The sequence below is a fragment of the Borostomias antarcticus genome (assembly GCF_949987555.1).
Source record: "Borostomias antarcticus genome assembly, chromosome: 21".
NCBI classification, from domain to species: Eukaryota; Metazoa; Chordata; class Actinopteri; order Stomiiformes; family Stomiidae; genus Borostomias; species Borostomias antarcticus.
Window position 1 is genome coordinate 12,358,513 of NC_140254.1, and position 144,179 is coordinate 12,502,691.

The window sequence follows — 144,179 nt, forward strand, 5'->3', positions numbered from 1 at the left end:
TGTAGCCTGTCTAGAGTAATGAACAGCGTAGGAAGACAGAACTTTAATTAATATGCTGTTTCCTCAGGCATCGCTTTGGCAGGTGCACTTCCTGCTTCGGGTATAGGGAGTTTGCACTGATGCAGCTCGCTATTTAATGGTTTTGACGGTTCCCTCGCACTCAGGTTTGAGATTGGCCTCTGATTCAGAACATTCTAGAAGCACAGCATCTACTGCTGACATCATCTACTGACATCATCCACTGCCCCCCCCCCTCCCCCCGCCTGCCAATCACAGCAGCTTCTGGCCATATGAACCACCAGGGACTGTGACACAATGACCAGAGACCAGCTGACATGTTTACATTCAGATTTCTTTATTCTCGTTCTTCTGCATATCCAAACATAGACTGTTCACCCAGTCCCCAGTGGACCTGAATTACACAAATATAAACAGCTGGATTTGGTATCAATATAAACAGCTGTATCTGGTATCAATACCACCCCACCTTACAACAGCATCAAACGCCAGTGATAAGTAGCTGAGTATGGAGTATTGCAGCTGACCACAGGTAAACAGACAGCAGGAAGTCACAGAGCACAGCAGGACTACGGTGAAGCAGAGCTGCAGAGCTGAGCAGCTCACGAGGGCTACGGGCTGAACCGGACCTGGACAAGACCTGGACCGGAGAACATGTCCATACCTGGTCTATACACGTCATTTAGGAGAACATGTCCATACCTGGTCTATACACGTCATTTAGGAGAACATGTCCATACCTGGTCCATACATGTCATTTAGGAGAACATGTCCATACCTGGTCTATACATGTCATTTAGGAGAACATGTCTATACCTGGTCCATACACGTCATTTAGGAGAACATGTCAATACGTGTCATTTAGGAATTCTATTTCTGTTTGACTGATCCAGACATTTGGAAGAGTGGACAGATGCAGACCAGTCATCTGCCAATCAGAGCAACATCTATATGGGCAGGTGACATCAACTGTCTCTGTCCAGGTGACCTGTGTGGGCGTGGCCTAACTGCTCCAACCAAACACACCACTCAACATACAGACCCGTTTAAAAGGTTAAATATTCACAACAAACACCAACTCCATCTGATCAGATACAGCTGTCCCTTACTGAGCCTGAGTGTGTTCATAGTATCTGCTTACATTCAGGTCTGACCCTATTATGATTACCCAGGAGCTCTCACTATGGCAAGGACTTCTGGGAACGATATGATATTCCTGGACACCAATGAGTATCGCTAATGAGTCCTGCACTCTAGCAAGCTGTCGGGAGCACGTCTGGCACTCAAGGTGCGATTCCCCTGGACGTCCTTCCACATTAACTCTCACATCACAGAGGGTTTTATTACACAAACGGCAAAGTGTATTTTACCTAAATTAGTTTTTATTCAGTCCTGACTACACACTCCTGATGAAACAATGTTCAAATGCAGCTGGATCTGAAAGGCAGGCTGATGCTCTGGCTCCTCCCCTCTGCCCATGCTTTGTGAGACTAGTCTGACCCCGTGACCTCAGCAGGTCTGACCCTAACCCTGATCCCTGACCCCGTCACCTCAGCAGGCCTGACCCTAACCCTGACCCTGCTCTACTGAGCTGCACCTGACTGGACTTGGTAGAGCACAGGACACAAACACACAGATAAAAACACTACGCAATAAATATATTACACACACTCTCTCTCCGTCTCTCTCATAGAGGACAGTTTGGCACAAACTGACAGACAACACAGTACTCTTTCTGTCCCCAAATACTACCCCCATGATCCCTTTGTGTTCCCTCTACCCTTCGCCCCATCTGCTCTCCCCTTTCTCATTCATCCCTCCTCCCCTCCTCCCCTCCTCCCTCCTGGACTGGTCAGTGGTAGAGGCTCCAGACATCTCCATCAGAACAGCTGGAGGAGGAAGTCCTGAGACCCCTGGTGGAGGAGGGGGGGGGGGCGCCCAATTGTAGGGTCGGCGGTTCGAATCCCAGCTCCTCCTGTCCTCATGTCGAAGTGACACTGAACCCCAAATCACTCCCAGTGAGCAGGCTAGCACCTTGCATGGCAGCTGCTGCTATTAGTGTGTGAATGGGTGAATGAGAGGCCTTCATTGTGAAGCGCTTTGGATAAAAATCTCTGTATGAGCACAGTCCGTTTACCATCTACCATGGGAGGGGGGTGGAGGAGGAGGGTCCCTCAGAACAGCTTAGGGTTGCAAATTTCAAGGAATTTCATTAATCGATAACTGTTAACCTTAACAAACAATAGTTGATTAATTGATAAGAACGTCCTGCACTGGACTGCGCTTTGCTGGCTTCATTTTTGTGTTTTCTTCCGCTTTGTCGTTGAAATTTCCCGGCATCCCAATTAGCCTTCACTACATGGCAGGGCGCCCTCATGTGCAGTCAGACCTTAAATCATGATTACATTTCACGCAACTCCCGTTGATAACATAAAAAAAAAAGTACTGTTCCAGTAACAAGCAGTTAATCGAGTAACCAAATCTTATTAGAGTAAATTCTTATCGGCAATTAATTGATAGTCAATTAAATGTTAACATCCCTAGAACAGCTGCATGAGGAGGTCCGGCGCCCACTCCAGGGCGGACTGGACCACGGCCAGGGCAGCGGCCCCGAGGGTGGCGGAGATGCCCCACACCACCACCCTCACCACCGGGCTGCCCCCTCCCGGCCCCGCCACGCCCCGCTGCCCCGGCCCCGCCCCCATGCCCTCTGACCCCCGCGCCCCCCTCCTCCGTAGAACCCAGTCTGGCCTCTGGAGCTGCGTGGTCTGCTGGAACGACTGGAACGAACTGATGGTGATGCTGGGAGGGAGAGAGAGAGAGAGAGAGAGAGAGAGGGAGGGAGGGAGGGAGAGAGAGGGAGAGTGAGAGAAAGAGAGGGAGAGAGATAGAGGGAGAGAGAGGGAGGTTAGGATTAGTTATGGTTAAACACCCTCTAAAGCCTAATTTATGCTTTGTTGCTCGACACTTTTGAAAGTGTTGTTCGACACTTCAAAACTCACCTCTTCCAGAAGTACTACCCTCTTAAGCACCTATTGTATTTTTAGTTTGCTATTCTTGCACTTTGGCTTCAGCACTAGATTCTGCTCTTGGTCACTTGTTCAGAAAGGAGATGCACTTGTGAGTTTCTGGTGAGTAGTAGTACACTGCCTTTCACTGCCCAGAGAATGAGACACACATATCTCTTTAGCTCTCTCTCTCCATCTCTCTCTCTTTAAATCTCTGTCTGAAGACCTCCTCCCCTCTGTTCCTCGCATGAAAAAGAGAAATAACGAGACAGAGAGAGAGAGAGAGGGGGGGGGGGAGAAAGAGAGAGAGAGAGAGAGAGGGGGGGGGGGGGGGGGGGAAGAGAGAATTCCTCCGATCATTGAGGGTATTCATGACCCCCTGCAGAGTCTGATAGCATCATGAACACTGCACACACCCCTCTCTCTCTCTCTCTCACACACACACACACACACACACACACACACACACACACACACACACACACACACACACACACACACACACACACACACACACACACACACACACACACACACACACACACACACACACACACACACACACACCCCCCCTCCTCTCCTGTGCCGTGCTGAGCAGTCACCTCTTGCGGGGCTGCAGGGCTGCTCGCTGGGCCAGGAGTCCGGGCGGGTACTGGAGGAACAGGCTGTGGGCTCGCTCTACCAGGCTCTGGTACGGCAGGTCCTGGGGGAGCTGGGACAGCAGGTGGTGAACCATGGCCATGTCACACTCTGACCTCAGCACCTCCGCCTGGCGGTGCAGCACGATCTGGAGAGACAGAGGAGAGACCAGAGGAGAGACAGAGGTGAGACAGAGGAGAGACAGAGGAGAGACAGAGGTGAGACAGAGGTGAGACAGAGGTGAGACAGAGAGACAGAGGAGACACCAGAGGAGAGACCAGAGGAGAGACCAGAGGAGAGACCAGAGGAGAGACAGAGGAAAGAGGGAGGAGAGAGGGAGGAGAGAGAGGAGAGAGCGGAGGAGAGAGGGAGGAGAGAGAGGAGAGACAGGAGGAGAGACAGGAGGAGAGACCAGAGGAGAGACCAGAGGAGAGACAGAGGAGAGAGCGGAGGAGGCGCGGCTACATTGGACTGATCTCACCCGACACCCGGGACCAGGGGCGGAGAGAGGGGCGTTACCGTGGCAGCGAAGTAGATGGGCATGAGGGGGTGTGAGGCCAGGAAGAAGTCGTAGAGGCGGAGCACGTGTCTGAAGTCACTCAGGACGTGACCGTACCACGTGATCAGCCAGCTCAGCGCAAAGATGGTGCCCACCTCCGCCCTGCAACACACAGCAACACCTTCATCATCATCACCATCATCATCATCACCTCCGCCCTGCAACACCTTCCACCTTCCACTACAGGATTTGTCCTGGTCAGTCCAGATATTTAACCTGCTGGTATCTATCTGGTATCTATCCGGCATCTATCAGCAGATCTAGCCGTGCATGGGGACTGGAGGTCACAGGTCACACTGCGCTATGATCCTCCTCCTGGGGCTTTGGGCTGAGATTTAGAAAAACTTGTGGGGATAAAACAGAGCTTCTGTATCTGGACCAGAAAGAGAAAAGAGAAAAAAAACACACACCCACACACCCACACAACACACACACACACACACACACACACACACACACACACACACACACACACACACACACACACACACACACACACACACACACACACACACACACACACACACACACACACACACACACACACACACACACACACACACACACACACACACACACACAATCCTCTACCACCCTCTGCTGGTGAGAGCAAGGATGGCAGGATCGCTGGGCTATACAGCATCAGACGTGTGTATACGCGTGTGCGTGTGTGTATGCGCGTGTGCGTGTGTGTGTATACGCGTGTGCGTGTGTGGAGAGACCAGTACCAGGTCATAAATGTGTGCGTGTGTGGAGAGACCAGTACCGGGTCATAAATGTGTGTGTGTGGAGAGACCAGTACCGGGTCATAAATGTGTGGTGTGTGAAGAGACCATACCGGGCCATAAATGTGTGTGTGTGGAGAGACCAGTACCAGGTCATAAATGTGTGGTGTGTGGAGAGACCAGTACCTGGTCATAAATGTGTGGTGTGTGGAGAGACCAGTACCAGGTCATAAATGTGTGTGGTGTGTGGAGAGACCAGTACCGGGTCATAAATGTGTGGTGTGTGGAGAGACCAGTACCGGGTCATAAATGTGTGGTGTGTGGAGAGACCAGTACCGGGTCATAAATGTGTGGTGTGTGGAGAGACCAGTACCTGGTCATAAATGTGTGCAGCTCTGGGTCCACCTGTTCCAGGATGGGCATCAGGTAGTTGAGGATGTGCTTGGTGCTGTCCATGGTGGGGTCCATGAAGTCTCTGGGAGAGGAGAGAGGAGGAGAGAGGGGGAGAGGAGAGAGGGGGAGAGGAGAGAGGAGGAGAGGGGAGGAGAGAAGAGGGGAGGAGAGAAGAGAGGAGGAGAGGAGAGAGGGGGAGAGAGGAGGAGAGGGGAGAGGAGAGGAGAGGAGAGGAGAGGAGAGGAGAGGAGAGGAGAGGAGAGGAGAGGAGAGGAGAGGAGAGGAGAGGAGAAGACAGGAGGACAAGGGAGAGGAGGAGAGAAAAGGAGAGGAGGAGGAGCAATGGTAAAAGTGTTTATTTAGTCTCCTCTCTTTGTCCAAATACTCAGAGGAGGATGGGGGGGGGGGGTTCTCTACCTCAAGTGGTGATTGGACAGTGTCTCCACCATGGGGACGGCCATGCGCTCCCCAACCACCAATAGGAAAGTGACAACAATGTCATGGTATCCCTGGTAGTAGTGCAGCTGTGGGTTCCGCAGAAGAACATCCAGGATGATGTCTATGAGCTGCTCCTGGAGAACCTCCCGCTCTTCTACACGCATGCCTGGGGAACACAGGAGAACATGAAGGAGAACACAGGAGAACACAGGAGAACATACAGGAGAACATACAGGAGAACACAGAAGAACACAGGAGAACATACAGGAGAACACAGGAGAACATACAGGAGAACACAGAACATGAAGAAGAAGACAGGATAGCATCGAAGGAGAACACATGAGAACATGAAGGAGAACACAGGAGAACATGAGGGAGAACACAGGAGAACATGAGGGAGAACACAGGAGAACAGGAAGGAGAACATGAAGGAGAACACAGGAGAACATGAAGGAGAACACAGGAGAACATGAAGGAGAACACAGAAGAACATGAGGGAGAACACAGGAGAACATGAGGGAGAACAGCTGAGTGTGACCTCTAAACTAGGAATGAGGAATCTGTGGAATGTCCAGTGTGCCTCCCAGAGCAGAGAGGACATCCTGCTGGTCCATCTACTGTCCTCCATCTCCCAGAGCAGAGAGGACATCCTGCTGGTCCATCTACTGTCCTCCATCTCCCAGAAAGGACAGACGAGCAAACCTGAATACACTGTTGAGATGCACCCCATGAGTCAGAATGCACTCAGGAGAGACTGTGTCCTTTCAGCTGGTCAGGGATCAGTTCTCAGCTGGTCAGGGATCAGTACTCAGCTGGTCAGGGATCAGTTCTCAGCTGGTCAGTGTTCAGTTCTCAGCTGGTCAGGGATCAGTTCTCAGCTGGTCAGGGATCAGTTCTCAGCTGGTCAGTGATCGGTTCTCAGCTGGTCAGTGATCGGTTCTCAGCTGGTCAGTGATCAGTTCTCAGCTGGTCAGTGATCAGTTCTCAGCTGGTCAGTGATAGTACTCAGCTGGTCAGGGATCGGTTCTCAGCTGGTCAGTGATCAGTTCTCAGCTGGTCAGTGATCAGTTCTCAGCTGGTCAGGGATCAGTACTCAGCTGGTCAGGGATCAGTTCTCAGCTGGTCAGGGATCAGTTCTCAGCTGGTCAGGGATCAGTTCTCAGCTGGTCAGGGATCAGTTCTCAGCTGGTCAGTGATCAGTACTCAGCTGGTCAGTGATCGGTTCTCAGCTTGTCAGGGATCAGTACTCAGCTGGTCAGTGATAAGTACTCAGATGGTCAGTGATCGGTTCTCAGCTGGTCAGGGATCAGTACTGATCAGCGTACCCCGGGGGAACCGCCTCATGGACCTGCGGACGTCCAGTAGAACCTGGTTGTAGTCCTTGTGGTTCTCCCTCACATGCCTGCCTGCAGCACACACAACACAACAACAACAACAATAACAACAACAACAACAACAGGATTCATTACCATGATGTTAGGGTGGTGTGTATGTGTGTGTGTTTATGTGTGTGTGTGTGTGTGTGTGTGTGTGCGTGTGTGTATGTGTATGTGTATGTGTATGTGTGTGTATATATGTGTGTGTGTGTCTCACCAGGTTTGGGGGGCAGGCTGTAGACGTTGACGTTAAGCAGTTTAGGCCACACCTTCCTCCTGATGTCATTGGTCAGCAGGCCTCCGTGGGAGGCGGCCGCCGTCCTCAGCGTCTCCACGTCCACCGGGTCTCTGTTCAGAGCCTGATGGACCTCAGCCAGCTTCTGCTTCCTCCACGACTCTGACTCTGAAACACAAACCAGCTCAGCTTCTGCTTCCTCCACGACTCTGACTCTGAAACACAAACCAGCTTCTAACAACCAGCTTCTGCTTCCTCCACGACTCTGAAACACAAACCAGCTTCTAACAACCAGCTTCTGCTTCCTCCACGACTCTGAAACACAAACCAGCTTCTAACAACCAGCTTCTGCTTCCTCCACGACTCTGAAACACAAACCAGCTCAGCTTCTGCTTCCTCCACGACTCTGAAACACACACCAGCTTCTAACACACAACTCAAACACACAACACCTTCTAAAACACAACTCTAACACACAAAACACCAGATTCTAACACACAACTCTAACACACAACACCAGCTTCTAACACACAACTCTAACACACAACACCAGCTTCTAACACACAACTCTAACACACAACACCTTCTAAAACACAACTCTAACACACACAACACCAGCTTCTAACACACAACTCTAACACACACAACACCAGCTTCTAACACACGACTCTAACACACAACACCAGCTTCTAACACACAACTCTAACACACAACACCTTCTAGCACACAACTCTAACACACAACACCAGTTTCTAACACACAACACCTTCTAGCACACAACTCTAACACACAACACCAGCTTCTAACACACAACTCTAACACACAACACCTTCTAGCACACAACTCTAACACACAACACCAGCTTCTAACACACAACTCTAACACACAACACCTTCTAGCACACAACTCTAACACAACACCAGCTTCTGCTTCCTCCAGGACTGACGCTGAAGCACACACCTTCTAACACACACCACCTAACACAACACCGGCTTCTAACACACAACACCAGCTTCTAACCCACAACACCAGCTTCTAACACACAACTCTAACACACAACACCAGCTTCTAACACACAACTGTAACACGCAACAGCTTCTAACACACCACACCAGTAACCTCCAGACACAGAGAGAGGGGGTTAGACCCTGAACACACCACACCAGTAACCTCCAGACACAGGGAGAGGGGGGTTAGACCCTGAACACACCACACCAGTAACCTCCGGACGTGTCTCTCTCAGACAGAGGCCGTACGTCCAGCTCCACGTAGCCGCTGCTGACAGCCGTCCAGACCTGACATTCTCACTGACAGACAGTCAGGAGGGCAGCACCACCAGGCTGTCCCTTTCTGAACCAGACAGACGACCCTCGCCGTGTACTTGCTAGCTGGACCTACTATCCATAATGATGACATGTTATGAACAGTCTCAACGTGTCTGGGTTACCTCCGTGTCTTGTGGCATGTCCGGGTCCGGTCACCCGGCTTCCACAGGTCGGTTTGTGTTTCTTGCCCTTTTTCATGGCCTGTTAGACCAACAACATGAACGGTGATCGTGTCCTGCTACTGGTGCATAACGTTATTCCACTAGCCTACCTCTTCTTTACACGTGGAAAAACAGTTTAATGTCTGCTCCTGTTCTCCGTCTCTCAGAGTAGCACAGCTGTTATGTCTTCTTCTTTTTCAGTGAAGTTTGTGGAAACACCCCCACCTGCTGGCCCGGAGAGTCCTCTCCACAGCTCCAACCAAGGATCCCGGAACATCCAACATCTCTACATAAGCATGAGATGATTGCCAAATACTGCCCCCTGGTGAAAAAAGAATGTACCTTTTGTGAAATAGAAACAGAATCGATTGGGCATTTATTTACAGGTTGTATTCATTCTGAGAAATCCTGGCAAGATATGGAGAATCATCTCTCAGGGAAATACAACACCATTATATTAATAGAGAATGTGGATATTATTTTCTATTTCACTCACCCAGATTAGCCTACAAATACCAATATGTCACCAACCTATTCATCACTCTTGGTAATTTTTTATACATAAGTCAAAGTACCTAAAGAAAAAACCTTCAGTGTTTTTCTATCACTTTGAAATTTACTATAACTCTATTAGAGGATTTTAAAACAAAAAGGCTTTGAAGTGTGTCAAATATCTATCTGAATGTAATGTGATGTAATAGTTTCCCTTGCAAATATTGGAAGGTTCACTTATTTATTTTCTTCTACATTTTTATTATTATTATTTATCTTTTTTTTGTTAACTTATTGTTTCTTTCTGCCTTATTTTGTACTTTCTGTCTTGTCGACTATGAATGATTAGGCCTACTGTAAGGACAAACTTGTATAGGCTACTTGTACCCAGTTCTATTGTCTTGTCTCAATGGCATGCGAATTGTTGTGTGTGAATGGGTTATCAGAATGAGTGACACATGTCAATAAAGTTTAAATCTCTACATAAGCAACTTGTCCCCTGTTGAACGGTACGAACAATAAAATGTATCTTGTTTAAATTGTTTAATTAAAATTAAATATGGCAAGTTATCTAACAGACGACCTCGTTAGGGAGATCTCTGCACATCGACTGTCTGGACATTGAAAACATAATCAGCTGCTAGCGCACCTACACATTGACAACAGTCGAATAGCCTAAAGAAGTTCTATCACATCATATCTCCAGGCTCTGCTGGCGACCTGACGCTGGTAGCAGTATGGAGCTATAGTGCCATCTCAACTTTCTTTTAGCTTTGCTTTTTCTTTCTCGGCTGCTTCTTTCAATTTTAACTTCTGAACCCCGGTTTTGTGTTACTCTTCAGTTAGCGCCTCTGTGAACGTGTGACGTGATGTTTTGAAATGAAGCCCTAGAAACCGGGGTTGTTTTGACAGCTGATCGCCAGTTTAGCGAGTCCTACTGGTTCGCTGGCCTGAGCAGTTATTGATCAGCGGGAATCACAACTGGTATTAACTATACTATACTATATTGTATTAACTGTACTTACTAACTGTATTAACTAACTACAATAGCCATCTAATAATTGTGTCAAAGTTGAAAGTTATTAAGCGCCTTAGGCCTGATGGTGATATGCTCCATCCCCGCAGGTATGGGAAGTCATCCCCGAAAGTCAGCACGCCTGACCTTGATGTCCAGCAAACAGACCGACGTGAGTTTAAATGTAGCCTAGTGGCTAGCTAATCAGTTTGTAAGTGATCAAAATCCACTATAAGTGACAGTTGCTGATGTCTGAACTGATGCAAGCTAGCATATTCAACGTGTGGCCATAATCACACCGGCAACGCAGCCGTTGTATGTATGGTTGATGACAAAGTTGCACATCAGCCACTTCATAATCCCCGCACCGTCCCCTCTGGACCCACACCGCCCCCTCTGGCCACCTGCCGTAAGCACAACAGGTATGTTAAGAAACCAATATGGCCGACGGAAGGCACGACGTGTCCAGCAGCTCAGGAATATCGTGCCAATCCTTTTATAATAGGAAGACACCCTTGTCTGGCGGTGAATAATCAAGTAACAACTGAATTAGAGTAGCTAGTTGCAACTGTTACATTTCCCAATGATTGATTTTATATGGGGAGACAATTACAATTAATCATCTGCCCACTAAATTGGATTTCACATGCATCGCTAACTCAACTACAATTCATAGCCTACTATTACTGTGACTGCTCTTGAAAATACATCATCTGCAGTAACTTTTTTGGCTGTAAATCAATTGATTTATGTTATTACAATGTAACTAGAGGTGCAGGGAGGGTCGACTGACTATCTCGACAACCAGGCCTAGCAGCCTGAGTCCTCTGGGCACGATAGTGAAAACTTTTTTTTGTTCATGCTTAAAGAGCAATAAAAACACTTAGCCAAAAAACCCTGACTGAGGTAGTCATAATTCATGCATGGAAGGATTATTCATCAGTCCGTTTACTGTAGCCTACTACTCCCATTTCACAGGGTTCAGAGAATGATGTCATCCCCTTTAAAGACATGAATGAACCAACAGCACCAGAGACCGGGAGACCAGTCAGAAAGATTACAAGGTAAGCACTTTACAGTGACCAGATATGAAGCCAATATTTGACGGTCAGTGTGAGACCACTACACCCTGGCCCCTATGCCCTGACCTCTATACCCTGACCCCTACATCCTGATCCCTACACCTTGACCTGATGTCACTGTGCATCAGTTATTTACATCACTGCATGTGTGTATCTACAGAAGGGCTGAGGTGGTCCTGGAGAAGATGGACACGTGTCGTCTGAGAAGCAGGAGATTGAAAGGAGGGGTCAGGCTCTTTCTAATCCACTTCATGGGTCTACTGCTGTCAGGGTAGTCTAAAGTAGTCAGAGCAGTCTACATTAGTCTACAGTAGTAAAGGTAGCCTACAGTAGTCTACAGTAGTCAGCATAGTCTGCAGTGGTCTACAGTACTCATGGTAGTTTACAGACATCTACAGTAGTCAGGGTAGTCTACAGTAATCCCGGTAGTCAACAGTAGTCAGGGTAGTCTACAGTAATCATAGTAGCCTACATTAGTCAGGGTAGTCTACAGTAATCATAGTAGCCTACATTAGTCAGGGTAGTCTACAGTAATCATAGTAGTCTATAGTAGTCAGGGTAGTGTACATTAGTCAGGGTAGTCTACAGTAGTGAGGGAAGTATACAATAGTCTACAGTAGGCATACACACCAGACTATACACCAGACTACAGTAGTCTATAGTATTCATGGTAGTCTACAGTGGTCTACAGTAGTCAGGGCAGTCTTCAGTCGTCTACAGTAGTCAGGGCAGTCGTCTGTAGTCTACAGTAGTGGGGGTAGTCTTAAGTAGTCATGCCTGTAGCTGATTCCTCACTAGCACACTGTTTCCCTGGCGATGTGTTGTGTATTTACCTCCTCTCAAATTCAAATAAGCTTTATTGGCATGACAGACAGATGAAAAACCTGGGTTAAAGCAATACAGAGAACTATTAACATTGACACATAATAAGAAATGAACATACAATAATATACAAATGTCAACAATACAATCAAATCAATCAATCAATCAAAGCTTTATTTGTATAGTGCATTTCATACCCAGAGGCAACACAATGCGCTTTACAGAGAACAAGGGAGGTGGACATACGACCCACTCTCTACATATTCCAGAGGGAAGCAAAAAAACAGTAATCACCCAGGGGCCAGATAAGTGAGCTGTAAGAATTCTTCCCTGACCCCTCTCAACAAGGCGATCGAGCAAGCTCCAGGAGTATGTTTGTCAATCAAAACCATCTAACAACAATTCCTTTCTCTATCTCTCTCTCCCTCTCTCTCCCTCTCTGTCTCTCTCTTTACTCTTCACTTCCTTAGTGGAAAATGATAAAGTGAATAGGCTCAGTGATTCTGCACTGGACTCACTATATATAAGTTCAGCTGTATTAAACCAGGAGAGTCTATTCAGTCACATTTGCGCCTGCTGTCCAGGGTGTCCCGGGCTGCTCCACAGCGTCACACATAGAAACTAGGCCTCTTTTCCCCCCAATAAAGTTGTTTTTATTTGAATCACAGAGGATCTGCTCCATAGCCGAGAGAAAGAGGAGCCCTCGGGGAGCGACCAGAACAGCCGTCAGTCCAGAGAACGGTAGAGGGCCTGTCTGTGTTACCATAGCGCTGATCTCAGAGACGGTAACCAAGGCTACCGTTTAGCTTGAGCGCTCATGGAGGAACTGTCTGTGGTCCATTCCCATAAATAATGTCCAGAGTCCCTGGATGACGAGGGGGAGGAGAGTGTGACAGACGAGGAGGAGGACGAGGCCGACGACGGTGACGGAGATGAGCACAAGGAGGACAGCGAGCGGTCAGGCGTCAGGCAGAAGAAGACTGCGCTGCGCTACAAGGCCGGTCCGTCTGTTCACTTGCTATACTCACTCTTACTCTGTATTAGAACCTGTCATTTCCCACTGCTGAAATGCCCCTATCTATCTATCTATCTATCTATCTATCTATCTATCTATCTATCTATCTATCTATCTATCTATCTATCTATCTATCTATCTATCTATCTATCTATCTATCTATCTATCTATCTATCTATCTATCTATCTATCTACCTGTCTGTCTCTCTGTCTGTTAGAAGAAGTCATACCCCTGCTGGAACACAACGTTCTTTGGTTTCACCTGTCCTGTGTTCCTCCTGTCCTGTCCTGTGTTCCTCCTGTGCTGTCCTGTGTTCCTCCTGTCCTGTCCTGGGTTCGTCCTGTCCTGTCCTGGGTTCGTCCTGTCCTGTCCTGTGTTCCTCCTGTCCTGTCCTGGGTTCCTCCTGTCCTGTCCTGTGTTCCTCCTGTCCTGTGTTCCTCCGGTCCTGTCCTGTGTTCCTCCTGTCCTGTCCTGTCCTGTCCTGTCCTCCTCCTGTCCTGTCCCTGTCTGTTGTGAATGTAGAGCCCTGGAAATGGCCACCGCTGCCATGCAGGTTTTTCAACCACACCACACGCCACACCTCGTCCACTAGAGGGAGCTATCGCATCAGCGCCTCCGTGCCCCGGAGCCCCTACACTACCAGCAGAAGAAGTGGAAGGTCGGCAGTCCCCACTACACAAGACTACACACCAGACCACACACAAGACTACACTCCAGACTACACACCATACACACTAGACTACACACAAGACTACACTCCAGACTACACACCATACTGTACACACCAGACTACACACCATACACACCAGACTACACACCAGACTACACACCATACACACCAGACTACACACCAGACTACACACCATACACACCAGACTACACACCAGACTACACACCATACACACTAGACTACACACCAGACCACACACCAGACTACACACCAGACTACACACCAGACTACACACCAGACTACACACTATACACACCAGACTACACACCAGACCACACACTATACACACACTATACACACCAGACTACACACCAGACTACACACTATACACACCAGACTACACACCAGACTACACACTATACACACCAGACTACACACCAGACCACACACCAGACTACACACTATACACACCAGACTACACACCAGACCACACACCAGACTACACACTATACACACCAGACTACACACCAGACTACACACTATACACACCAGACTACACACCAGACCACACACCAGACTACACACTATACACACCAGACTACACACCAGACTACACACTATACACACCAGACTACACACTATACACACCAGACTACACACTAGACCACACACCAGACTACACACCAGACTACACACTTTACACACCAGGCTACACACCAGACTACACACTATACACACCAGACCACACACTATACACACCAGACTACACACCAGATCACACACTATACACACCAGACTACACACTATACACACCAGACCACACACCAGACCACACACCAGACTACACACCAGACAACACACTATACACACCAGACTACACACTATACACACCAGACCACACACCAGACTACACACTATACACACCAGACTACACACCAGACCACACACCAGACTACACACCAGACTACACACTATACACACCAGACTACACACCAGACTACACACTATACACACCAGACTACACACCAGACTACACACTATACACACCAGACTACACACCAGACTACACGCTATACACACCATACACACCAGACTACACACCAGACTACACACTATACACGCCAGACTACACACCAGACTACACACTATACACACCAGACTACACACTATACACACCAGACCACACACTATACACACCAGACCACACACCAGAGTACACAACAGACCACACACCAGACTACACACCACACACCAGACTACACACTATACACACCAGACTACACACCAGACTACACACTATACACACCAGACTACACACTATACACACCAGACTACACACCAGACTACACACTATACACACCAGACTACACACCAGACCACACACCATACACACCAGACTACACACCGGACTACACACTATACACACCAGACTACACACCAGACTACACACCATACACTCCATACACACCAGACTACACACCATACTGTACACACCAGACTACACACCATACACACCAGACTACACACCAGACTACACACCATACACACTAGACTACACACCAGACCACACACCAGACTACACACTATACACACCAGACTACACACCAGACCACACACCAGACCACACACCAGACCACACACCAGACTACACACTATACACACCAGACTACACACCAAACCACACACTATACACACCAGACTACACACTATACACACCAGACTACACACCAGACCACACACTATACACACACTATACACACCAGACTACACACCAGACTACACACTATACACACCAGACTACACACCAGACTACACACTATACACACCAGACTACACACCAGACCACACACCAGACTACACACTATACACACCAGACTACACACCAGACCACACACCAGACTACACACTATACACACCAGACTACACACCAGACTACACACTATACACACCAGACTACACACCAGACCACACACCAGACTACACACTATACACACCAGACTACACACCAGACTACACACTATACACACCAGACTACACACTATACACACCAGACTACACACTAGACCACACACCAGACTACACACCAGACTACACACTTTACACACCAGGCTACACACCAGACTACACACTATACACACCAGACCACACACTATACACACCAGACTACACACCAGATCACACACTATACACACCAGACTACACACTATACACACCAGACCACACACCAGACCACACACCAGACTACACACCAGACTACACACTATACACACCAGACCACACACCAGACTACACACTATACACACCAGACTACACACCAGACCACACACCAGACTACACACCAGACTACACACTATACACACCAGACTACACACCAGACTACACACTATACACACCAGACTACACACCAGACTACACACTATACACACCAGACTACACACCAGACTACACGCTATACACACCATACACACCAGACTACACACCAGACTACACACTATACACGCCAGACTACACACCAGACTACACACTATACACACCAGACTACACACTATACACACCAGACCACACACTATACACACCAGACCACACACCAGAGTACACAACAGACCACACACCAGACTACACACCACACACCAGACTACACACTATACACACCAGACTACACACCAGACTACACACTATACACACCAGACTACACACTATACACACCAGACTACACACCAGACTACACACTATACACACCAGACTACACACCAGACCACACACCATACACACCAGACTACACACCGGACTACACACTATACACACCAGACTACACACCAGACTACACACCATACACTCCATACACACCAGACTACACACCATACTGTACACACCAGACTACACACCATACACACCAGACTACACACCAGACTACACACCATACACACTAGACTACACACCAGACCACACACCAGACTACACACTATACACACCAGACTACACACCAGACCACACACCAGACCACACACCAGACCACACACCAGACTACACACTATACACACCAGACTACACACCAAACCACACACTATACACACCAGACTACACACTATACACACCAGACTACACACCAGACTACACACCAGACTACACACTATACACACCAGACTACACACCAGACCACACACCATACACACCAGACTACACACCAGACTACACACTATACACACCAGACACACCAGACTACACACTATACACACCAGACTACACACCATACACACCAGACACACCAGACTACACACCATACACACCAGACTACACACCAGACTACACACCATACACACCAGACTACACACCAGACTACACACTATACACACCAGACCACACACCAGACTACACACTATACACACCAGACTACACACCAGACCACACACCAGACTACACACCAGACTACACACTATACACACCAGACTACACACCAGACTACACACTATACACACCAGACTACACACCAGACTACACACTATACACACCAGACTACACACCAGACTACACACCATACACACCAGACACACCAGACTACAGACCATACACACCAGACTACACACTATACACACCAGTCTACACACCATACACACCAGACTACACACTATACACACCAGACTACACACTGTACACACCAGACTACACACCAGACCACACACTATACACACCAGACTACACACCAGACCACACACCAGACCACACACCAGACTACACACCAGACTACACACTATACACACCAGACTACACACCAGACTACACACTATACACACCAGACTACACACCAGACCACACACCATACACACCAGACTACAAACCAGACTACACACTATACACACCAGACTACACACCAGACCACACACCATACACACCAGACTACAAACCAGACTACACACTATACACACCAGACTACACACCAGACCACACACCAGACTGCACACCAGACTACACATCAGACTACACACCAGACTACACATCAGACTACACACCAGACTACACACTATACATACCAGACTACACACCAGACCACACACCAGACTACACACTATACACACCAGACTACACACCATACACACCAGACTACACACCAGACTACACACCATACACACACCAGACTACACACTATACACACCCGACTACACACCAGACTACACACTATACACACCAGACTACACACCAGACCACACACCATACACACTAGACTACACACCAGACTACACACCAGACTACACACCATACACACCAGACTACACACCATACACACCAGACTACACACCATACTGTACACACCAGACTACACACCATACACACCAGACTACACACCAGACTACACACCATACACACCAGACTACACACTATACACACCAGACTACACACTATACACACCAGACTACACACTATACACACCAGACTACACACCAGACTACACACCATACACACCAGACTACACACTATACACACCAGACTACACACTATACACACCAGACTACACACCATACACACCAGACTACACACCAGACTACACACCATACACACCAGACTACACATCAGACTACACACTATACACACCAGACTACTGTGATCGTATTTTAACTGATCTAGTCAAAAAGGATTTACCAAGATTCGCTCAAAAGGTTAAGTCTGGTTTATTGTTAAAAACATACGAGCGCAAGGACTTCCTGAACAACGAGTGGTTAGTCAGCGAAGTCCCGATTATGGGTTTTGCTGTGCCTTATATGCAATCAAAACAAAGGTACGGTGCTTCCAGGATGTGATTGGCTACCCCATTGTACGTCATATGAAATGGCAGGCGTGGCCAAGAGTACAGACATGTGACATGAGAAAAAGGCGGCAATTGGGGACAAAGGATGACAAAGGATGGTTATTCTGTTGTAGACAGATAGCCTCCTGGAAGCCATTTTGTATGTTAGCACAGCTATGTGAATATTTGGGGGAGGTGATGAATTACAAAAGGAGAGAGAGGACAAAGGTTTAAGGTGTTTGGATGTAAATTCCTGAACAATCCCCCATTTGTGCCTGAACAGGTACACAAAAATAAAATATAAAATCCAAACACAAAGTGTAAACATTCAGCTATGCTATACATGTGGAAAGGAAATAATCTCTCCACTAGGTGGAGCAAAAAAAATAAAAAAATAAAAAAGATTATTTTCTTTCCACGTGCAAAATCACGCACCAAAACCCCTTGTTCCAGAAATTTGACAGGAAACAAGGTAAAAAAGATGACATGATTATATACTATTTATAGTCTAAGAGTGGACAACCATTCACCAAAAAACCTTGATTAAAATTGAACAAGGCAAAAAGATGAAATGGTTACCAGTGTAAGAAGGGCAAAAAACCTCTTGGTCAATTTAGAGGAAAAACCCAAACTTATTTATCAACTCATGTTTCAACCATTGTAACTCTTGTAAACAAATGTGATATTTTCTCAAGATAATTTCAAAGTTCATTCACTCTTGTTGTGAATAATCGCATGTAATTTCCTCTGGATCATAGCTTCCATGTTTGCGTCTCTGAATGTTTAATGTAGGTTCCAGTGTGTGCGGTTAGAGGTGCAGTCATTGCTGTTGAGATTGTCCACGTTGTCATACCACAACCACGAGAAGGAGGTGACCGGCAAGGTCAGTCTCCGATTGTTCATCAGAGGAGAGGAGAGTGTGGCGGTGACTGTCAAGGTCACTCTCCGATTGCTCATCAGAGGAGAGGACAGTGTGGCGGTGACTGTCAAGGTCCTTGAGATCTCTGGTTCGGCTGCATGGACCGTCCTCTCAGCTACTTTTGACAGCTATTCCACACAGGTCAGAATGTCCTGGTGCTGATTGTTCCATCTTTGACGGGTAGGTTCCTCCCGCAACATCTACTTCTCTTCCATGTTTTCTGGCCTGTTCTCAGGCTGCTCATCTGCTCCTGGTAGTCTGTCTTCCCATTGGGCAGGTCTGCATAGAGCGGTCAGCCAGCGAGCTCTCGGAAGGTGAGGAGGGAGTCCCTGTCCTGGTTCAGCAGGGTGAAGGTGCGCAGCCAGGGCGCCAGCAGCACGTACAGGCTCTTGAACTGAACCCGGTCCACACGGTACTGCTCCACGTAGGGCCGGCCCGGGTCGTGCTGCTGGAGGGCCACCTCGGCGCTCCCGCTCCCCCAGTACAGGCTGATGAAGTGCTCCATCTGTGGATCCACAGATGAGAGAGACAACAGAGACAAAACAGAAGAGCAAAAGGAGAGTCCTCTGGTCTGGTTTCCCTGTTCCCCTCTGAGTCCTCTGGTCTGGTCTCCCTGTTCCCCTCTTTGGTCAGGAACGGTTATCAGCAGTCTGTTGGAGATACTCAGAAACATGGTTAAGTGCCAGCTCCTGCTTTGGGGAAAAATTTTGTTATTCAGTCAGGAAAACTTAAACAGGGTGTCTGTTCAAGTGTCATTAGAGCCAGTCTGCAGTAGCCTACAGTGACATCAGGGGCAGTGTAAGAATGACTTTAACACGCCCAGTCCCCAGTCATGATCAAGGCAATTGGATTTGGCTCTAGAATTTCTCTCGCGATTTTATGAAATAAAATAAAATAAACACATTCTCGTCTCAACAAAATAACTCCCCCTAAGGGTAGAAACAAATGTCCTGAAGTCAGGATAAAACAGAGATGGGGGAAGAAAAAAAAAAAAATGCATCACTCAAATAAAATGACACTAAAAATGAACTGGCTTCATTTACAATTAAGAAAACATCAATTATCAATTAATCAAAAAAAAATCCATCAAAGCTTCATTTGTATAGCTAAAATTTGTATATCTAAAACTTCCCTCTTCTGCATTTGAGGACAGAGTATTGGGCACCGCTTCGGACAAAATGGTCTCTTCCCTGTTTCATACTTATCTGTCGCTCACAGTGAGTCGGTGACATGGCGTTGGTCCTGCATCCAACGAACCACAGATCGCCCATCTGTAGGGAAACAGGCCGGTAACCTCCATCTACACCTCCGGTCCTGTGCCCGCCTCCTGGTTCGGCATTCACCCATCACTCCCGGAACGACAGTTGTCTGTAAAAACACTCAGAAAAAACACTCAGGCCCGATGAATGTGCCTCAAACTATAAACATGAGATATTTAACAAAAACATTAAACACATACAAATAACCAAATCATCACACAGCAGCAAAGCAAATCGGGGGCCAGAGGTTTACTAGCACATAGCCCCATCGAAAGAGAACAGCCCTCAGCGCTGTCTCATATCCTCTTTCCATGCTGGAGCAATCTTCAGACATCAAACCCCCCGGTGTCGCAGTCCTCTCTGACACCCAGAGAGCAATGTCCGTAGCAAGATGGTAAGCTCACCCCGTCTGAAACAGGGAGAACACTCCAGAAATGTCCAAGAATGACCCTCAAGTCATTCGTGACTCCACACAGTTCATAGCTTCATGCTGGCGAGGGGCTACTCCTTGGTAGCCCACACAATGCACTCCAGGAAAATCTGAAAACATCAACACAGAACTTCACAGAAACAGAACATCCTATAGAAATAGACTAAACCTAAATTACTACAAAACAGAACAATCTAACCAAGGAGACGTGTACACACACCTGAATCAAAAACACAGGTGAAATGTAGGCGACATCCTCAAGCTTTATCGAAACAGACCCCTTAACCAGAAATGACATATAATGCTAAACATCCAGTAACCTCATGTTCCTACATATATCAGAAAGAGAGACAAGACAAACAGTTAACAGACAAACAACAGGTTCCAGGCAGTCCCCAGGAAGGCACGATCCAGGCTCCTCAAAGACCTGCCGCCCAGGGTCCATAGCACCTGAAAAATAACACTCAACACAGACTGGGGTCAATATAGCAGAGGGGAAGGCCTAAAGCCAACTCCTCACAAACACATCATCATTATGTGAATGAAATTCATACAGTAGAATGCATAAACGAACAGCTTATGGCCATTCATTGACTATTGAAACTTAAACTCTTGAATCAAAGCGAAAACCATAACCTAAACTCAAACACCTATTCAAAACCCTGTCAGACTTTTGAGTTCGCACCAATACCTAAAAGATCATCCTCAGAGACATTCTCAACAACTTAAGACTCAAAGGCTCTACATCTGTTTCATCCTCCCACCATCATGCACAAACCTTACGTCCTCAGCTACATCTGTCTTCTCCTGTTTATTTACCTTTAAAAAATATGGCTCTATCTTGGCTAGTTAAAATCTCCCTTGTGGGTTGTTCAAGGGAACTCCAGCAGGTGGCGCTCGACCCCAAATCTGAGGCTCTTCCTTTTCATTCAGCTTGCGGTAACTGTGACACCGTTCAATCCAGTGGCCATACTGACCACAATGGAAGCATGAATCGTCTCTATCTTCACTTCGATTATACCTTTTTCCTCGCCTAACCCTACCAGAACGCTTCCTATTGTTTCTCTGTCGCCACTGTGGTCGTTGTTGGTTCCACCTCGCACCAGCAGTTTGATTGTCCAGCTGTTGTAACTGAGCAGCTTGTAATCTGGCTGCACCTAGCTTCATTTCTTTCAACTCCCTCTTTTCAATGTGATCACTTAGATGCTCCGCATAGCGGAAATGGTCAACAACTTCTTCGAGAGAAGTCGATTCCCAGGTGTGGCACATCAACCTAACTTGGTCGGACAAAGAGGAGAGAGAGTTATTCATCAATTGTTGTTTCAAAATCTTTTTATAATCGGCGTTCGCTTTGTCCATGCCACTGTGTGCGGCGAAAACTGATTCTAGCCGTTCCCAAAATTTCTCGAACTGTTGATCGGAATTTTGTTTGCAATATGTGATACGGTCCCAATCCATCTTTTTAGGGAATCGAGTTTTGATTCTGTTCAACAGCGCAGCGTTTTGGCCAGTAAAATCGACATGAGAAAAAGGCAACGTAATATCAAACGGGTCTTTTACTTCGATCCATTTTAACCCAAGTACTTGTCGCATGATCATGGCGATTTCCTCGGCGTGAGGCTCATACATTCGAACTAAACTGTTAAAAAGATTCTCGAACTTGTTCATGTCTTTGGTTGGATCGGGCAAGGTTTTAGCTATATTACGCAGTTCATCAGAGCGCCAGGGTCTATAAACCGTAATCTCTGGAGTCCAGGCCGCATAACCAGCTGCATCATTTATTTGTGAAGGGCGAGGAACAGGGTTTGGGCAGCGCATCAGTGGCGCTTGTATTTGCGGTCCCTCCAGACTATCTCTAGCCATTTGCAGTTGTTCCAAATTAAACTTAGCCTCAGATATAGCTCTAGCCAATTCTTCCTTCCTGACCTGTTCTTGTTCGGACGAATACCTCTTGGAAAGGGGCGCGCTTAACTCGTATTGTAGAGGGGAGAGAGAAGGGGCGTGGCTAATGGCAGGAGCATGAAAAGGGGGAAGAACAGCCTGGTTGGGTGTGAGCACGGAGCAACGAGAGGGGGAAAAATCTAATTTTAAATCAGAGTTATTCTGTTGGGGAAATGGCGGAGAGACCGTCTGCTGAACCTCCTTATCTTTCCTTCCTGACCTAAAAACCCTCTCTCGTGCTACTCTCTCCCAAATCTTAAAAGCAGACCAGTCTATAGAATTAACAGGCTTTTCCCTTAACCTAGACATCTCAACCACCTCTAGCTGAGCCCGAATCTTAGCTAAAAATTTAACACTAAATGTCAGATGGGGATGTAAGAAATCGAAAATGCTTTAGCGCATAACGAAATCTCATCAGGGCTAGACAAATTGCAAGCTAGCAGTAGAATCCTGTTACATATAGGCATATGTTAGTAGCCGGTGTTACAGGGACACCTAGTGGTGCTCCCAAAATGTTGCATGTAAGACCCGGATGTTGTATGTGGGCGTGCGCCGTTATATTATACCTCCATGGCGTGCGCGGGGGAAATTTAAGTTTAATAAAAGCTATACTGAAACAAATCCCTAATAAACACGACGCAGCCTAAAACCCCAAAACAGCAATGAAAGGAAACCTTAAAGTTAACTCACGGCGGGAAAGAATACAATTTCGAAAGAAACAAAGACACATTAAACCGCTCAGTAACTCACCCAGTCCACTGGTCCTTTGTTCTCTGGCTCGATGGCGGATCACCGGGAGAGCGGAGTAGTAGTTGTTTTCCTGCGTCTCCCAGACAACCAGCTAGCCTACTGGAAATCTAGCAGTTACGATTTAACAGTGTACAAAATGTGAACAATACCTACTTGGATAATAGGCGCGCTTAACAAACAATACAAGGCAAGAGCCGAAGCTCAAACATGCAATCAAAAATCCCACTGAGCCGGCGAAAATAGCGCTAGACAAACAAAGACAACACGACAAAAACAGACACTCCGGAGATTAGCTGGTAATCGCACTCACTGCGAACTTCAACCCATTTGGAAATCGCACTCACTGCGAACTTCAACCCTGTGGGAATCGCACTATCTGCGAACTTCAACCCTGTGGGATTCGCACTATCTGCGAACTTCAACAATTTGGAAATCGCACTCACTGCGAACTTCAACAGGTTCCCTTCTGTGCTAATTCTGGAACATCGAACTAAAGCAACCCAAAACGTTATCCTAGAAGTGCACTCTCACTTCTTAACTACAGCCGAGCCGACAAACAATCTAAACTGTAGTCTACATCAACTGTAAGGGAGCGAGTCCCAAACCCAAAATTACACCTCTTCTGAAGAGAACCCCGGTAGCCTAAACAAGGACGAAGTCAGAGAACAATGCAATATCCACTCCTAAACTGCCATTGTTAAAAACAACGCCTTTCGCCACCACCTTCCCCGGGGAGTTTTGCTTTCAACAATACGCCAGACCATCACAATCCGAAACTAAAACAAGGCAAATACAACTCAGAACCATAAGAGGGTTCGTTTAAACGTACCTGTGAGCTTCAAGAATCCAGTGGAAGAACTGAGGAAATAATCTCGGCGTGCGCTCTGGCGCAAGAGAGAAGATTGATTTTCCAACGCCCACTATAATGGACCGACACGTCTGCTGACCAGTTCATCCACTGGAATCCCGAAGCAACACGCAGGCAGTCCTCCCATTTTCATCCGCGTCGCCAACTGTGATCGTATTTTAACTGATCTAGTCAAAAAGGATTTACCAAGATTCGCTCAAAAGGTTAAGTCTGGTTTATTGTGAAAAACATACGAGCGCAAGGACTTCCTGAACAACGAGTGGTTAGTCAGCGAAGTCCCGATTATGGGTTTTGCTGTGCCTTATATGCAATCAAAACAAAGGTACGGTGCTTCCAGGATGTGATTGGCTACCCCATTGTACGTCATATGAAATGGCAGGCGTGGCCAAGAGTACAGACATGTGACATGAGAAAAAGGCGGCAATTGGGGACAAAGGATGACAAAGGATGGTTATTCTGTTGTAGACAGATAGCCTCCTGGAAGCCATTTTGTATGTTAGCACAGCTATGTGAATATTTGGGGGAGGTGATGAATTACAAAAGGAGAGAGAGGACAAAGGTTTAAGGTGTTTGGATGTAAATTCCTGAACACTACACACCAGACTACACACCATACACACCAGACTACACACCATACACACTAGACTACACACCAGACTACACACCATACACACCAAACTACACACCATACACACCAGACTACACACCATACACACCAGACTACACACCAGACTACACACCATACACACCAGACTATACACCAGACTACACACCAGACTACACACCATACACACCAGACTACACATCAGACTACACACCAGACTACACACCATACACACTAGACTACACACCAGACTACACATCATACACACTAGACTACATACCAGACTACACACCATACACACTAGACTACACACCAGACTACACACCATACACACTAGACTACACACCAGACTACACACCATACACACTAGACTACACACCATACACACTAGACTACACACCAGACTACACACCATACACACCAGACTACACACCATACACACTAGACTACACACCAGAATACACACCAGACCACACACCATACACACTAGACTACACACCAGACTACACATCATACACACTAGACTACATACCAGACTACACACCATACACACTAGACTACACACCAGACTACACACCATACACACTAGACTACACACCAGACTACACACCATACACACTAGACTACACACCATACACACTAGACTACACACCAGACTACACACCATACACACCAGACTACACACCATACACACTAGACTACATACCAGACTACACACCATACACACTAGACTACACACCAGAATACACACCAGACCACACACCATACACACTAGACTACACACCAGACTACACACCATACACACTATACTACACACCAGACTACGCACCATACACACCAAACTACACACCATACACACCAGACTACACACCAGACTACACACCAGACCACACACCAGAATACACACCATACACACTAGACTACACACCAGACTACACACTATACACACCAGACTACACACCAGACCACACACCATACACACCATACACACCAGACTACACACTATACACACCAGACTACACACCAGACCACACACCAGACTACACACCAGACCACACACCATACACACCAGACTACACACCAGACTACACACTAGACTACACACCATACACACCAGACTACACACCAGACTACACGGCATACACACCAGACCACACACCATACACACCAAACTACACACCAGACTACACACCGGACTTCACATCATACAGACCAGACTACACACCATACACACCATACACACTAGACTACACACCAGACTACACACCAGACTACACACTACACTGCTGAGTTGTACTGTATTGTACGGTGGCATACTTTAGTTGCAGTAATAGCCAGCGGTTGGAGCCTCAGAAGAGTTGGCTCAGCCCAGAGACTGGGAGGATGTGTTAGTGAAGCTTGAACAGCTCTGCAGGTACATGCCTGTCAGGAGGCTCAGTATTTCTCTCTCTCTCTCTTCCTTTCTCTTTCTCTCTCTCATCAGGGTGGGCTCCATACTCGGCAGGTGAGTCTGGTCTCCTAGCAACGACATGAACACCTCCTAGTTCTATGTGCTGCTGAAGGAGGAGTTAGAGGCTGTCACATGACGCGGGCTGCTCTGGCCTGGTGAACTTTACCTTCCAGAAGGAAACACACGTGGCACAGGCGTGAGGCCAGCTCCTCGGACGAGGATTCTGATGAGGAGGATGCCGAGCAGAGGTAAACTCAGGAACCACATGGTGAATGTGTACTGTACCGTTTTATCTTTGATATATTGTGCAATTAACCTTTTACTATAGGAAGCCTTTTAACTGGCAGGGGGACTGCCAGTGGAAACCAGCATTTTGGCTATAATTGGGTGCATTTACACTTAATCACTAATTGTTCATTAATGCACATTGTCCCTCTTGGTCAAATAAAAATCAACATTAACTTAATTGGTGAACCAAGTGGTCAGTGAATATATCACTGTGTCTTTGTATACACTACATGTAGGAATAAAAAAGTAATTTGAATTGAACTGAACTGTGAAACCAGTCATTACCACTCCTGTGTGTATGTCTATGACATCACCGGCAGTGGTTGATGATGTCACAGTTAGACCCAAGGTTCCGAGTCTGTAGTTCCGATGCCGTCTCCACGGTGATGCATTCTGTGGCAGAAACCAGTAAGGACGTGATGATCTCTGGCTCATGAGCTGCTCTCACAAACAGAATCTGACACAGAACTAATTTCAGTTTGAGGCGCTTAACTCTTCCTCTGCTGCTGAACACTCGGGTGGGGAGGTCAGTTCGGCGTTGAGCTCTACTCAGGACAGGTTGAAAAGGCTTTTTCTCCTCAGCTGCCAGCCTCTCAACCTGCGCACGGAGGGCTCTGAGAGAAGCCGCAGGGACAGGATGAAGATGGGAGGGAGCCTGGCTGACGTCGACCCCATGGACATCGACCAGTCGGTCAGTCCACAACTAGAGTGGAAAACAAATTGTTTGAAATCAAAGCAAAACCAATCAAATCAAATTGTGTTTAATCTACAGGGACTAGTTTATTCAGTCTCTGTATAACATTGTAATGAAATGACCCCCCCTCCCCCTCCATCCACCTACCTCTCCCTCCTCCTCCTCCTCCCTCCTCTCCCTCCTCCTCCTCCCTCCTCTCCCATCCACCTACCTCTCCCTCCTCCTCCTCCTCCTCCTACCTCCTCTCCCATCCATCTACCTCTCCCTCCTCCTCCTCCTCCCTGCTCTCCCATCCACCTACCTCTCCCTCCTCCTCCTCCTCCTCCCTCCTCTCCCATCCACCTACCTCTCCCTCCTCCTCCTCCTCCCTCCTCTCCCATCCACCTACCTCTCCCTCCTCCTCCTCCTCCTCCTACCTCCTCTCCCATCCATCTACCTCTCCCTCCTCCTCCTCCTCCCTCCTCTCCCATCCACCTACCTCTCCCTCCTCCTCCTCCTCCTCCTACCTCCTCTCCCATCCATCTACCTCTCCCTCCTCCTCCTCCTCCCTCCTCTCCCATCCACCTACCTCTCCCTCCTCCTCCCTCCTCCTCCTCTCCCATCCACCTACCTCTCCCTCCTCCTCCTCTCCCATCCACCTACCTCTCCCTCCTCCTCCTCCCTCCTCTCCCATCCACCTACCTCTCCCTTCTCCTCCCTCCTCTCCCATCCACCTACCTCTCCCTCCTCCTCCTCCTCCCTCCTCTCCCATCCACCTACCTCTCCCTCCTCCTCCTCCTCCCTCCTCTCCCATCCACCTACCTCTCCCTCCTCCTCCCTCCTCCTCCTCTCCCATCCATCTACCTCTCCCTCCTCCTCCCTCCTCCTCCTCCTCTCCCATCCACCTACCTCTCCCTCCTCCTCCTCCTCCTCCATCCACCTACCTCTCCTTCCTCCTCCTCCTCCCCCTCCCTCCTCCTCCTCCCTGGCAGGTGTGTTTTGACAGCGTGGGCGGTCTGACCAGTCACATCGCGTCGCTGAAGGAGATGGTGGTCTTCCCCCTGATCTACCCGGAGGTCTTTGACAGGTTCAAGATCCAGCCCCCGAGGTCAGAGGTTAACCGTCGCCGCGGTGACGCCTTAAGACCAGTAACCATATTAATTCTGTCCTTTATGTAGTGTTATGCATTTAACCCTCTTCTGATGTAAAAGTCAGAAGATGCTGAGATTACAAAACAGTAACACACCTGTAAATGTAAATGTGACTCACGGTTATTCATCTAGGGTTCAACATGTCTGCTGTAGTGGTGCTTCATTTATTTGTTGTTCCTAAAGATAGTTTTTGTTCCTCCCTCTCTCCCTCTCTCTCTCTGTCTGTCTCCCTCCCTCCATCCCCCCCCAGGGGCTGTCTGTTCTATGGCCCCCCGGGTACGGGGAAGACCCTGGTGGCCAGGGCGCTGGCGAACGAGTGCAGCCATGGTGACAGGAAGGTGAACTTCTTCATGAGGAAGGGCGCCGACTGCCTCAGCAAGTGGGTGGGCGAGTCGGAGCGCTCGCTGCGCCTGCTGTTCAAACAGGTACGGAACCCTAACCCTAACCCAGCCAGAACACGGTCTGGAGCAGCCGAACCTTAACCCTAACCCAGCCAGAACACGGTCTGGAGCAGCCGAACCTTAACCCTAACCCAGCCAGAACACGGTCTGGAGCAGCCGAACCTTAACCCTAACCCAGCCAGAACACGGTCTGGAGCAGCCGAACCTTAACCCTAACACAGCCAGAACACGGTCTAGAGCAGCCGAACCTTAACCCTAACCCAGCCAGAACACGGTCTGGAGCAGCAGAACCCTAACCCTAACACAGCCAGAACACGGTCTGGAGCAGCCGAACCTTAACCCTAACCCAGCCAGAACACGGTCTGGAGCAGCAGAACCCTAACCCCTAACCCAGCCAGAACACATTCTGGAGTCCGGCCAGGTGAAGTCAAGTCAAGTCACCTTTATTTGTACAGCACATTTACAACAGCTCAGATACAAAATGAAAGTGCAGCAAATTCCAAAATAAATAAAAAAGAGACTAAAATAACTCTCATCGTTTGCTGGAGTCGGCGCGGAGCGCCAGGTGGGCGGGGCTTGCGTTGCTGGGAGCAGCCCCACTGGTTCCGCGTTGTCAGAAAAGAACAGTCAAGCTCAGATAAAGTAACGATTGAAATGATTTGGTGTGTTGGCCTGGATGTGATGATTGGGCCTGGATGTAGCTGTGTTGTCTGAATCCGTATCACTGACTTCAGATACGATATAAAGATAAGATATAACTTTAATGATCCTCAGGAGGGGACATTTGCGTATTACAGCTGCAGAAAGATAGAGAACAGAAGAGGTAGAGAATAATTCTGAGAAGAGACAGGTGCGATGTCCCCGTGGTCTGGTGACAAAGACAGGTGATGTCCCCGTGGTCTGGTGACAGAGACAGGTGATGTCCCCGTGGTCTGGTGACAGAGACAGGTGATGTCCCCGTGGTCTGGTGACAGAGAAAGGTGATGTCCCCGTGGTCTGGTGACAGAGACAGGTGCGATGTCCCCGTGGTCTGGTGACAGAGACAGGTGATGTCCCCGTGGTCTGGTGACAGAGACAGGTGATGTCCCCGTGGTCTGGTGACAAAGACAGGTGATGTCCCCGTGGTCTGGTGACAGAGACAGGTGATGTCCCCGTGGTCTGGTGACAGAGACAGGTGATGTCCCCGTGGTCTGGTGACAGAGACAGGTGATGTCCCCGTGGTCTGGTGACAGAGACAGGTGATGTCCCCGTGGTCTGGTGACAGAGGGCTGGTTGTGTTGTTGTGTAACTGCAGGCGTACCAGATGCGTCCTTCCATCATCTTCTTTGATGAGATCGACGGCCTGGCGCCGGTCCGCTCCAGCCGCCAGGACCAGATCCACAGGTGAGACTTCCTGTCCTCTCTCTCTCTCTCTCTCTCACACACACACGCACACACTCACACAGTTCTGTTATACACACACACACACACACACGCACACTCACACACACACATGCACACACGGGCACACACACACATACACTCACACACACATGCACACACTCACTCACACACACACACACACACATACACACACATACACTCACAGGGCCAGACCTGTCCTCTCTCTCACACTAAGCCAAGATCTTATTGAAAGACGTTTGCAGGACTGTTCAGTGCAGATTCTCGCCTTGGTCACTGAGGTGGGTTTTTGCCCCCTCCTGGACAGGCCGTGACTCCAAAGGTCAAGATCTATTTTGGTGGTGTTATTCGGGTCAGGTTAACGGTGTGATTCACAGTTTGGGCGGACTTGCCCAACATTGCTTCAGAGGACACTATCATTTCCTGTCTTCCGTAAATGGCAACAAGTAGAATGACCAATTGAAATCTGTACTGATAACGACTGACCAATGACCAAACGGCAGACCGTTTGGACATACCTTGTTTAGACTAAAGGAATGTAAATCAGGGCTTATAAGCCAAACATCTATGTGATAAGGCTTTAGCTTTGTGTGAACTAAAACTTTGCTGTATCAACTTGCATGAGAGGCAATAAACCTGGATTAACCTTTTTCTCGTCTGACATCCTCTTTATTTAAGGACCCTAAAAACATTACAGTAAGATAACCTTTCTTTGAATAACTATTTGATCAAGTAAAATTGTGTAAAGAATGTTCCAACATCAAAATGGCGTTGTCGGCAAGGATTGTTAATATTATAAGCTATTATTACAACTGAAAAACTCTGATAGAGGCGCAAAACAAGTATTTTACCTATGCAAACAGCGCGCACAATAACAATGTATAGGAGATCTGCTTTAAATAAGCCAAATCAAGAGTAAAAGTATAAAATGCTTATTCAATCAAAAGAACCTGTTGGAACTGATTAGTTAAAGGTCAATGTATGTTGAACGAGAAAAATGCCAGATTTTAAGCTGTGTGAGAATTTGCATGAGTTTGAAGTGTGAAACAATTGTCACTAATTAACAGGATAACGATGCTTAGAGTATGTATGTTTGAGCACCAACCGCCAGTCAGTGCTATTTCCCAGAAATTCGATAAATTTGGAAATAAGTGAAGTAGGCTAGTATAGATTTTCCTTAGAAGTGAATGAAATACAGACGCATTGTTAAGATCTAAGGGAAAGGACCGACCGCTGGCAGCTGGCCAGGACTGACACAGTCGTTTTCCCTGCGTTGTAATCAAAAACAGAAAAACAAGGGACCCCAGATAGTGACTTCTCGATTGGATGGGTTGATTATAAAACTGCAGATTTTAGGCGCATCACCTTGGCAGAATAGTGGAAATAAAAACGATTCCGCGGGGAAGGAATGTAGAAACGGGGCCTGATTTCAGGGTAGAAGGTCGAGAAGTCATTCGGTCATAATTGTACCGGTACCGTACCTAATTTGATAATTTAACCGCAAACTAACGGATACAAACACCAGACCAGGGAATTCGAAAACAAGTGACATTTGTAGGTTACGCCAGATTCCAGTAAATGAATTGTAGTTGAAAGCGTCAGGAAAAATAAGTCAGAAAAAGAAGAAGTGACAAGTTGCATGACAAAGAAAATAACCTCAATGGAGCACACACACACACGCACGCACACACACCTAAATGTCACACACACACACGCACGCACACACACCTAAATGTCACACACACACACGCATGCACACACACCTAGATGTAACGCATACACATACGGGCGTCTACGCATGAACAAACATACACAAGAGCCCAGACATTCCAGGGAAAAACATTGTAAATACAATCCCAAATATTGCATGCTGAGTAACCGTGTGATGACTAACAAGAAATGGAAAATTGCATAATAACGACGCATGTGTGTTTTAATATGTATAATTACATTTAAAAAATAATAATAATAATAATAATAATAATAATAAAAAGGTACCTGTTAAAAATAAATAATAAATACAAAGGGCAATCTCTCTATAAGAAATTTGCCCTTAAAACAGTAATAGACTTGAAACATAACAATAAAAGACATAATCGGACTGGATAAATAATCTGCCATTTATTATCTGAAAAACAATTACAAGAAATAATGGCATGACAACACCAGAATAAGGAAATCACTGTAAGCCTGATAAAACAATAAGCAATGGGTTTTTTGTCTCCCCAGCCGCCTGGCCTCAGATAAAGAACCCAGAGGGCAAAAAACCACTCTGTAAGTTCTCTCTCTCCCTCTCCCTCTTTTTTCTTTTTTTCTGTCTTTTATCAAGATATCAAAATGCTACGCCTGTGCATTTGTTACACAGTGTTATTGACCCTACACCCAATTCAAGACTAACACCGGCCAGGTTCGAGGATGCAAGCCCCAGCTGATAAGATCCTGGCTCTGCGCCACCCGCTCTTGAGATCAATAATCGAACGCGTGAACCAGAGATGGCATCGAAGGACGAAAGGGACTCCAAACGAATGGCCTGTAACAGGGACTTTCGATATAACCACATGTATAAATATGGAAACTACATTAAAACTTCATAAATTAGGACAAAAGTCTGCAGCCCGACAGGTTAAACGAGACGAAGAGATAGCGGTGATTAATCTTTATAAAAAAGAAGCACGACGCAGACTCGAATTTCATGAAGCCGTAGAAAGCAGAAATGCATCAAAAAGAATAGCTCCCAAGGCGCCTACACTTAAAATAATGGCTCCCGCACCGTATCAAATGCCCATGAAAACGCTGGATACGGAACAATTCACTTTCACTGGTCGTGCAAGCGAATCTTCCGAAACTCACGTTGTAGAAGCGGAGGAGGCGAGCCGCCCGAGAAGCGAGAGGGAAGAGCAGGCGGAGGCGGGAGCATACGCAGGAGTGAGGGAGCAGCTGCGCAAAATCGAGGCCCGGGCTTCAACCGAGGCCCAATTTCGGACTCCAAACGGAGGACGCACGGCTCCCCGAGAAAGACAAAGGCAGGCTTATGAAATTGACACCGACTCCCTGGACCGTGACATGGAGTACGAAATGCAAAAATTGATCTTAGACGACTCTGAGCATTTAAGAACAAGCTCCTGTGTTGAGGGAATAATGACCGGCCAAATGAAATTTACCCCGTATCCCGAGGCTCACCCAGGCTACGCGAAAACCCGGACATATGATCTGATGGAGGGGGGAGCGAGACGAAAAACATTCACTAGAGACATAGGCCTACCCCCTGACTCGCTCTATCCTCAACCCCTCGGCGAGCACCAGGACGGGGCACACGGAGGCGAAAAGCAAGCCCAGTACCCTGTCCTGGTGCGAGGCCAGAACCTGAACTATGTTCCTTGGTCCACCTTAGATCTTGAAGGATTAATAAATCGTATGCCAGCAGTGCAAGAGGGTGCAAATAATTGGGTTCTCGCGTTTGAAGAAGAAACAGTAGGACACCTATTAGCAGTAGGAGACATAAAAGCAATTCTGGGAAAAATACTAGGAGTTCCTTCTATGCAAAATCTGCTCCTAGATACTACGCTGCAGAACTTCACGCTCACGCAAGCTCACGATGGCGATTTATTTAATGCACATCGTCCGTCGGTGTGGGCACGACTAAGGGAAGAATATCCGGTTCGAATTCGGCCAGGGGTGCTAGCCGGAGAGATAATTGGAGACCTTGAAAATCCTACTACATACGTTTACAAAATGCTAAGACAGTGGAAACGCGAGTTAGGTCAGGACCCAGACTGCGACCCGCTGAAACAAGCTCTGTTCAGAGAAGCAATATGCAAAGGGATGCCAGACCCAGCAAAGTCCCGCCTACAAGATGTGGTGGGATTAAGCTCAATGCCATTTCCCCAGTTCTGCGATCACGTGGTCCATGCCGTGGAAAAATATCGCACAGAGATAAAACGTGTGTTAGACCAGGACAAAAATGAGCTGAGAAAACTGACACAACAGCAATTAATTGCCAGCAAAAAACATATTCAGGGACTTGTGTCACCTGTTCAGACCATCGCGCACGAGCCCCCTCCCCCTCAACCTCTCCGGTTGCAAGCTCGGCCCGATTGGGCCCGGAGAGGGGGGTGGAGGGGGGGAATGCCGAGAGGATTTGGGACACAGGGTGGATTCCAAAGAAGGACACAGTCTTCCGGCTCCTTGAGCTGCTGGAACTGTGGAGGTCCCCATTTTAGACGAGAATGCCCTCAGGAAGAAACTGACATGCCACCAATGCAATATAAAAACACATCCGGGCCCGCAAATCCGTGGCGCGGTCCTCAGAGAGGTTACTGAAAAATTCCAGAGAATCCAGAGGGACAAAGCCAGCTGCCCCTAGTCTCACAGGGAGCTGGCGAAGAACCCAGACTGCAGGTTCAATTAGGGGGCAAGGAAATACCTATGCTAGTGGACTCTGGAGCAACATTCACATGCGTAAGGTTTAAAGATGCCTCTCACCTCCCAAGGTCAGGCCAATATGTCAAGACCATTGGATTCTCTGGAAAAACGCAGCTCATACCATCTACTATTCCCGTATCCCTAAAAATTGATAAAAATAAGATACAGTTGCCTGTTTTAATCTCCGAAGAGTCCCCTGTAAACCTATTAGGAAGAGACGCGCTCTGTCAGTTAAACTGTAGGCTTTGGTGCTCTCCTGACGGGGTGTTTTTAGATGAAGGAACTACACAATGTCCAGTATTGTATTCATATACTAAACCAGTAGTATATTGGCTCGGAGACATAAATTGTGAAGTCAATAAAGAAATAACATCCTGGGCGCCGTTTATAAAAGCACAGTTGCCAAATGCCAGAGAACCAGAACTGGATTATCACTGTACCCTGCAATATCACAAACACAGTGTGGAAGAAGAGAATCGAAAATGGCTGGCGGCTCAGCCAACTCGAGTTAATCTTGTAGCTGCTGCAATCATCATCGGTAAACAGGGAGCTGCCTTGAAGGTGGAAAACAGTGACTTTTTAACTAAACAATTTCTTGTTCCACACTCTGCCCCACACATCACAATTATGATAGGCCAGGACTATGAGTCAAAAGACATTGGATATATGACCAAAGAAGCCCAAACGGCTATCTGGGAGCCAACCATCAATCCTCTGATATGGCACAGCAAAGACAAGAATTTCATCAAAGTCATGGTATCATTAAATGTCGATGCCAAGCCTCAAGTGATTAAACTGGACTCCGTTACAATGCAACCAAACTGTGCTTTGGGCTCAGAGGCCCTGAAACTTGAAATGTTGAAACAGGTGCCTGACCAGCTGTGGTCAAAACACGACACGGATGTAGGCCTAATAAAAAATGTCCCCCCGATAGACATTAAATTAAAGAGGGGTTGCAGGCCTCCTTATTTGGCACAATATCCACTAAAACCGGAGGCAGAGAGAGGGATTGAGAAAACCATAGACGGCTTACTGGCCGCAGGTGTGCTAAAAGAAACTAGGTCACCGGCAAATACCCCCATCTGTCCCCTGTTAAAGTCAGATCGTTTGAGATACCGTTTGGTGCATGACCTACGAGCAATTAATGAGGTGGTGGAAGACTTTGTAGCAGAAGTGCCAAATCCGCACACGCTCCTCACAAATGTCCCTCAGTCAGCTGAGTATTTTACAGTGATAGATTTATGCTCGGCCTTTTTCAGTGTACCAATAAGTCAGGAGTCCCAATACCTATTTGCCTTTACATTTAAAAACCGTCAATTAACGTATCAGCGTTGCCCACAGGGGTTTAAGCATTCTCCCCATTTGTTTAATCAAATATTAAAGGAGAGTCTGGCTAATGTCAAAGATCAAGTAACCAGTACTGTTATCATGTATGTGGATGACATTCTGATTTGTTCAGAAACCTTGGAACAATGCCATCAAGACTCTGTAACAGTATTAAGAGAACTGGCTCAGATGGGACACAAAGCCTCACAGAAAAAACTACAGTATTGCCTCCCACAGGTCGAATACCTGGCTAGAATACTAGCAAAAGGAACAAAAAGCATTTCTCCCACGCAGATTGAAGCCGTCTTAAAGGCGCCAAAACCCCAATCTGTCCGACATATGATGGCGTTTTTAGGATTGGCAGGCTATAGTGCAGACTGGATCCCTGACTTCACTGCTATTGTTACTCCCTTAAGAACATTGATCAAGGAAGCGGGCACCACTATTCTCCGCGCGCCACTGAAATGGACAACGGAAGCTGAACTTGCATTTGACATAATTAAGCAGAAACTGAGCCAGGCACCGGCGTTAGCCTGTCCTGATTACACGCTCCCATTTTACTTATTTGTCTCAAACAGATCAGATTACGCAACAGCTGTGCTTGCACAGAGCTCGGGAGTGGGAAAACCTAAACAACCCATTGCTTATTATTCAGTAATGTTATCTCCTGTCGAACAGGGATTTCCCCCGTGCTACAAAGGGCTTGCGGCCGTTTATTTGATGTATGAGAAAGCTAGTGCTATTACGATGGGATACAATATTGAGATACACACACATCATAAGATTGCTAATTTAATAGACAGAGGGAAGTTTGTGTTAACAGCCCCGCGGTTAAAAAACTATTATAATATGTTGCAATATCCTGATGTAACCATCCGTGTGTGTCAGGTAAATAATCTTGCGGACAGTATTCCGTTGCCATGGGAAGGGGAACCCCATGATTGCGAGCTCCAGGTTTCTCAATTTGTAAAACTAAGAACCGATTTACAAGCTAATCCGTTAGAAAGACCAGACAAAATACTCTTTGTAGATGGCTCATGCTATCGTGAGGGGGAGGGGCTACGCGCTGGGTATGCGGTTGTACTGTGGGAACATGACAAGTTTACAGTACTTGAATCTGCTGCCTGTAAACAACCTTGCTCTGCCCAAAAGGCGGAACTAATAGCGCTTACACGAGCATGTATGTTGGGAGAAAAGGAGAGAGTCACTATTTATACGGATAGCGCTTATTCTTTGGGGGTGTGCCATCTTTTTGGATCAATTTGGAAAGCTAGAGGGTTTAAGAAAACAGATGGGTCCCCTATATTACATCACACTGAAGTAATTGCTCTCATAAAAGCTATGATGTTACCTAGCCAGATTGCCATTGTAAAATGTAAAGCACACAGCAAAGACGACTCTTTTGAAACTGTTGGTAATAACGCGGCTGATGAGGCCGCCAAAGCGGCCACTGTAATAACTAATCAAGCTGTGTTAATAACTGCACCTAATCTAACACCCTCTATTCCTGATAGGGACTTGGCCGAACTCCAGGCAGCTGCAGCATACTCTGAACAGACTTTGTGGAGCCAGAGAGGAGCCTGTAGAGATGCAGAAGGAATTTGGAGAAATCATGAGGGCTTAGCAGTCGCTTCCACAAATTTCCTTTCCCTCTTAATATTAGAGAACCATGGGCTGGACCATTGTGGTCGAGAAGAGGTCCAGAGAAAAATTAGAAAAGAGGGCTTTTGGGCTCCTAACTTAAGAATACAGATTGATGCTCTATTGAGTCAGTGTGCTATCTGCTTAACTAACAATGTGAGGCGTGGCATAGCTACACCGGCTGGGTTCGCGCCAACTCCTCAGGGCCCTTTTAAAGTCCTTGAGATGGATTATGCTGACATGATAAAACCAGTAGATGGGAAACGATACCTGTTAGTCATAACTGACAAATTTAGCCGCTGGGTGGAAGCAATCCCAGCCCGAAGGCAGACTGCGGATATAGTGATTAAATTCCTGTGTAGAGAAGTGATTCCTAGATTTGGTATACCCTCACTAATTGGATCAGATAACGGACGGGCGTTTATTGACAAAGTAGCCAGAGGGGTGTTCCAGAAACTGGGAATACGACAAAAAATGGGATGTCTTTACAATCCCAAAGGACAGGGTCTAACAGAACACTATAATTTGATCTTAAAAACAAAAATACAAAAGATTTGTGCTACAACAGGATTAAATTGGGTCGACGCGTTGCCACTCGCCCTAATGGCAGCTAGAACTCAAACTAATCGTATAACCCATTTGACCCCACATGAAATGATGACAGGCAGGGCATTCCCGACCCCTCCCCATCGGCTCCTGCAGAAGGGTCCTCTCTTAGACATTTTGGAACAAGACCTTAAACAGTATGTTCAGCAATTGTCTAAAATCCATAAGGTCATTTTTCTGCAGGAGAAAAGGAGAGAGGAGGAGAGGAGAGCCGAGAGGGCGGAGCCAGAGCCAAGGGTCAAGCCGGGGGACCAGGTCTACGTCAAGGTGTTCAAGCGAAAGTGGAACACCCCGAGACGAGAAGGCCCCTATACGGTGGTTCGATCCACAGACCATGCCCTCCAGGTCGCGGGATCGCCGGCCTGGTACCATGTCAATCACTGCTGCCTGGCTCCTGAAAGTAAAGCAAAAAATGACTCCGCCCCTCCCTGTGAAGGCACTGTTTCTGATGGCGGTCTTTCTGTGGCTGCTGAATCGGGCCGAGACCGAGACAGTTCCGGTCAGGTCGGCCCCAAATCCTCCAGCAGACTGTTGCCGGGGGCTGACGAACTGTCCAACCAACGCGCCAGAGACCCCGAGAATGTCAACCAACGCGCCAGAGACCCTGACAATGTCAACAAACCCGCCAGGGACTCTGACAACCCCACCAGACCCGCCAGGGACTCTGACAACCCCACCAGACCCGCTCGGGACCCTGACACTGACACCCCCGACACCCACCCCCGACCCCAGACTGAGCAAAGACAGGGACGCTCAGACCAAAGCACCTATAAAGGCCCCGAAACGAGAGCACGCGCAAAACGGCTCTCTGATCACCCCGTCTCCATCTCCTTCTACCACAATGAAGACGGGTGTGAATGGAACGCAAAGACCCCAGAAAAAACTGACCCCGACTCAGACGACCCCGCGGCCTTTTATTGGACCGCTGACTTCCCCACCATCGACTATTCGTCCCTCCCAATCCACATGTGACACGCATCACCTTCGCCGAGGAGATAGTGTACCTGACCTTTCTTGCGTATCTGCTGCAGTCGCTGGAGCTATTCCCGAATTGAAAAAAATATGGGGAATAACTGCGGCGGTCAGACGAAGTGGGGAGGGAATTGAGATTTTGTTAGATAAAACCTGGCTGGTGGTATCTAATCATGCATGTTGCCTCACCTCAAACACTGAACAAGTAACATTTCATATGATGTGCTTCAGATCTGTGTGCTCCACAGAGCAGCAGCCCTGGGAAGCTGGACGAGAGACAGCTCGACTCATGGAACAGCTCGAGTACGAACGAATGCCAGTTGGACCGTTGACAATTCTCCACGCATTCCCTTTGGTAATGTACCAAGCTACGAGCCCTTATGAAGCAGAACAACAACAAATCTTAAACTGCGCCCTCAATGTCTTATGCGCTCGCATCCCACACCAATACTTTCACAATGCCTGTGAATTTGACATTCAATGGTCTGTAATAACTTCCAAATTAACAATCACCTTGTCTGGCTCCCAGTGGGAAGCGAGATTAAGTCACGCACAGGATATCTGTGAACTCCCAGACGAGAGCATAGATTATCAACGCACAATTTCTTGCTGGAAGGACAGATGCCAGACCACATATGGAAAAAGACGGCCCAGGCTGACAACGGGATACAGTCAAATGGAGTTCAGAAAGCGTGCGACAGGTGTTGCGGATTTCAAGAACATTCCATTCTGTGCTCTACAGCTGGGACAGAGAGATACGCAAATTGACGCAGAATGGAAAAAGCCTAGTTACTCTCTCAATCTCCGAATCTCCAGCTCTGATAGAAACTGGCAGAGCTGTGTAGTGGCAGCTTGGCTCCGAACCAGGGAAGAATTCTTCACCTTCCCCCGCACGGCTCCTCGCACACACTCACATTGGTCTCTCAGGGTTTCTATCTTGGTCTCCAGAGGCGTGACCACGTGGGTCATGAAGGTTGCAGGCATTCTGGCAGATTCTGAATACAAAATCACTTTATCAGTAGTCACGGGACTGTGTCATCATGCGGACTCTACCGACAAAGAACAGTTAATATTTGTTGTGTGTAAACAAGCACTCTGCTCTGTGGCTGCACCCCAGGAAGAGTGGACAGGACCGAACAACCTGTTAAAACACACATTCCAAAGGCCAAAGGTACTGAAAACAGAAGAGGGAGTAGTCCGCCCGGCAAACATCTATCAATTACAAAGACTGCATAGAGCAACACCAAAATATTGGCAGAGAATCGAGAATGTGGAGGTGGCCCTGAGAATGGAAGATTGTCTGCTTGCAGCCATCGTTCTCTTGATTGCTCCAACCTCAAAAAATGAAGTGTGCACACTCAGAGCCTCTGTTCTTCGAACACCAAGCTATCTTATCATCCGATCTGAGTCTTTGGGGTGGGCATGGACAGCGGCCATTCAGAGTTATGGGTGCCTCCCTCCTGACACATATCCTATTGATTTGCGTGTAGGATGTTATCAAGGCCAATGCATGCTCGACAGAGAAGAACAAGCGTGGATGACAAAACAACAGGCCAGAACTCTCTGGCCTCACCCATTGCCAGGTGCACGAGGGCAAATCTCATTCTTGGACAATTGCGAAATCGCCTTGCCACGAGGGGGGAGGTTCAGAAGAAGCTTACCAAACCCCCCCCCCTCTCCTGACCTCATAGCCCACATCCCAGGACAATTCGTGAGAACGGATGACATGCAACGCACCCTCACTATCCTCGCAGGAATAACTCATCTGTGCTCCATGACAATCCACAAAAGCACAGGTGAAAGTTCAAGAGGAAGCGACCAGTGCTCCATAACCCTGATCCCAGGCTCTTACAATTGGTGTGCCGAAATAACCCTGGCCCCGCAATGGCTGCCAGCAACGGAGACGTTCATGCTTGAGGTGGTTGTAACCCGATCTACCCGAAAAAAGTACACAGGTGTGGTGGGGGTGGAAAAAACGGAGGGAAAAGGTCGGTGCCCCTCTGCTGTCCAGACCCCCCCTCTTGTCAAAACCGACCCGGAGCCTTTGGCGGTCTCCCTTGAAATTCCCCTGGATGATGGCCACGAACAAATGCCGGTCATCTCGGCCCTGACTCAGGTCAGAACTGAAAAACAGGAAAGAACAGGAACTGGAGACGTGCAACAACAAGACGCCCTGCCAGGCTCTGTCGAAATCCCACCGAATCCCCGAGATGAGATGCCAGCCCCCCCAGAGGACACTGACCTCGAGTTGCCTGAAAGTCAGGAAGTAGGGAGGCTCGTACTAAAAACACAAGGTCAGAGGACGAGTGAAGAAAGAGCACCGATCGAGGAAATCCGTTCCCACCCCCGCCAGACTGAAATAGAGGACAAAGTTGAAGAAAAAGAACAAAAAAAGGACAAAATGACGCCCCTGGTGGACGAGGACGAGACACACGATGGCCCTCCACCTGCTGGCAAATACCTGGACGGCCTTCCAGACCAGTGGGTTGTGCCCGACCAGCCACCTCCCATTGAAACAGAACGAATTGGAGAGATAGTAGGCCAAGCATCTGACAAGGTCGTCAATGGGGTGGGAGATTTCTTTAAGAACATTCTAGCTTGGCGTCCGACCCGCAATATCACAACCTTTTCATCACCTAAGGAGGCGACAAAAACACTCTCCCCACACGACCGCTTCCGAGCACCCACAACAAACAGCTGGTACGAATGGGTGAAGTACACCGGGCGCCAGGCAAACTGGTCCAATTGCTATGTGTGTACAACTTCACGGATAGAGCGGCTGTATGTTACGAACTCTGAACTCAGTTGGAGGGCCTGTGAGACAATGATCAACAAATGGTTGGAGACGTGCGACCCCCGATGTGCAACGCACAGTGCCTATCAGCGTCAATACTGTACGGAGGAATGTGCGCGTCATCTGGGATATGCTGAATTCTTGAATGCCAAGGTCCCCAGGCCCTCCTGCAAAGCCGAATGTCTTGCTTACTTAGGATCCACTGAATACCTGGAGGTTTTTCAGTGGCCGGGGGGAAGATCAGATGTCGGAAAGGAATGTGACAGCCTAGATGTGCGCCTGTCCACCAACAACGCTGTTCAAACAGAACCAATTGGAGCGGAACTCTGGCTAAAAGGCAGCTTCGAATGCTTTGAAAAACAGGGAACACACCCAGTGGGACACCTGCCAGAATACCTTTGCAGCACAATCTGGAATGTAACGGACAACTGCCCCACAAAACAGCCTGATGTGGCTGGAACCAATGCAAAAGTAATCAAAGGGGAACCAAGCGACCCTGAACCGCCGACCTGCCCATACCATTACCAAGATCAGGCAGTGGCGGATCAGTACTGGCTGTGTAACAAGCATCACCTGCACTCAACCTTGCCCACAGGATGGTCAGGACGGTGTGCCAGAGTACAGGCCACAATGGGGCTGATAGTGCTTCCTCGTCATCTGATAGACAACAAGGCCATTGATACACAAAGATCCAAGCGCAGTTACGAACCTGACCCGGAAGTTTACCTGGATGCAATTGGACAGCCCAGAGGAATCCCAGATGAATTCAAGGCCAGAAATGAAATTGCCTCAGGATTCGAATCAATCTTGCCCTGGATCACAGCCAACAAAAACACGGAGTGGATCAACTATCTGTACTACAATCAACAAAGGTTCGTAAACTACAGTGCCATCGCATTCAAGGCTCTAGGAGAACAATTGGCAGCAACGTCAGCAATGACATGGCAAAACAGACAGGCACTGGACTGGATTCTTGCAGAAAAAGGAGGAGTCTGTGCCTTGATTGGAGATGTGTGCTGTGTGTTTATTCCGGACCACATGGGAGGAGACGGAGATTTCACCATGGCCATGAAAAAATTGAACAGTCTGAAAGAGGAGGTGACGGCAAATGCAGGCCACCAGCCTGACTGGTTTTCATGGGTGGAGGGAAGTTGGGGGCGGATGGGGACAGCTTTGGCCAAAATGGGAATAATGATTTTGATTTGCCTAATAATTTTGGGCGTAGTCTTCTGTTGTTGTGTCCCTGTGATAAGGAAGCTGATAACGTCCAAACTCGCATCCCAGATGGTGGTCTCGAAGGGATCCGACCCGCTGGCAGCTGATGGAAATCAGCCAATGTACCCCGTGACGTACTGGGAGTGTAGCGATCCAGGGGGGGACACCAGTGAGGACGAGACGGCCATGGGGCTGTGACAAAATTGTTTGTAACCAAAGCACCACACGACCCCGTATATGTTAGCCTACTTCATCACAATCTTTCTTTAGAAATGTTCTACCTTATTGTGTTGACTTGGGTTGGTGGGTTAGTTAATGGTGGTGTCATGAAACGCTGTAAGCAATATTTTTAAGTCAACAGCCCTTCACATGGGGTGATTGTATAAGCAAGACTTTTCAGCCATTTACTGTAAATCCATTCCTAGTACGACTGCTTAACTTTAAAAGTAAGAGTTGCTTGTATGGGAGGGAATTCGGGAAAAATTGTTTTGAAAGACATTGGAGTGTTTAATCCTAATGCTTGCGTTTTTTCATTTATGTTTTGTGTATTTGTCAAACTGAGCCTCTGAGGGTCCGGAGTGGGAGATAGTGCGAGCTGTTGCTCCGTGGCCGCCATCGTGTGGCCAGACTCGTGAACTCCCCCCGACTGGAGACGTCGCTCAAGCTTCCGTCTACATTAAAATTGTTTTAATGTGGTAGTTGAGTGATGTTCTCAGTTGTTCTGAACAGACCTTGATACATGAGTGTCTGTTACCCTGATTACGGTATATCTGTTGTGTTATGAGTTATATTATTGTGTTTTGGTTTAGTCCTAAGATAGTACAGTAGTGTTTGATGTTTATGTTTATTTTTATCATGCTTTGTGAGGATAGAGGGGCCGTGCCCCTCTAGGGGGGGTCTCTGAGGTGGGTTTTTGCCCCCTCCTGGACAGGCCGTGACTCCAAAGGTCAAGATCTATTTTGGTGGTGTTATTCGGGTCAGGTTAACGGTGTGATTCACAGTTTGGGCGGACTTGCCCAACATTGCTTCAGAGGACACTATCATTTCCTGTCTTCCGTAAATGGCAACAAGTAGAATGACCAATTGAAATCTGTACTGATAACGACTGACCAATGACCAAACGGCAGACCGTTTGGACATACCTTGTTTAGACTAAAGGAATGTAAATCAGGGCTTATAAGCCAAACATCTATGTGATAAGGCTTTAGCTTTGTGTGAACTAAAACTTTGCTGTATCAACTTGCATGAGAGGCAATAAACCTGGATTAACCTTTTTCTCGTCTGACATCCTCTTTATTTAAGGACCCTAAAAACATTACAGTAAGATAACCTTTCTTTGAATAACTATTTGATCAAGTAAAATTGTGTAAAGAATGTTCCAACATCATCACCTTCTCTAGTTCAGTATATCACTAAGATGTCTCTATGGTCCTGTGTGTGTGTGTATAACGGAACTCTGTGTGTGTGTATAACTGTACTGTGTGTGCAGCTCCATCGTGTCCACGCTGCTGTCTCTGATGGACGGTCTGGACAGCCGGGGGGAGGTGGTGGTGATCGGAGCCACCAACCGACTGGACGCCATTGACCCCGCCCTCAGACGGCCCGGACGCTTCGACAGGGAGTTCCTGTTCGGCCTGCCCGACCGCGAGGTTCTCTCACACACACACACACACACACACACACACACACACGCTGTTACGACAAGATGTTCTCCTTCTGACCTGCTGTGCATGACAAAGTTTACCTGAACGTTACAGTTTGAGTTCTTCAACTTTTGTCTCTCTGTTCCTCGGCGTGTGGCGCAGTCTCGTCGGGACATCCTGAAGATCCACACCCAACAATGGGACCCGCTGCCCTCCGACGCCTTCCTGGACGAGCTGGCCGACAAGTGCGTCGGTACGGTAACAAGCTGTTAAACGCTCTCACAGAAACACTTTTCCTCTACTTGAAGCTTGATTATTCCGTAATGCAGGCCGATCTTAGCGGCTCCAAACTGATACAACAGATTATACAACAGCTAGTTCCAACCGTGTGTTGTGATTGGCCAAGAGGTGTTCGGAGCTGTGCCAATGGCCAAGATATACTGATGGGCAAATCAGTCTGCTTTGATACATTGTGGTTGCCTATAGCAACGGTAAACAAAGTAGAACTATTCCAGATTGTGGATTGCTGAAAGCAACGCGATTTAGCGAAATTGAACACTACCAGCCCATATTTTTCCACAAAATATTTAATGACAGTGCAGTGCTGTTGTATAAAAGCAATAACACACTGGAGCTCATGCATTATCGTGGCTATTGTATAGTAGCAGCTGTGATCAGCCCAGTAGCAGCTGTGATCAGCCCAGTAGCAGCTGTGATCAGCCCAGTAGCAGCTGTGATCAGCCCAGTAGCAGCTGTGATCAGCCCAGTAGCAGCTGTGATCAGCCCAGTAGCAGCGTTTCCATGCCGCCGGTAGGTTACTGCGGCGCCGACATCAAGGCAGTGTGCGCGGAGGCGGCGCTGTGTGCCCTGCGGCGCCTCTACCCGCAGATCTACGGGACGTCCCAGAAGCTCCTGCTGGACGTCGACGCCATCAGCATCGGCTGCCGCGACTTCCTGGCGGCCATGGCGAAGACAGTGGCGGCCTCCCAGAGGACGGGGTCCTCGCCCGCCCGGGCCCTGGCGCCCGCCCTGCAGCCGTTGCTGGGGCCCGCCCTCGACGCCCTCCTGGACGACCTGCAGAAGCTCTTCCCCCACGCCCAGCAGGGCCTGAAGAGGAAGAGAGGTGGGTGTGCTCCTGGGCCCTGTGCCGAGGGGCCGGTTGGGTACATGGTCGGGATAATAGGCTTGGGTTGGTTGTGTCTGGTAAGGTAACCCTAACCAGGTAGGGGCTGGGGCTGGTATTAGCTGGTATGGTTAGGGGGGTAAGGCATGGTCTGCTATCAGCTGTTATGAGTCTGTTATGGTTATCTTCACCACACCTGGCACCAGGGCCTGGTGTGGGTCTGGCATGGGTCTAGAGACAGTAGTTATCTGTGGGCTGACGTGTGATGTTGTGGTAGTTATCTGTGGGGTGACGTGTGATGTTGTGGTAGTTATCTGTGTGGTGTTGTTAGATGTATTGGTGGTAGTTATCTGTGTGGTGTTGTTAGATGTATTGGTGGTAGTTATCTGTGTGGTGATGTTAGATGTATTGGTGGTAGTTATCTGTGTGGTGTTGTTAGATGTATTGTTGGTAGTTATCTGTGTGGTGTTGTTAGATGTATTGGTGGTAGTTATCTGTGTGGTGTTGTTAGATGTATTGGTGGTAGTTATCTGTGGGGTGTTGTTAGATGTATTGGTGGTAGTTATCTGTGTGGTGATGTTAGATGTATTGGTGGTAGTTATCTGTGTGGTGTTGTTAGATGTATTGGTGGTAGTTATTTGTGTGGTGATGTTAGATGTATTGGTGGTAGTTATCTGTGTGGTGTTGTTAGATGTATTGGTGGTAGTTATCTGTGTGGTGATGTTAGATGTATTGGTGGTAGTTATCTGTGTGGTGTTGTTAGATGTATTGGTGGTAGTTATCTGTGTGGTGTTGTTAGATGTATTGGTGGTAGTTATCTGTGGGGTGATGTTAGATGTATTGGTGGTAGTTCTGTGTGGTGATGTTAGATGTATTGGTGGTAGTTATCTGTGGGGTGATGTTAGATGTATTGGTGGTAGTTATCTGTGTGGTGTTGTTAGATGTATTGGTGGTAGTTATCTGTGGGGTGATGTTAGATGTATTGGTGGTAGTTATCTGTGTGGTGTTGTTAGATGTATTGGTGGTAGTTATTTGTGTGGTGTTGTTAGATGTATTGGTGGTAGTTATCTGTGTGGTGTTGTTAGATGTATTGGTGGTAGTTATTTGTGTGGTGTTGTTAGATGTATTGGTGGTAGTTATCTGTGTGGTGTTGTTAGATGTATTGGTGGTAGTTATCTGTGTGGTGTTGTTAGATGTATTGGTGGTAGTTATCTGTGGGGTGATGTTAGATGTATTGGTGGTAGTTATCTGTGTGGTGTTGTTAGATGTATTGGTGGTAGTTATTTGTGTGGTGTTGTTAGATGTATTGGTGGTAGTTATCTGTGTGGTGTTGTTAGATGTATTGGTGGTAGTTATCTGTGTGGTGATGTTAGATGTATTGGTGGTAGTTATCTGTGGGGTGATGTTAGATGTATTGGTGGTAGTTATCTGTGTGGTGTTGTTAGATGTATTGGTGGTAGTTATTTGTGTGGTGTTGTTAGATGTATTGGTGGTAGTTATCTGTGTGGTGTTGTTAGATGTATTGGTGGTAGTTATCTGTGTGGTGTTGTTAGATGTATTGGTGGTAGTTATTTGTGTGGTGTTGTTAGATGTATTGGTGGTAGTTATCTGTGTGGTGTTGTTAGATGTATTGGTGGTAGTTATCTGTGTGGTGATGTTAGATGTATTGGTGGTAGTTATCTGTGTGGTGTTGTTAGATGTATTGGTGGTAGTTATCTGTGTGGTGTTGTTAGATGTATTGGTGGTAGTTATCTGTGTGGTGTTGTTAGATGTATTGGTGATAGTTATCTGTGTGGTGATGTTAGATGTATTGGTGGTAGTTATCTGTGTGGTGTTGTTAGATGTATTGGTGGTAGTTATTTGTGTGGTGTTGTTAGATGTATTGGTGGTAGTTATCTGTGTGGTGTTGTTAGATGTATTGGTGGTAGTTATCTGTGTGGTGTTGTGGTGCTCAGAGCCGACCTGCAGCGTCCTGGAGGACGAGCTGATGTACGGTGGAGACGAGGGGCCGTCCTCCTGCTCCATCAGCCAGCAGACCCCCCCCAGAGGCAGCTTCTTCCACCTGGCCATGTAAGAACACTCTCTCTCTCACACACACACACACACACACACACACTCAAACACACTCACTCACTCTCTCTCACACACACACACACACACACTCAAACACAGACACTCACACACACACACACACACACCGCTTAATTACTTCATTCATCTGACTTGACTTCATTCTATTAATTTTCTCCACGTCTCTCAGAGCCTCAAGACCGAATGTTACGTTTCTGTTCCTTCGACATGGGGGACTTCATACCTCTTAACACACACACACACACACACACACCCACACACACACACACACACACACACACACACACACACACACCTCCTCACAACTGCATCTGGCTATGTAATAACACATGCACACCTCACAGCTCCATCTGGCTATGTAAGACGCAGGACTCCCCTTGTTGTCAGAATGGGGACCAGACAAGGCTTTGACCGTCACTTAACCACCACTGCCCCCCCCCACCCCCTCCCCTCCAGGAGTGCGGCTAGCCACCCTACCTCCCACCGCCCCCGGCTGCTGCTGGCTGGTGGTCCGGGGGCGGGGCAGAGCTCCCACCTGGCCCCCGCCGTGCTCCACGCCCTGGAGAGGCTCAGCGTCTTCACCCTGGACCTGACCGCCCTGCTCTCCGGCTCCACCTCCCCAGAGGAGGCCTGCGCCCAGGTGGGACACACACTCTGTCCTCCCTCCATCCCTCCCTCCCTCCCTCCCTCCATCCATCCTCCCCAGAGGAGGCCTGCGCCTCGGTGGGACACACACTCTGCTCTTCACCCTGTCCTCCCTCCCTCCATCCCTCCCTACCATCCATCCATCCATCCCTCTCCATCCATCCATCCCTCTATCCATCCATCCATCCATCCCTCCCTCATCCATTCATTCATCGCTCATCCATTCATCCCTCCATCCTTCCCTCCTTCCATCCATCCCCCTCTTCTCCTCTCACTCCTCCATCCCATGCTTCTAGAGTAAAATATTTTTTTGGCTGTTGTGTCTCTCCTCCTCCTCTCCTGGTCTCCCACGTGTTCAGTGAGGCCAGGCGGTCTCCCCCCAGCGTTGTGTTCCTCCCTCACCTCCTCTCCTCCTCTCCCAGGTGTTCAGTGAGGCCAGGCGGTCTCCCCCCAGCGTTGTGTTCCTCCCTCACCTCCTCTCCCAGGTGTTCAGTGAGTCCAGGCAGTCTCCCCCAGCGTTGTGTTCCTCCCTCACCTCCTCTCCTCCTCTCCTGGTCTCCCAGGTGTTCAGTGAGGCCAGGCGGTCTCCCCCCAGCGTTGTGTTCCTCCCTCACCTCCTCTCCTCCTCTCCTGGTCTCCCAGGTGTTCAGTGAGGCCAGGCGGTCTCCCCCCAGCGTTGTGTTCCTCCCTCACCTCCAGGCATGGTGGGAGGCGTCTGGCTCCGCCCTCAGGGCTTCCTTCCTCAGCCAGCTGGACGACCTCCCCTCCTTCTGCCCCATCCTGCTGCTGGCCACCGCCGACCTGACGCACAGAGACCTGGCCCACGAGGTCACACACACGCACACTCACACTCATATATACACACACACACACACACTAATATATACACACACACATCCACACACTAATATATACACACACACTCATACACACACACACACACACACACATATACACACACACACACACACACACAAACACTCATATACACACACACACACTCATATATACACACACTCATACACACACACACACACATATATACACACACATATATACACACACACACATGCACGCATACACATACACACACTCATATATACACACACTCATACTGTATATACACACACTCATACACACACACACACGCATATACACACACACACACACACACACACACACACACACACACACACTCACACACACACACACACACACACACACACACACACAGTGACATGGTTGTTGTGTGTGTCCCTCCCAGATCCAGGCCCTGTTCCGTGTGGAGTACGGGGAGGTGTTCTCTGTCCAGACCCCCACCGCACCGGAGCGCACAGCGTTCCTCCAGGACCTGATCCTCTCCCAGGCCGCCAAGGCCCCCGTCTGCAGGAAGAAGGCCTGTGAGTAGCCACACCCCCACCTGTCACCTCTCCCAGTAGCCACGCCCCCTCCCGTCACCACTCCCAGTAGCCACGCCCCCTCACAGTAGCCACGCCCCCTCCCGTCACCACTCCCAGTGTGCTCAGGCCATGTCTGTCGTACGCCCTCTCTCTCAGTGATGCGGGCCATGGAGGTGCTGCCCCTGGCCCCCCCCCCACCCCCCAGGCAGATGTCGGAGCGGGAGCGCTGGCTCCTGCAGGAACAGGAAGAGGACACCCTGAGAGAGCTGCGCAACTTCCTGCGGGACGTCGCCGAGCGACTGTGCCAGGACAAGCGCTTCCGGGCCTTCACCAAGCCTGTGGACATCGAGGAGGTAGGGGGGGGACCAGCCTGGGGCCAGACATCGAGGAGGTAGGGGGGGGGGGGGGGACCAGCCTGGGGCCAGACATCGAGGAGGTAGGGGGGGGGGGGGGGGACCAGCCTGGGGCCAGACATCGAGGAGGTAGGGGGGGGGGGGACTAGCCTGGGGCCAGACATCGAGGAGGTAGGGGGGGGGGGACTAGCCTGGGGCCAGACATCGAGGAGGTAGGGGGGGGGGGACTAGCCTGGGGCCAGACATCGAGGAGGTAGGGGGGGGGGGGACTAGCCTGGGGCCAGACGGTCCAATCCGCCCGCTCCAGTCCCCTGGTTCTGGGTCTGGTGTTGCTACGGGAAACGGCTGTTTCTCTGAGTAGAAAAATTATCGACCAAAGAGCGCCGCTGGTTCTAACAATTGCCTAATCAGCGCCAAGGGCGGGACTGACGTTGTTGTCAAGCTATTATGGAGCATTGTCCAGCTGTGCGTTCGGACAGTGCCGCAGCGAGGGCTTCTGGGTTGCTAGTGGAAACAAAGTGGCGGTAACGCGGTAGTGTACGGTTCGTTACAGCAGCATGCTACCATAATTACATTACTGTTAAATTACTACCATCATTACATTACTGTTACATTACTACCATCATTACATTACTGTTACATTACTACCATCATTACATTACTGTTACACTACTACCATCATTACATTAATGTTACATTACTACCATCATTACATTACTGTTACATTACTACCATAATTACATTACTGTTACATTACTACCATCATTACATTACTGTTACATTACTACCATCATTACATTACTGTTACATTACTACCATCATTACATTACTGTTTCACTTTGCTTCTTGTTGTCTATGGTTGTCATGGCTATGCAACAGCAATGACGTTGAAATCAAATGTCCCTCCCCCAGTCTTGGTTAGAGTGGAAGTGAGTATCAGGCTGGGCACGTAGCTCGGGAGGTCGAGTGGCCGGCTGGGGATCGCCCGGTTCAATCCCAGCTCCCGGATTGTGCCCAAGTGTCCTTAAGCAAGACACTGTGTCGTGTAAAGATTATTTACTCTGTCTTGGGTCAAAATTCAAGAAATAACTCTAAGTCCGGATTAGTTTCAGAGTCTCAAAATAACTTCAGAGTCCGACTTGAAGGAAGAAGAAGCTCGAGGCACCAAGTTTCCAAATGCGATATAGACTTTATTGCTCGTTGTAAAAACAAGATAGCATAAAGACGGAGATTCCCCCGGGAAGATCACACCTTTTCTTTGTCTACATTAACCTTTTATAATCTTAAACACCCCTTCCCCCCACCCTTGACCACATCCCATTTTCCATACATCACAACCATTTCCACCAATCAAAATGATGTCTAGTTTTGCTGGCTCAGCAAATAATCTCATATCCTACCTTCCTTCCTGTCCCCCCCCCCCCCCCCCCCTCCCCCTCCCCCCCCCCTCCTCCTTCCTGGGTGTAACTGTCTGCTCATTTGAGAGGAAATAAGGCCCGGCCGGAATCCCAACTTCCCCCCCCCCCCTCTCTCCCAGCTTCCTGGGTGAAGGGCTCTGTCTGCTTTTTAAGAGGAAAACTAGGGCTTTTCCGGCATCTCAACTGCCCCCCCCCCCCACAGGAAAAGGAGCAACTACTTTATGCAACCTCTGCATACTCATCACTATTCTCTGGCTGCTATTGGCCAAGGCTACTTGAAACCAGGCCAGGACTTTCAGCAGGAAGAAGAGAAAAAAGCATCTTGTATGCTCAGGCTGGGTGCACATTTATGCTTTCCCGCGTTAACCTGATTCAGTGGGGACATTCCCTTCTCTACACATCCGTTCCCGATGGCTACATCTGGTGGTGACTCTTTATACTACTATCCCTCATGAGCAGATCAGCTTTTACAAGATTACAATATCATGACATGATTATAATGCAGGGGAGCTGAATCAATTTAAATCACTACAACTGAACCCCAAAACCACTCACGTGCGGCATGGTGGCGCAGTACCTGGTACTGTCTCCTCACAGCAAGAAGGTCTCCGGTCCTTTCTGTGTGGAGTTTGCATGTTCACAAGGGTTTCCGCCGTAAAGAACCCAATATGAAAAACATGCAGAAGAACAGATCGCTAACGCTGGTGCTGGAGCTACTTCAGACTACTTCAGAGCTGATGTTCTAGATCCGTTTGTATCCAGTGCAGGAGCTTTCGTTTTTTTAGACGGATACTTTAGACTGACACTTCTTAGCTGATGTTCTAGAAGATGTTCTAGAAGATGTTCTGGAGGAGGAGCAGGAGCTCCAGCATAGAACATTTGCGATGCCGGTGTTCCACTCCGGGGAACTCGTGCCCGGGTCAAACGCTGACTTCCCATGTGTGTGGTTGCTCTCTGCCCAAGGTCCCCGACTACCTGACGGTGATCCAACACCCCATGGACCTGTCCTCGCTGCTGTCCAAGATCGACCGCCAGCGCTACGTCACCGTCCAGGAGTTTGTCCACGATGTGGACCTGATCTGGAAGAACGCCCTGGAGTACAACCCTGACACCGACCCCTCCGGTAGGACGCCAGGCTGAAGGTCATCCCATTATGGAGGCTATCTAGTAGCCTCACAGCCAGACCTATCCTCCTCCAGGTTTTGTGCGGTTCCAGCGCTGGAGAAGGTCTGGCTGCACCCCATTAGGAGGGAAAAACACTTTTTCTATTACATTACATTACAGTCATTTAGGTAAATGGTAAATGGACTGCACTTATATAGCGCTTTTCCACCTTAGCGGCACTCAAAGCGCTTTACAATGGCATCTCATTCACCCATTCACACACACATTCACACACCAATGGTGGCAGCTGCCATGCAAGGTGCTAACCTGCTCATTGGGAGCAATTTGGGGTTAGGTGTCTTGCTCAAGGACACTTCGACATGTGGACAGTTGGAGCTGGGATTCGAACCACTGACCCTTCGGGTTAGGGTTAGGGTTGATGCTTTTATCCAAGCGACTAACAATAATTCTATTTAACGTAGGAAATGCCAATGTACTACTACTTGCCAGAACTCACAAGTGCATCTCCTTTCTAAAACAAGTGACTAAGCTTAATCTAGTGCTGAATGATATACACTATTTATATACCAATCACAATCATCTTGGGCAGCGTTAGCTGTTTTTTTTTAAAGCTTTGCAAAATAGTGTCGGGGGATTGAATCTGGTAGGCACCGCTGAATTTGAGCAGTTGTTGAATACACGGCACTGGACAGCTCCTACACCCCCCCTCCATCTCTCTTTCTCTCCTTCTATCTCTTTCTTTCCTCTACCCCTTTCTCCCTCTTTCTGTCTTTTCTCTCTACCCCTCCAGATCGCCAGATCCGCCACCGGGCGAACGCCCTCAAGGACACAGTCCACGCCATCATACGTCACGAGCTGTCGGAGGACTTGGAGAGGAGCTGTGAGAAGATCAGAGAATCACGCACCAAGAGAGGTGATTTAGCTGCTTCAGTAACTGATTAACCAACCAACTAACAAACTCATTAACTTATTAACGAGGCAACGTATTCATTAATTAACTGAACACTGCTGTTTCTTGGGAGGGAAGCACAGTCACGGCACACGCTGGGGCAACTCTTGCGCTGCGAGGCGCCAAGGAGTGAGATGTTCTTGAGATGTTCTCGTTCATCCAATTTGTTTCTCAGCTGGTGCGGTGCTGTGTGACGGGGGGGAGCTGTCTCCCCTGTCCGCCCCTTCCCACTGCCAGACGCCGCCCAGAGACAGCGAGCCCCAGAGCTTCAGCCCCGCCCACGACGCCGGCACGCCACGCCACGCACGTAAGCCTCCTCTCCGTAACCTTCCTCACACCGTAACCTTCCCTGTTAGATACAGCCATGAAACCAGAGAGGAAGTCCTCAGGAGCAAGGGCCGTCTTGGTCTACGGAAAGAACATTTCCCCCATGATTGTGTGTGTGAGAGAGAGAGAGAGAGAGAGAGAGAGAGAGAGAGAGAGAGAGAGAGAGAGAAAGAGAGAGAATAGAGGTGTTGAGCGTCGGATCAGGACAGGAAGCAAGGAAGAGCAAGAAAGAGGAGAGGAGGATACGCCCTCCTGTTGATCAGAGGACCAGGAAGAAGGAGAGAGAGAAGAAGGGAGGAGTCGTCAGGAGTCATGGTCTATACTTCTGCCTGTCTGCCTCTGCTCTGTCTCTGTCCTGTCCCTGTCCTGTCCCTGTCCTGTCCTGTCCCTGTCCTGTCCCTGTCCTGTCCTGCACTCTTCCTGTCCTGTCCTGTCCTGTCTGTTCATCTCTCTCCATTCTTTCCGTCTAATGACCGTCTCTTTCGATCCCTTCCTCCCTTCCTGCCTTCCTCCCTCACTCCAGCTCCAAAGAAAAAAACAGCACAAAACACAATGGAAAATCACGTTGAGTTCTGGCATCATAACACAGAGGACCCAGACTGTCCAGACCCAGACTGTCCAGACAGGCGGTTTGAGGAGGACTGGTAGATGGAGCTGGGTCTGTAGGTGCTGTGGGGACCAGGATGCTGCTCCTACCAGCCTCCTCTCCTCTCCTCCTGCTGGCCTCTAGCTCCTACCAGCCTCCTCTCCTCTCCTACCAGCCTCCTCTCCTCTCCTCCAGGCTCTGCACCAGGATGCTGCTCCTGCTGGCCTCTAGCTCCTCTCCTCTCCCCCAGGCTCTGGCCCTGCGTAGAGCATCTGGACATGGAGACGACACGCCCAGTAGGTTCTGCCTCTGGCTGAGCCACAGAAGGCCCGTCTCTGTGGGTCCACCATGCTGCTACTGACCTCTAATTCCCTCTACCAGCCCAGCCACTGACCTCCGACCCAAGGAAGCAGTCTAGGCTCGGCTGGGCCTCCCTGGACTAGGTCTCGGTTCTGTTTCAACAGCCGAACCCCTGCTCAGTTAAAAGTGACATACCGTATTGTACCTCGTAAGAGTGAGGTGTTTTGGTAGTACCACTGTCCACTGCTGCATGATGGGTAATCGGTGCATGCAGAGAGGTTGGGGCAGTGTTTCTCATGCTGCTTGCTTCTGTGCTTCTGTGCGTGTTGAGTGCTGTGAGTTTACTAACACCCCCTCATGCATGAACCCCACTGTGTGAACTGGAACAGGGGGCCCAGGTGTTGTCTCCTTCACCTCCCCCTTCCCCTGACCCCTGTCAGTCCCCCGCCTCCTTACTGCCCTCCTCAACTGAGCATGACCCTGTCTGATTGTCTTCCTTAACTCCACCCATCTCTAGGGATGTAACTATAACCCATATAATGATAAACCGCAATAAAATCTGATTAAATTTATTGTGATAAAATTATCATTAAAACCGTGTTTGATTCCCATGCTTTGAAAAACTCACTGTAAATACTGTCCAGCATCAACCAAAGATAGCAACAGTCTCAGCATTATTTTAATATTTATGCAAACAAAAACCGCATGGTGCTTCTTATTTTATTTGTGGTTTTCAATACAAAACTTGGTGAAATGATTTCAGTGTGTATCAGTAGTTTCAGTGTGTATCAGTAGTTTTGGGACATTTCAGCACATTTTAACACCGTTTCATACCATGATCATACTGATAACTGTCATAATTCTGGTGACTGTAATGGTGATAAATGCTCACAGCGTCTCTACTCACCCTGCCCCCGTGGGCCTGTTCTCCCGGCAGAGCGGCGTTTGGGCCGGGTCACGCGGGCCACCAGGACCCTGGCCCAACAGCAGCAGCTGATCACCGAGGACGAGGCCCTGGAGATCCTCTCTCAGAAGACCCAGAACACGGTGGTTGACCACCACCAGCTCCAGGTACCCGACAACTGAGCCACGCATGGTCCAGCTCCACGTCCTGAAGAGACCTCTGGCATCTCCCCCCTTCCTCTCTAATCTAACCGTCATGAGTGATAATGGAAATGTGTGGTCTAACGGTGTGGAACATCCCAGCATAGACAGACTGACAGACAGACAGACTGACACACAGACAGAAAGACTGACACACACAGTCTTGAGATATCTACACATTACAACTGGGTAGCAGACGTAGTGATATCTACACATTACAACTGGCTACCAGACGTACTGGTTTCTAGAGGTGCTGTACTGGTATCTCCATCTCATGTATCTCCAGGAGCTGCTGGAGAGAGCGGTGTTGAACACGGAGGGCGCTGAGGTGTGTCAGCTGGAGAAGCTCTATGCTCTGCTCTGCCAGAGCATCTACAGACACCGCAAGAACCACAACAAGACCGAGCTCTTTCAGGTCAGAACCGGCTCTGGCCCACAGATCAGCTACATGGACAACAGGCCTATAGTCCTGGAGACTCTTATCAGGGGACCAATCCTTAGGGGTTGGAAAATACTCCTCCACTTATATGATTTGCATCATAACAAGATACTGTCAGTAACACTGACTTCCATTTCAGGAAATGAAGAGAGAGATCGACAGCTTCTCCTAACTTCTCTGGATGTTTGGACAGTTTGGACAGTTAATAAAAATATATAATGCATCAAGACATTTCTGTTATTCGTTCTAGTTGTTAAATGTAGGATAGTATCCTATTTATTTCTTTATTTAATCATTGCCTACAGACAGTATATTAATTTAGGTTTGTTCGTCTTTGAACACTTTAAAGTAATATTGGTTGACTGCTGGTGGGTCATTTGTATGAATGTTCTTAAAGTGTGAATTATGCAGTTTTTGGATCTTCTGGTCTTTTCTGAATGACCCGTCCCCTGGGGAAAATAAAGTTACTTTTGTTTCTATTCCGTTCTGTTTTGCAGTCATGGTTATTTTACAGCTGCAAAGTGCAGAGATGAGGGAACACTCTTTAGAAATGAAACGCACCCCGGAGAAGACGTCGCTTCACGATGACGCATAGGCGTCAAACACAAGGTTTACTCGTTTTGGGGGCTTGAGACCCACTGTAGAACACGGCACCCGGGCGGTCGCTTGTCTCGAAATGGAATGGGCACCGCGGGGCGACCCGTGATAATAATCGAAAATGGATAGTTAGAGCGACGCTGTAAGGAAATAAGAAATGACTGTGGTCATTAGATTCGTTGAACTACCTGTGCCGTTTATAACCACCGTTTTCAATGCATAAACTAATCCAACAAGGCGGCGTTTAGTTACGAAAATGAAAAGCGGGGAATCCCGTCGAGACTGAGAGCCCTCGCTGTTCCGGTAGCTGGCTGCTAACAGCAGATGGGTTGGCTGCGCCAGTGCTGCTCTGGTTCTGCTGCCGCCGGGGGAGTCGCCGGGGCGGAGGGGACGATTGGGTGAAGGCGGAAGACGGTGCATCAGAAAGACGGAGCGATGTTTGGAGGATACGGTAGTTGTTGCGACAGCGGCCGTCTCTGCAGGTCGGTATCGAGAGGAGCGGCGCTCACATGCGCCTATTTGTTAACTTGCCTGCTATGAATAAAAACAGTCGCATTCCTCACTTTTTAGATTGCTCGTCCCATCCCCCAAAGCGGAGCTAGCTAGCGAGAAGGAGCTGCTGACCCCCCTGCAAGAGACGCCGTCCTCACTTTGAGAACTAGTCCACGCTTCCGTATATCCACCATTTGCCACTTCAATTAAATTTGAGTTCATGCTTATTTAGTTATTCACAACGGCGACACATGGCATGCAGTCTGATGACAGTCGCCACAATTGCAACAATTGGAGGATGACGTTACAGTGTAACTTGTAGGCTGTGCCTGCAGTTTGGGGTGTTCCCAACTTTGATTGATTTGAAGTGACATGCACGTGCACTGATATCTTAACGCCCCCCCTCTCTCTCTCTCTCTCTCTCTCTCTCTCTCTCTCTCTCTCTCTCTCTCTCTCTCTCTCTCACACAGGATTCTTGGATACAAAAGATAGTCTGCATGGAGCAACAGGTCCTGATCCACTTTTTAGACTAAGAGATTAGAGACAGAAACACACACACACACACACACACACCGTCCGCCACAGACTCAGGATGGCGAGCAGAAGGAAGTCCACCACGCCCTGCATGGTCCCCCCCCAGCAGCCCACGGACTCCGACCCGGACATGGAGGTGGTTCCTGAGGGGGAGGACGGGGGAGACTCTGCCGCTCTCTCGCCCGACAGCAGGCACGGCGAGGACGACCGGCCGGCCTCGGACCACTACATCAAAACGTCCGACTCCTGCAGCGCGGAGGGGGGCTACGAGTGCAAGTACTGCAGCTTCCAGACGGTGGAGCTCAACCTGTTCACGCTGCACGTGGACAGTCAGCACCCTGACATTGTCCTGAACTCCGCCTACGTCTGCGTGGAGTGCGACTTCCACACCAAGCGGTACGACGCGCTGTCGGAACACAACGCCCGCCACCACCCGGGCGAGGACAACTTCACGCGGACCATGGTGAGACGCAACAACCAGACCATCTTTGAGCAGACGGTCAACGACCTGACCTTCGACGGCAGCTTTGTGAAGGTGGAGGACGAGGAGGAGACGACGATGGCGGCGTCCTGTAAGGGCATCGCCCTCAGCAAGACACCCATCATGAAGATCAAGAGCAGGGCGGAGCCCAAGAAGTTCCCCAAGATGGCCGTCGACGTCATCAAGGTGGAGAGCGACGGGGAGCAGGACGCCAAGGAGGCGGTCTCTGGCTCCGCCCCCCCAGTGGCGCCGCCCCCCGCCCTTGTGGCCGTCTCCACCCCCATCCACGTCCAGCCCCTCCAGCAGGGCATCGTGGTCAACAGCTCCAACCTGCTCCAGATCAAGACCGGCTCCGGCTCGGCCACCATGCTGCCCCCGGGCACCCTGGCCCAGGTCCTGTCTGCCCTCCAGAACCAGCAGAATCAGCTGAACCAGAGCCACACCCACCAGCTCCTGATCCCGCTCAGCAGCATCCCCACCTACAGCGCCTCCATGGACAGCAACGTCCTGCTGGTCAGCGCCTACAACCGCTTCCCCTACCCCTCCGTGTCCGAGATCGCCGGCCTCTCCGCCCAGACCAAGTTCAGCGAGGAGCAGATCAAGGTGTGGTTCTCCGCCCAGCGGCTGAAGCACGGCGTCAGCTGGACCCCGGAGGAGGTGGGGGAGGCCCGGCGAAAGAAGTTCAACGGCGCCGTCCAGGCCGTGCCCCAGACCATCACCGTCATCCCGGCCAACCTCTCCGCCAACGGCCTCCAGTCCATCTTCCAGACCTGCCAGATCGTGGGCCAGCCCGGACTTGTGCTGACCCAGGTGGGGGGCGGGAGCTCGGTGCCGGTGGCCCCGCCCATCACCCTGACCGTAGCCGGCGTGCCCGGCCAACAGGCCAAGGCGTCCGAGCCGACGGCCGCCACCGAGACGGCCGCCACCCACAGCCCCGACCCTCAGGGAACCAAGCCCAAGAAGTCCAAGGAGCAGCTGGCCGAGCTGAAGGCCAGCTACACGCGGAGGCAGTTCGCCACCGAGGCGGAGATCTCGCGTCTGATGCGGGTGACCAACCTGACCAAGAGAGCGATAAAGAAGTGGTTCAGCGACACGCGGTACAACCAGCGCAGCGCCAGGGACCACGAGCAGCGCGGCGCGTCCAGAGACCTCCTCGCCGTCCCACTCAGCGACGCCTCCCTCGCCACCGACGGCAACGACAGCCTCCTCGACGGCAACGGCCTCTCCGCCCCCAACGCCACCATCATCATCGACTCCAGTGACGACGCCGGTGAATCCTCGCCGACCTCTGCCGGGCCGCCCTCCGCCGGGCCGCCCTCCGCCCGTCACGAGCCTCCGACCTCGGGGGCGGAGAGGCCGCCGACCTCCAGCGACCCGCGGGTCAAGTTCCGCCATGCCTTCCCGGACTTCACGCCTCAGAGGTTCAAGGAGAAGACGGCCGAGCAGCTGTTGGTCCTGGAGGCCAGCTTCCAGAGCTCGGACACGCCGTCGGACGAGGAGCTGAGCCGGCTGAGGTCGCAGACCAAGCTGACGCGCCGCGAGGTGGACGCATGGTTCACCGAGAGGAGAAAGTTGCTGGACGCCGAGGGTGGCGAGAAGGCCAATCAGGAGGGGCGCGGTCAGACCCCTCCCGCCGGCAGGAAGATCACAAAAAAGACCCCGGAGCAGCTCCACGTGCTGAAGAGCGCCTTCGTGCGCTCGCAGTGGCCCACGTCCGAGGAGTACGACAAGATGGTGGAGGAGACCGGCCTGCCACGGAACTACATCGTCAACTGGTTCGGAGACACGCGCTACGCCTGCAAGAACAGCACCCTGAAGTGGTTCTACCAGTACCAGGGCGTCAAGCCTGACCAGGGCCTGAACGGCGCCGGCGGGAAGCACAAGAAGGCCAGGAAGCGTTTCCGTGGCTGGTCCAGGAGAACCCGCAAGCCCTGCCCCCCCTGCAAGAGGCCCACCCCCCCCGTCAGGCCAAAGACCGGCCAGCGGTTCCTACGGGAGCACTACCTCAGACACCGGGCGCTGAACGAGAAAGACCTGGACGAGCTGGTGTCCAAGTCCAGCATGAGCTACGAGCAGGTGAGGGCCTGGTTCTCCCAGGTGGGCAGCAGGGTGGAGAGAGGGCTGCAGCCCTTCGGAGAGGAGTGGGAGGGGGAGGAGGAGGTGGTGCAGGGGGAGGTGCAGGGGGAGGTGCAGAAGGAGGAGGAGGCGGCGAGAGTGAAGCAGGCGGACAGCGAGGGAGAGATGGAGGTGAAGGAACAAGGGGAGGAAGGCAGTGAGGAAGACGATCATCATGAAGATGATGAGGATGAACGCCATGATAATGAGGATGATCACCATGGCGATGAGGACGAGGAGGATGGCCATCGCGAGGAGGAAGAGGAGGAGGCTGAAGATGAAGCCAGTAATGGTGAACACAGGGAGCAGCAGCCTCAGGCCACCAGCCAACCAGAGGAGGCCGGGGAGCCATGATGGAGGAGAGATGGAGAGATGGACGTAAGCAATAGAGGGATGAATGTGGAGGGTGGATGTGAAAGGTGGAGGAGGGTGGATGTGGAGGAGGAGGGGGGTGGATGTGAATGGGATTAGAATGACCTCATGATGAGGATGTAATGTGTGATTGGACGTTATTGTCATCAGCAACATTCATTCATGTCAGATCCGTACCCTCAACATAATGTCAGGCTTCCACATTTAGCCAACTCAGTTTCAGTTCTAGGGCATTGAGGAAGGCATGTTTACACATGTGTTGTTAATTTTTCTCTTCTTTCTTTCTCCTTCCTGTTTGTCGCTGTCTCTCCCCCGACAGGAGATGAAGGACGGAGGAAACACAAGTGCTTTGGCGTTAAACCGCGGGGACCATCAACACAAACAAACTAAACAAACCATGTATATTATGCCAAATAATTTACCAAGGGGGTAATAGATTGTGTTTTATCTGGGCTATTTGGTTGTCTAGGACATTTTTACAGTGAGCACTGTTTTATCAGAACTGCTGTCTAGCAGATCCCATACATTTCTATGAGGTAAAACCTCACAATTTATTTCTTGCAGGTTATGTAATAACTATGTAATAACTTTGAGACCTTTCTAGATGATGGAAATATGTCCAGGCTCAAGAGGTAGGCCTGTATGTCCCAATGTTTTGTATTTGACGTACTGGCCGCTTGGGTTTAAAACCACACTGTTCTGTGAAAACTACTTCAATCAGTGCCATCTGTTTGACTTAATGTTTTAAAACCAAACCAGTGCTGGAATTCTGCATAACTGTGTTTTTTTTTGTTTTGTTTTTTTTAGTATTCAAGCTATTTGTTCATTTTCTTAACAAAACAGAGGGGTAGATTCAAATTGGTGTTTACCCGCTTTGCTGGGGGGGGGGGGGGGGGGTTTCTCTGTCTGGTTTGTTGGGGGGGGGTTCTCTGTATGTCGCTCTCCAGACAAACCAGGGACACGTCCTGCGCTTCAGGAACTAGTACCATTACCTCAGTCGTTTAAGCTACGAGTAAGATTGTGACATTGTTCATTTTAGATGGGTTGTTGAAACAAGGTTTCTTTTGCATGAGACGGTCAGTCACACGTCTTTCAGATGGCAGTGCATCATCTTCTTTTCTGTGTTTTTTTTTTGGTCAAAGAATAAGTGAAAATAATTTTGTTTGCATTTTGTTTTTCTTTCTCTAATACGGGTTGTGAGAATCTTTCAGGTATTCAGCAACAATATTTTTAGGGACAAGAAACCACACGAGCACTTGGCTTGGCTTTGTTAACGAGAGCCTGTTCACGTTTGTTATACAGTAAGATGATGCTGTCCTCTGCTTCCTCTCTCTCTCTGTCATGTAGGACTATACTCAGATCTGGATGTACAGGATTTTATATGCAACTGCAACTAAAACATTCTAAGAACAATCAGAAAATGGCTAACTGTCAGATTGGTTTCAGTTAGATCTCAGCAATGTGGGATGGGCTGCATTATATTGGATCTCAGCAGTGAGGGATGGGCTGAATTCTATTAGATCTCAGCAGTGAGGGATGGGCTGAATTCTATTAGATCTCAGCAGTGAGGGATGGGCTGAATTCTATTAGATCTCAGCAGTGAGGGATCGGCTGAATTCTGTACTATGAAACAGCCCTTTATGCTGTAATAATAATGGACTGTTTTAGTAGTTTATTTATTTATTTTACCTTTCTTTCATGAATATCTTTTGTCTGCAAGCAAAAATAAACTTTGACTAAGATTATTTCTGTTTCAGACCTTGCTTTTGAGCAGCTATGGACCCTGACCTGCCTGCCTGCCAAGCCCAGCTCTCCTGCCCCGGACTGGACCGGACCGCCTCACCGTCTGTCTCGTCATGGGCCACCGGTGGACGGCGGGGCTGGGCTGGGCAGGCAGGGGACCAGGGTTTGGTAAAAGGGAAACATTTGAGTTTACAGGTATCAGGCAAGTTTACCTTGCAGCAAACCTACTCCAGCTCCGGGCCTCCCGAAGAACAAGGGAGCCATATTGTTGCTCAATCGGTTGTTTTTCAGTCCGCAGGTCCATTTCGCACCACCAGATGGCGCCCAGCACTCTATTTATAGGTCTTGTAATAAATCACCCATCAGATTAGCAGGGTGGTGGTTAGATGCTTCCATGTAGCCTAATATCTTAGATATGATAATTAACAGCAGTTGACAAGCTGCTCCGTTTATGGCATGATGAATATGAGGGGATTCAATGGGAAATGTAGAAATACCTTCAGTCTAAAGCTGCAAACTTATGGCAACATGAGGGCTAAAATGACCTCTGGCTGAAGGTTTGTGTTCCCTTGCAAACTGGACATCATTTAATTGAATGGGACACAAGTATCATCTAACGCTGAACCCCAAACGACTTCATGAAAACCTTATGAAATGGATCTAGGCCTGTTCTGTATGTCCTGTTGGTATGGTGCAGTTATTGTGTTGGCATTGGGCCTCGAAGGGGAGTTGACCCCTCCCTGACCTCTCTGTGTTCCAGGAAAGACAATCTCTACTGTACGGGGGAAAAAAGTCTGTTTGATGGCTGTTTTTAAAACCAGAGCTTGTTTGACGCTTGGCCATGAAAGGGTTAACTCCCAAAGCAGCCGCCTGGACCAGGGGTGTGTCTAGAGACCAGCTTTCATCCTGTCAGAGGGAGGGAGAGAGAATGAGAACGGGAAAAAAAGGAAGAAAGTGAGGATAATGTCAGGGACAGTCACATAAGGACAGGAACGAGACAAGAAGACCCTTTCTCTACTGACCCCGTTTCTCACACACACACACACACACACACACTAGATGTGTTGCGTATGGTGGTGTGGACGTTAATGCCTTCGCAGTTACTGCAGACCCCACTCTCCCCACAATTACAGAGAGAGCCAGAGACAGGGAAGGGGAGGGAGAAAAGGAGGGAGGGAGGGAGAGAAGGAGGGAGGGAGGGAGAGAGATAGGGAGGGAGGGAGGGAGAGGCACTCTAGCCTGTCTGGTGCTCACTGGGTCATACTGAGGACGAGTCTCCCTGTCTCTCCTCCCCCTCTCTCTCTCTCTCCCTGTCTCTCCTCCCCCTCTCTTCATGTCTGCTGCTGCCCGAGGTCCCTGCTCACTGTGTCGGCCTACATACACAACGCCTGTCTGTCTGCCAGCCTGTCTATATAACAATGCCTGTCTGCCTGTCTGTCTGCCTGCCTGCCTGTCTGTCTGTCTGTGTGTCTGTCTGTGTGTGTGTCTGTCTGTGTGTGTGTCCAGCTCACTGGATGTGCAGGATGGCTGCAAATACAACATTCCCTAAGCCTGACACACACACACAGTCTATAAATAAAGCTCTCAACCCCGTATAGCTCCACCTCCACCTTGCTATCAAAAATTCTATCTGTCTATCTGTTTATCTCTGTCCATCTATGTATGTCTATTTCTATTCATCAACCCATCTATCTACCACCAATCCATCTATCTACTGTATCTACCTACCTACTGTATCTATCTACCTATCTATCTACCTATCTATGTATCTATCTACCTACCTATCTATCTATGTATCTATCTACCTACATACTCTATCTATCTACCTATCTATCTACCTATCTATGTATCTATCTACTTATCTATCTACCTATCTATGTATCTATCTACTTATCTATCTACCTATCTATGTATCTATCTACTTATCTATGTATCTATCTACTTATCTATCTACCTATCTATGTATCTATCTACGTATCTATCTACCTATCTATGTATCTATCTACCTATCTATGTATCTATCTACCTATCTATGTATCTATCTACCTACCTACTGTATCTATCTACTTATCTATCTATCTATGTATCTATCTACTTACCTATATGTATTTATCTACCTACCTACTGTATCTATCTACCTATCTATCTATGTATCTATCTACTTATCTACCTACCTATCTATGTATCTATCTACCTATCTATGTATCTATCTACCTATCTATGTATCTATTGATGTTGGATCACCTGATTAACCTTACTGGTCAATGAATGCTGAGAAGAGAGTAATCTTTCTGTTGTTTTATTCATCATCAAAAGCATGTATCAAAAACATACAGTATCAAAGCTTTGGGCTTTGGATCAATATTGATTTCAGACATAGCTTAGTTTAACAGTTATGTAACAGGATTTAGACAATATAACGTACCTGTGAACAGATGAGCAGATGTTTGACAACAGGTGGATGTAGCATGCTAACATGCTAGCTTGCTAAGCTAAGCTAAAGCCAGCGTGAGATAGTTTAAGCCTTCATGAGTTACGAGGTAAGCGCGCGTAAGTCTCCTTGGTCCGGTGGTTCTACTTTTATATGGTTCCGTGGAGACGCTTAATATAGGCTGTCAGCTGACCATTCTTTAATTATGGCCATGAAGCATTGATGAAACATTACCTAGGTCAAGATAATGTCTGGATTGACCAATGTTCCCTGTTGACGGCTATTTTGCTGACTGCATGGTCAACTGAGAGACCCCTGACCTTCCCTCAACTTCTCTATGCGGTGTGTGGCTCTAGTCCAGTGCTGGGCTGCTTGTGCTCTCCCTGTATCCTGTGTCCCTGCTACACGGCAGCTTATCTAATTATACACTGATATCAGCCACTTGCAGAGCACGAATCAAACCTTATATGGTTTACTGAAACTGGTGGCATTCTGTCTCAAAAACCCTTACAAAACCCACATCAGATACCCCCGTCTGGCAGTCTAAAGACTGTCACAGTGAATACTTCACCATCGGCTGCTAGCTTAACTCAACAATGTCAATAAAACAACAATTAACATTAAACAATAACTTCAGACAATAGATGCTAACTCAAAAACACACAGTCAATTTTCAAAAGAATTGTGTTTGTTATTCAGAAAACATTAGCTTTGTCTGTAGGTTGGAGTAGGGAGCGGAGTCCTGCGTCTTTGTCCTCAATTTTCATGGGACAGTTGGCGCCAGTCTCCATTGCCTCGTCCAGAACCCCACAGCCAAGCCATCTCGCGAGAGAGAGTTTCTCGAACACATGTGGAGAGGAAACCCACATGTTAGTCACAGTCCTTAACCATTTTTTTTCTTTTTCTTAAAACATAAGACAGTTAAACACTTTTAAGACTGTTAAACAAAACAAACAAAAATTCGTACATTGACAGATAAATAAACTGCTTTGTCCTGTTACAGATAACTAATGACAATATGTATATATTAGTGATTATGCATTAAGAAAAGTCATCCTCACGGACATGTTTTTCTGCCTCCTCGCGATGTCCGTTGAGGTCCTGCTGTTTTTCTCCGCCCCCGTCTGATCCATTGGCACACGTTCAGTCTTTTGCCACCCGTCTGATGGTCACCGTCTAATCCCCTGCCACTCGTCTGATGGCATCCATAGGAATGTTCTTTACCACCCGTCTGATCCTTAACACTCACACTCCCTAGCATAGGAGTGTCCTTTGTCCGATCAGTCCAGTAGAGTGTAGAGGAGACTGGGTAGACTGGCACTCCATAGACGCCTTTCCTTGATGGTCTTTGGCTCAAGAGTCACTTTGTTCCTTTGTTAGTGGAACTTCAGCACAATGCAGAGGTTACAGATGTCCACATTTACTTTTGGGTAGAGGGGAGACTGGAACTCAGCATAGCGTAGGAGTTAGGGTACAATTCCATCAGCAAAAACATTTGCAATTCTCTTGTTCCAATTAAAAATTAAAGTTATTATACATTTCTGATAAACTTGTTGTGCAGATAAATTTCGGACCAGCGCCTTGTCTGTACATTAACTTAAACTTGCTGCTTAGTTGGTATTAAAATAAAACTTATTTAAAACTTTAACATGAATTTAAATAAATCTTGCCAAACTCAAACCACACCTAAAGTTGTTTCGCACAGTGAGGCGTGGCCAGGCAATTTCAGGCAAGTTTTGGAGCAATGAGCAAGAGAATATGAAGACAACAAGAAAGTTGACATCCCAATGTTCATTTTGCATCAGTTGAGGATTGAACTTGTAACTTCTGACACCAAGCAACATCCTCTATCTCACTGAGTTAATCAACAACAACTGACGTTTGGTGTTACAAATAGACTATGTGTCATCATAAAACACTGCACGTGTGGTATATGCAATAGCCCATGAAATATCGTTGTTGATTAAAGTATACACTGAAACAAAGGATACAACAATAGATGTTGCATCATATACTAATGGTCTGCTCTTTAAAGTGTGGATGAGTGGCCTAAGTGATCAAGCGTCTCATAATATATTCAACAAATTAAAGAGACAGCTGGTGACAATGCTTTGTATTGTAAAACATTTTGATGCATTGTCGCTCAATCTTAATGACACTCTGGTCACTGAGTTTGTGAATGACAGTCTGAAGATCTAATGTATCCTCGGCAGGGGCTAGGTATGTTTGCCAACAGCGATGTCTCCGATTGGTGGAGCTTGCGTTGGATTGTGGGTAATGTAGTGTTGGTTTCAGAGAACAGAATTAAACATTTTCCAAAAATCCAATTTCTGAAATAAAATTCTGAAAGAAATCACACTACATCTATCCTTTATGACAATTTTCGCTGATGTGTTGTCCACGAGAAGTTAGACTTTAGTGGACGATGAAGAATAATAATAACATAGGCAAATACAATAGGGTCCCTGCAGCTACACTGCCTGGCTCCTAAATAAACCAATCCCCCCCTTGGACACGAAATTATCAAAATAATGCAGTGGACAATTAATAACATGTTTTAACTAAATCTTTCCTATAGGGGACTGTAATCAATAATTTAATTCCTTAGTGGAGCACAAAGCATTGACCACTCATAGCAGAATTAATGTCCATACTCCTGGCGTTCTAGAGCTATCTTTCTTCACTGTTTCTATTATTTCATTTTTATTTTATTTTATTGTATTTTATCTTATTTTTATTTATTTTTCAAAACCCCATTCCCTGGCCTTCCCTTTGTGTCCCTCCCAGAGGTCTGGCTGGGGGTAAGGTGTCATTCTCCTTTCTCCATGCCCCGTGCGGCATCACATTCCATGTTCCACGCACCTGAACCATAGGCCTCCTTTCGGAACCCTATCGTCCAGCCGCCGGAACCCCACAGTCCAACCGCCGGGCTCACCCGTCAATCACCTCCCCCGTCTGGCGCCAGCCTCGTTGGGGTACACATTCTTTTGGGCGATGACCTCAGCATGTCTCATGGTCACACCTGGCCTTTGGGGTATGATGAGATTTCACAAACAATGAACAGTTGATAATCTCTGACGCTCTCTACTCTACCTGCTTCCTGTAGCTGTGGCCTGTCACCATTCACTACTGCCTTGACCCCGCCCCCTCTCTGTAATGGAGAGAGAGACAACAATGGTCAACAATCCCACTTGGCTTTTACACAGTGGTAAATGCAGGCTAGAAAGAGACCTAGTTTCCTGTCTGCCAGGACAATTTCCACATGTGTGCTCAACACCTGTCTTGGCATTCATGTACTGCTCTGTTCTGATTCTGCCATGTTGCTCTATCTTCCTTTGGATTGAATTAAAAACACACAAATTAACACCACAGTATAATACTTTGTTAGTACAGCTCTAAGATGAAAGTAAAAATACAACAATTCTCAATGGTAATGACAATAATGGCAATTGATTGCGCTTAAGTCTTAATTACCATACAGACGGTTCATGTTGGTCCCCTGACCTCCATTGCTGCTCGACTGGTCTGGTTCCAATTTTATTTCTGCTGCACACAGAGACTTTAACAACAGATTAACAATTCCTTATTCAATAGTACAATTGTACAACAGTGTAATATAACAATTTGTTCAATTTCTCATATAGTCATTGATTTTCTCTCCACATTCCTTTCTCTCATTATTTCCTGGTGATAATAGTGAGTAAAAATCGACTGATTATGATTTGGACAGTTCAATCAAAATTTTCAAAAATATAAATTATTCTAGCAACAATTCAGCTTATAAAACTAACACTATTATTTTAAAAAAACATTCTATACCTATTTCTAATATTTTACATCTATTTCCTAATAAAAACATAAATTATACTAAACAATGTCTTGCCCTGCTTCTTAACACTTCCCTGGCTAAGAACAAACACTAATTGGGACAATGTTTTTATTAAAAGAATGATTTTATAATTCTCTTTGCTAAATGACTTTGCAGAAGATAAAATATTACTAATTTCTTCCCCTGCAGGGCACTAGATTTCCAATAAGATTTTCGCTTGGGATAGTTAGTCTAGAATATAATTTAGCAAATAGTATTTACTCTCTCTTCCTTGCCCTCATGTACACACTAATCTTTTCTTTGTCCCGCCTATGCCACTGAGTTTAAATAGTTCACTTAATTACTGCTTCTTGCTTTCCCTATAATTCAAATAAGTCATTGCCTACTTTCCCATCAGGGATAGGTATTCACTAAAGTCGTCACTCTAGTCACTACGCTTCCCCTATTACTTTTTAACAGTAATTTCCAGTCTGGTTAAGCATGTTACTTGGTTAATTGGCTACTCACTCACAGCTCACCTGATCCTCTCTTCAGTGTAGTCTTGATGGTTAGTCTCCAGCTCTCGGACGTCAGGTCACGATGGACAATACAATCCCATCGTAGAACGGACCTTGGCTCCAGAGCACCTCACAAGTTAGTTCAGTCAGTTATTAGATTGTATGTCAATAGAAATATTTATCTCCAATGGAGATAACATTTCTTGTGTAGTCATATTGTATTTGCTTGACCCAATGGCTGGTTCACCACGGCCGCTCTGTCCATCCTGCAGGTAAAAATACACTTCACAGATGTTACCCAGCTACGTCGTATTATTAAAGTTTTGATCAGAAACCTTAATCACGTGCCTTCCTACGAGCCTGCAAGATGGAAGACGTGGAGCGGTGGCACCCAGGCGATTAACCAATTAATCACTGGGTCAGTTATTTGTCTTTAATCTGCGCGTCATTCACCACCGGTGACGGCGTTGGCCCAATCAAACCACGGTTGGTTGACGCACAGGAATCGATTCTCCTTCACGACATCATCTCTCCTTACTCTTCACGACTTAATCTCTCCTTACTCTGGAACAATACTCTCAGGAAGTCATATTATTGTTATGTTGTGCACTTTTCATTACAGCAATATTTCCTTAAGTAGTCTATTGTTCTGTAGACTCTGATCGCTTGATATTGTTACGTTATTTCACACGCGTTACAGTGCCAATTCTTGAAACAGTACTATATATATACCTGTTGTGGCCACTGAGTGTCTTCCAGCTGTGCTGGGGGGGTAACTTTTTCCTCTTGGTTTATGACGACCGAGTCCTCTACACAATGTACTGCAGACCACCAGGTAAGCTGATGACCTGTCCTCCCCATTCTTTCTCAGGACAATAGGTGTCCCGAGCGTCTGGGGAGACAAGCACCATTATTGCAGATAGTACTCAAATCATCATTTTGCAAGTTCCCTATTATTTTAAATAATATATATATATATATATCTTCAGGGTATTTCAAAATGCAGTTTCAATAGTTTAATATCATAATTTACTAACAACTAATCATAGTTTTGACTCAATTCAATATTCTTTGGGGTACTGTAATTTTGAAAGAGAGGGACAGAGACAGAGGCAGAGAGAGAGTGAGAGAGAGGGGTGGGGGCGAGAGCAGAGGTAGGGGCTAGTGAGCAGAGGGGGGTGGGGGCTAGCCCGCCCGCCTGAGCCGGGGCCTTTGCTATTAATAGATTATTGGTGCCTAAGAATTGTGTGTAACTGCCAACCGACGCACACACCGCCCCTGCAGATTTCTGCTCAGCCTCTCCTCATGAGACACCCTCACTCTCATGAGTACACTCTCCTGATCTCCCAAAAGCGTTATAATAGCACTTCACTCAGATCAGCTGGCTTTTTTAGTGAGTAAGTTTCAGCACATTAGCATAGCTGTAGCGCTTAGCATTTTAAGCATCGTCACAGTTATTTTTATGACAGACATAAACATTGTTATCATTTTTTAGTCGTCACTCGCTTTTTCTGGTATTTCCTGACACTTTTCAACTACAATTCATTTACTGGAATCTGGCGTAACCTACAAATGTCACTTGTTTTCGAATTCCCTGGTCTGGTGTTTGTATCCGTTAGTTTGCGGTTAAATTATCAAATTAGGTACCGTACCCGTACAATTACGACCGAATGACTTCTCGACCGTTCTACCCTGAAATCAGCCCCCGTTTCTACATTCCTTCCCCGCGGAATCGTTTATATTTCCACTTTTCTGCCAAGGTGATGCGTCTAAAATCTGCAGTTTTATAATCAACACATCCAATCGAGAAGTCACTCATTCACTGAAACCTTTTAGAATTTTAACTTTGGCGCAGGGAACGAAGCCCGCCAGCATCGCCAACTCCTAGGTCATCAATTCATTCCCAAGTTTTTATCTGGCGCCTGTATCACATTTTCTCCTGAGGAACTAATCACTAAATCACTCATTCCAAATTAATCAAATTTCTGGGAAATAGCACTGACTGGCGGTTGGTGCTCAAACATACATATTTTAAGCATCATTTTCCTGTTAGTTACAGTGACAACATTAAACTTATGCAAATTTTCACACAGCTTAAATCTGGCATTATTCCCGTTCAACATTCATTGACCCTTCAATCAATCAGTTCCATATCAGGTTCTTTTGACTGAAATATATTCAATCCTTGCCTGACAACGCCATTTTGATGTTGGATCACCTGATTAACCTTACTGGTCAATGAATGCTGAGAAGAGAGTAATCTTTCTGTTGTTTTATTCATCATCAAAAGCATGTATCAAAAACATACAGTATCAAAGCTTTGGGCTTTGGATCAATATTGATTTCAGACATAGCTTAGTTTAACAGTTATGTAACAGGATTTAGACAATATAACGTACCTGTGAACAGATGAGCAGATGTTTGACAACAGGTGGATGTAGCATGCTAACATGCTAGCTTGCTAAGCTAAGCTAAAGCCAGCGTGAGATAGTTTAAGCCTTCATGAGTTACGAGGTAAGCGCGCGTAAGTCTCCTTGGTCCGGTGGTTCTACTTTTATATGGTTCCGTGGAGACGCTTAATATAGGCTGTCAGCTGACCATTCTTTAATTATGGCCATGAAGCATTGATGAAACATTACCTAGGTCAAGATAATGTCTGGATTGACCAATGTTCCCTGTTGACGGCTATTTTGCTGACTGCATGGTCAACTGAGAGACCCCTGACCTTCCCTCAACTTCTCTATGCGGTGTGTGGCTCTAGTCCAGTGCTGGGCTGCTTGTGCTCTCCCTGTATCCTGTGTCCCTGCTACACGGCAGCTTATCTAATTATACACTGATATCAGCCACTTGCAGAGCACGAATCAAACCTTATATGGTTTACTGAAACTGGTGGCATTCTGTCTCAAAAACCCTTACAAAACCCACATCACTATCTACCTACCTACCTATCTACTTATATATGTATATATCTACCTCTATCTACCCATCTATGTATCTATCTACTTATCTATCATCTACAGTATCTATCTGCATTTCCAACCTTTTTCTGTAATATTCCCAATGCTCAAATTCTAAATTTCAGGGATTATTAAAGTTCATATCTTCATACGTATCTATCTATCTATCTATCTATCTATCTATCTATCTATCTATCATACCTCCTTTCTGAGTTTAATCCCGTCAGTGTGCACTGTAGCTGTTGTGACGCGGCGTTGGAAGTCAATAGCCCCCCCCCCCCCCCCCCCAGGGCCGGGGCAGCGCGTCCTTGTATGAACCCTGACCAGGCTACACACTCCTCTCTGGCTGCTCCACATGCAGTAGCCCTGCCCCACACTCTGCTCCACGTCACAGGACAGCAACCCACACAGGCACACACGCACTCACTTACACACTCAGATACACACTCACACATGCGCACACACACATGCACGAACACTGTCAGACATAATCCATAATCCAGTTAGTTGTCTCCTGTTTGCTGGTTAGTGTGAGTTTGGAGGCTGGGAGGGTCCAGGGAAGGGGGGGGGGAGGGTGAGGGCTAGGGAGAGGGGAAGGGGGGGGGGGGGCTAGGGAGAGGGGAGAGGGGGGAAGGAGAGGGTGAGGACTAGGGAGAGGGGAGAGGGGGGTTCACTGAGATGGATCAGGTCCTCTGTACACCCTCACCCAGCAGCCTGGAGAGATGGGACTGGGGCTGGTGTTGAGGCTGTGGCTGGTGTAGAGGCTGGTATTGAGGCTGGTGAGGGTGTTGAGGCTGGTGAGGGTGTTGAGGCTGGGGCTGGTGTTGAGGCTGGGGCTGGTGTTGAGGCTGGTGAGGGTGTTGAGGCTGGGGCTGGTGTTGAGGCTGGGGCTGGTGTTGAGGCTGGTGAGGGTGTTGAGGCTGGGGCTGGTGTTTGAGCTGGGGTTGAGGCTGGGGCTGGTGTTGAGGCTGGTGAGGGTGTTGAGGCTGGTGAGGGTGTTGAGGCTGGGGCTGGTGTTTGAGCTGGGGTTGAGGCTGGGGCTGGTGTTGAGGCTGGTGAGGGTGTTGAGGCTTGGGCTGGTGTTGAGGCTGGTGAGGGTGTTGAGGCTGGGGCTGGTGTTGAGGCTGGTGAGGGTGTTGAGGCTGGGGCTGGTGTAGAGGCTGGGGCTGGTGTAGAGGCTGGTATTGAGGCTGGTGAGGGTGTTGAGGCTGGTGAGCGTGTTGAGGCTGGGGCTGGTGTTGAGGCTGATGAGGGTGTTGAAGCTGGTGAGGGTGTTGAGGCTGGGGCTGGTGTTTGAGCTGGGGTTGAGGCTGGGGCTGGTGTTGAGGCTGGTGAGGGTGTTGAGGCTGGGGCTGGTGTTGAGGCTGGTGAGGGTGTTGAGGCTGGGGCTGGTGTTGAGGCTGGTGAGGGTGTTGAGGCTGGGGCTGGTGTAGAGGCTGGGGCTGGTGTAGAGGCTGGTATTGAGGCTGGTGAGGGTGTTGAGGCTGGGGCTGGTGTTGAGGCTGGTGAGGGTGTTGAAGCTGGTGAGGGTGTTGAGGCTGGGGCTGGTGTTTGAGCTGGGGTTGAGGCTGGGGCTGGTGTTGAGGCTGGGGCTGGTGTTGAGGCTGGTGAAGGTGTTGAGGCTGGGGCTGGTGTAGAGGCTGGTGAGGGTGTTGAGGCTGGGGCTGGTGTTGGGGTTGGTGTTGAGGCTGGTTTTGGGGCTGGTATTGGGTTGAGGCTGTAAGAGACTTGTAGAGACTCCTCTGTAGTCTCTCTCTCCCTGACTCTCTCCCATCTCCCTCTCCATCTCTTTCTCTCCCTGTCTCTCTCTCCTTGACTCTCTCCCCCATCTCCCTCTCCGTCTCTCTCCCTGACTCTCTCCCATCTCCCTCTCCATCTCTTTCTCTCCCTGTCTCTCTCTCCTTGACTCTCTCCCCCATCTCCCTCTCCGTCTCTCTCCCTGACTCTCTCCCATCTCCCTCTCCATCTCTTTCTCTCCCTGTCTCTCTCTCCTTGACTTTCTCCCCCATCTCCCTCTCCGTCTCTCTCCCTGACTCTCTCTCCCTGTCTCTCTCTTCCTGACTCTCTCCCTGTCTCTCTCTCTCCCTGTCTCTCTCTCCCCGTCTCTCTCCCTCTCTCCCTGTCTCTCTCCGTCTCTCTCTGACTCTCTCCCTGTCTCTCTCTCCGTCTCTCTCTCCCCGTCTCTCTCTCCCTGACTCTCCCTGTCTCTCTCTCCCTGTCTCTCTCTTTCTCTCCCACTTTGAAAAGAGGGCTGTTACACAATTGCATTGAGGCTATTTAGGCCTGGATGGCACAAAGGCTGTATTCAAGTCAGTGTGCTATTTTCCAGGCATCGGCTGACCGTGCTCTGTTCTGGCCATCTGCTGAGCGCAGAGGATACTGTTTCCTGCTGTCTCAGTTTCTCACCTGGATGAGGTGGCATGGCAGGGCGCGCTGTCCCCGTTCAGGGCACCAATGAGCTCCATCTGAAAATGCTTTTAAGAGAACCGCTGTGTCGCCAGAGCCACCGATGCTGTGCGAGACACATCCTGAATGGAGGGAATGGCGTCAAGCGATAATGGTGCCTCATTTCTCCTGACAAGACCTGCTTTGATTCACAGCGGAGGTTTGGATAGCTGGCAGAAAGCAGGAAGTGCTGGCGTCACCTTCCAGTATTTCCAAGAGAACATCATTTCTTTAGGGATTCAGTCCCCCCCCCCCTAAAACAACTACATTCTTTTTGAGAGGATCACATCTGTGATTTATCATCTTATCCCAAGCTCACCACTGTTCTTCCAGAATTGGTGTGTGACGCAGATGTGAACCCTAGTGACATCCGTGTGAACTCCCAATGAGGGCTTCCCTCTCTGAGAAATGTCCTGACCTCACAGGGCCCTCTCTAAAACCATGGCCTTCTCTAAAACCAGGACTCACAGGGCCCTCTCTAAAACCATGGCCTTCTCTAAAACCAGGACTCACAGGGCCCTCTCTAAAACCATGGCCTTCTCTAAAACCAGGACTCACAGGGCCCTCTCTAAAACCATGGCCTTCTCTAAAACCAGGACTCACAAGGCCTTCTCTAAAACCATGGCCTTCTCTAAAACCAGGACTCACAAGGCCTTCTCTAAAACCAGGGCCCTCTCTAAAACCAGGACTCACAAGGCCTTCTCTAAAACCATGGCCTTCTCTAAAACCAGGACTCACAAGGCCTTCTCTAAAACCAGGGCCTTCTCTAAAATCAGGGCCCTCTCTAAAACCAGGGCCTTCTCTTAAACCAGGACTCACAAGGCCTTCTCTAAAACCAGGGCCTTCTCTAAAACCAGGGCTCACAGGGCCCTCTCTAAAACCAGGGCCTATTCTAGTGGCTTGGAAGTCAGACATTTTGGAACTAATTTACTGCAATTTTTTATTTATTTACACGTCATATATTATTCTCAACATATTATCACACAATAACTTTGGTGGGCAAAGTAACCCAGAACCTCCAACCATAGACCCTGCCCTGACACAATCAGATCATCATCTATATCATCGATAACTGAGCTGTAGCCTATGCATCAGATTCAACTAACTCTATTCCTGGCACCTGAGACCAGCATATCGGAAAGGGGGTGCAGATATGACCTACAGAAGCCACCAGAGAACATCTGCATCAGCAGGTCCAATATGCCTGGTAGGCCTGGCCACATGACCTGCTGAGGTTATGCCTTGAATATAAAGCTGGGAGCTGCAGTATGAGAGATGCTGTCTGAAGATGGTCCAGCTTCTCTCTGAACTATCCCTGTGTTGTCTCTAAAAGGTACAATAGTGAGGTCCGCGCTCACAAATCTTTCCAATATGCTTTATTTGAGGCCAGAAGACAGAACAAGCGTTTTGGCAGTTGCAGTAGGTCATCGTCAAGTGCTTCTAAAATGTCCGTTGGATAATGGCTAATGTGTATAGGGTTAGGGGTTAGAGGTTAGGGTTCTGTATGTTATCGTGGCACATGATCCTGCCTAGACTGAAATCTATGTTGTATCTGGGACTTCAACAAGGGTAGTCTGTAGTTTATGTTATGCTGTGTTAATCTGTTTCTGAGACTTGACTATTATCTTATACAGTACTGTGTTAAGTTGTTTCTGAGACTTGACTATTATCTTATACAGTACTGTGTTAATCTGTTTCTGAGACTTGACTATTATCTTATACAGTACTGTGTTAAGTTGTTTCTGAGACTTGACTATTACTGTATCTTATACAGTACTGTGTTAATCTGTTTTTGAGACTTCACTATTATCTTATACAGTACTGTGTTAAGGTGTTTCTGAGACTTGACTATTACAGTATCTTATACAGTACTGTGTTAAGTTGTTTCTGAGACTTGACTATTACAGTATCTTATACAGTACTGTGTTAAGTTGTTTCTGAGACTTGACTATTATCTTATACAGTACTGTGTTAAGTTGTTTCTGAGACTTGACTATTACAGTATCTTATACAGTACTGTGTTAAGTTGTTTCTCAGACTTGACTATTATCTCATGCTGTGTTGTTTCTGAGACCTGACATACAGTAGATCTGAACGGTGTGTTAGGGTTAGGGTTAAGTTGTATCTGAGCCCCTCCTTCATGTCCTCAGAGGATTTTCCTTGGGGTCAAAAAGAGTTTATTCTTTCAGCTGCCAGTATCCTCACACTGCTGTTAGTGTACACACACACACACACACACACACACACACACACAGTACACTCAAACACCAACACACAGTATAGAGACGTGCAGTACACACTACACACACTCATACAGTACACACACACTTACACACACTGCGCAGTGCGGGCACATTTATCTGGGTCACAGCTGACATGAAAGAGTGTTGTGGGTCCAGACGTGTTAATCACGGACGTCCTAACCTCCTTAATGAAAGAGTGTTGTGGGTCCAGACGTGTTAATCACGGACGTCCTAACCTCCTTAACGCCACGGCCCTATTAAGCTCTCGCCAAACGTTTCTGAACAACGCCGGTTCTGTTTGGGTCGTTCTGTTCTCGTGCCTTCGCTGTGCCGCAAACAGATGTACTGAAGCCTGATTTCAGGCTGGTTACATCAGCCCGACCCCTCCAGTCCAGCTCTGTCCTCCAAACGCCGTCCAGGGGGTCAAACACTGACACCGTCCTCCACCATCTGTGGCCGTCTGTCTGTGTGTCCTGAAGGTGAGCTACATCTGTCTTTGATGTCACACCCATCTAAGTTATTGGAGCCTCAGTCAAGTGGTCGTTGCCGTTGAGGATGTGGTAAAAGGATAGCCCCTCGGCCCCGAGCATGGCGGGAGAGGAGGACGTAACAACGAACCCACACGATGAAGAAGAAGGATGTGAGTTCAGTAGAGTCTGACTGGTCAGCTGCGATACCCTCCCGAGATGTTTGCCTCGCTGTATTCATTCCCTCTTTCTGAAGACCAATGAGCAGGTTTGAGCTGGTGGTTAAACGGTTTCAGAATGACTGCAGGTTTGAGCAGGTTATGCTGGTTTGAGCAGATTTGAGCTGGTGGTTAAACGGTTTCAGCTGGGGCTTTCTTTTCCATGCCGGCTTCCCGTCAGCTCATCATCACTTCCTCCTGTTAAGAGCTCTCCTCAGCCAGTGTCATGTGACCTGAGCTCAGGTATCCTGCAGGGAGGGTGAGGGATGGAGGGGTGAGGAATGAGGGGATGGAGGGGTGAGGGCGGGAGGAGGAGTGAGGGAGTGGAGATGTGGTTAAGAGCTATCTAATATGAATGGGGTAATATTTGATATACAGCCAGTCAGTAATATGAATGGGGTAATATTTGATATACAGCCTGTCATTAATATGAATGGGGTAATATTTGATACACAGCCTGTCATTAATATGAATGGGGTAACGTTTGGGCAGTCTCTCTGTGGTGTCATGGTGCGTGAGAATACTGTCTGCCGGGGGCGGGGCTTGCTCTGTCTCCAACCACGCTGGAGGCTCGGGTTCCGTGGGGGATCAGACCCGGGCTGGTCCATTTCCAGTAAGCCCGGGGGGGTGGGTGACCAGCCTGACTGGACTGTACCATCTCTAGCTAAACCCCTCCTGAGACTGAGTCCACATCTGGCAAGAACTGAAGGGCGGATGCCAGGTTGGTGCCCCCTCTGTGCCCCCTTTACCAGCTGTTACTACTCTCCAAGCTAGCGGAGCAGATCGTTGGCAGACTTATTTAAATAAAGGCTGGAGGATGGAAAACCTAGCGACCGATAATTTGGGATAATTTTCTGGATTAAAAAAAAACTGTGCTGTTTTTTTCTCTCTACCGCCCTCTGTGTCTCTCTCCAACACCTGTCATACTGAGAAGAACATAAGCAAACTTACAGAGGGAGGGTGTGACTGTGGGCTGTTCTCTCTTCTTGGTGGTGTAATAATCTAGTCTACCCTGCCTCTCCACTCTGACCCCCCCTCACCCCTGGACTACGTGGGACTGGTGAATTCACAGATGCACCGTTTGTGCAGTAACACCAGCAGAGCCATATGGCTGGGAGTGGTGGGATACGCGCTCTGGCGGACGCCATACTGCACCGCCAGTCCTGCACCAGAACCAGTCTGCACCATAACCAGTCTGCACCAGAACCAGTCTGCACCACAACCAGTCTGTCACATCTAGGAGCAGAAGGAGAGGGTAGAGTCTGACGTGCTTCCCTCACTGCTGACAGAGGAAAGAAGCACAGAAATCGGACCTTGGGTCAAACCGTTTCTACATTATTTTGAGCGTTTGCTCGGGTCTGTCTGGACAGCCAGATGGGGACTGTTTTATTGGTTGAATTGCGTCAGGCAAGCTCAATCAAGCGCAGCTGAAGTGCTTTGGGAGGATTTGGGAATGCAACTTTGACCCAGAATCTGGTAGAAACACTACTGTAGCATTCTAGAGAACAAATAGGTGGCTTCGCAATCGAGATTGACGCCCATCAAATAACAGCCACAGGCCAATGAACCGGCATGCTCATTCAAGGCATCTGCACAGTAATTAAACAGTGATTGTGTAAAGGCTAGACTAGACTCTGGCTCACAAACGTATTTTTGGTGTCCAACGTGGAAAAAAACAGAATGAATGAATGTTGTCACCAATTACAGGCAGACCAATGAGGGGGTTGCATAATGGTTTCACACTGGGGAGGGCAGACACACAGGGGGGGGGGGCAGACACACTGGCAGACCAGTCAGTCTGGACTAATCTGATTGGTGGCTCAGCAGACTGTAGTACACAAAGCCGAAGACATTCCAAACTTCCCCCTGAAAGGAAACAGTCTGAACAATCACAGCACTGCATTTACAACATGAAACAAATTCAATTCAGCTGTGTGGTATCTTTAACTTTAACTGCTTTTATAAGGTATCCTAAGGACTATGACATCTATCCCTGTAGATAGATAAAACACAATAAACAAGGGGGAAAAAAGAGTACAGAAAGCAGTTCCTCTAGGAGGCTGTGTTTTAATTGGATTACAGCAGACATCAACTGGTTTCTGAGGGTAGTAAGCAGGATCTTGGTATGGGTACAGTTTTCTGGATATAGGTTTGTCTGACCATGACACTACGACGGCAGCGGTACATGGAGAGCGTGGGCGTCGGCTCGTCCTTCCTACAGCTTTGATTATGGAACTACGGGGCTGCCTCTAGGAAGTCCACAGTATAAAGACTATTACAGATGTGTATTACAGATGTATATTACAGATGCGTATGCTCATTGTGCAGGACATCAAATAAATCACTTATGAGAGCAAGCGAGGCGGAGAGAGTGCAAGAGAGTAAGATGGAGCGCTATAGAGAGAGAGGTGAGGGGGTGGAGTAGGCAGCGTGATTCTGATCTGGTTGTTATCGCTGTGACAGTTTTGTTTGTTTGTTTGTTTGTTTGTTTCAACAGACAGATCCACAACATCACTTGGTCATAGACACATGTTAACTGTAAGGAGAGAGAGTGTGGGTTGGTGGCTGGGCCTCAGAGTTCTGTACAGCGCGTCGGTGCGGCCCGGCCCGGTGTGATCTGATGTGAACTGAGCCGCCTGACGGGGGAGGCGCCACTGGAGTCCAGCGCCAGGAGAGTCGACTGAAGTATTGCCAACTGTTGTGTAGTGGTTCAACAACGTTTCATTACAAAAATGTAAGACAGACCACTGTAAGACCAGCAAGAGCCAAGAGACGCGGGGGTCGAAGTCTCTCAGAGAGTTATAAAATGTAACAAAATTCCCCGAAAATTGTACAAATCAGTCTGCAGCAATACAGAAAAAAAAAATATTTACAAGAAACCCTTTTTTCTTCCAAAAGTGTACAATAATGCAGCACAAATCCAGCTTTGGCACGCCATGGCCATTTCACCAGCAGGCCAGTGCTTGGGGCTCCAAGCCGTCTGTCTACCGGCCGTAATCCCAGGTCACGCATACATTAACACAAGTGCTGGCATTGTGAAAGTGTCCTGCAGACGGAACAGTTTACCTCCACACTGAAGTGATGTTGAGCACAAACTCTGGGATGGGGCTTCACAAAACAAGCAAGAGATAAAATTGTTCAGAAAATACAATTATTCAATAATTAAAACTCTTTCTGTTGTTTTTTTTTCCTTTCTGTGTGTTAGTCACCTCCCTCTGTGTGAAACAGCCAGCAGCTCCTGATCTCACCTGTGAGGGGGAGAAAGAGAAGAGATAAAGAGAGAGAGAGAAAGAGCGAAGGAGAGAGAGAGAGAGAGAGAGAGAGAGAGAGAGAGAGAGAGAGAGAGAGAGAGAGAGAGAGAGAGAGAGAGAGAAACGGTTCCATCATTAAATTTTACCCCAGCATATTAATACTTCCACTAGAGAGGAGCTGGTGCCAAGAAGAGATTAGGAAGAAGTTCTGCTGCCAGCGCTGGGTTCTGGCCGGGCTTCGGTCCGACTGGTAACTGGGACAGATTGGGAAACGCAGCCACTAGGCACTAATTAGGAAACTTTCAAACTGTTTCAGTCTAAACCACTTGACACGCAACCTATTGAGCCTACTGTGAGACATACTGTAGATATTTAATTTCACTATGTGAAGACATACAGTATATAGGCATTTTAAATGTGATTTGGGAATACAACTCAATCATGAATATTTAATTATTATCATCAGACACCATTATCATCATCACAACAATCAACATCACCATCACCACAATCATCATCATCATCAACATCACCATCATCATCATCACCACCACCACCATCATCCCCATCACCACCACCACTATCATCACCACCACCACCATCATCATCATCACCATCACCACCATCATCACCACCACCATCACCACCACCATCATCCCCATCATCACCACCACTATCATCATCACCACCACCATCATCATCATCACCATCACCATCATCACCACTACCATCATCATCACCACCATCATCACCACCACTATCATCACCACCACTACCATCATCACCATCACCACTATCATCACCACCACCACCATTATCATCATCACCATCACCACCATCATCACCATCACCATCATCACCACCATCATCACCATCACCACCACCATCACCACCACCATCATCACCACCACCATCACCATCATCAATATCATCATCACCACCATCCCCACCACCACCATCATCATCACCACCACCACCACCACCACCATCATCAATATCATCACCACCGCCATGATTATCATCATCACCACCACCATCATCACACCATCACCATTATCATCATCACCACCACCATCACTACCACCACCATTATCATCACCACCACCATCATTATCATCACCATCATCATCATCACCACCACCATCATCATTACCATCACCATCATCACCACCACCACCATCATTATCATCACCACCGCCACCACCATCATCACCACCACCAACACCACCACAATCATCATCACCATAATCATCATTACCACCACCATCATCAACCTCACCTTTATCCAGTGACTCTCCCGGGGACGTCGTCTGACACCTTGTCCTTGTCTGAGCTCAGCAGCTCCTGAGGCCTCCTCATGCGTGTCTTTATCTCCTGGGTCTCCTCCATGTCCACCCAGCCCCCCAGGCTCACCCCCCCGATACCCTCCCTGTCCCCCACCCCCCCGTTGTGTCCTTGGTTCCTCAGGTCCGGGCCAGAGCCCTGCCTCAGCTTGCTGGTCAGCCAGTCCTGGACGTCCTGCTGGGCCCCCAGGCCAGCATTCTCCGGCAGCCTCCCGATGTCCTCCACCCTCGGCAGGGTCTTGACCTCCCGGGTGATGCTGAAGGTGTTCTCTGAACCGGCTGCTGGCGGTGCTGCTGCCTCTTGACCGTTCTGCCGTGTGGTACCACCGTTTATCTGGTGGAAGGTCTCCATCCACTCCAGGGTGCCGGTCTTCAGGGCTGAGCGGTTGTCCTTGAACCAGCGCACAATGTTAGTGCGACCCAGGCCCGTCTGGGCCTCCAGCTGAGTGTACTGCTCGGGGGAGGGCCACCGCGTCTGGGCAAATACCTCCTTGAGGAGCCCCAGTGATTGGCTGTCTACAGACACTGAACAGGAAGTGGGGGCGGTGGCAGTTGGGGCGATAATGGGTATGGGGGAGCTCCTAAGATGTCCGCCATGTTTGTGCACCCCGTTCAGGGGCCCATGCTGCTGCTGCTGGTGGTGGCGGTGCTGCTGCTGCTTCTCCAGGCCAGCGAGCCGACCAGACCCCATGGAGTTGAGCAGGGCCTGCTCCAGGTTGTCGCGCAGCGCCCGGCGATCCATGAACCAGCTGTCGATCTCGTCCCGGGAGAGCCGGCTCTGTGCCGCCAGGCCGTCTGCCTCGGCGGGGGTGGGAAAGCTGTTCTTCTGGAAGTTCTCCTCCAGGATCTTCAGCTGCTCCGACGTCTTACCCTTCATCCTTTCCAGCAGAGGGAACTGGGTCGGAACCGCTTTCTGGGGTTCGGGTTTGGGGCCGGGCACGCGGTCTGACTGGACGCCGCCATTGTTGATGTTGTTGTGAAGGGCATGATCGCGGGGCCCCCTCCCTTCTCCCCGGGTCACGCCGTTGGCGTCTCCCAGAGGGGTGAGAACTTTGTCCTCAGACAGACGTCCTCTGCTGAAGCCCTGGGAGGCCTTGAGGTCAGCCGCCTGCTGCTCGTTCGTCCTCCTGCCATCAGGCGAGAACTGGGACGGGACTTTGAGAGGTGCCCGGACTGACTGGATTATAGTCGGCCTCCTAGTCTGAGGAGCGAGGAGAGGAGGTGAGTTTGGTAGCTTCACATCAGGAGCCAACAGAGAGTGTGTGATGGGATGTTTCTCTTTGGAAGCGATGGAAGCCGGGGACATGGTGTAGTTCTTGAAGGGAGGGGCGATGATGGGAGCTGGGAAAGGCCTCTTCATGTCTAGGAACACTGGGGAGGGGGGCAGCTGGTGTTTGTTCTTGGGGCTTATGAGGGGACACATTATGGGATGTTGTCGGCCTTTAGACGGCACCAGAGACGGTGACGACAACATCAAGGGCGACCTCTTCATCTCTGCGCCGATGAAAGGAAGTGCGACGGATCTCTTGCTCTCAAGGGGCACAGGGGGCGGAGCCATAGGCAACCTCTCTTTGGAAGGTGGGGCAGGGGGCGGGGCCATGAGTAGCTTCTCTCTTGGGTCCTCGGTGAGGCGCTTCGCCTCCGGGACCGGCGCGGGACAGGTCAAAGGTCGTTTGAGAGCTTGGACATGATTGGTCACTGACGACACTGAGACGGCAGGACGGGGTAAGGTGGGCCAGCTGGCCAGGCTTGCCAGGGCCTGGCTGGACTGTAAGGTGGTGGTCTTGACCAGGGGCTGGATGGCTTTGGAAGGCTGGGGGAGGAGGCCCGAGTGCTGGACGGTGAAGGTCTGGTGGACCGGAGGAATAGAGCCGTTGAACATCTTCTTCCTGGCCTCCTCCACCTCCTCAGGGGACCAGGTGATGCCCTGTTTCAGCCTCTGCGTGGTGAACCACACCTTGATCTGGTCCTCGGGGTGCTTGGAGGCGGCCGTCAGCCAGGACAGCTCCGCGTGGGTTGGGTAGGGAAACTTGTTGAAGGAGGTGATCAGGGTGGGGTTGCTGTCCAGGGACGGGTTGTATTTGGTGGAGTTCAGGGGAACGGCAATTTTTGGCACGGAGCTGAAGTTGGGCGGGCGCTGTAGCAGCGGTGTGACGTGGGCCAGGCCCTGGACGAGGGCGGGCTCGGGGATGATGACCGTGCCATTGATGTTCACTGCCGTGATCTGCTCTTTGGGGACGAGGTTCTCCAGCTGCTCGCTGCCAGGGTACAGGAAGGGCTGAAGATCGTCGACCGCGGAATGTCCACCAGCCGGCGGCGGTGGCGCCGTGGCCGGTTGGCTTGTTGGAAAACCGGCACCAAAAACCACCACCCCGTTCCCGTTTTCGCCCAGTTCGTTGGCGGTGACGACGTCTACACAGTTGTCCTGGCCTTGGATGGTCTGCTCCAGGACAGTCTGGCTGCTGACCTTCACCCTCCGGAACTTGAAGTCGGTCTCCCCGGGGTGCCGCCTCTCATTGTGCTCTGTCAGCAGGTCGAACTTCTTGGTGCTGAAGTTGCAGACGGCACACAGGTACAGCGGGTTGAGGATGACGTTGGGGTGGCTGGCGTCCACGTGCTCTTTGAAGTGGGCCAGGTTCTGGGTGGAGAAAGGACAGTATTTGCACTTGTAGCCTCCGGGCTGCCTCCTCTGGGCTGTGCCCTCGGCCATCTCCCTGACCTCACTCCCCAGGTCTTCGATATCGCCTGGTTCCAACGTCTGCTCCTGATTGGGCAGCACGGCCCCATCTGGGGACTGCTCGTGACTGGCTGGAGATTCTGGCAACTGGTCTTCGACTGTGCTGTGATTGGTCAGGTCCATGTCCTCCGGGTCGTCCTGCTCCAATGAGGGGCTAGGGCGGATCATGCAGGGGGTGGAGGACTTCCTGCGGCTGGACATCCTGCTGCTGGTGCTTCTGCTGGTGGTGGAGCGGCTATCAGCCCGACTGACGTGGGACCTGAGGACCAGAACTACATCATCACACTAGCAACTCACCGTGTGGTGCAGTCTTCAAACGAAGACCTAAACAATGAAACAGACCAACCTGACCATAGTTCAATAGTCAACAATTTAACATAGTGATCTCAAATCACCTTGTTGGGTTCTAGGGGTCTGTGTGTGTGGTGGGTGGTTCTGCCCGGGCTTCTGGTCTCTCTGGCGGCGTCTTCTCCTGGCTCCGCGGTGCGGCGGTCTCCTCCGGGCGCTCCCGGCAACGTCTCCTGCCGAGGCTGGCCAGCAACGTCAGCTCCCGTGGGTGCCTTCATGGGAGTTCATCACACACCACGCTCACCTGGAGAAAACAGCACGAAGAAAACATCTTTAATTAGTAGTAAGGCTTTTCTAATCTATTCCTATATATTACTCTAAAGGAATCAATATAACTCAACTTTAGATGTAATATTGCATATTGCAGCTTTAAAGCATCTTTAAGCCTCAGTTATACAGTACACGTACAGCTTCGGAAATCACAGACATATAGGGGTTTTGTTTTACATCACACAGACCCTAGTGAACCCTCACATACTCACAGACGCGGAAAGTATACAGGATTTTCCTGCATAGAGGATTTTTTTGGCGCCCCCCAAAGAGATTTTAGCCAGAGCCAAAGGAAAATCACCAGTGCCAAAATGCAAAAAATTGAGAATAAAAATAGCAATTCAAATCCTCTCCAAATGTGTGATAGCTTGTTTCAAGTGCAGACCATCCCTCTTTCTTGCATTGTCCATGGTTTGGACCACTAGTAATCAGATCATTAATAGACAGTTATCAATATCTTTTCATATCCATTTTGTGACATGTCGGGAGACTTCCTGCGATTGTGAAAAGTGAGCTCAGTCAGAACGACAGGCCTATATATGATACTCGGCATAAAACAGAGGTTTCCCCAAAAAATTGCACATCACCCCCTAAAGACCCATTCTGAGGCAGGAAAAACCCTGGTATAACCCCAGCTTTATTTCATATGCCGTTAACACATGCTGTAGGTGTCTGAAGGTAACAAGACATTTCAGTGTCTGGTCCTTAAAAATACCAAAGGACAGTTTGAGGCGACAACCTAAAGTATAGGCTGACACATTATACACATTATATAGGCTGACACATACTATCCTCACGTAGGGACGGAGAGAGAGCGAGAGAGAGAGAGAGAGGGGAGTGGAGAGGGAGACAGAGAGAGGAGTGGAGAGGGAGGAAGAGAGAGAGGGAGGGTGGGAGGGAAGGAGAGGAAGAGAGAGAAGGGGGAGGCAGAGAGGTTAGTGAGTGCACTGAGACAGACACTACGACAGACACAGTCCAAGTCTGCAGTGTTACATCCACATGGATCAGAGCGAGCACATAGCAGAAGATGCATAAACTAGGCCATGGCCTGACTAAGGGAACCAGACAGTCCAAGTGATGGGGGGGAGGGAGGGAGAGAGGGAGAGAGACTAATTCAATCTGCATTAGTGAAGACACTGCGTCAGGGAGAGTAGCATATAGCAGTAGCCAGCATACAGGTCTCAATCTAGACTATATTATGTAAGCAGACTCAGTGAACTTAGATGACTCTAAAGCAGAAGAATTGCTTGCGGCCACGCTAACTTCAAACACCACTGTGACTGAGACACCAGGCGGAGGACAGGGCAACATGACACATCCACGTTAAAAGCGGTGTTGGAAAATAAGCATGTTAAATATTTATCAGCGTCATGAGACTTGTGAGCGTGAGTCTCTCACAGAAGCCTTCTTTGATCATTCTTTACATCGGAGCCATCTCTCCTCCAATCAGAGCGCAGCTGGTGGCGGCCGCACGCCTCCTGTGAGCCTGAGGTGGCGGAGCCTGAGGGGGGGCGTGACACCGCTCTACAACCACATGACTCCGACCACAAGGGTGCCTTCCTGCCTGATCTACTGGAAGAAGTTAGGGGTTTGATCCCCCTGGGGTAGACATACCCTAGCGCCTCGGGTAAGTGCAAGGCCCAACTCGTGACACAGGAGAACATCACACGTTTTTGTTTTAAAGGCATAATTGACATTTCTGGGCTAATACTGTATCTGTAATGAAAGGAACATAGTCACTATTAAACAGCCCCAGAGGCTCATCCTTGCTGCAGAGATGTTCAGCGACTGTCGACACACAACAGGAGTCTGGTTCAGACAACAACACAACACAGCACCTAGACAACACAGCACCTAGACAACACAGCACCTACACAACACCTAGACAACACAGCACCTAGACAACACAACACCTAGACAACACAGCACCTAGACAACACAACACCTACACAACACAGCACCTACACAACACCTAGACAACACAGCACCTAGACAACACAACACCTAGACAACACAGCACCTAGACAACACAGCACCTAGACAACACAGCACCTACACAACACAGCACCTACACAACACCTAGACAACACAGCACCTAGACAACACAACACCTACACACCACAGCACCTAGACAACACAGCACCTACACAACACCTACACAACAGAGCACCTAGACAACACAACACCTACACAACACAGCACCTATAGACATCAGTGTGTGGACTCGAGTCAGACTCGAGTCATGAATTTGATGACTTTAGACTTGACTTGACAAGATGTTAAAAGACTTGTAACTCGACTTGGACTTTAACACAAATGACTCATGACTTCCCTTGGACTTGGGCCTTTTGACTTCAAATTACTTGATATTTTCCCACAAACCCAAATAAAAAGTATGCTATTTAGAAGCGGGAGGAGAATTGTTGAGAAGTATCCAGCTTTTCGAAACCGAGACAAGCTGAGGACGAGTTTATTCCAATTTATTGCTCAAATCATGCAATTTTCTGATTTTTGTAATGTTTATCGTAAACAGTAGACATGACTACATGTGCTTAGCGGCTATAACTATAACCTGGATCATCTCTTTAAATGGACTCTTAAAGACTTGAAAGTTTAGGACTTGACTTCCCAGTGTTGACTTGTGACTTGACTCGGGACTTGCCTGTCTTGATTTGGCACTTCACTTGGGACTTGAGGACAACGACTTGAGATTTACTTCGGACTTGCAAATCAATTACTTTTTTTTTTTGTTTAAGTTTTTTTATTGGAAAACATGACATGACATAAAACTGCAATAGCCATCACAGAAGCATGTAATCCATTTTTCCAGTTTTTTTTCCTGAACAAAGGAAATGACAAGGAAAGAGGACAATAAAAATCCAATAAAATAAAATAAATAATAACCCACCCACTAACAAACAAGAGTCATCCAAAAAGAAAAAGTACAATGGGACACAGGTATATGATGCTTATCACACACATTTAAATTGTACAATGATAGATTAAACAAACAAGCTTATCAGTTACAGTCCAGGGAGGTGAGTGAGCTGAGAAAAGTAATTAGAGGATTCCATCTTCTTTTTTTTTTTTCTTTTTTTTTAAATTGTCAGTCGAGCCTCATAATGTATATTTCACTTTTTCCAAGTGAAGAAAAGACATCAAATCTCTTAGCCAAGAAGAAGCAGAGGGAGGAGTTGGGTTCTTCCACAGAAGCAATATGCGTCTACGGGCTACAAATCAATGACTTTGTCCCACCTCTGCTAGACACACAGCACCTAGACAACACAGCACCTAGACAACACCTAGACAACACAGCACCTAGACAACACAACACCTACACAACACCTAGACAACACAGCACCTACACAACACCTACACACCACAGCACCTAGAAAACACAGCACCTACAGTACACAACACAGCACCTACAGTACACAACACAGCACCTACAGTACACAACACAGCACCTAGACAACACAGCTCCTAGACAACACAGCACCTAGACAACACAGCTCCTAGACAACACAGCACCTACACAACAAAGCACCTAGACAACACAGCACCTTCACAACACAGCACCTACACAACAAAGCACCTAGACAACACAGCCCCTACACAACACAAAACCTAGACAACACAAAACCTAGACAACACAGCACCTTCACAACACAGCACCTACACAACAAAGCACCTAGACAACACAGCTCCTAGACAACACAGCACCTAGACAACACAGCCCCTACACAACAGAGCACCTAGACAACACAGCACCTAGACAACACAACACCTACACAACACAGCACCTACACAATACAGCACCTACACAACACTTAGACAACACAGCACCTAGACAACACAGCACCTACACAACACAGAACCTTTACAACACCTAGACAACACAGCACCTAGACAACACAGCACCTACACAACACAGCACATAGACAACACAGCACCTACACAACACAGCACATAGACAACACAGCACCTAGACAACACAGCACCTAGACAACACAGCACCTAAACACAGCACCTACACAACACAGTGCGTCTAGAGAACACAGCACCTACACAACACTAAACACTATGTCTAGAGAACAGCGCGTCTAGAGAACACAGCGCGTCTAGAGTACACAGCGCGTCTAGAGAACGCAGCGCGTCTAGAGAACACAGCGCATCTAGAGAATACAGCGCATCTAGAGAATACAGCGCGCCCGGTCCACGCGCTGTCATCTCACCAGACTTCCTCCTTTATTCAGTGGGTACAGTGTGAGCACAGTAATAGTTACAAACATACAGTTCATGTCTGGAGGACCGTTTTCTGCGGGAGGCATTTCCACCAGCCTGTATCTGATCGGCAGCCTTCCCTAGAAAGTCACAATAGGTGTGCGTCTCACAATGGTCTGGACGACCACCAGAGCTGAACCGCCATTCTCCATCTCAGCTCTCATCAAGGACACACTGAATCTTTGTCTGCCTCCACCCCCCAAAAGAAGCGTTAATTGCCAAGCCCCTCAGTGACCATGAAATGAATAATGAAACAGACTGGATTAAAAAATAATTCCAATACCATTTTTTTTTTATATCACAGACTTCCATGTCCTTCCTATCTCCCTCCCTGCATCCATCCATCCTAAATTAACGAGATTCTGTGGACCCTTATTAAAAAACCAAGAAGACTTTTTTTTTCTTTTTTCGGAAGACTGCCGCGCTTCACTTCAATGCTATCACTATGGCAACAGGCAAGACATCGCACGTTGCCCTTCTGCAGCCCCACAGCTGCATATTAACGACGTCCCCTCACAGGTGCTAATTAGGAGAGGAGGCCGGCCTTGCTAGAGCGGAGCGGAGCTGGGGCCAGAGGGCTGGTGGAGGGGAGGAGGGGGAGGGGGGAGGGATGAGAGGGAGGAAGGGAGGACTGACCACAGTTAGGTGGAGCTGAGCTGAGCCGGGCCCCGACGGAGTGGAGGAGGAGAGAGGGATGAGGGGAAGAGAGAGAAAGGAGTGGAAGAGGGATGTGTGTGAGAGAGGGATGAGGGGAAGAGAGAGACAGAGGAGTGGAGGAGGAGAGAGGGATAACAGGGAGAGAGGGAGAGAGAGAGGAGTGGAGGAGGAGAGAGGGATGAAGGGAAGACAGAGAGAGGAGTGGTGGAGGAGAGAGGGATGACAGGAAGAGAGGGAGAGAGAGAGGAGTGGAGGAGGAGAGAGGGATGACAGGAAGAGAGACAGAGGAGTGGAGGAGGAGAGAGGGATGACAGGAAGAGAGGTAGAGAGAGAGAGGAGGAGGCAGCTGACCGGGGGTCCTGTTGGGACGATCTGTAACGGATGAGTCCGTGGCGGTTCTGGGGAGGTCTTTACTACTGCCCCGCAGCGGGGGAGAGGGAGGAGGGGATTAGAGGAGGATGACAAGATGAGAGAGGAAAAAGAGACAGAGAGAGAGAGTCGGGGGGGGGGGGGGGTGACAGGAGACAGAGAGAGAGAGTCGGGGGGGGGGAGGTGACAGGAGACAGACAGAGTCGGGAGGGGGGGAGGGGATGACAGGAGACAGAGGAGAGAGAGGCAACAATCTTGGCTTGATAAAACATGCATGATGAGTGTCTGTCTCTGTCCTAGACTAACTCTCCAGCCTCGTCATCCACGGGTCTCTCTCCTTCTCTCCTCTCCTCCACTCTTTCCTGGCTCTGGTCTAGACTAACTCTCCCAGCTCCAGCCTCGTCTCCTTCTCTCCTCCACTCTTTCCTGTCTCTGGTCTAGTCGTCAGCCGCAGCACGCTAAGGGCAACCTCTCCTCTCCTCCTCCCCCTGAGCTAGCGAGCTCGAACATGACGAGACACGACGGACTCTGGACCAGAGTGGGACCGAGCCAGCAGCCGGGTCTGAGACTGACTGCAGCTCCAGCGCTGTCTGGAAAATAAGCAGCAACGCACTCGACTCACAGCAGTCTTCCGACTCACAGCAGTCTTCAGACGCCCAGCGTGCTCCATCCTGAATGTACTGCAGTAGATCATATGAACAAAGAGAATAGGCGGCACTCCCAAGTTCATTAGTTAATTTATTTGCCGCAGGGACGGTTCGGGCCGTGCCCCTCCACAGCGTGTTTAATGGCCAGCGGCGTCCACACACCCTGACTCACCGCCCAGGCGCCAGGTGACGTCTGATTGGTGGAGGAGGAGAGCAGCAGCTGAGACGCCTTCTGCAGCAGCAACACCTGGTCAGAGTCGGGTCACACCTCTTGAGTGGTCAGACGCACGGAAGGTCCGCCGGCCAACTAGGCTGCTCCCTGGGACAGTAGTGTTCCAGAGCAGTGACTGTGTGTGTGTGGGTGTGTGTGTGGTATGTGTGAGTGTGTGTGTATGTGTGTGGTTGTGTGTGTGTGCGGTTGTGTGTCTGTGTGTGTGCGTGTGTGGGTGCGTTAGGACAGGCCTGTGTGTGTGTGTGTGTGTGTGTGTGTGTGTGTGTGTGTGTGTGGAGAGCAGGCATCATGAATCATGGTGGATGATCAATGTCCTGTAAAACGGGAGGAGACGGCCTCAAACCCTGGGGGCCCGTACTGACTCATACAGGCCTGTCCTGACACACACACACACACACACACACACACACACACACACACACACACACACACACACACAAACACACACACAGGCCTGTCCTAACACACACACACACACACACACACAGACACACACACACAGGCCTGTCCTAACACACACACACACACACACACAGGCCTGTCCTAACACACACACACACACACACACACACACAGGCCTGTCCTAACACACACACACACACACACACACACACACACATACAGGCCTGTCCTAACATACACACACACACACACACACACACACATACAGGCCTATCCTAACACACACACACACACACACACACACACACACACACACACACACACACACACACACACATACATACATACAGGCCTTTCCTAACACACACACACACACACACACACAAAGGCCTGTCCTAACACATACACACACACACACACGGGCCTGTCCTAACACACACACACACACACACACACACACACACACACACACACACACACACAGGCCTGTCCTAACACAGCAGAACCCCCCCACACAGGCCTGTCCTAACACAGCAGAAACCACACACACACACACACACTCACACACACAGTCCCGCATCTGTGTAGCTTAGTCACAGAACCTACATGCATCGTCCTAACTTTAATAGCCCCTCTACCACAACACTGAGAGACAACCTTTAATAGCCCCTCTACCATAACACTGAGAGACAGAGACTACCTTTAATAGCCCCTCTACCACAACACTGAGAGAGAGAGACTACCTTTAATAGCCCATCTACCACAACACTGAGAGAGACTGCCTTTAATAGCCCATCTACCACAACACTGAGAGACAGAGACTACCTTTAATAGCCCCTCTACCACAACACTGAGAGAGACAGAGAGACTACCTTTAATAGCCCATCTACCACAACACTATGAGAGACTACCTTTAATAGCCCCTCTACCACAACACTGAGAGAGACAGAGAGAGACTACCTTTAATAGCCCCTCTACCACAACACTGAGAGAGAGAGACTACCTTTAATAGCCCCTCTACCACAACACTGAGAGAGACAGAGAGAGACTACCTTTAATAGCCCCTCTACCACAACACTGAGAGAGACAGAGAGACTACCTTTAATAGCCCCTCTACCACAACACTGAGAGAGACTACCTTTAATAGCCCATCTACCACAACACTATGAGAGACTACCTTTAATAGCCCCTCTACCACAACACTGAGAGAGACAGAGAGACCACCTTTAGAATTAATTTAAATCTCATAAGGCCTTTAATACCTTATCAGTTCAGTTCTACATGGAGACAGCAGACGTGATCATTAGTACCCCCCCCACAGCCCAAGGCTCTGTTGTAAGTACCCCCTTGCCCCCCCACAGCCCAAGGTTCTGTTGTAAGTACCCACCCCCCCCCCACAGCCCAAGGCTCTTTTGTAAGTACCCCCTTGCCCCCCCCCCACAGCCCAAGGCTCTGTTGTAAGTACCACCCCCACCCCCTCCCCCCCTACCAAACCCAGGGTTCTGTTGGAAGCACCCCCCCTGCCGCCCCCAACCCCAGGCTCTGTGGTAAGTCAGGGTAATTGCAGTGTTGTGTGCGAGGCGTTGCCTTAAAGGCAGAGCTCCTCCTGGACTGACATAGGAACACAGGAAGCTGTTGACTTTGGCTGCTCCGGGGCGTCAGGACGCAGAGTGTTGGGCTGGGAGGCAGGAAGGACGTCTCTCTCTCTCCTCTCTCTCTCTGACGCATTTACAACCCGGGCTCTGTAGGTTCAGGCCTACAGCAGGCTGTTGCTATGTGGATTCAGGCCTACAGCAGGCTGTTGCTATGTGGATTCAGGCCTAGGCTAAACTCTTAATGGGTAGTTTTGATACACGTAACTAGGGCTGCACCTAACAACTATTTTTCTAACGATTAATCTAGCGATTATTTTTCGATTAGTCGATTAATCTAATGACTAATTTAATGATTATTTTAACAATGATTTTTATTGCTCAATTAATATAACACTTAATTTACCCCTAATAAATATAAAAAATGTCTCATCAATATTTCAATATTTGATTCAATCATCTTTTAACCAGGCCAGGTCCAGCCTGGCGTATGTGCTTGGCTGTATTGATTTGATTTATTAGATTCAGGGACATTGTACATTAATCAACAATTTTACAATTGTAAATTTGCCAGGATTAGCGAACTAATTTTCATCTGTTGTCCCTGGCCTGATGTTAAAGCAACCTAAGAAGGATCAAGGCATTAAAACAATAGTGACAATTAAAAACATACAGTAAAGTATAAACACAACAAGGCAAAACAAGCAAAGCAAGAAAGCAAGAAACATATACATATATAGCACATTTAAACACATAAAACAGAGGTATCCAAATTTGAGACAACATTTACAGACATTAGACTTAGGACAGAGCTCATAGACAACAGTAGCACAACTAATATGTAAACACAGGACAACATTGACACAATAAAACATGTATAAAATAAAATTAAAAATACGGTAAAAGCATGCAGAGAGACAGATCAACAAAGACTAAGACAGACAGATGCAGACAGACAAGGTAGGCATGACAAAGCTAGGCACAAGTACACACCTGGTTACTCAAGAGCCAGGTTTTGAGGTTGTGAGTGAATGAGCGATGTGTCCCTTCAGTGCTCCTAATATATTCAAACCAAGAACACAATCGAGGTTGCAAACACATCTGCAGCTTCACTTCAATATGGCAGTTGTCCATAAAGGTAACAACATTTTTTCAATGTCACTATCTTGCTTACACATTTTAGAAATCATTTACAATTAGGTTGTGATCTGTAGTTATCTTTCTCTCAAGCCTAAAGCTAATCACATGAAGTAGCAATGTAAGTAAGGAAGTGATTGCTTGTTCAATATTTTTTTTTTCAGATTTCACAATACACCGGTGTGGTCTCCAATGTAAGAGTACAGTACACTACCATTGTGTGTACTGTGCTAAAATGATAGTGAGACAACGCAACTTTGTGAACCACCTGGAAAGATGTGCCCAGAGTCTTTCAACTTGCCAGATCTATCAGAGAGTGCTGAGATGTCCTCCAACTTGCCCGATATTTTATTTAAGAGTTTTCAATGACCTGCTTAGAACAACCGACTCTGGTGATTCAGCAATTCTTATGCTCTTAGATCTCACGGCCGCATTTGACACGATTAACCACACAATCCTTATTTCTGGTTTAGAGCTCTGTGTAAGCATCAAGGGTACTGCATTAGAGTGGTTCAGGTCATATCTGTCTCAGAGATCTTTCTCTGTTAGACTTGGTGATGCTGTGTCTTCTTCTGCCCCCCTATCCTGTGGAGTTCCCCAAGGTTCTATTTTGGAACCCATTTTATTTTATTTATATCTCCTCCCTCTTGGTTATATTTTAAGAAAGCATAGCATCTCCTACCACCTGTATGATGACTCTCAAATCTATCTGCCCCTTAAAATAAATAATGGCTCACTGTTGCTCTTGTTGGAGTGTCTTAAGGACATTAAGGCATGGATGGCCTTACATTTTTTAAATGTCAATGAAAGTAAAACAGAGGTCATTTTATTTGGACCAAGTGGTGATGTTGCCCCCTCTATGGACCTGGGACCCCTGCAGCATTATGTAAAGCCCTTGGTCACAAATCTTGGTGTCAAAATAGACAATGCTTTTAAACTCGACAAACAGATAAATTCGGTGGTCAAGTCCTGTTTTTATCACTTGAGGCTGTTATCCAAACTCAAACCTATTCCATCTTTTAAGGATTTTGAGTGTGTAGTTAATGGTTTTATTTAAACCTGATTGGACTATTGTAACGCCCTCTATGCCGGCGTAAACCAAGCCCTCCTTGCACGTTTACAGCTAGTCCAAAACTCTGCAGCGCGTCTGTTAACAGGAATGCGCAAAGATGAGCACATTACACCTATCCTGGCCTCCCTCCATTGGCCTCCGGTACATTTTAGAATTAATTTCAAGATTTTGCTTTCTGTTTTCAAATCATTAAATGGATGGGCTTCTCAGTACATCGCAGCCCTCCTTCAGGTGCACACCCCTTCCAGGGCTCTGAGGTCTACTGATCAGCTGAGGCTTGTTGTCCCCAAAACGCTAAAAACCAGAGGGGAACGCGCTTTCTCAGTAGTAGCCCCTAAACTATGGTACGACCTGCCTCCCCATGTGAAAATGGCCCCCACCCTTGAAATGTTCGTGTCGCCAGAAGTTCCACCTCTTTTCTTTGGCTTTTGATTCAGTGTGAGCCGTGCTCTACTTGTCTATGTGCTTTATTGTCAATTTTTTGTTGTGCATGTCTACAGCATGTGAGTCATGTCTTTGTGCTTGTATTGTCTCGACCTCGTGTTTTGTCTTGAGTCACTGTGTATTTTCTTTTAACAGTTTTGTGTTTTAGTGTTTTATAATTTTTTAGAGTGTCTGAGAGTGTTCTGTGTGTGCCGCACTTTGGCAACCTTGTGTTTTTTAAATGTGCTATACAAATATAATAAAGATTGGATCTATCAGAGTGCTGAGATGTTCCCCAACTTGCCCGATGTATCAGAGAGTGCTGAGATGTCCTCAAACTTGCCCAAAGTATCAGAGAGTGCCCAGAAGTCCTCTAACTTGCCCAATGTGCCAGTCTTGAGTGACATGACCTCCACCGTACATTACATGTATGTGCAAAGCTCTCCTGAAGCTCATGTAACAACCTTGAGTGAAACTATGTCCTCTGTGCATCCACAGCTACAGAGATCTGGAGTTAAAAAGACAAATTGCCCGCATGGTCACATTACCATTAAAAAAAAAAAAATCTCAGAAAACATCTGGAGAGGCAACACACAAAATCATACATGGGAAAGTGACATGTCGGAGGTGACAGGTGGACCACAACTTATGCCATGTGTCCAGGCAGACCTCATCTGGCTCATCCCCAGAGCTGGATGTGTCCTGGTCCTCGCCAAAGAACAATTCCTTACTGATGATGGTTATGATGTTCTGTTTCACAAATGAAAGCATTCTAAATGTTTGAAATTGTGAAAATTGTTTTTTTTCCCACAGATGCAATCAAAAGGTCTAGCCTATAGCATACCCAAGTTGGTCTACCAGTAGGCCCTAAGACCATATTACCAGCATAGACCAACACATACACAAGCTGGTCTCCCAGCACCATAACATTACCAGCTTCCTGAACATCAGTTCCCACCATAGACCTTTCATACTGGCATGCGTACTACACGTGCACAAGAAAAGATTTGGGGTGGCTGCTTTCTCATTTCATTGAATGATCATAATCAAAACAATAACACCGCATATTATCTATGGACAAGTAGTCAACATAGTGACCATACATTACATTGAAAAGCTCTGTCAGTGTGTACTGTGTACATTGAATCTGATGTACAGTCTATGTAGTACAACATGGAATGTGGTAGGCTATGTCTAACAGTTCTAATTAAGCTATCATGACATGTCATGTTAGCGAACGATTGCTAACAGTTTCAAAAAGTAGCTAGTTCAAAGTAAATGCTACCCTGTTGAAAAATAACTAACTAAATTAATTAATTAATTAATAATAATAATAGCAGCAGCTTCCGGCACTAGAGTGGCTTCCGGCACGAGAGTGGTGCAGCCTCCTAGCCTGGTATGACCATACCGATTAGCGATTATGTGGGCGGGGGTACTTGCCTTGACAGACAAACACCTTCAGCCAATCAGCTTTCAGCAAACTTCAGCCAAATCCAGTCGCAAAAACGTCTTTTCCACCGAGAAACTCCACTAGTGCATACTCTTGTTCTTGTTTAAGTGTTGTGATTAAGTCTATTTCTACAATAACTGCACTTATAGCTGCATTTATTCTTCTAACGTTAACGTTACCACTCATTGCTTCGGGAGCCGCCATGTTTGTTTAGCGAGCGGCAGGGACACGAACCAATCAGGGGCTGCTTTCCACTGTGGGGCGGGACAGCAGTTAAAATGCAGTCCCTGATTGGCCCGGTATGGTCTGGATTTTGGCATAATCGCTCTGGAGTAGGCGAAGGCCAGACCGTTCTGCGTTAGTGAAACAGAATGTGAGCTCGCGAGAACGGATGGTCGTACCAGGCTAGCAGCCTCCCCCTATAGCCGTCACTTGCAAAAGACTGCAACGAGCAGCCAAACCTTTGAGTGTTTCCATTCTCTCCGCTCAGATCAGCTGGTCTCTGCGCGCGTGAGCGGGTGTTGCGCAACACCAAATTAGATCGGAGGAGAGACGAGAGACGTCTCTTCTGATAATTTATAGTGAAAGTGCTTCCTAGACGAATATCTCATTGCCAGTTAGAAACGGGTCTGGAAAGATAAAAGGTGCAAGATAACGTTTATATGGCGTAAATAAATAGAAAATCAGTTTCCAGTACTGTTACCGGGCGCATCTTACTTCCTGGAAACGCGTCAATGCACGTTTTGCAAGTCGTATTTACGTAGTCGATGATGTTGACCACGTCGCCCCAGCCCTACACGTGACCACACACACACACACACACACACACACACACACACACACACACACACACACACACACACACACACACACACACATACATGCACAGTGCGCATACTAGGGATGCCACGGTTCTTGGTATAACACTGGACCAACCAGAGCTCAGAGTCAGCACCAGGCCTCTGCTGGGCTATAGCTGAGAAGAAGTTTGACAATTGAAGCTTTTATCTGACCCCGGGGGCTTTTGCAACACGAGTTATAAGACAACAAAGACTTGTATAATATATAACACAAAATATTCACTAGAGCAGCATCACCTTCATCAACATGTCATAAGCGCTTCTAGTGCTGGAGAGGGCAACTAAAGAGGGGGGAGGAGGGGGAGGTTGGTGAGGAGGGAGGGGGGAGGTTTTGGGGGAGGTTGGTGAGGAGGGAGGGGGGAGGTTTTGGGGGAGGTTGGTGAGGAGGCACGCGCTCCTCAGATGGCCATGGGACTGCTGTGTTGCTATGGAAACCACCGAATGGGCAGATAAGAGTGATTAAATCTGTAAGACCTTCAGACGGCGACACTAGAATCCTCCTACCTGCTCTCTGTTCAGAATTTGGTCTGTACACACACACCTACACACACACACTCATACTAACAAATTCACCTAAACACATTCTCCTACCTACAGTACAGACACATACCTACACACACACAAACTCACCTAGACACACTCACCTACCTACACAGACACACACACACCAACCAACACACGCACACACACATACACACACACACTTTCACCTATACACACACCTACAGTACACAGACAGCAACCTACACACACACACCTACACGCACACTCACCTACCTACACAGACACACACACCTACCTACACACACACACACACACACACACACACACACCTATAAACACACACACACACACACTTACACATGGACACACATTACATTAGTCATTTAGCAGACGCTTTTATCCAAAGTGACTTATGATAATTGCATTTAATGTAGATAGTCAGTGTACTACTACTCACCAGAACTCACAAGTGCATCTCCTCCTAAAACAAGCGACTAAGAGCATAATCTAGTGTTGAAGGCACTAGATTATCGTGGTAGTACTTCTTGAAGAGGTGAGTTTTGAGCCTCTGCTGTCTTGACGTCCTAGTGAGTGACGTCAGTGGGCAGTTTGTTCCACCACTGCGGGGCCAGGACAGAGAAGAGCCGTGACTGTGGGGCCAGGACAGAGAAGAGCCCTGACCGTGGGGCCAGGACAGAGAAGAGCCGTGACCGTAGGGCCAGGACAGAGAAAGAGCCGTGACGGTGGGGCCAGGACAGAGAAGAGCCGTGACCGTGTTGATCCACCAGGACAGAGAAGAGCCGTGACCGTGACGATCGACCACAATCAGTCGCCCCGAGGTAACAGAGCGTAGTGGTCGGGTGGGGGGGTGTAGGGTTTGACCATGGCCTGGAGGTAGGAGGGAGATGTTCCTTTCATTGCCCTGTAGGCTAGTACCAGAGTTTTAAACGGGATGTGAGCTGCTACACACACACACCTGTACCTATACACACACACACATACACGTACATCCATACTGCAGTGACTAATCCAGCCCTGTTTGATGTGAGGGAGCAGAGCGTGTTTCATCCTCCTGGTGTTTAACCAACGCCCCTCTCCCAGCTCCTGAGACTACAATACATCTAAACTTGAACTAAACACACAGAGACTAACACACATATGGACGCCCGCACAAACACATTACATACACACACACACACACACACACACACACACACACACACACACACACACATACACATACAGTACACACACTGTGGCAACCCTGGTGAGTCCAGGGTTCCGGCGTGGCCACTTGGAGAGGCCAGGCGGCCACCACAGCACCTTGGTGGCGGACAGCGACCCTGGCCACAGCCACTTCAGCACCGTGGACAGCGAGGCCTGGTTGTGAGTGGCATCTACAGGAGACTCATCGTCTCCAAGGCAACGACCAGAACCAGCTGTCCCCACTTGCCTCATCAGCCGCCCTGCAGTAGGAGCAGCAGCTGGGGCAAATCACCCCATCAGGGCCAAACACCCTCAAAAGGACACTCTAGACCTCATTCAGGGAGCGTAGGGCCGACGTGAGTAGGCTGATTAGACAGAGTGCTGGCTCCAAACTTTTTTGATGGTTTTGATTATACTAACAGCAGTGTTTTTTTTGCACTACCACTCCTGGGTGATCCGCGGGCTCCAGTCCACAGCCAAGTCACCTAGCAAGTGCGGCTGACCTGCCAGTGGCTGATGACTGGGGAGGGCCTACCGCCCTGGACCACATCGTCATGGACCGCTGCATCCAGGCCCTTCCCCCGGCAGCAAAGAGGCTGGCGGCGCAGAACCACCCAGACTCCCTCGACGACCTCATCCACATGCTGGAAAACCACTAGGTGACAAAGCAGATGATGGCCGCCGCCAGCTTCGCACGACGGGTGGGTCACCCAGCACCGCCAAACCCCAACTGGCCTGAGCCCTGTCCCCTACCCAGCTGAACTAGCGCCGGAACCCTGACCCACCAGACCACTGAAGATACTTCACATGCGGGGAGCCAGGACATCTTGCCGGGCAGTGTCCCACCCAAGATGTCCACATGCGCTCGGCCAGCGGAGGAGAGGAATGTGCCCCAGGCTGGTGCCTCCTCGCTGCCTGCGGGGCCCATTAAGCCCCAACTGCCCCACGCCTGGCCGTACAGATCGCACACATCAACACCTACGCTGCGTCGGCCAACGGATGTCCAGGGCCCGACATAGAGGTGACCTGTGTCCATAGGGAAGTCTGGACTTACACCACGTCCCACATCGAAGTGCGCACTCCTCAAGGCACCTTCCAAACATGGGAGGGGCTGGTGCCCCAGCTCCCGGTGCTGCTGCTCATCGGCTGGGACTGCCCCATTTTCGCCCGGTTGAAGAGAGGTGAGGAGCAGGCCAGGGGCTGTCAGAGACCTCCCCGCCCATGCCAGAGGGGTGTGGGACAAGGAAGAGTGAAACTGGTCTACGTCTCTCCCGGGGCCTGTTGGATGTGGCCAAGGAGACCTGGAAGAGCCAGCCATTGCCCCATCGCACTGTTGTCGAGCACGTGGAGACCATACAACAACGGATGTGGCAAGTGTGGCCCCTGGTGCGTGAGCACATGTAGCTGGCCCAGCAAGCCCAGGCCCAGACCTACAACCACGGTGCCCAACTGCGCACCTTCCAAGTAGGAGAGAAGGTCCTGGTCCTGGTACCCATGGTGGAGTGCAAATTCCTGGCACGCTGGCAAGAACCGTATGTAAGTGGTCGCCCCGGCTGGGGGAGGTGAACTACCGAGTCCCCCAGCCAGGCCGGCAAAAGCCCACCCAGGTCTACCACGTGAACCTGCTGGAAGCATGGCAGGGAGCCAAGGAGCTGACCCCTCGGGAGCTCCCCGCCCTCGGGAGCCCACCGCCCTGCCCTGAGGTGCCCACAGGCGAGCAGCTGGGGCCAGCCCAATGCCAGGCCCTCAAGGAGCTTATCCAGCAGCACATGGATGTGTTCTCTGAGCTCCCAGGGAGGACAACCGTGGTGAGCCACAATATCCAAACCCCTCCAGGGCAGCAGGTTCGCCTTCGGCTGTGTTACATCCTGGAGGCCCGCAGGGAGGCTATCCGCCAGGAGCTGAAAACCATGTTGGACCTGGGGGTCATAGAGGAATCCCACAGCCCCTGGTCCAGCCGCATCGTCCTGGTTCCTAGGCTTGACTGGTCTCTCAGGTTCTGCAACGACTTCAGGGAGCTGAACAACTTCTCCCTGTTTGACTCCTACCCCATGCCCAGAGAGGATTGAGCTCATTGAGCAGCTTGGGCCAGCCCGCTTCATCTCCCCCCTCGACCTGACCAAGGGCTACTGGCAGGTGCCACTGACCCCCCAGGCCAATGAGAAGATGGCCTTCGGACGGTCTGTACTACTACACCATGCTACCCTTCGGGATCCATGGGGCACCAGCAACCTTCCAGCAGATGATGGACCAGGTCCTTCGGCCCCACAGGGAGTATGCAGTGGCGTACCTGGATGATATAGTTGTCCACAGCCCCACCTGGGAGGCCCACCTGCTGCACCTGAGGGCAGTACTCGGGGCCCTGAGGAAACCCGGACTCACGGCCAACCCCCGAAAGTGTAGGCTTATCCTGGTGGAAGCCTCCTACTTGGGGGACAAGATTGGCCAGGGCTGCATCAGGCCCCAAGACCAGAAAGTTGAGGCCATCGCCACTTGGCCAACCCCCCCACACCAAAAATCTGGTGAGGTCATTCCTGGAGCTGGTGGGGTACCTGCGCTTCATTACCCGCTTTGCCACGCTGGTAGGGCCCCTGCATGACCTGACACAGAAGCGCCTACCCGACAAGGTGATCTGGACCCCTGCCGTGGAGGAGCCCTTTGCCTCGCAGGCACTGTGTAAGGAACCCTTGTTGATCATCCCTGCCTTTGATCTTCTGTTTACTGTCTACACAGATGCCTCCAAGGTGGACCTGGGGGTAGTCCTCTCCCAGGAGCGGGGAGGCGAGAAGCACCCAGTCACCTATGTGAGCCGGTGGTAACTGCCCCATGAGAAGGCCTACTCCACGGTGGAGAAGGAGGCGCTGGCCATCAAGTGGGCACTGGACAAACTGAGGTACTACCTCCTGGGTCGGCAGTTCCGACTGGTGACCTTTTTGCTGGTTTTGATTATACTAACCGTGGGGTTTTTTCTGTGTGTCCCTGCGAAGTGCGGGTTTTTGATTATTTGGACCCAGAACCCCTCTTTTCTTTTTTCAGTTTTTGGCCCTCAATAAATGCCCGTCTGTGCGGGAGAGCAGTAACCCCGTGTCCTCTGATGTGTGTGTGTGCGTCCCACCTGGCCTCACCTGGTTCCCACAACACACACACACAGAACCACACACTTCCATACACACACACGCACGCACGCAGACACACACACAAAAACACTTCTTATCCTTTGTATATTTATTTGGCTGTTTGTTTGTGTGCATGCGTGCGGGCATCCATGTGTGTGTTAGTCTGTGTGTGTGTGTGATTCCCCCAGTGTATGAAGCAGAGCAGGAACACATGACACCCACAGACGACTGCTGTTCTCAGACAACTGAGAGAGGGAGGGAGGGGGAGACTGGGAGAGAGAGAGAGAAGTGTGAGTGAGTGATATATATAGGGAGAGAGAAGTGTGAGTGATGTGTGTATATATATATATATAAATAGAGAGAGGTGTGTCTGTGAGAGTGATATATAAAGAGAGGGAGGGAGAGAGAGAAGTGTGAGAGAGAGTGATATATAAAGAGAGAAAGAGAACTCCATCTTGTTTCTGAAAAACTTTCTCTCTCTCTCTCTCTCACACACGCACACATACACACACACATTACAGTCGTTTATTTCACAAACGCAGTCAGCCAAGCAAGGAAATAGTTTGGCTGCACATCCTGTGCTGCTTGTTTAAGCTCCAATCTGGAAGAGGCCAGAATTTTCTAGTCTCACGCTGGTTCTCTCCTCTTCTACTAACCCCAACACACACACACACTTTAATGCCAACCCTTGTCCACCCCTCACACACACACACACTCTAACCCCAACCCTCGTCCATCCCTCTCTCTCTCACACACACACACATGCACGCCCACAAGACTAAGGCATACCAACTAACACTGAGTCGTAATAAAAATGGACAGTACCAAAGCATTAGCCTATTATTGATTATTTACCATTATAGATTATATGATTGATTATGCAATGAGAAAGAGGGGTGAGGAATGAAAGGTAATGAGCAGGAGAGATGTGTGTGTGTGTGAATGTGTGTGTGAGTGTGGGTGTGTGTATGTGTGAGTGTGTGTGAGAGTGTGTGTGTGAGTGTGTGTGTATGTGTGTGTGTGTGTGTGTTGAGAGAGCTGCTAGAGAGTGGGGTCTGACAGAGAGGGAGAGTCTTGTGGTTGCAGGCGGGGCAGGCGAGAGCTGAGCTGTAGTCAGACAGGGGGAGGAAGGGAGAGAGGAGGGGAGGGAGAGAGAGAGAGAGGAGGGTAGGGGGAGAGAGAGAGAGGAGGGGAGGGAGAGAGGAGGGAGAGAGGGAGAGAGAGAGGAAGGGAGGGAGAGAGAGAGGAGGGGAGGGAGAGACAGAGGAAGAGAGGGAGAGAGAAAGAGAGAGAGAGATGAGGGGGGGGGGGAGAGAGGAGGGGAGGGAGAGAGAGAGAGGATGAGAGGGAGAGACAGAGATGAGGGGAGGAGGGAGGGATAATGAGGGGTGGTTTGGCCCAGCTTGGCCTGTTCTACGACAGCATACATTCCGAAAACTCCAAGAACTCCAAGATGGCCGCAATCAAATACGAGAGAGAGAGAGAGAGAGAGAGAGAGAGGCCGACAGGTTCTCTGGAAAAGTCCTGGGCCTTCTCCCACACAGCGCTGGCTTTCCCGGTCAGCGGGATGGAGAAGAATACTAACTCCGACGACGCTTAGCCTACATTACCGGATCATAAGATAAGGTCCCGTCTCAGAGATCACAAGGTTCTCTATATTCATATCGTCATATAGCCTCATGTCCAATAGCTTCACATCCAGTCACGTAGCCTACAGCATAATTTAACTAATCAGCTGTCTACCAGGCCTGAAGACCATGGTTCATTCCTAGGTCAGCTGAGGTACACACTTCTTAAGCACCAATCAAAATCATTATAGAACTAGGCCAATCAGGGTCACCTGGCCACACCTGCAGACATGTCAGTCCTGTAGCAACATGATCACTAAACTAACCCTAACCTAACCCTGTAGCAACATGATCACTAGACTAACCCAACCCTGTAGCAACATGATCACTAAACTAACCCTAACCTAACCCTGTAGCAACATGATCACTAAACTAACCCTAACCTAACCCTGTAGCAACATGATCACTAAACTAACCCTAACCTAACCCTGTAGCAACATGATCACTAAACTAACCCTAACCTAACCCTGTAGCAACATGATCACTAAACTAACCCTAACCTGACCCTGTATCAACATGATCACTAAACTAACCCTGTAGCAACAGGATCACTAAACTAACCCTAATCTCACCCTGTATCAACATGATCACTAAACTAACCCTAACCTAACCCTGTAGCAACATGATCACTAAACTAACCCTAACCTAACCCTGTAGCAACATGATCACTAAACTAACCCTAACCTAACCCTGTAGCAACATGATCACTAAACTAACCCAAACTTACCCTATAGCAACATCACTAACCTAAAAACGTTTAATATCTCCCTTTCCTCCGGATTGGCTGGTTGGCTGACTGGGCCCACGGCTGATTGGCTGAGCGGGTCTGATGGAGGAGGTCAGGGAGAACTAGCGCACTGGAGTAGGAGATGCTGTCAAAGACGGTCGCCGTGACGTCATTAACACCCCAGCCCCCGCCAACACAAATAAACACACTCCACCTCCACCCCTCAACAATAAACAAACTCTTTCTCAATCTATACTTCTTTCTCCTTTTCCCTCTCTCTCTCCCTGTCTCTCTCTCTATTTCTCTCTCTCTGTCACTGTTCATGTCTCCTTCTCTCACTCCCAAATAAACTACAGTCAAATAAACACTGTCTATTCACGACTCTCCAGCTCCTAACCCTGCACCGTGCTCCACCTAAGGGCATGTGCAGACTTATTCTTAATTCAGGCTGATTTTGGGATGATTTTTTGTCGCAAAGTATCCAGCGTCGGCCACGAATTTGAACATCAGGAATGACGGAAAGCCTTGTAGTGTGACATAAGTGAAGATCAGTGATTTGGCGTCTGGGACACCCCGAAGAAAAGTCTAGCATGTTAGATTTTTTTATTTTCCTGCGTAGTCTGACATCTCCTGCGACCATGCCTATGACGTACCTTGACTGTGACCAATAGGATGACAGTGTTCTTTACATGTTAACACATCCGTTACCTCAAGTTCTACTTGAAGGATAGACAGCCCACACTGTTCTCTTTGTGACACCCAGGAACGGGTCCACAATCGTTTTTCCTTTATTTTACTTTTCTTCTTTGACTCTGAGCAACACAGCTTGCACCGAATTCCGACTCCCTGGCAGAATCCTACCCCCTTCGCCTTTAGTTTGATTGGTGCACTTCAGACAAAATTAGTGTTTATAATTTCTACCACTAGTGTTTACAATTTCTACTACCACAGCAACTTGTCACAAAAGCGAGGCTATTTTAGGTTTTAAGATGACCACATCGCAATGCGAACCTATGGCTAGCTACTGCTATAATATCCACGATAATAATCTACGAGAACACTTGGAATAAGTACCTACTGTACATAATAGTTTACAAGTAACAGGCCTACATTCATATAAAGTCTATTATTTATTCCTCCTCACATTAATTGTGGTTAGCCTGCATCTTTAAGTCACTGGAAGGTAGGTTACTGAGTCAGTAGATAAAAAGGGATGAATCCCAGGCAAAAACGTAATACTTCAACTGTATCAACTGTAGTTTTAATGAGGCAGATATAGCCTAGTTGTGGTAGCCTACACATCATGGTTTCGACAGTCAAAAAGATTACTCAAAGATAGTGAAGGGGTGTCGGAATTATTTGGCACCTGTCACCATAATTTCGAGTATAAATAAAGCTTGATTACAGTGCTTCTTCCATGACTGACAATTTCTTGACCAGACTACCTGAACTTGCGCAAAGATGCGCATGGTCGTGAAAGACAGCATACGATGATTTGTCGCGGTTATTCGTGTCCTGGCCACGACACGGCAATAATTTAGTTGTGATCGCCTAATCTGACATGGTGACCATCGTGAAAGACCAAAAGGCCCTATCCATAACCCTAACCCTAACCTAACCTAACCTTAACCCTAACCTAACCTAACCTAACCTAACCTTAACCCTACCCTGTCAGTGAGCTGTTCTTCCTGCAGTGCCCCCCACTGTTCTGGAGTGCCAACGTTTCTGTACCAGATGTTAACAGCGTATCAGACTCTTGCCCATTTTCGTCCAAATTATTTTTTGATATGCGCCCCCCGATGAACCTGAACCAGATGAAGGAAGGACACAGCGGTGAGATCCACCACTGCCAGAGGAGCACTAAGCTCCTACAGCCCAGGGTGGACTTGATGGTCCTAGTAACATGGTAACATCCAGCCGTGGATCTTTCATCCAATCAGAGAGCTACGCCTCTGTCGCCATGGTGGCTCCTGATGACTCATACTCCCTCACAGACCACACACACACTAGAATAATCAGTACTACTATCACACACACACACACACACACACACACACACACTAGAATAATCCGTACTACTATCTCACACACACACACACACACACACACACACACTAGAATAATAAGTGCTACTATCACACACACACACACACACGAATAATCAGTACTACTACATCTCTCTCTCTCACACTACAATAATCAGTACTACTATCACACCCACCCACACACACACACACACTAGAATAATCAATACTACTTTCACACACACACACGTGCATGTAGTCATGTAACAGAACGTAGTTGATATGTGTGGATCGCCCTTTGCAGTTCAGCGTGCATGTGAACGGCAATTTAACTGCAAAATTTAAAAGTAATAATTCCCTAAATTTGGATGCAGAGTTGCAGTGAAAAGATCGACAGTTGCGCACTATTACAGATGTTCAGACCAGGCTAAGCTGTTACCAGATCTACAGATGTTCATACCAGGCTAAACTGTTACCAGATCAACTGATATTCACACCAGGCTAAACTGTTACCAGATCTACTGATATTCACACCAGGCTAAGTTGTTACCAGATCTACTGATATTCACAACAGGCTAAGCTGTTACCAGATCTACAGATGTTCATACCAGGCTAAGCTGTTACCAGATCTACAGATGTTCATACCAGGCTAAGCTGTTACCAGATCCACAGATGTTCATACCAGGCTAAGCTGTTACCAGATCTACAGATGTTCATACCAGGCTAAGCTGTTACCAGATCTACTGATGTTCAGACCAGGCTAAGCTGTTACCAGATCTACTGGCATGTTGATTGCTGCAGACACGAGGTAGACATTCCGATATGATTAAAGTTGCTTGAGCCAATCTAGGAAATCAGATACCACAGCTGTTACTAATCCACTAATTACATAAGAGGGGAAGATTCAGCCATATTGAAAAGTCTTGTAGCCTACTCTATAGCAGATATGCTGGGGCGGAGCCTACTCTAATATAGTGCATATAGTATGTGGGGGCGGAGCCTACTCTATAGCTTATACGTGGGGGTGGAGCCTACTCTATAGCTCATACGTGGGGGTGGAGCCTACTCTACAGCTTCTATGTGGGGACGGAGTCTACTCTATAGCTTGTATGTGGGGGCGGAGCCTACTTTATACCTTGTACAGTACATGGGGGCAGAGTCTACTCTATAGCTCGTACAGTACATGGGGGCAGAGCCTACTCTTTAGCTCGTACATGGGGGCGGAGCCTACTCTATAGCTCGTACATGGGGGCGGAGCATACTCTGTAGCACGTACGTGGGGGGCGGAGCCTACTCTATAGCTCATACGTGGGGGCAGAGCCTACTCTATAGCTCCTACATGGGGGCGGAGCCTACTCTACAGCTCGAAAGTTATATCAAAACAGTGATACGCTCCAAACCCCTAACACACACACACACACACACACCCACACACGCGCGTGCACACACACACACACACACACACACACACACACACACACACACACACACACACACACACACAGTAAGTTGCTTCGGATAAAAGAGTGCTAAATGACTGCAATATAAAGTAATGCGAATGTAACAATGCTACCATATATCCACCTGCTACCATATAGCCACCCACCTGGGAAGCCGTGGTAACGGTAAATAATCTGTGGCGAGAATACTCACTGGCACTTCCGCAGTGGGGAGGGGCTTCCCAAGGGGGAGACCTCCAATCAGGATCCAGCTCCGCCTCTTGACTCTCCCTCGTTTCCTCCCCCTCTCTCTCTCTCCTCTGGTCTCTGGTCCAGCAGCACTCTGGGCAGCCTCCTCCAATGGAATCTGGGAAAACACAAAAATGTCAGTTGCAGGAGTGTCAGTGTGTTTGCGTGAGAGAGTGTTTTCTACCATGTGTGTGTTGGGATAATAACATGAGATGACAAGTGTCTGTGTGTGTGAAGGATAATGGGAGTATGTTTTGTGGGACGATGACAGTATGTGTGTGTGTGTGTTGTGTGTGTGTGAAGGCCATGAAAACTGCACCTCTTTGTATTGCCCAAAAAACAGAAGTTTGTTACCTTGGAAACGTGCCGAAAAGGAAGCGAAGAGGAGCTTAGAGAAGGACGTTTGAAAGACACAAACACACACACAACACACACACACACACCCCACCTGAGACAAAAGCTAGCTCCGCCTGACGCTTCATTGCGCTTCAATCAGCAAGCTTCACCGTGTTAGCGACCGGAAAACGAATACCATTTCCAGGTCCATCGATCGCAACCATCAATAAACTTCTGTGAAAAGACCCTCAACTGTTTCCACTTCAATGAATCGGCAATTTGAACGTGTCAATGTGTGCTGCTGGAGTTCTGGTTCACAATCACAGTCTGCCCATTAAAGCTGGGATGACGTTGAATGGAGTGTGAGTTGTATGGGGCTGTGGTCAGCCAGCCATTTTGTACTGGTGAGGGGGAGCCATCTTGTTTTGGTGATGTAAATATCCAGGTGGTCAGTCTAGGCTAAGCTGAGTTACCACCAACATGAGAGGAGTAACATGTTATACTGTTTATCCACGCTACAGAAAACTAGTACGCAGGCTGTTAGTTACACACAGTAGTTTATTATATCTTAAATCTCCATGGCAAAGAGTTAAACAAGAATAGCAGTTAACACACACACCGCTGAAGTGCCCACATAAGCCCCACCTCCTCTCTCTGACTCGCTCTGCCTTCTTGTCACTCGTCTCATTCAGCACTCACGTTTAGACAGAGCCTGTAGCATTTCATAACAGTTGTAGTTCCAGACTGTGACTGTTGTGTACGATAGCGTCTAAAAGCAAGTTAGCTAACTAGTTGACCTAGTAAAACCTAGTGTAGCCAGCTAGCTAGCTTTTGTGGCTTCAGTTACAGTATGTGAGGTTAGCAGCAAGCTATGCTCTTCATAGCCGTGGCTTTCAACTTAGGCTCAGTAGCTAACGCTATGGGCAACACAGCAGTGATAGGCCTGATCACCAACATTGATGAGAGGGCCTACCTGGAGGAGGTGAGGCTCATGACCCAGTGGTGTCAGGAAAACAACCTCCATCTGAAGGTCAGCAAGACAAAGGAGATGCTGGTGGACTTTGGGAGGAAACAGGAGAGGAACTACACCCCTCCTCTAATCATCAACGGTTCACCAAGGACCTGACATGGTCAATACACATAGACACTGGTGAAGAAAGCACATCAGAGACTGTACCACCTCAGACAACAGGAAATTCAGAGCGTCCAACCAGATTTGACGGAGCTTCTACTCATGCATTATCGAGAGCATTCTGACTGGGAAAATCACCACCTGGTACAGGAACAGCAGCTCTCTCTCTCTCTCTCAACATCTGAATGTACCTTGGGGGGGAAACACTCCCCCACCTAAAGGACATCTACTCCAGAAGATGCAAGACCAAGGCCAACAGGATCCTGAGAGACCCCAGCATCCAAAAGATACAGTGCACTCACATGGCGAGCACAGAGAGACTCAGGAAGAGCTTCTTTCTGCAAGCCATCTGGCTCCTGAATGACTCTAGCATATAGTAGCACTATACCCAGAGGATAAGAGTATAACATAACCTCAATACACCTCACCTCGCCGTATCTGTATTGAGCATAATCTTGGAGTCGGCAGCAACACTGTGACTGTACACCGTACATTACATGCAAAGGAATCTTCAATCTAGACATTACAGGGTTCCTAATCCGTCAATTTACTATGTAGTCTAGCAGTTTATCAAATTGATCCTCATCTACTTATTCCATCCAATCATGGATGACTGTAGTTTTGATTTGAGCTTTGGTAGGGACATTGGTAATAAGAGCACATGGTCCAACACTAAGGTTTATTTTTTCACTTGCCCATTCAGAAATCTGCATGCCCGAAGTCTATTTTTACTTGCCCCTATAGAACTTGTTATTGTTAGTAGCGGTTATCAAATAACAAAGACTAAACTTGATCATTATGTTTAATCTTTATTTAGTAGCTAAATAAAGCAGAACAAGGACAGATTAACAGTCTGAAGCCTGAACAGCATATTCATTTCATTCCAAATCATTACATTACATCCAACGTGCCCCCTGCCCTGCTGACAGCCATCTCTGTACAATCGGCTCAGCATCAAAATCGGCAACTGCTGGTCCCTCAATGCTAATGTACAGCAGTTTCCATAGCATTACAATAGAAAGGTTGCTCTGCAACTTCCAACGCGATCCAACTATACTCCTTTGTCTAAGACGTTTGAAAAGTTCGCTTGTGCTTCCGCCATTTCAAAGACGTCTGACTGACAGCTAGCCTACTCAATTCTTGATTGACCAACAACAAGCTAGCCTACTAAATTCCTGATTGGCCAACGACAAATGCACAGGGGAGGGGGCTAAGCCCAAGAGAACATTAGCTGTGATACGCCGATGATCGAAAATAAATGATAAAAATTGAGGGGGCGGTGGGGATTATAAAAATGTAAAAAAATAACATTTATTTTTATAACTATTTTACTACTTGCCCGATCAGGCAAGTGAGTTGCTTGATTTATTTGCCCGATGTGGCATTTTACTTACCCTGGGCAGTTGGGCAATCCTTATTGTTGGACCCTGGAGCACAAGCCAATTTTTTTAAACACTAATTTACACGCAAGTAGGCCCACAGTTTTGAGTTGCAGATCAGATTATCTTGATGACTGTTTATTTAATGAATCTGCTGAACTGATGCTGCATACAAAATACAAAGCAAATTGGGTCCAAAAAACCTAACTTACCTAATATGGGTGTAAAAGTACGCAAAAATCATGGTTCGGGACCTCGGTTTTGAAGTCAGTTAATTTTTGGTACAGTAAAGTTGTTTTCTACGGTGGCCCTGAAGTGTCACAACACAACACATCAAAAAAAGTGACAACGCATCTAAAAAAGTGACAACGCATTAAAAAAAAGTGACACCGCAACAAAAAAGTGACAACGCAACACAAATCGGCCACAACACAACACAAATCAGCCACAACACAACACAAACCGGCCACAACACAACACAAATCGGCCACAACACAACACAAACTGGCCACAACACAACACAAACTGGACACAACACAACACAAACCGGCCACAACACAAACCAGCCACAACACAATACAAATCGGCCACAACACAACACAAACTGGCCACAACACAAACTGGCCACAGTTTGGCCGCTTTGTGTTGTGTTGTGGCGTGGGTTAGGGTTAGTTTCCAGACCAAAAAGCAAATACGAAAAGCGAAAATAAATCGAGAATTTCGCCTAATTTATTTCCGCGGCCAAACCTTTCACACCAAGCGCGGTACGAAAAATGAAGTCTCCGACGCAACTTCAGGCGAGGCACGGACGTCAATGCTGGGCTAATCGGCAGAGGCTAATCAGTCACACCCTGTAATGAAGCAACCCATCAGCTGACTGTCAGCTGTCATAGCATTGGTCCAGCACGCTAGAGTGCATGTATTTAAGCTGTCAAAACATGTCATTGTTCACTCTTGCGATCACTGCTGATCGCTTATATCTGCGTGCTCGCTGCTTCCGCGTTCTCTGCTCTTGCGTTTCGTGCTTCTGTTTGTTTTGGTGTGTTTTGCTACCTGCTGTACGTGGTGTCCTCTCCGGTCCGTGGTTTGGGGGGTCCGTTTAGTGCCGTCGTGGAGTGGCCGGATTCCGAGGCCGAGGAGCACGTCCCTCTGCACCGTGTGTCATAATTTTGATTGCGGTTGTGTTGTGGTTCAGTTGCGTCGCGTTGCTTGCGTAGCTTGCGTTGGGAGTTGAGAAAAGTTCATCTTTGAAGCGTTACAGCAGCTGCTAGCACTGGGTTTCATTCATGAGCCGCTGATGTCACAAGTTGTTCATGCCTCGTCCACCGCTATTACTCAACTGTTGTAATTTTGTCTGTACGCCAGGTGCTATGTCACTTATTAAAATGTTAACAGTTCAGGCGAGAACGTAACTATGTAGATTCTCGAAATGTAATCAATTTATCAAATACCCCCTTCTTGACTTGTTTTGTGAGTTCGCTGGCTGGTGCTAGCTACATGACAGGCTATACTGCTCGCTTGCTAGCTAGCTAACGTTCATCAAGGTTCTTTGTATTGCACATAAGGGGTATCGTTGTATTTATTGAAAATACTAGCTGAATGATTCTCGCGTTCAACGATGTTGCAGCCAGAGGAATTCCAGCAGAACCTGCTGCTTTACTCGCTAGCCACCATGATTTGTAAGTGCACCACGCAGCTGGCATTAGCCATTCGACACTAGCTAATGCTAGCTAGGTCACTGTAGCTGTGTCCAAAAGTTTCAGTAACAACAACGATGCACCTTTAGCAGTTGTTGCTGTTTATTAGCTTGCTAAATAGTTTTGGGTCAGTGGCATTAGGCTACCGATATGTTAACTTTAGGGCAACGTAAAGTAAAATTATACATCGTAATCTAATTAATACAAACGATTATGCTCTACAATCTGCTATGTGTATATGATGCCCGAATATGTCGACGACAAGATGGCTAGAGCTAGCTAGATAACATTGTACTGTCACTGTAGTGTAACTGTACTGTACTGTAGGGTTAGTGTAACTAGTCTAACTGTAGTGTAGTGTAACTGTAGTGTAGTGTAAGTGTACTGTAAGTGTACTGTGGTGTAGTGTAGTGTAACTGTAGTGTAGTGTAACTGTAGTGTAGTGTAAGTGTACTGTGGTGTAGTGTAGTGTAACTGTAGTGTAGTGTAACTGTACTGTAGTGTAGTGTAAGTGTAGTGTAAGTGTACTGTGGTGTAGTTTAGTGTAACTGTAGTGTAGTGTAACTGTACTGTGGTGTAGTGTAGTGTAAGTGTACTGTGGTGTAGTGTGGTACACTGGGACTGTTGTGTACAGTGGAGGCAGAGAGCCTCTCCAGGGTGAGGTCATCACTGCTGCAGACAATAGTAATATGTGTTTTATGTGCACTCGTTTAATTTCAGCTCAATGTAGAGAAATGCACTGATACTAACACCTTACTGTGCGCGTCTATGAAGACACTGTCAACACTATGCAGGGGCGTAGTTTTGATTTGAGCTTTGCTAAGGACAATTGTAATAAGAGCACAAGCCAATTTTACATTCATTTGCACACAAATAAGCCTATTGTTCTGAGCTGCAGATCAGATTATCTTGATGACTGTTTCTTTAATGAACCTGCTGAACTGATGGTGCATTTGGCCTACATGTTTAGCGGTTCATCTGTAACTATCTTGGAGCCAGCAGTAACATTTCACTGTGACTGTACACTGTTCATTACATGTGACGAATAAAGGAATCTTGAATCATGTGCACTAGTGTAGTGTAACTGTACTGTAGTGTGGTGTAGTGTAACTGTAGTGTAGTGTAACTGTACTGTAGTGTAGTGTAACTTTCATGTAGTGTAACTGTACTGTAGTGTAGTGTAACTGTAGTGTAGTGTAGTGTAGCTGTACTGTAGTGTGGTGTAGTGTAGTGTAACTGTACCGTAGTGTAGTGTAACTGTGCTGTACTGTAGTGTGGTGTAGTGTAACTGTACTGTAGTGTAGCTGTACTGTAGTGTGGTGTAGTGTAGTGTAACTGTACTGTGGTGTAGTGTAACTGTGCTGTAGTGTAACTGTGCTGTAGTGTAGTGTAACTGTGCTGTACTGTACTGTAATGCAACTGTACTGTAGTGTAGTGTAGTGTAGTGTGGTACACTGAAACTGTTGTACACAGTGGAGGCAGAGAGCTATGGAGACTCCCCACAGAGTGAGGTCATCACTGCTGCAGACAGAGAGCTGGGGGGGCATGGAGAGAGGGAGAGAGAGAGGGAGGAAGAGAGAGAGAAAGAGAGAGAGAGAGAGAGAAAGAGAGAGAGAGATAGAGGTAGAGAATAACAACAGGCTTTCAGGGAGCCTAAAGCCCACAGCAATGACATCACCATCCATCTATCCTCTCTCAGTCACAAACAACATTTAATCCAGGTGCTCTAGACCTTTACAGAATCCCGAGACTGAGAACACTAAGAGTAAGAACCCTGAGACTTTTAAAGAACACGAAGACTAAGAACCCTGCGACTAGATCTTTACAGAACCCCACGACTAGACCTTTACAGAACCCCGAGACTCAGAACCCTGAAACTAGACCTCTACAGAACCCTGAAACTAGAACTCTGAGACTAGACCTTTACAGAACCCCTGTTATGGCTCCACAGTCCTGCCCCCCCCCCCCCCCGATCCAGAGGTGCCTAGTACCTCGGCGGCACGCTTCGCCGCAGGTGAAGACAGTTGTGGCTAATTGGTGAATGCGCTTATGGCCTCGCAGCTCCATCCCATTATGTCGCCAGCTGTCCCTATCAAGCCCCTTTTTATTCTTGGCTCTCTGCTTTCTGTCACCCCACTTCTGTTTAGCAGCTACCTAATTTACTCTAAATTCTTTAGGAGCCTGTCTGCTGCAATTAAATATCCTATTATGGACTACCATGTAGGCAAAATGTCTAACTATTTATCTACTCTACTGATAGTCATGTCTCTTATGAAGTATTTAGCCCATGTTTATTGCTCTGTAAATGTTCTTAGCCAATAGACTTTAACATTTTAAAGGAGCTTGCTCGATCGTCTCGTTTGAGAGAGGCCAGGGAAGAATTTTTACAGCTCAATTATTTGGCCCTTGGGTGAACTCGTTTTTTGCTTCCCTCTGGGATATGTAGGAGTAGGACCTACAGTATGTCCATCCCCCCATTGCTCTCTGTAAAGCCCATTGTATTGCGTCTGTGTATGAAATGCGCTACACAATTAAAATTCGATTTGATATTATGAGATCTCAATTATCAAGTGGCCTAGCTCAATCACTAAGAAAACAGCAGGATACACAGGCATAATGCAAAATAAACAGACCTGATGGGCTAAAATGTTTCAAAAAATGCAAGGCTTGAGCCAAGACTATCAAGCTTAGCTATATCTTATGTCATCTGAAACAGCGTATGATATTACCCTAGACCAGGCATTCCCAAACCCTCCCCTGGGGGGCCCCAAAGAAATTCAGGGGAGGTGTGGAGGGATGGTTAGAAGAAAAAAAAAAAGAAAAAAAAAATTGTTGAATTTTCTACGGTTTTATGAATGAAACCTGATTTTAAAGGTCAGAAAATCTAAATAAATAATGGGAGAGATGTATACTAAATTTGCGGATAGTGCAGAGAGAGCCTCCCCCCGCAGGCAAGAATGTATTGTGCGAAAACGTCATACGTCACACGTTAACTAGCAACAGCAGGTGCCACCGAGCTAACTTAGCTATGTAACGTTATAGGCTAGCTAGCGCTGCCTTGCAAAATGGACAAATTTGGGGGGTTGGGGGGGGGCGCGGGTGTGTCACTGTTTCAGAGGGGAGGCCTATGGAGTCAAAATGAGGCCAGAAAGCATTGTAAACGTAAGTGAAGTATTGTAAACAAAAACATATGAATTGTAAACGTAAGTGAAGTATTGTAAACGTAAGTGAAGTATTGTAAACGTAAGTGAAGTATTGTAAACAAAAAATATATAAATTATTACTTAATTATTAAAAAATAAAATAAAAATTGCATTTACAATACTTTTTTGCGTTTACAAAACATTTTCTGCATTTACAAAACTTTTCTGCCTTTACAATACTTTTTCTGCGTTTACAAAACATTTCTTGCGCTGCAAAACATTCTGGCCTCTCTTTGACGTGGGGGCGGGGTTAGATGAGTGGCGTGTCCAGAGAGGAAGAGGCGGAGTTTCGGGATGCCCACCGCCATATATAAATCAAAACCATAGAAGAAGTCCAAAAAACGTTGGGCATCCCGAAACCCCGCCTCTTCCTCTCTGGACACGCCACTCATCTAACCCCGCCCCCACGTCAAAGAGAGGCCAGAATGTTTTGCAGCGCAAGAAAGTTTTGTAAACGCAGAAAAAGTATTGTAAAGGCAGAAAAGTGTTGTAAACGCAGAAAAGGTTTTGTAAACGCAAAAAAGTATCGTAAATGCAAATTTTATTTTATTTTTTAATAATTAAGTGATTATTTATATATTTTTTGTTTACAATACTTCACTTACGTTTACAATACTTCACTTACATTTACAATTCATATTTTTTTGTTTACAATACCTCACTTACGTTTACAATACTTCACTTACGTTTACAATGCTTTCTGGCCTCATTTTGACTCCATAGAGGCCCACATTGATGGAGTTTGGGAACCCATGCCCTAGACAAATTCCTGGTATGTGTCTACCATATACGTACATGGCCAATAAATCTTGAATATCCACGTTTTGCATTGGCTGGCTTGTTCTATCTAGCTGACTGAGCTGGCAAAACAACCTGGCTGGCTAGCTAGCACATAGGTTGGCCTGCAGCTTGTGTGACAAATATGGTAAACTAAAGTTAGCTACCATGAACGGCAGTGGCGGTTCTACGGGGGGGCAGATGCCACCTGAGAAAAATGTCTTGCCACCCCAATTGCCACCCTAACTGTAGGCAATGAATCTATTAATAATATTTTTTTATGTTGATTATAAATGTTGGTGATATTTCTCCGTAGTTCGTGTAAACTTTTAACTCACCAGTTTAGAATTAACTTTGCCCCCACCCCCTAAATAAAGAAAAAAATGGTTGCACCTGTGACCCGCCCACCTGACTGACCTGCCGAAACCACAATACTGGGCTAACTAGTGACAGTCAGGTAAGCAAACTATAATTTGTTTGTTGTTGCTCTATGTTCAAAATGTTCAAGTGTTCTGTCAAGTTTGACAATGTGAAATATGTGATAGAAGTGCTCAACCACATAACTGGTGTAGTTAGAGGTATTCTAAACTCTTTGGTGTACATACTGAGGCGAGGGGTATCTAGCTTCACATCAACGTTTGCTAGTTTGCACTATAGTGAAATGAGACAGTTTTCCTCATCGCGCACTGTTGTCAATAAACGTTACAAAAGGAATGTAGGAGCTCACAGAAACAAGTTGCAACACAAAGTTGTGTAGCTAGCTACAATCAGTAGCACAGTGTTACTTTAGCAAGTGAGACAATAATGAGGCTGTCATAGTGAGATGGGGATAGGTAGGACGGTGTGTGTGCGTGCTGTGTTTAGAGAAAAGCACGAAATCTACAACAGCAAAAGTTGACTGCTTATTGCCAAGCTACAGCCATAGCTTGCTAGCTTAGCTCATAAATCGAGTACCCAGTACTATGTATGGCATGGCTTTAACCCCCTCTTTTCTTGAATACTGTAGGTCCAGCAGATGTAAAAATGAAAAGGAAGGTGGCATAGCCAGCTTTTTTCAACCCAAAAAACAAAGACAGGAGGGGAGTCAGACAAAGGCGAAGAGCAGAGTAAGGGACAGGAGAACAGTCAAGGAAGAGAAGAGAAAAGCATGAGTAAGGGAGGAATGAGCAATGAAGAAGAACTGAGTGATGACTGTGAAGAACAAAACACCAGAGACCAAGACAGAGCCATTGAGAGAGAAGAAAGTGACTCAGAAAGAGGGGGAGAGCAGAACAGTGATGAAGAAAGGGACAATGATGGACAGACCGACAGGAGCAGTGGCACTCAGATCCATACTACGTCCAGCTGGACCTCTTGGTACAGTGTATTAGTTCACTATTAACAGAGTTCTATATAACAACATGGCTTTCATGTTCTCGGATATTGGCTAGTGTAGCCTGTGGTGTTGGTTCTTACTGTAGCCTACTTGTTCAGAATTGTGCATGGTTTAGGCTGATGTTGAAGTTAATGCAAGGTGCTTCACACTAGGCTGTGAGTGGGCAAATGGGATTTGAGTAGGACAGTTGGATTGTTTAGTAAGTACTGATACAGTAGTAAATTAATTCCCCTAATTGCTTATTTTCTCTCATTTTAGATGTATCAAAATATAAAACTGATGGACCGATGCAGCCACATCTGAACGCCTTTGCACAAACCTTATGGGGAGAGGCAAGAAGATCTTTCCACAGTGAGTGGTATAAAGAGCATCCTTGGCTGGAATATTCTCAATCCAAGGATGCAGCATACTGCTTTGTATGCAGACATTTTGCCTATTCAAATGCCCCTAAGAGTATTTACGCATATTCCGATTGGAAAAAGGCCACTTTTAGGGATAGTTGGTTTAATATACTTGCTAAGTCAGAGACACATGTGAATGCAATGATTTCATTGCAGCCTGTAACTGTTAGGAGAGGCGCTCATATTTACAAGTGTCAGATAAACATGAAACTTCACTTACCTAAGCAAAAGGGTCTATTTTAACCAAGCCCCCAGGATTCGAAATCTAAAGTGAAGGCCTATTGAACCGCGCCATCTTGGCTAGATTTGTAGTCATTCTGCTATTTCCGGTGACTTTTGTACTTGCGCAGTTGAGCTTTTCTGTCCGACGCGCGTCCACGCACGTTCCCGGCTCTCCCCGCTTTGATTTAGCAATGAAAACCGGCTTGCATATTAACCTGTTTTTGTAAAATATATCCATTGGAGAAATTATTTTTTCATCCAGGCATCTTAGTTTTAACAGGTTATATATAACTGAACATGTTTTGTTTGCTAGTAGATGGTATTCATTCCGTTCGCGATAACGTTATTGCAGCCAGGCTAAATTCCTCCAGGGAGCCAGTGACCGGCGAGTTGAAAAGCTTCACTCCCCGCCAGCAGGAGCTTTGGCCACTGCTACCGCATCTCGGATAACCCGCTGAGTTCGTGGCTGCTATTTCACACTCGCCCTTGATCAATCCCAATACCGATCCATGGTAATAATGAATCAATCGTTCAGATCGGCAGTGCTGCATGCATGTTACAACATCATTGTTAGCTTTATTAACATAACCATAGACTACATTTATCTCTCTAACGTTAGGCTATCCATCTTACACCAGTCGGCCATTCGATAGCTAGAAGCGGTCAACGCCAACGTTGACCGTGGACGTGCGTAGGACAGAAAAGCACAACTGCGCAAGTACAAAAGTCACCGGAAGGCCAGAAAAGCACAACTGCGCAAGTACAAAAGTCACCGGATATGGTCAAATGACTACAAATTTGCCAAGATGGCGCGGTTCAATAGGGCTTCATTGTTGATAGCGGTCAGTGAATGGAGTGGCTGTATCCAGTTCTATTAATACATCCATGATTTTAACAAATGCTGGGTTGAAGCTTCAAAGCACCGCCACTACCACAGAAGAAGACTACCTCGGAAAAATAATTTCACTTGGACAGAACGCGTCTAAATAAGTTATTTAATGGTAGCGCCGAGGCTTCAAAACCCAGCATTTGTTAAAATAGACCCTTTTGCTTAGGTAAGTGAAGTTTCATGTTTATCTGACACTTGTAAATATGAGCGCCTCTCCTAACTAGGCCGACACCGATTTATTTTGACGGCAAAGTGAATGGACCAGAAAAGGACTGTTGTCTGGCATGAGCGAGCGGAATGCAGCAACGGGACTGAGAAGGGCTAGTTGAAATGTAGAGTAATATCTGAAGTAAACAGTAACCCATAACCTGGCTGCACGCTAAGCTAAAGCTAAGTTCAGGAAATTAAGCCCAATGATAGCTAGCTAACGTTAGCTAGTGCTAGCTAACATGCTAGCTAGTGTTAGCTACCTAACTCAAGGCCCGAGGAGTTGGAGATACTGTGCACTTTCTCTCAAAGTGCTTTAGCTAAGGTTAGCTACCACAAGCTAGCTAGTCCTTGTCACCAACACTTGCCTGACAACGTACATAGCTAAACTATTCACACAGCAAGCAACGTCAGCTGACTGGGATTGTCTCATGAGTAGAATAACCAGTGTTGTGAAATACATTTAACAACTGGTCAGTTGATATGTTGCACAGCAATCGAGCAGGACAATATCATTAGGGCTAGGTTAGGTAGCTAGCAAAGTCAGCTTGCACAGCTGGTATGGTTATAGGCTCATTCCTATGGGATAACTTAGTAGTTTGTGATTCAGCAATGGATTGACTAATCACTAGATCAATATTTTCAGTTGGGGATAGGACTACAACACCACCTGTGCTGTGGCACCAGGAATTTTATTGTTTTTATTCACCACCATATCATGTTATTATGCAGATTAAATGTACTGTATGTCTACGCAACACAAAAAAGGCTTTATATAAATGTTATTTTTGGCTGGGGAAAAAAAAGTTTGGCAGGTACAATTTTTCATCTACCAGACATTTGGCTGGTGAGCTAAAAAGTTAATGTTGACCCCTGCATGTATGTCATTATGTCTTAAGTTTAAAGTGAAGGGATTAAGAGAGGATGTTTTTCTCCAGTAGGTATTGAGCAAATCGTAACCCATAACCTACAATTATGATGGGATCTGCAAGTTAGGAATTTCTTGTAATATGGCTTCTGATCAGTATTTCTGTTCATTAATTGAGCTTTTTTATGTTTAGGTACCATAAAAGCAAGTGAACTACCCTAGCAACACCGTGATGCAACACCAGTCAAGTGTCGGCTGCTGTGCAACGCTGATGTCCAGCCCCCCCAAAGATGGTCTTCAGGTGCAAGCCCCACCTGGACTGGACATGGCCAGACAGCAGTATCTGATCATGGATGGCTGTGACTGTGTCCATGATACAGGCAGTGCAATTACCTAACATGTCAAGTATACTGTACAGTAGTATACAGTAGTGCAGAGTGAGTTCTCTATTGTATAGACAAGGTGTTCAATTGCTCAAGTGTTGTCAGGTGTTGATTCAAGTGATAGAGTGTACAGTAGTGCAGAGTCAGTTGTCTATTGTATAGACAAGGTGTTCAATTGCTCAAGTGTTGTCAGGTGTTGGTTCGAGTGTACAGTGGTGCAGAGTCAGTTGTCTATTGTATAGACAAGGTGCAAGGTGTCACATGTTCACTTCTGTTATGATGAGGCTATAGACATCACTTGCCCCCTGCCAAAGAGTAGCTCGGAAGAAGCCCCCTGCCAAGCTCTAACATGTGACACCTTGTACCTTGTCTATACAATAGACAACTGACTATGCACCACTGTACACTCGAACCAACACCTGACAACACTTGAGCAATTGAACACCTTGTCTATACAATAGACAACTGACTCTGCACTACTGTATACATGTGCATTACATGCCTCTCTTCTTTACAAAGATGGTTACAACCACATGTCCTGAGAGCACATGCAAAATAACAACTTATGGCTACTTTTAATGTGTACGTCTGTATGTTTAATAAAGCTTTAAAGAAAAGTTTCAATCAAGACTTGAGTACTACCTATTCTCTTGAGTACTATGTTTACAATTGTTCATTCATGATATTATTACAATTGGCCTTTCAAGTCTGCCTCCACTTAGGTTACTTAGCTAAGAACCATTTTAATTACAATTTACTTCTAAGGGCAAATCCTTTACTTTAATATCTTCATATCAATATAATATCAAGATCCTAGTAGATGTCCAAATAACCCACTGTGTCTTGGGTCTACTTATTCACCACGTAAATCGAAGTGCAAAACAGCAAGTCACGACCTTTATCCAGAGACAAAAGTTGAACCCATTGCAGCAAAATAGCTGACATTACAGGAATCATCAGTGTAACTGCTTTAGCCACTGACCGCTACCATTAATGTTATGGAAGCTGCTGCTAATTGTTGTGAGCCCATGAGCTAACTGGCTATCCCGCTCTCATTGTGCTGGATTAGCATTGGAAGCATTGGAACTGATGTGTCCAGGTGACAAGACCCATCTTTATTTATCAGACATTACCGTCCTACCAGTCCCGCTCAGAAACAAGCCAGCCAACACACATAAGCCAGGCTGGACCTGGCCTGGTTTTTTATATTGGTGTTATTTATCTTTGATTAATGATGACAACTTGTGTGAATGAATTGATTGCAATTAATGTGTTGTTGAATTGCCTTGATTTAATATATTTTGATTTTGTCCCATATATTACCTGTGCATGCTCTTTATTGCTTTATTGAATGCAACGCATTGGTATGGTGTGTTACTGAAATCTTATGTGTGGTATGGTTATTGGAAAAAATAATGTTAATATTAAGAACGGAAATATTTGTACCTGTTATAAGGGTTCATGAAAAGTCCATATAATATAATGTATAAAATAACTGATATGCACACTTTGTGAGGTTGACTGACCGTTAGGGATGGATATTGATAAGATTTTAGCGATTCCGATTCCATTTTAGATTCTGCTTATCGATCCGATTCCTTATCGATTCTCATTGGGCAAAAGAGTACAAACAGGTTTATTAACATTAATTTTCTTTTATATATACTTTGAACATGCCAATTACAGTGCTGTTTTTTTAGGTGTATTCACCTTGAACTAAAAATAAAACTGACATAAAAAAATCTGTATTTTTCCTATAGAAAAAGATAAATAAAACATGAATTATTCTGTTGAATATGAATCCAATAACAGTCTAACATGTAACTAGTAGAAAATTACAATGCTCCTTCCATTTAAAAAGGGTATATGAGCCGAGCTGACAAATAAAACTAGTAGCGGCAACTGGCAACAAATACAATCAAGTGAAGTCCAAATGGAACTGAGCAGGTCTGCAACCATTATGAAATCTCACACAATGCGGTATAACACTAACCTGGTAGCCTAAGCTTGGTTGGGCATCGTTAGCGTAGCAGACATCGTTGCATCGAAACTGAAAACAATGTGAACTAATAACTCAAACTAGAAAGTACATTTCCTGGAGAAAATGTGAGGTGGGCTAGCTGCCGCAGCTGTATGTAACAGCTACTGCTAGTACTACTATGGACCGGGCAATCTCCATGCACCCACCGGTGAAGACCATGTGTCTCTAGCCCACTCAGGGGCTGAATTGTGGGGTCCGTGGCATGGACAGTGGCGTGGTGGCGAGACTCCGTCCCCTCAGGTCAGAGCCGGTCGGGGACAGTGTACCCCTCTCCGGGCCACCTACCCGCCCGCACCGGTGAAGACCGTGTGTCTCTAGCCCACTCAGGGGCTGAGTTGTGGGGCCCGTGGCGTGGATAGTGGCGTGCTGGTTAGGCTCCGCCCCTTTGGGTCACAGCTAGTCTGGGACAGTACAGTGACCTCCGGGCAATTTCCATGCATCCACCATTGAAGACTGTGTCTCTAGCCCACTCAGGGGCTGAAAAGTGGGTTCTGTGGCGTGAATAGTGGCGTGGTGGCTCCACTCCGCTCCTTTTGGTCATAGCCAGTCAGGGACGGTGTACTCCTCTCCGAGCTACCCACCGACCCCCACCAGTGAAGATCATGTGTTTCTATTCCAATTTGGCTGAGTTCTGTGCTACCACATTAGTTATAAAAGGGTGCCTGTACCTTTAAGAGAGGCTGCACATGCACACAAATTCAAAAAAAGCAACAGCTGCCACCACTCTAATCCCAACTGACAATCTGATCCTAGACATGGTCCGCTTCAGACAGATCTATCGCGAAAACTACAAAATGTTACAGCTTATATATTGACACCATAGGAATCCTGAGAACGTGCAGAACATTTCTATGTATAATATGTCCGTATAGCTTAAACACTGTAGGCATGGCGACAAGTTAGAAAAAGGGTAAAAATGCAAAATTAGCAGCTCAAAAGTTAGTGCGGCACCATATGTTTCAATGGGGAGCGCAGTTGCGGAACAAATCATCATACCTCAAAAACGGCAAGTCACACAGCTTAGATACTTACATTGTACGAATCAGCACAGTTGTGTGAACGTTTTGATGTATAATATGTGTATGAGCTGTTAAAACTGTAAGCATGGCAACAAGTTAGAAAAAGGGTAAAAATGCAAAATTAGCAGCTCAAACGTTAGAGTGCGTTGCCATATGTTTCAATGGGGAGCGCAGTTGCCGAACAAATCATCATACAGCGAAAACTGTAAGTCACACAGCATAGATACTTACATTGTATGAATCGGCACAGTTGTGTGAACATTTTGACATATAATGTATGTGTGAGTGCCAGCAGTTTACAAAATGTGTGAATATTTTCAAAGCAACTGCTGCCACCACTCTAAAAACAAAGTCACTGAACATTCCAAAAGCAGTTTCAAGCAGTTTCAATGGGACAAAAAATAGTTTTAAAAGTTAAATTTCTAAAAAACTATAAAAAATATCAAAAATCTGAATGGATCCATTAAAGAGCTAAACGTCACGAACATTTTAAAGTTTGAATGAAGTTTCTAGCACAAAGTATGAAGAAGTAGTTGAGGGCCAAAAAACTGGGGAGAACTAGAATAAATAAATAAATAAATAGTGGGAATATCACAAGTTGGGCTAGCTTCTACAAGCTAGCTTCTACAAGCTAGCCCACCTAATAAAGTAAGAAGGAAAGAAAGCTGGTAGCTGACATCACCATGCGGCCTGGCGGCAACGTGCCTGGGGACGGAGATGACATCACCATGCAGCCTGGAGACAGCACGCCGGGGACAGAAGATGACATCGCCACGCAGCCTGCCTGAGCCCCAACCCCCCTGCCCTAACACAGCCCCCTCCCCAGCCCCGTGCCTCATGCCCTCACACGTCTGCTCCTCCCCCGACTTGACCACCTCCACCATTATTATTGGCAGTTCTATAGTATCTCTCCCCTAACTGGAGGCTCCTCCAGAGTTCACTGTTTCCCAGGTGCTCGAGTCCGTGATCTCCATCACAAACTCGCAAGCATCCTGGCTGGCGACACCAAGGCCAAATCCATCCTTCTACACGTAGGAACAAACGAATATCAGAGCCCGTCAGTCAGAGGTTTAAAAAGATGATTTTAAAGAACTGATAAATATCCTGCTAGACACTGGAAAACGGATCCTCATCTCTGGGCCCCTCCCTACATACCAAAGGGGTGCTGAGAGATGGTCCAGACTGTTAGGGCTTCACACTTGGTTACAGGACTACATACTGCGCTTCTCTGGGAGTCCCCTTCATATCCAACCTGGGCCTGTTCTGGGAGAGGCCTAGCCTACTGAAACATGATGGTCTCCGCCAGAGAGGCTGCTCTCTGAGAACATGGCTTCTTCCCTCAGGCGCTGACATCGTGTTGAAAATTCTGCCAATCCATCTCCCCTAGGTCCCAACCCTACTGACCCAGTGCACACAAATTGATCTGCCGGGATTTTCGACATAATTTTCGACAGTAATTACCTCTGATCAGACAGTTTTTAGTGATCCTAGTGTTTCTAGTGGTAGGTGTATTCCAATTACACAATGCATTTATTTTTCAAGATCCCACAGAGCCAGTCACAGACCAAATGGAGTATGCACAGACAATTTGATATCTGTGCTTCTAACAAAGTGTAGCTCGAGTCAGTCCCTCTATCCAGAGCCAGAGCTGGCAAAACAATTCTCATTAACAATCTCATATGTGAACGTAAATTAGACTGCATGTTTTTAACTGAAACGTGGCTAAATAAAAATGGGTCACCAGTCCTTATTAGAGCCTCCCAACTATAGTTTCTTTCAGTCTACTAGAAGTGGAAAAAATGAACAGGAACATGAATTTACCTCTTTTTTTAAGTGCCAGCCTCCACTTCTAACAATAACTGTGTATAGGCCACCCAAGCAATATCCAACGTTCTTATCAGATTTTTCTGAACTCCTGTCCATTATCCACACAAATGACGATAAGATTATCATCACAGCCGATTTTAATTTGCATGTTGATAATAAGGGTGATTCAAAGGCCAGGGACTTTATCAACCTCTTGAACTCCATGGACTTTAGTCAACACTTTACTGGACCCACTCACAACCGAGGTCAATGTCAATGTAATTTTATTTAGCACCATTCATACAAATCAATGTAGCACATAGTGCTTTACACAGGAGACGGATAAAAACATAAATCATACAAACAGTGAAAACAGATTTAAAATAAACAATAAAAGTAAAATCATTAAAAATTAAAAGAGTGTAAAATAGAATAAAAACTATAAAATAGAATGCAAATTAAGAACACTAAGATATTAAAACAAGTAAAACTACGTAGAAAAAGCAATGTTAAAAAGGTGAGTTTAAAGATCTCACTTAAAAATTACCACTGTCGCAGACATTCTCAGGTCCTCTGGGAGGCTGTGGGCATACGAACTAAACGCTGCCTCTCCATGCCTCTTAGTCCTGGCTCTAGGGCCCATTAAATGCTCAGTGCCAGGGGACCTGAGGGACCTACTGGGTGTATATTTTAAAAGCATATCTGATATGTATTTAGGTGCTTGATTGATGACTTATAGACTAATAAAATAATCTTAAAATCCATTCTAAAACTGGCAGGTAACCAGTGCAGTGATTTTAAAACTGGTGTGATGTGTGCCCTCCTTCTGGTCTTAGTGAGGACATGTGCTGCAGCATTTTGTACTATTTGAAGTTGGCTAATAGCTTTCTTTGGTAGACCAGATAGGAGAGAGTTACAGTAATCCAACCTGCTACTGATAAAAGCATGCATTAGTCTTTCAATGTCAGCCTGGGAGAGAAAATGTTTCACCTAAGAATTGTTTCTCAAGTGATAGTCACATTCTTAATATGGGCCTCAAAATTAAGATCTGAATCAAACATGACACCTAGATTTCTGAATTGGCATTTGATGTTCAGTGTTAGTGTTTTTAAGTGCCCAGATAGTCTCTCCCTTACAGCTTTTTCACCAATGATCAGCACATCAGTTTTATCCTGGTTTAACTGAAGGAAATTCTGTGACATCGATGCAGTTATATCAGCAATGCGAAAATCAGACTGAAAAGTGTCAAGGATACAATTTGCATCTAGGAAGTCATCTAACTGTTTGAATGCAATTCTTTCTAGAATTTTACATAAAAATTGGAGGTTGGAAATCGGTAAAATTACTGAGTACTGAGGAGTCTAGGTTGTTTTTCTTCAGGAGGGGTTTTACCAGAGCAATTTTAAGAACCAATGGGAAATGACCTGTACTGAGGGAGCAGGTAACAATGGCCTCAGACACAGAGTTAAAATAGTCTTCAAGAACTTGGTGGGAATAGGATCGAGAGGGCATGTAGCTGACTTGAGTTGTGACACCACTTTGCTCAGCATTTCTGTGTCAACCGGTGCATTTTTTAGAGATCAATTTTGAGAAATGATCTCTCCTAGCATTTCGTATAGCCTTATTTAAGGCATAGAGATGTTCTTTAAAGATATCATGGTGAACCTGCAGCTTTATTTTCCTCCATGTGCGCTCAGCTCTTCTGCATGTTCTCTTAACTTGGTTTATCCCCTCATTTCTCCACGGAGCTTTTTGTTTGGCCATGACCTTTTTCAATTTCATAGGTGCTACAGAGTCGAGGGCAGCGCTCAATTTCACATTAATATTGGTCACTAGGTCATTTACATGTGAAAGCCCCACTTCAGGGGTTGTTACACTACTTGTGTTCATCATTATTGCAAAGTTATCAGCCACTGCAGAGTTCAGGAAGTGTTTCTTAACCAAGTGTTGTGTGTTAATCTCAACTTTGGGTATCAGTGCTAAAAAAAACAAACAAAAGTGGTCAGAAATGGCAAGGTCACTGATAGAAGATACAACAGTTGTGAGACCCTTTGAGATCACAAAGTCAAGGGTGTGACCTCGTTTTTGAGTGGGTCCAGTAACGTGCTGACTAAAGTCAAGAGATTGAGTTCAAGAGGTTGATGAAGTCCCTGACCGAGTAAACCCTCATTATCAACAGGCAGATTAAAATCGTCTGTGATGCTAATCTTATCACAGTTTGGATAATGGACAGATCAGAAAAATCTGCTAAGAAGGTTGGACATTGATTGTGTGGTCTATACTAGGGATGAGACAGTATACTGTAAAACCGTGAACCACGGTATAAAATGTCCACGGTATTAGAACCGTGACATTCCCTGTGTTTACGGTATTACGTTTACAGTATTACACAATAATGTGCTGCTGAAACTTTACATTTCACACTGCACAGGCACGCACACTAATATTCAATAAAGCTGTTTTCCTTCAAAGTAAAATACTTGTTTTTTTATGTGTGTTGGGGAGGTGAAATGCCGTATTCCGTGAAATACCGTAAACCGTACCGTGTAACTAGATACCATACCGTACCGTAATGCAAAAATCCATACCGTCTCATCCCTAGTCTCACAGTTACTATCAGAACTGGAGGCTGGTACTTTAAAATTAAAGCATGATATTCAAAAGAGGTAAAATCATCAAAGGAAATGCTTCTGCAGCTCAGAGCATCCATAGCTATGGTGGCTGTCCCTACCCCTTTTTTCCACTTCTAGTAGACTAGAAGAAACTATAGTAGGGAGGAGAGGCTTCAATAAGGGCTGCTGATCCATTTGCATTTAGCCAAGTTTCAGTTAAAAACATAGTCTAATTTACATTCACATATACAATTGTTGATGAGAAACGTTTTCCAAGCTAGGGACCTAATGTTCAGAATTGCCATTGATATATTCTCTAGATAGAGGGGCTGACTCGTGCTACACTTTGTTAGAGGCACAGAAATCTAATTGTCCAGATCCATTTATGCACACTGTGTCAGTAGGGTCGGGACCTAGGGGAGATGGATCGGTAGAATTTTCAACACGGTGTCAGTGCCTGAGGGAAGAAGCCATGTTCTCAGAGAGCAGCCTGGCCCCCAGACGATTTGGGTGGAGACCATCACGTTTCAGTAGGCTAGGCCTCTCCCAGAACAGGTCGAAGTTGGTGATGTAGGGGACTCATACTGTAGGAAAGCGCAGTAGTCCTGTAGCCAGTTGTAGCCAGTTTGGAGCCATCTCTCAGCACCCCTTCGGTAATTAGGGAGGGGCCCAGGGATGAGGATCCATTTTCAAGTGTCTAGCAGTGTATTTATCAGTGCTCTAAAATAGGGTTGCAAAATTTCTGGAATATTCAAAGCTGGAAACTTTCCATGGGAATTAACGGGAATTTATGGGAATTAATAGGAACAAACTGGGAATTTGGGGGTTATCTTTACCAACTTTATTTACCTTGTCATAAACAGACATAAATATAAACATGTTGTTTTGTTATAAGCAACCATGCAGGCAAACATTTCTAATATACATTTTAAAAATTTATTTTTTTGCTTAATCTATGTGTTTAGAACCCTCTTAGTGTCCAGGATGCTAGGAATTAGCTGTTCATGTGATGGATGAATGCACAGTACAGGGTTGAAATTCAACTGAATTTTCATTGCATTTTATGTTTTTTCCCCTAACTAGGCTACATTTAAGTTCCCTGTTATAGGGGTACGTGGTGGTGTAGCGGTCTAATGCATCATGTTCTGGTGCAGCTGCCCACCGGGGTCCAGTGGTCTCGCCAGATCTGAGTATGGCCGGATCCCAGAGGGAGTGGCTTATTGGGTCATTCATTCTTTTGTTGCCAAAATGCGCACGCACACTTAGAACCAACAGGTAACCGCATTTTTACATAGCTTCTATAACATCCAGTGACAAAAAACTGTCCACACCAAGGTTTGAACCCACGAGGTTTGAACCCACGAGTTTTGAACTCGCAACGTTCAGCATGGGAGACTTTTGTTTTGATGTTATGGGACCACTGCCTCTTGTGGTAGCAACATAGAACTGCAGGTCAACAAGGGAAGGGACCCAGGGAACCCGACATTTGACAGCCTCATAAACCCGGCCCTCTACACACCTGTCAAGATGTTCTCTACTTCCAAGTGTGAGGAATTTGTAGCATATTTTAGAGATAAGAAAACTGACATTAGGATGAATATCAACCAAGCAAGACCAAATGTTTTGCTTGATGACCCTCCTCCTCCACTGAGCAGTGGTGTGAGCTTGTTTGCAACAGTTCACACAGAGATGCTGAGCAAAGTGGTGGCATTGTAGATCATGATATCCTTATTAGAAGACTTGAGAACTGGGTTGGCCTCTCAGGTCCAGTCCTTGACTGTTTCAGGACCTACCTAATTGGCTTGAGTTTTTCGTCACCCTTGGTGATCTCAGCTCAAAAATCAATTCAATGTGGGGTTCCACAAGGATCCATTCTAGGGCTCCTACTTTTAAGTCTGTATGCTACCCCTACATGACGTCATTAGGAGGCACAATATTAGCTACCATAGCAACACAGATAACCCCAGCTCTTCCGTGACACCCGATGACTACAGCACAGTTGACCACTTGGTAGAATGCATTGCTGATATAAATGCATCGATGTCACAGAATTTCCTTCAGTTAAACCAGGATAAAACTGACATGTTGATCATTAGTGAAAAAGCTGAAAGGAAGAGACTATATGGGCAATTAAAAACACTAACACTGAACATCAAATGCCAAGTCAGAAACCAAGGTGTCATGTTTGATTCAGATCTTAATTTTAAGGCCCATATGAAGAATGTGACAAGGACATCTTTTATCAATTGAGAAACATTGCTAAGGTGAAAACGTTTCTCTCCCAGGCTGACACTGAAAGGCTAATGCATGCTTTTAACAGTAGCAGGTTGGATTACTGTAACGCTCTCCTATCTGGTCTAGCAAAGAAAGCTATTAGTCAATTTAAAATAGTACAAAATGCTGCAGCACATGTCCTCACTAAGACCAGAAGGAGGGCACACATCACACCAATCTTAGAGTCACTACACTGGTTACCTATCCGTTTTAGAATAGATTTTAAAGTCGCACAGAAACGGACCTTTGAGATCATCTAACTTCCGTAGTTAGACGTATTTCCGACGCAAAAAAGCTATGAGGGTGGGACATATGTTTAGAGGAATTTGATTGGAACATTGACAAGTGGACAGGTTTTAAGAACTTTAGACAGATTCGATAGAAGGATAGCGTTGATTGACGGGTGGATGTCGTGAAATTATTGGCCTAAAATCTAAGGTACCTGTTGTCTTCATTGCACGTGACCTACCGTTTTCCAGGAAGTAAGAAATTATATACTTTGATACAAGATTACAACAAAAGTACAATTTTGTAATTTTTTTTGGCATACATAGTTGAATAGGTGAACGATGACCAATTATGTGAACCAAAATGGGACAGAATGCTTTTTTTTATTTCAGTGCGACTTTAAGGTTATTTTATTAGTTTACAAAGCACTCCATAGCCATGCACCTGAACACATGTCAGGCATGCTTTTACGATATACAACAAGTAGGTCCCTGGAGCCAGGACCAAGAGACATCGGGAGGCAGCCTTCAGTTTTTACACCCCCAGCCTTTGGAATAGCCTGCCAGAAAACCTAATAATGGCTGCAACTGAACTTTTAAGACATACCTTTTAATCTTGTTTTTATCATGTAAAAAGCTGCCGCCATTGGTGTGTGTGTGTGTGTGTGAATGGGTGAATGAGAGGCCAATGTAAAGCGCTTTGGATAAAAGTGCTATATAAGTGCAGTCAATTTAGCATTTACCAAAATAGCGGACTTTTAGTTTGCTAATATTTTAAGCATAAGTCAATGACATTTTACATTGCAAAAATCAGCATCGAGGCTACCGTATATTTTCTGACTGGGAGTGAGAGATGAAATGAAAATATTTTCTGTTGCTGTAGCTAGCTACATAAGTAATGAAACCACAGTTTAGCCTGTCTTCTGATGTTAATACAGGATAACTAGGCTATGTGTTGTGGACTAAATTGTGTTGTATTGAAGTTAGTTCACATTTTTCCCATTTAGGCTATACATTTTCAGCAATGCTTTTGCGATTTATGTTCAGCTTTTCAGCATTCACAAGCATTTTCAACAGGAAAGATTTTTGTGCGTTGGCTGTAAGCCGACACACCATGAAGAGGGAATGCCTATTTGTCACTCACTCCCTTTCTCCGCCAGTTGTTGACCGTTGCAGTTCTATGTTGCTACCACAAGAGGCAGTGGTCCCAGAACATAAAAACAAAAAGACTCCACAGATTTCCCAGGTCAGCGGTGACGGAGTGGCAATACATCCATGCCGAGTGGATAGTGCTCTGCCGAGCACCGCGAATATTGTGAGAAAGACTAGTATTTTATATACCATCAAGATGTCTGGCCGTTGCATCTACGGGTGTACAAATTGGCGCTTTAGTGGCAAACTTTATTCGTTTCAAAAGGAAACCGGCCTTTTCAGAACTGGAGTCGCCTGTGGCTACAAGCCATTAAGCGTTTGCGGTGCCCATTTTATATCGGGTAAATTATTTTGACTACCTGGTTTCACTGGGATGTCTGATTGAAATGTAGAGTAATATCTGAAGTAAACAGTAACCCATAACCTGGCTGCATGCTAAGCTAAAGCTAAGTTCAGTAAATTAAGCCTAATGATAGCTAGCTAACGTTAGCTAGTGCTAGCTAACGCGCTAGCTAACTCAAGACCTGAGGAGTCGGAGATTGCTAACAGCTAGCAAAACCTAATGAAATGGTGAGTCCTGCTTTGCAGCTTTATGCATTTCAGATTAATCATTTTGGCAATGTGTGTGAATTTGCTGCTATGTGAGAGATAAGGACCTATTGTTGCATGTTGTTGATAAAAGCTTCCCCTTATTATGGTGTCAGAACGATGGCTTATGAATGCGATACAGTAGCCCAGAGATGGTTAGCACTGGCAGGGCTATTTTCAGTTTGATAAAAGACGTTGTGGTGTTTGAGCACGAGTTGTCGTACTCTTGTGATGGACTTGTTTTGGTAGGAACAATTAAATTGTCCCAAGTGTTGCAAATTATTGGTACCCACAAATAGAGTAGTGGTGAGAGCATTGGACTCCCACCCAGGAGTTGGGGATGACTTTATGTCAGTGTAACTGCTTTAGCCACTGACCGCTAGGCTTGGGAGGTTTTCCGGTATTACGGTTTACCGCGGTGCTATAAAATCTGGACGGTCTTATCAGCAACCGTCTAAAGAATTATGCAGCAATTTCTGAATAAAACATATTATTATTTTTGTTGTTGGTGGTGGTCGTGGTGTTATTATCATTATTTAACCATGTTAACAACACTAGAACAGTTTAGAACGCACGCACCCTCCGCAGCGGTCAGTCAGAATTGTAGCCTACCGTAGCCGGTATGCCCTACACAGTATAGGCTAATACACAACAACGATGACAATAATAATAATGTTTAGATAAAGTAGCCCAGACCAGAACGGCAGGATGTCTTTTTCCGTTTATTGCCCAACAAACCATAAAGCCTCTGTCAACGAAGCCCCTCTCGCATATGGCCTATAGGCTACAACAAATGCGCAAAGGAACTAAATCCTATAGGCTATTATTATAAAACTAGGCCTATAGGCCGCCTATGCATTTGATGGTAAAGTGCACATAGAAACAGCCTACAGTAACGAAATGGCTATTATTATAAAAGTAGACCTACACTATCGCCTTGATTGTTGTATAGGCTAGGCTATAGACATGTATTTTCTAAGAATAATAGGATTGGCTATTCCCAGACAAATGATTCACGAATGCTTGTAATTGTGATCACTTCTGAATATTCTGAAACGGGCTACAACTGCTATTTGACAAAGTAGGCTATCCTACCTTTTTTGAAACGCTTCAGTAACAAGACCGCAATGCAACCACTACAACATTACAAGTCTAGGCCTACTCTGCAACGTTCAACCATTTAGTTTTGTTGCTAATCTTTGGTCTGAACTGGGCATAAGCAAAACATTTAGTCAATATTAAATCTAGCCCCATTCTAACTCGGTCTATCTTTTGTCAAAACTCTCCCGTCTCCTGCATCTCAAAAACGCACTCCCTCGCTCAAAGCTTTGCCGCACATTGAGCGACTACGGCACTCAGCAGTAAAATATCAATAGATCACTTATGATTTATCACAGAAGTCTAAAACTTTGATAAAACATAGAAAACACATGGATGGGACTGCGTGTGCAGCACTGACACGAGACGAGCCGTGCGCATTCTTCCGCTTAAAGACATGTAAAGTTTCCGCAGTCACTGGGTTATTATCGTCTCTATCTCGTTCCTTGTTTGAATAATAATTTAAGACTAGATGTTCGCGAGTTTTGTGCAAGCATGCATCGGCATTTGGCGTTTCTGTGTAGCCTACTCGAACTGGATAGCTGGTAACATTTCGAGAATAGGCCGACAGTTCTATTTACTGGCTTGGCCTGCGTGACAGAGGAATATGACTATTGCAACTTCGATTCGGGGAGAGACTATGCTGGAGAATGAGATGATGATGTAGTAGGCTATGCTTGATGAGTGGAATGGTGAACACTACCCGAGACCTAAACGATGAAGCAAGGAAAGTGAGGATGACAGCTTTATTGACGTTTTGTGGACATGTGCATGTTTGGGACAAATACAGTAGGCTACAGAAAGGTAAGCATACAATTCTCCTTTGCACTGTTGAGTAATGTTTTTTGGAGTAAGGTTAGCTGCCATTTTGACATAGGGTGACAAATAGACAATGCGTCGTTCACTGCAGCCTAGGTGAAATTTTCGGCGCGCGCACCATTATCCTTCCTGTCCAACGCAAATGACAGAAAATAACAAATCAAATCATAAAAAAAGTCTAATCACGGCGTGCCCTCCCTGTGCAGGGTTTAATGAATTGAAGCCACCTGGTGACAGCAGCATGCGCTGTGATTGGTCTACTTACGAACAAGATGAACAGCCTTTTTTTTATAGATGGCTCCGGCCGCGCCGTAGTAACGGTAATACTGACTACGGCGGTATTTTGTGGAGACTTAAAAACGGTTTCAAAATTTGGATATCGCCCAACTCTACTGACTGCTGCCATTAATGTTATGGAAGCTGCTGCTAGTTGTTGTGAGCTCATGAGCTAACTGGCTATCCCGCTCTCATTGTGCTGGATTAGCATTGGAAGCATTGGAACTGATGTGTCCAAGTGACAAGACCCATCTTTATTTATCAGACATTACCGTCCTACCAGTTCTGCACAGAAACAAGCCAGCCAACGCACATAAGCCAGGCTGGACCTGGCCTGGTTCTAGTAATATGTTTTTGTGTTGTTAATAAATATTCTAACGTCTTTACTACTTGCGTCTATGACAACACTGTTGAGACCATCAGGAGTGGAGCTAATGGTTCATTGCAGAGGTGGCGAGGACCTCATAGTGGGCCCTGTATGGAGATGCAAGACAGATCCAAGGGGAAACTTACGTAGACGGAACGGAAAGAAATGCAGATTACGATTAGGTGTTCTATTTCAGCACCATGGACAGTGCCATGGATTTATCAATAAATGGTGGCCTGCTGATATTTAAGCAACACAACTGCTGATCGGCTATTTCAGCACTATGGTCGGAACCATGGATTTTACCCATAATTTGCTCAAACCTCAGATAAAGGATGAAAAATACGGCAGACGAAACTAGCTGGCAACCAAGGATAGCAGGCAATACACAGTTTAACATCCAATGATGTTGTTGGATGTCCAGCCACACAGCCGTATAGCCTACACAATCAAGCCACATCTACCGTTACACACAACAACAAACTACTAAGTGTTCAAGCAATGTGTCACAACTAGAAAGTACATTTCCTGGAGAAAATGTGAGGTGGGCTAGCTGCTGCAGCTGTATACTGCTAGTACTACTATGGACCGGGCAATCTCCATGCACCCACCGACGAAGACTGTGTGTCTCTAACCCACTCAGGGGCTGATTTGTGGGGTCCGTGGCGTGGACAGCGGCGTAGTGGCGAGACTCTGCCCCCTCAGGTCAGAGCCGGTCAGGGGCAGTGCAATGACCTCTGGGCAATCTCCGTGCACCCATCAGCGAAGACCGTGTGTCTCTAACCCACTCAGGGGCTGATTTGTGGGGTCCGTGGCGTGGACAGCGGCGTAGTGGCGAGACTCTGCCCCCTCAGGTCAGAGCCGGTCAGGGGCAGTGCAATGACCTCTGGGCAATCTCCGTGCACCCATCAGCGAAGACCGTGTGTCTCTAGCCCACTCAGGGGCTGAATTGGGGTTCCGTGGCGTCGATAGTGGCGTGGTGGGGATACTCCGCCCCCTCAGTTCAGAGCTGGTCGTGGACAGTGTACCCCTCTCCGGGCCAACCACCTGCCCCCACCAGTGAAGACTGTGTGTGGCGAGACTCATCCCCAAATAGTTTAGAATACTAAGGTGTGTGTGTGCGTGTGTGTCCGCGCGTGCGGGTGGCTGGTTTCTTCCTAAAGTCTACAATCATCTCCACTGTCTTGAGAGCCTTGAGCTCCAGATTGTTTCATTCATCTGAAGGTAGGAATATAATGCTGCAGTAGTCATAGAAGGGTGTCTGTACCTTTAAGAGAGGCTGCGCATGCACCCAAGTTCAAATCACAACTTACACTCTGAACATTCCATCAATTGTTTGAATGGGAAAGCATGACCAGGGCTGCGTTCAAGTTCAGCTAACAGAGGCGAACGTTCGTCGCAAACATGTTTTCTCCAAATGGTCACATTTGAACGGCTTTTAATGAACGTTACAAATAGTTCACATAAACGCAACAATGTTCCAAAATACCGTTAGGCTACAAGCCTGGGTCCATTGTGAGTGAAAAACATCAAGTGTACTGAACATTCCACCAGCAATTTCAATGGTACAAAAATTACTATTAAAGGATAAGTACACTGAAGTTCATGTTTAGCCCTCTTCCTGGCTTCCCTGGCATGTATCTGACTAGTACAGGTTAAAATATTTCTGTTTTGTGCAGTACAGTGAGTTCTGTGTCAATAACGTCGGCTCACGCGCCCTGGCTCATTGCTAGCTATGGGCACACTCAAAAAACTCAAAAAAGTATTATATACTTGGATTTCAAGTTCAGGAATTACATGGTTTATGCTTACCAAGCTCTGAAGTCGTCCTGTAAACACCATAGGTCCTTTCGCCTCTGCATTTCAAAACAACAGCTAACTTGTAAACAGTACTACTTTCGAATGAATGAATGAATAAATGTCTTTATTGTCATTGTACAAGTACAATGAAATTAGAAGAGCAAACCTTTAAGGTGCAGAACAATAAAAGTATATCTAAAGTATAAAAGTATAAAAGACTAGTCATAATAAATATACACTAAGGGTAGAAAAACACAAGAATGCACAACATTCACAATTAACATTCACATTCTGCTAGGGCTGCACGATTATGACAAAAGATAATAATTGTGATTATTTGCTTCAAAATGGTAATTGCGATTAATAATTGCGATTAATATTTAATATATAATATTTATATATAATAACCAAAATGCGGACGTTGATCCCTTTCTTGCTACTAACTCACTGACTCACTAAGTCACTCGTTTTCGCTCATTTTATCACTACTCACGGCTGCAGGTACTCTTGTGACACTGGTCTTTACCTACTGCTATCTGTCTTCTCAGTGAAATTGCTGCGCACAGGGCACTCAGCAGGAACGCATGTGATCATCACTCAATTCAAAGCAAAATTATTAATCACATTAATTGCGGCCTTTTGCGATTATGTAATCGCAGAGGTCATAATCGCGATATCGATTAATTCACGATTAATTGTGCCGTCCTACATTCTGCTGATCAAACATTGCACGACTCCGTCATATTGCACAGTAAATAATTGCACAGTAGATAAGTGATGAGTGTTCAAGACTTGGTTGTGTTTAGTGCAATTATGGCTCTGGGGTAAAGACTGTTCTTTAGTCTATTAGTCTGTGATTTCAATGTTCTTGTGATTTCAAAGTGAGTGTGTCCGGGGTGAGATGGGTCCCTGAGGATGTTATGTGCCTTTCTGAGAGAGCGGGAACTATACAGGTCCTCCGGGGAGAGGAGGGGGCAGCCCATAATCCCTTGGGCCGTGGTGACGACCCTCTGGAGCCTACCTCTCTGTGGCTGTGCAGCTGGAAAACCACACGCAGATGCAGTATGTGAGGATGCTCTCTATGGAGCAGCAGTAGAAGGACACCAACAGTTCCTGTGTGACATGATTGTTCCTGAGAATTCTCAGGAAGTACAGTCTCTGGTGTGCCTTCTTGATGATAGCGGTGGTGTTGGGGCTCCAGGTCAGGTCATCATCCAGGTGAACGCCCAGGAATCGGACGTTGGAGATCCTCTCCCCCCAGTCCCCACTGATGAGCAGGGGCTGAATGTCCATTTTCTTCCTCCTGTAATCGACGATCAGCTCCTTGGTCTTGGTGGTGTTCAGGGCCAGGTTGTTTTCTGTACACCACATTGACAGCCGCTCCACCTCGTCCTGGTACGCGGATTCGTCTCCCCCAGAGATGATCCCCACCACGGTGGTGTCATCAGCGAACTGGATGATGGTGTTTCTGGTGTTGCTGGAGTGGGTGGGGATGCAGTCGTGGGTGTAGAGTGTGTAGAGAAGGGGGCTCAGCACACAGCCCTGGGGGGAGCCGGTGCTAAGGCTTAGGCCTGGGGAGATGTGGCGGCCTACCCTCACCTTCTGAGAGCGATCAGACAGGAAGTCCTTAATCCACTTTTCACCGTTTCATACAACAACCATCTCTTCACGCTGTAAACCTCCGTGAAATTCATCCGCGAATGTGCGGAAGTTTACAGCATGAAGAGATGGTTGTTGTATGTTCGGTGAAAGTAGTACTGTACAAGTTTCAATGAAGTTTCTAGCACAAAGTATGAATAAGTTTTAAAGAAGACAAAAAAGGGGGAGAACTAGAATAAGAAAGAAAGAAAGAAAGAAAGAAAGAAAGAAAGAAAGAAAGAAAGAAATAGTGGGGATATCACAAGTTGGGCTAGCACCTAATTATAGAACTATAATCAAGAAGATACAGCGGTCTACAACACAAGCACCAACATTTTTGAAAAAGGTAGCCAGATAGCCGGCATCTATGACAAGATTTGGCGGAGTAATTGGAGGAAAAGGGGGATGCTTGTTCCCTCAGCTTAGCCACTGGAGTTTCCATACTATCATCTTGAACGTCATCATCCTCATCATCACCACCACTAACATTTTCCCTTGCGTGGCTAGTACTAGCAGCCGTATCATTAACATCAGGATCATTGACAACATTTTCATCATCTGTGTCTTCTTCATTTATCTCATCCAAATCTGCATTGTTTTCCACAGCTACCTGTACGTTGCTAGATGCCGCATTCTTCTTGTCCTCGCTAACATCCCTTGCTTCGGTTGCTTGGCTAGCTAATGCTAGCAGCAGTCTTGGAGGGTTGAGTAGTGGAAAATAAATTTGTCAGGGGAACACACGAGGCCACCAGATTTTTCCTGTGCCTTGCCTCTTTACGCTTCAGTGCGCACTATTTTTTGCTTTTCAACATTTTATTCACAGAATAGGGGTACTACTAACGCTACTACAGCTACAGCTCAAGTCTAACCGATCATCGCAGCACTGCACTTCAAATGGTCACTGCTCACAAGCGTCTCAGATAGGCGGGGCCCCTATTAAGGGGGTAAGCTACTAAGGGGGTGTCAACGACAAAAGATTTTTATTTTTTATTTTATTTTAACTTTCTATTTTTTGCCACAATCAAGACACTCTAAGCTAACTTTATTCAACATATTCAACTATACAACAAAAATGCATGTTCAGTCTTGGGGCCAAGATGGGCCCCTTAGGACTGTGGGCCCGGGGCTGGCGCCCCTTTGGCCGCCCCGCTCCCTCGGCTACTGGACACCATGTATCCGTGACATGCCCGCCACACAGCAACAACACTAGTAGTTTCGGGGGGCCTACCACCCCCCCTGAAAAAAATCGTAGGGGACACACTGGTAATAGTATACAGTAGGCCCGGCTTAATCTAGAACAAACATAGCATTTGCTTTGTCTAGGAACCAGTAGGAGTCTTAACAGCATACAGCCCGAGCTAATCTGTAAATCAGACCTCATCTGGCCAGGATTACTGGATGTTACCGTTCACAAAGAGGAGCGAAAATGATCTGAGATCAGTTCTGCCTTTTGTCGGTCGTTATGAGTGAGATGATATTGACAATGTGGAACCCAATCCTGGATCAGCAGCACTAGAATCCAGCACATCTGTATCCAAAATTCAAGATAATTGCCTTGTTCACTAATCCACAAGGCCGTATTAAATGGCGTAGCCCTGGCTAGATTCAGACTCAAATTCAGATGTAGCCCTGGCTAGATTTCAATTCAGATTCAGACATATCCCCGGCTAGATTCAGACATAGCCCAGGCTGCTTCCCTAGCCTGGTAGAGTAGGGAACGAGAGGGAAAGCATGCTGTAGAATCTGACCAAGTTCCTTCCCAGCCTTGCTCAGTGTGTGTGTGTGAGGGGGGGGGGTCTTCAGCACACATTGTTTGTATTTGCACTACATGACTTGCACATTTAGATCCTGGCACGACCGTGTGCTTGCCAAAACAGTTCGCATTCACATTTACCAAGAATCATGCAAGCAGGAAATTCAAATAAGATGCAGATGAGTGAATTCCTTAAGCCTGGACCAGAAAATGAGCAGCACCAGTTTTCTCTGCTAGCTTTAACGACATTCTGTATCCACACTGAGCAGCAAAGGCAAACAGCCCATCCCATAATGTTCTCTCTTCTTGAAGGCACATTTGATTGCACTTTACATTCAGTCACCCTGTGTTTGTGTAGTAATAACTATACTGTAGTAAACACAGCTCACATCTAGGTGCTGAGAGTTCTTAGTTGGTGCATGCTCTTAGAAGCTGCTGTGCTTAACAGGGACTACCACTGCCAATACCAGACATGGAAGTGAGCTAGGCTAGTCCATGTGAGAGAGTATTGAACACTGAACTTGCTGTGAAAGAGACATTTTCCTGGTATGTGTGTGTGTGGGTGGGAGGGGAGGTGACTAAGTGCATGTGTGTATGTACAGGTAGGTGATTGAGTGAGTGTGTCAGTGTGTATCTGAATGTGGTTATTAGACTGTGAGTGTGTGAGCGAAATGCAGGCGTGCGAGGGGAGAAAGGGTCAGTGTGACACTGCTGCTCTCCACTGACTGGCCTATGTTCTCTGAGTCATCACACAGAGAATCTCTGCCATTTCTGACGTCATTAGCTGCGTGCGCACACACACACACACTCTGCTGCACTGACCAGAGGTCGACAAATTACAACGAGACTAGTGGGAGATTTAACAGGTGTGTGTCTGTCTCCCCTCACCTTGCACCATCTTGTTAGAATAATGTCACACCCGTCACATTTGCCACCACAAGTAGGCCTATTCATTCACTCTAAACAGACCTGTATCAAGCTAATGTCCTTTGGAGGGACACTCATTCACTCTAAACAGACCTGTATCAACCAAATCTCCTTTGGACACACTCATTCACTCTAAACAGACCTGTATCAATGTCCT

General features: G+C 47.2%; 4 protein-coding genes across 4 annotated transcripts; 2 read left to right on the plus strand and 2 right to left on the minus strand.

Annotated features, from left to right (window-relative positions):
* Positions 1–418: 418 nt before the first annotated feature.
* LOC311323166 (TBC1 domain family member 20) lies at positions 419–9,027 on the minus strand. The gene is made up of 8 exons (XM_084455333.1): positions 8,839–9,027; positions 7,374–7,559; positions 7,106–7,186; positions 5,760–5,946; positions 5,323–5,424; positions 4,185–4,326; positions 3,629–3,813; positions 419–2,820 (listed from the first exon to the last, which is right to left on the minus strand). Exons 1-8 carry the CDS (start codon positions 8,912–8,914, stop codon positions 2,559–2,561), a joined length of 1,221 nt encoding a protein of 406 aa, XP_084311459.1. The 5' UTR covers positions 8,915–9,027; the 3' UTR covers positions 419–2,558.
* A 1,442-nt stretch (positions 9,028–10,469) lies between these two features.
* Positions 10,470–57,540, plus strand: LOC311322820 (ATPase family AAA domain-containing protein 2-like; the record flags this gene model as incomplete). Its single annotated transcript, XM_084454938.1, is given in 22 exon segments — positions 10,470–10,494; positions 13,149–13,289; positions 13,827–13,962; positions 27,149–27,223; positions 27,846–27,954; positions 28,929–29,044; positions 29,338–29,512; positions 30,783–30,871; positions 45,355–45,514; positions 45,671–45,761; positions 46,323–46,636; positions 48,589–48,701; positions 49,179–49,362; positions 50,010–50,195; positions 50,632–50,767; positions 50,924–51,120; positions 53,502–53,661; positions 54,454–54,576; positions 54,788–54,919; positions 56,763–56,896; positions 57,216–57,344; positions 57,508–57,540. Coding segments are annotated over 22 exon segments (2,958 nt in total).
* An 871-nt stretch (positions 57,541–58,411) lies between these two features.
* LOC311322821 (zinc fingers and homeoboxes protein 1-like) lies at positions 58,412–61,629 on the plus strand (the record flags this gene model as incomplete). Its single annotated transcript, XM_084454939.1, has 2 exons — positions 58,412–58,447; positions 58,928–61,629. A coding segment is annotated over exon 2 (2,580 nt), but the record flags the coding sequence as incomplete, so codon positions are not given.
* Positions 61,630–83,321: 21,692 nt separating this feature from the next.
* Positions 83,322–110,856, minus strand: LOC311322823 (zinc fingers and homeoboxes protein 2-like; the record flags this gene model as incomplete). The annotated part of the gene is made up of 3 exons (XM_084454941.1): positions 110,722–110,856; positions 86,516–86,712; positions 83,322–86,379 (listed from the first exon to the last, which is right to left on the minus strand). Exon 3 carries the CDS (start codon positions 86,319–86,321, stop codon positions 83,322–83,324), a length of 3,000 nt encoding a protein of 999 aa, XP_084311067.1. The 5' UTR covers positions 86,322–86,379; positions 86,516–86,712; positions 110,722–110,856.
* Positions 110,857–144,179: the final 33,323 nt, after the last annotated feature.

Coding starts and splice junctions, on each gene's coding strand:
- LOC311323166 (XM_084455333.1), bottom strand. CDS start 8,914: ATGAAAAAGGGCAAGAAACACAAACCGACCTGTGGAAGCCGGGTGACC. Junction 4,327..5,322: donor CTGCACACATTTATGACCAG/GTACTGGTCTCT, acceptor TGTGTGTTGCAG/GGCGGAGGTGGGCACCATCT. Junction 3,814..4,184: donor CCATCTACTTCGCTGCCACG/GTAACGCCCCTC, acceptor CTGTCTCTCCAG/ATCGTGCTGCACCGCCAGGC.